The sequence below is a fragment of the Xyrauchen texanus genome, chromosome 4, assembly GCF_025860055.1.
Source record: "Xyrauchen texanus isolate HMW12.3.18 chromosome 4, RBS_HiC_50CHRs, whole genome shotgun sequence".
NCBI lineage: Eukaryota > Metazoa > Chordata > Actinopteri > Cypriniformes > Catostomidae > Xyrauchen > Xyrauchen texanus.
This window is the reverse complement of record NC_068279.1, coordinates 26,351,288-26,463,945: the sequence shown is the minus strand read 5'-3', so window position 1 is coordinate 26,463,945 and position 112,658 is coordinate 26,351,288. Positions and strand designations below refer to the sequence as shown.

The window sequence follows — 112,658 nt, the reverse complement described above, 5'->3', positions numbered from 1 at the left end:
TTTTTCGCCATTGCAAAGCCTTTCTATCAAACTAATCGGAGAAGTTAAGTTACACCCCGTTATCTCACATTTGCACTCGGTATAGACAAAAGTGTCCAGAGTGTTTAATTCAGACATTTATTTAAATGTTGCTTCGAGCATATGACTGAACCCAAAATGAAGTATTGTGAGGGAGATTAATACACTCTGTGACCAATATGAGAGTGGAGTGTTGAGATCCTTTGAAAATTTGAGATTCCCAGATCTCAGTTCTTTAGGTATTTACAGCTGTGCCACCTGCTCTGTACTATTTTTGGGAGTAGCATACACCCCACTAAAGTGGCAGATACTCTGGGAGTGGTGATTACTGCTTTTGGAAGAGGTCATGATGCATCAGTGTAATGTATTACTCACTGCTAATTCAGAATCGGGGGGACAGAGTTTCAACTTCTCTCAAGAGATTATGGGACAGAGATTTTAACTTTTCTAAAAAATGCCAAGTCTACATCTAGAGATGCAAGGGTTCGTCTGATGCAATTTAAGATTTTCCATTGATTCTATTGGACCCCCTCTAGATTGTATAGGCTTGGTCGTTTCAAACATTGCTAATGATGTAATCAAATAAAAAATAATGAAAAAATATAAAACTATTGATTTAAAGTATATAATTATAAAAATAACAAAAATATATATATTTTTTTATTGCAAAATATTCAGATATATACAAATATAGAAGTGTGTAGGAAGGCTGGCTCAATTGCATCTGTCATGTGAGTGGGAGATCCCTGAAGTGCTTGGGTGCAATTCTCTGATAGGAGAAGCATTTATTTTTCAGGATCATGGGTAGTTTAGTTCTTTATCAAGAATTTTACTACTAAAAATGATTTCCAAAAAGTTCAAATCTGGGGACTCGTGGCTTCAACAGGAGCTAACACCATCGATTAACTACTTCGGAACTCATGGTACGTCAGTAATCGTTAAAAATGTATGGGATTTTTTACTTCTAAAACCCGACTGTGGCACTATATTAGCTAAAGGTGGAATAGAATTTAAGGAGAAGGACTACTTATGTCAAAGTTAAAGTCTTAACCAGGGTTCATCCAGAAATTGCCTACATTTCTGGAATCACAGTCCTGGTCTATGTCATCATTGTAGGTTTAAGCAAGGCAATTAAAGGCGGCTCCCCACTAGTTGATTTTTTGTCATTATTCAGACATAAGCTCATTCAGACATGTCACTGAATAATTAGAGGAAGCCTAGGCATGTGGCCACATTTCTAAGAAAAGCAAAAATAGTCAGTAGGCATGACAACCCTGACCAAAATTCAGTCGTTTTGAGCTGACTAGTGGGACATAAGCAACTGCACTGTATTTAACATACAGTACGGAACATTGGAGATAAAGTTTCTATAAAATGACAGTTAACTAAATAAAGTTCCTCATACTAGAACCTGACTTTTATATGATTTTACAAGACAATTTCTCTTCACACAACTGTCTGGGACTCACCTATACTGAGGCATGTGGCAGACAACAACCCCAGGAGGAATTCCAGTGTCATATGGCAAAACCTCTGTACTAGAGTGCCAGCCGGAGAAATTACCTAAGATCAAGATCCAGGTTTTGGATTGTGTAATGGTTGAACATAAATAACAGAGTGTACTAAAAACTCTTAGGTCATCTTTTGATTCAGCATAATACATTGAGAATGGCAAATGATTTTGGGTGTACATTGAGTTAGTTCAATCTGTTAACAATCCATGTTTTAGTCAATAAGGTTATACATGGCATGACTTCACATTACAGTGGATGTACAATATATTAGTGGTGAGCTCACACCATGGATTTATAGACAGGAAACATATTGTTTAAGTTGATGACTCACCATCTGGTTCAAGCTTGGGTGGTTGATTTGCAGGGGGTCGTTCTCCCGTAACATGGAGTTCAGGTGGTGGGATGGTGTGGTTTACACCTGACCGTGGAGCAAGAAAAAACAGATGATTTCCACTAAATCATAATACAGCGAAGACATGGCATGCCTGTTTAATTTGAGATTGCCTTGCACAAGTAATGTTTAAGGGATAGTTTACCCAAAACTTACAATTCTGTCATTATTTACTCACCTACATGTAATTCCAATCCAAACAAATGTGACTTTATTTCTTCCATGAAACACCAAAGGAGATGGCAGAATGCTAGAGTCAAGTCACCAATATTTTCTTTATATGAAATCAAAGTAAATGGTGACTGAAGCTATCATTCGGTTAACATCTTTAAAGTTTCTCGGAAGAAGGAAAGTCACACAGGAACACAAGGGCGATAAAATGATGGCAGAATTTTCATTTTTGGGTGAACTGCACCTTTAAATCAGTGTTACAGAGGGACAATTCTTTTCATGTAGACTGTGGTATTATTGCTGGTTCTGTTTTAACAACCTCGTTGGGAAATAACATCTCAATTAAAATAGTCTAATATTTAGAGTTCAACAATAAAATGTGGCTGAACTTAAACACGTACTAAGAGCTCGTTTGCACACCACCAGGAATACGAAATAAGGTACACTCTAATCTCAACATGAGTTTTATGATTACTTCACCAACCCAGCTAAAATGCAAAGAATGTATCGAATCATATGTTGCCTTGCAGTGCGTGTATATGCGACAGTGTGACGTCATTACCATAAGGCGAAGGGTTCTGGAGCAGATTCCGTTCAAATGGCTTCTTCTCGTAAACCGATTTCCAGTCCACGCTGTCGGGCATGGGCACACCCTGTGCCCCCAAACTCCACTCTGAATCGCACTTCTGTCTCCATTCAGCCGCCATTTCAGACTGTTAGTTCTACGCGTTGCAGAAACTAGAGGAAGTGTTCATTGTCGTCTGCCCCACCCCAGAGGAGATTAACGCAATAAACTTCACTAAACGTTAAAATAAGTTTGAGTCACTGCAGTCTCATTATAACGGTTCAGCTGTTGAACCCCCCAAAAAAATTGGCCAATACGTAGCATGTGCGGAGAAATTGCCTTAATATTAGTTGACATCAAAATTAAAGTATTAATAATTTAATCAAATGATTAAACAAGAAAGCAATAATTGAGTATGTGAACCTAACCCAATATCGGGCAGTCATTGACCCATTTATACAAAACAACACAGAGAAGTCCTGAGGACGAACATAGATAACCCATGAATCACGACTCACTAACGACCCCTCCCATAAAGAGAACATCACCAGGTCAATGTAAAAGCAAATAGTCAAAGTTCATGCATGCATATGTTTTAACAGAGATTATTTAACAGAGATGGGCCACTTCTATTTAAATGAATGGGAGAAATTGGAACGCTCAACCAAGAAGATCTAGCACCCAACGTTTAACGTATGTAGAAAGGAAGTCCCGCCTTACAGTTGAACGAACCTATCACCTTTAGATACAGATATAGCCTGCCAAACAACTCGAGAACGCGCATGCGCATTAACTATACAAGCCGGCAAATCGCGTTTTATTCGCGTTATATGAGGGAAAGAATCACAATTATGATACCAGTATTGTCAGATTTTATTGTTGATTTGAAATATGTTCTTTTATCGAAATATTGACCAACCGTTGTTGAGATTTTGCTCTTTCTTCATTCCAGTAGATGGAAGCTGCACTGGCATGACTGGAAATAGCCCCCGAGAGCGATCCAAAGATGGCCGACAGTGGACTGACTTGTTAATAAGTCTATGGTCTTAGTCAGATGAGGAGCTTAAGATTTATGAGGGTTCGAAAAGTATGTTTGATATGAGAATTTGTTAACACTTTACAATTAGGTTCCATTTGTTAACAACATAAGTTAATATGAACTAACAATGAACAATATTTTAAAGGCATTTATTAATCTTAGTTAATGTTCATTTCAAGACATACTACATGTTTCAAATCAAAAGTAGTATTTGTTAACCTGAACCAACAATGAATAATTGTATTTTTATTAACTAACATTAACAAAAATTAATAAATGCTTTATGCTGCTGTAATATATATATATATATATATATATATATATATATATATATATATATATATATATATATATATATATAAGTTGTTTGTTCATGATCTTTCTAAAATAGTGCCGTGGATGGCCACCTTGCTATGGAGCTCTCCAGTTCCCTATCGATTCAGTTCACTCGACATTGCATTTGAACGCTATGGGTAAATCAAGTTGAAGCCCTTGTATCAATCTTGTGATTTGAAATTATGTTTGAGCTCTGCCCCTTTAGGTGCACATTTGCCCTATATAAGCGGGAATTATTTCTTCAGAATTCCTTCCTTCAAGACTGTCATTGTCTTGTCTTGACTATTAAGGATCATCTCATCTTGATCAGCCCACTCTTCACCGTTGACGGACACCCTTCAGAGGACAAGATTCCCTGCAGACGCATCAAGTTCTTTGCCACAGTCCAGCACCTGCAGTGAAGTTGAACCTGTCCCCTCCAGTGTTCTGGTGAAGAAGTCTCTCCGCCTTGCCACCAGATCGGGTTCTTCGGGTTCTACCCGCTTCACGCAGCATCCAAGAAGGAGTTGTGTCCGTTCAATATATATTATATAATTCCATCCAAGTGATGTGATCCAAACACACATAAAAGAGACACTATTGTGTATGCGTCTTTTTAAAGATGTCATATCGCAAGTGTTCATGTGAGTGACACATCGCTCCATCAGACCAAATTGAGAGCTGCCGCACCCACGCTGAAGCAGCTCTCATGGGGACAGACTGTACTCACTGTGAGGACATTAGTCTCAAGATGCTCCGCTCTAGGTTCGCCCTTGTTCTGAGGGACGATTCCACCTCCCGCACAAGATTGGCATTATGATACAAGGGCTTCAACTAGGTTGAGGAAAAGGGCATTCAAATGCAATGTCTCGTTCCCTTCATCTCAGGGATTTAAGGTTACGTGAGAAACTGGAAACGTTCTTTTGCTGTTTTTGTTTGTTTGTCCTGTGTTTAGTCATTTATTTCCAATCAGTTTTACTGAACCAGACAATCTTTTAACATTTTTTGATTATTCAGACATTCTGTTGAACAATTTAGTTGGATCAGCGGTGTTGTACAAGCGCATTAAAAGTCGCAAATGTGGAAAGCGAGTCAGCATCAAGCTCAGAGAGCATGGCTTTCAAACCGCACTGCCAAGCATCCATCTAGCGAATCTGCGCTCTCTTCCTAACAAAGCAGACAAATTAATTCTCCTCACCCGCAAAAATATGGACTTTGCAAATTCTGCTGCATTGTGCTTCACTGAAACCTGGTTGAGTGAAGCCATTCCGGACAGCACATTACATCTTCCAGCTTTTCAGAGCGGATCGCACCACAGAGTTAAAACGAGAGGTGGTGGAATGTGTTTTTTATGTCAAAGAATGTTGGTGTACAGATGTAACAATGCTGAAGAAGATGCGCAGTCCTAATTTAGAAGTATTCTTCATAAACTGTAAGCCTTTCTACTCGCCGCGGGAGCTTTCCTCGTGTATTCTTGTGAGTGTTTATATTCCTCCACACCCGTGTGTGAGTACAGTTTGCAACAGCTGGCTGATTTAACATAGAAAGTGGGGATAAATCTTGTATGATGATCAGGCCAAAAAAGACTGACAAAGGAGATTAGAATGGCTATAAAATGCTATTCTGAAAATCTGAAAAAACTGTTTTCAGCTAATGACCCTGCCTGCATCAGTGTGGAGAGGCCTGAAAGACTTTACCAACTACAAGACACCACCCCCCAAAAATAACTGCAACTGAGGAAATATCAACACCCAAAATTCAAAATCACTAAAAAACTAAAAACCTTCTGTTGTAACCCTCTCAACCACAACCCTGCAGTGTCACAACCACTGACCACATTTGCTCTGGTAAGTTTCAGACTGATTGCGCAACAACTGACAAATTAAGCTCCAACTTCCTGTCAGCTAAAAACATTTCTTCAACTATTTGAGGAAGAACACCAATCAGGCTGCTCCCACAGATATCAGACCAGCTCCTCCTACTCCTAACTCAAACAGGGAGTGGACAATGCTCTCAGCCAGGGTGTGCAGATATGAGTGTTGACGCAGTTAACATGAAGCAGAATACTGAAATCCTGGGTCCCCACCCAGCTGAACTTGAGACTGGAACTAAGACATATGTCAGACCACATTGAACAGCTACCACACCACAACAATGGTATGATTTTTGTGTGCGCACAAAAGACTCATATGAGACATTAGCGAAGTTGGGGTTTAGAGCAACTAGGAAACAAATATGCACAAAATCCACCACTGTTACAAGATAATTGACAGTCCCAATAACACTAGATTAGTTTTACGAACATGCTGCATCATGTCAACTGTGTTCTTGCCTTTCTCTTTCAGAGCTAAAGAGACAGAAAATACATGAGACATGACACAGACATGGTCTGGTCAGAAACCCAATAACTCTGAACAGAACATCACCTCCTGTGGAAACCAGCTAAAAATATTTTGCGATCAGTTTAATAGAGTAATTATTGACAGAAACGGCAAATTGCATTGTATTATTGTTGATTAATTCTTTATTGATTTACACTCTGGTCACATTGGTAACATTTATATAGAGTTTCTTGCTTTCAGATTGCAATTTCGGCAGGTGGCCACTGGGGAGATTTGTTGGTTGTTCTGTCTCTGGTGAACAGTTCTGGAATTTTGTATCTTAGACTCAAACAATAACAACACTATACAGCATTTTACACTGTGTATTCTACACCCATCACTCTAAACAAATTTGTTTCCTTGTGTAAAGTTTAACTCATATCATCACATTGAATATTCACAGAATTCTACACATAACTGGAGGGGCACAATCTTCAATTTAATGAGATGGGAGGTCCACTGATGTTGTAAAGAAGAAAGCCTCCACATGTGCCATGTCTCCATGGTAACGCGCTCAACAAGCCATGTGGTAAGATGTGCGGACTGACGGTCTCAGACTCGGAGGCAACTGAGGTTCGTCCTCCATTGAGGCAAGACACTATGCCACCACGAGGAATTGGGCATGCCAAATTGGGGAGAAAAGGGAGAGAAAAAAAGACAGCAATATAAACATTAATTAATTTATTGATATTGCTGATTATGTCGTGGAATATCGCGATGAATCTCTCTAAGTTGTAAGAAAACTCTCGGAGTCTTGAGTTCCAGATGCCAAAGTTGTAGTTTATTGAACACCAACAAACATGAGACCGGCCAGCTGTCCGTTCTGACTCATTATCCTAAGTTCTCAGTTTATATACCTTTTTGTTAGCTTGTCACCCACTATCTCTGACTAACAAGGTCACTGCCTTGTTTCTTTCCCTCGCCACCAATATGTTTTATCTCCTTCATTAATTAAATATTGGTGGAAAATCCCCCGCCTATCTATTCAAAAAAACATACATCAGCTGGTAACTTCACATATCTTGGACATATGTCATAGTTCATGGAAACCCTTACAATGAGGCGGCCTTGTTTGTTTCGCGGCTTTGTTTGTTCCTTCACATTATCATGAAAGAAAATGCAAGCTCCACAGATATTTAGCTCATCAAGACAAAACATCATGGCAGCAAAACACCAGCTGCAAAGATATCATACATTCAGCTTACAAGACACCATTCATATAATAACTGTTTAAAAGTATAAGAGATAAGAGATATCGTCAAGGGTACATGCCAGAACACTGCCGACCAACAGAATTTTGTCTTTGAAGAAATACATATTTTGTTTTTGTTAGCTCATACGCCTGTTTTTCAAGGTTATATACCATTCTTTGTGTTCTCTGCAGCATCAACACTTTTATTGTCCTCACATGCTCTCTCCTGGGTCACACAAAGGCCTGGAAACTCATATATGTATTTTGATATATAAAAACATACTAGAATATTGAAAATATACTATATATATTACCATTAAAAAAAGCAAAATGGCCAATGACAATGTTCTATTGTATTGCTGGAAATTAAGAAATTCTTCCTGGTTTGTTTGTAAGAAGTTTCTCTCTGTAAAAGGTAAAGTAATCTTTAAAAGTTTTCAAATTGATTTATACGCATAAAAAAAGATAAATATGTAAAAAATAAAATAAGGCAATATGTAAAATTTCATATTCTCAACTTGAAAATATATATTATTTTATACATTTTATAATAATATTTTTATTTGAATTAATATTTATTTGAATTAATTATACACAATATAATTATCTTCTAGACAGACAAATCTCTCAAAACGATATGATTAGAATGCATAACTCTAGCAGGCACACTGAGTACTGGCGGGCTTACGAATCGTAGATTAATATAGTGAATCATGTCATATTTCATAAAGCACATGCCAACTGCACACATGACACACTTACACAAATCAGCCACAACATTAGGATCACCTGGCTAATATTGTGTAGGTCCCCCTCGTGCCGCCAAAACACCGCCAACCCGCATCTCAAAATAGCATTCTAAACTATGCATGCCATGTATTAGGATCTTGCTGCTTGGCATATCATTGGGTTGTTGCGTATGGCGTTATATATGTGCCTCATTCCTGAGCGAGTAATTGTAAGTTTTGAGCACAGAGAACTATATTTTGCAAGCACATTGCATTATATTTTGAACAGAAATTAACAATCGCAAATAAAAAAATCATTTGAGCAAAGAAAAAACGATTCCGTGCTCAATAAATGTATTTGCTATTATCCATATTAACGTGCAATAATAATCCTCTCACGCAGTTTACTCAGGTGCTCTCACAAATTTATTCTCTGCGCTCTGTCAAGTCCTCTCTCTCTCTCTCGCTCAACCTCTTAATTCTGTGTGCGCTCAACTCTTCAAACACACGCGCGCTCAAGTCTCGATACACACACGCGCTCAACTCTTGACACACGCGCGCTCAACTCTTCAAACACGCGCGCTCAAGTCTTCAAACACGCGCGCTCAACTCTTCAAACACACGCGCGCTCAAGTCTTCAAACACACGCGCGCTCAACTCTTCAAACACACGCGCGCTCAAGTCTTGACACACACGCGCTCAACTCTTGACACACACGCGCGCTCAACTCTTGACACACACGCGCGCTCAACTCTTCAAACACACGCACGCTCAACTCTTCAAACACACGCACGCTCAACTCTTGACACACATGCGCGCTCAACTCTTGACACACGCGCGCTCAACTCTTCAAACACACGCGCGCTCAACTCTTGACACACACGCTCGCTCAACTTGCAACAGCGTTACAAGTGTGCCACAAAATCAACCAATCGGAAAAGTAAAGGTCAATTGTGATTGGCTGTTGGTCTCCAATCACCACGCAGCACAAAGATGACGAAAAATTTATTTTATGGATAGATGTCTTCTCTAGCCACCATCAAACATGACAGAGTCAAATGGTGAAAACTGCAACAATATGCCACAACGTCAGGTGAGTTAGTAATTTCTAGTTTTATGATGTTATGGTTTTCTATGCCTTTGATGAAACCCTGCTATTATCTCACGAGGCGTATTGCATTCACTTGAGAAAAGAAAATGTACTCTGTTTTTCTGAATTAACGACTTAATTATCTCAGAATTACGAGATCATTTTTCATGGAAAAAAAAACGTTTTTGCTCTGTTTTTCTGAATTAATGAGATCCCTCAAAATCCTGCCAGGAGCTCTATTTTAGCTGGATGCGCATGAATTTATAGAGATATATTTTAAACTTGGCCTTCAATACCAACACATTACTGTCTATGACATTTGTAATACTGTCATGGCTGAGACACGCTTTGATCTTCCAAAGGACACTAATTACACTAGAACTACCGGAATTCTAGAACTACTAGAATGGCCATAGTGGTCATTCTGACCGTTCATACTAGACTGTACCAAATGTCATGTCATATTTACATTCGAAACATTCTTTAGAATGAAGCTTCTAATGTCTGTCGTCATATTTTATATCGTCATCACCCTAAAAATTTATTGAATAAAATAGAATAATATGGATCAAATGGAGCGCCAAGCGAACGCAGATAGTCCTACATTATACGATCTTTTTTTGTAATATATAATAGTGCTAGACTATATAAATACATAGGCCTATATATTATATATTAGCTGCTAGACTGCCCGGAAGGTGCGTGCCTCAGCTTGCGTACAGCAAGTTTTTCACCACAGTGAAAATGTTTTCGAAAGATCTAAGCGCAACAAACATGGATTGAGGTAGAATATTTAGTTAGATAAAAACATGTTGTGAATTTTGGAAATTATTACATCTATCCTTTTTCAAAACATGTTGACTTTTGGACTTTACAACGCTCTGGAGTTATTGGAAATTGGAAACAATCCTATGCAGCCACCACTGGAATCAAAATCCATGAATAAATGAATCTGTTATATTAATAATAAACACCAGGACACGAAATTTTAATTCTAATGAATGTGAAAATGTATTAGTTCATCGACAACCACAGAACTTGCTATTGTAGCTAATTACAGATACAAATTTGATTTGAGCGCTCGTGTGTTTGAAGAGTTGAGCGCGCGTGTGTCAAGAATTGAGCGCGCGTGTGTTTGAAGAGTTGAGCGCGCGTGTCAAGAGTTGAGCGCGTGTGTGTGTCAAGAGTTGAGCGCGCACAGAATTAAGAGGTTGAGCGAGAGAGAGAGAGAGGGACTTGACAGAGCGCAGAGAATAAATTTGTGAGAGCACCTGAGTAAACTGCGTGAGAGGGTTATTATTGCACGTTAATATGGATAATAGCAAATACATTTATTGAGCACGGAATCGTTTTTTCTTTGCTCAAACGATTTTTTTATTTGCGATTGTTAATTTCTGTTCAAAATATAATGCAATGTGCTTGCAAAATATAGTTCTCTGTCCTCAAAACTTACAATTACTCGCTCAGGAATGAGGCACATATATAACGCCATAGTTGCGAGGTGATGGACGACGCGTGAGAAATCGCAAGCCACATTACTTGGACATATGCTCACTGGGAGTTGGCCTATTATATATTATTTTTATTTTTAATAACATTGTATGATTTTGTAGTGACTGTAGTGCCGTGTGAGGTGTCCCACTGATAAATGTAATTAAAAAAAAAGCTGCAACAGTTTGTAATAAAGCCCCACGAGTTAATAGGCCTGTAAGTTAATGCAAGTTAATTTATTTTTGACATTTAATAATATATTTACTAAATTGTCATCCAGGCTGAGGCAATTACATCCTGAAAATGTAAATGTTGCAAATGTTGGATCACCATAATTAGGAACCACATTTTCCACATATCTCTTCTTGGGATGTTCTCAGCTATTCTGGACGGCAAGGGTAGTGACTGTAACATTGAGCATATTTTGTAGTATTAAACACGTATTTAATTTCATAATTTGATTTCATCAGGATCCGAAAAAAACGCAAAGAATGGCCTTCTCAGCTGCCATAGTTCCAACGCTTGCGTAAAACAACAGGGTGTTCAATGCACCCCCATTTCAATTTAAATAAACCATACGTTTTGTCAGGGCTGAACATGCCTCTGAATTTACACGCTGTATCCGTTGGGACGCCTTGTGTCCGAATCTTAACTATTCGAATTTTATGTTCACTCCAATCCATGTTCATGATGCCTAAACATTCATTTAGCATTCGCTTTTAGCCTAACATAGCCTAACATAGCCTAACTAAACACGAAAACACAGGTACTACCAAATCATACAATGTTATTACAAATAAAAATTATATATAATAGACCAACTCAGCATATGTTCAATTTATGTGGCTTGCAATTTCTCAGATGTCGTCCATTAGCAGCACCTCACGACAACACCATGATGTGCTAAGCAGCAAGGTTCAATTGCATGGCATGTATAGTTTACAGTTCGGGACAATATTTAATGAAAATTGAGACAAATTTGCAGAGAAAACCCAACTCTAATTCTGGCTGATTAAGTACAGAAGACAGGCGGGTTGACCAATCACATAAAAGTGTCATTTCAGTGCTGCTTACATGTGCATATCAAATTTTCAAGGTGTACATTAATTTTTTAAACAATGAAAGAAAACAAATATGAATCCATTTTCCCCTTTCGCTTTATACATTTTTAAACAGAAAATGAGTTTTTATCTGCTAATTCTGTTAACATCTGTGTTAAAACCAATAGGCCTATAAGACCAATAAAAACCAATATCGTTTTTCATTTTTGGGTTTAAAAAGTAAAAAGAATGGACGCAGTGTCCATCAAAATTACGAAAAACAAGTAATTCTTTGTTTTTTAAAGATTGGTTTTGTAAACGAATGATGAAATAACAAGTCGGTTTTTGTTTTTCCGATTTTTAATTCCTAATTGAATATGAAATGAACGAATGATACATGGATTATGCATATGCAGGGATGTGCGCAGGCATTTTGTGGGGCAGGGGCTCAAGTGAAAAAAAAAAAAACATTAAATATATTAACACAACTCTGACTTCCTTACCAATTTATTTTAATTCCCTCACACTGACGCAATTGTTTCATACTCAACAGATTTCTACAAAATATTGAGTTCCGCTTCCGTCACTCACTCGACGTTGTGTCGATGAAGTGACACTAGGGGTCGCTCTTTTAGCCCGATTCACATTCAGATCTTTGAGAAAAGGCCAATGAGAATTGGCGAGTTGAATTTGCATACCACTCCCCCTGACATACGGGTTAAAGGGAGGCCAGCAGGCAAGTTCATTCAGACTTTTTCCTCGGAGCCGAGCGGTTGTATTAACAGCAAGCTGAACACTACTGCTGTCCATTCACCTCTCTGCGAAGCATTGCTGTTGGATATACGGCGCATTCCAGGGGTTCTATCTCCACTCTGCACTCCGCTGCAGACTACACCCCTGGGCACTTCGACAGTGCTTTAAAGAGCTTTTCCTCTTTAAAAAGTGTGTGTTTCCTCTAGGCTATTAGAGCAGGCACAGTGACGTTGAACATCTTTTTAAAGATGCCTTTAATCTCTGTGCCGTTCCTGTATGCGGTCATTACCTTTCCGCCTCTGATGGTCACGATCACTCCCTCACGTGCCTGGGCTGGGTTATAAGCGCATTGAGGAAGTGTTGGTGGATGGTTTATGTTCTCACTGCGGGAGTGAAACCATGGCAATGTTGCGGTCGTGGCTTTCCTTCTTTCGAGGGAAAAACACTTTAGCTGTCCCCCTTGCGGCTCCTCTTACCTATGGGTACGAAACCGCTTTGTTTGGTGCTTGAGGTGATTCAGGGGCTTCAATGGATTCCGCCAGGAATTCCCCACGGAACGTCCACTCCCCGGTATGCTTGTTTGCTTCTGTCCAGCACTAGGATGAGACAGGCTTGCCTCACCACCAGCCTTATGTCTCTTCCGGAGCTCGTGAGCCAGATGAGATGTCGATCGCTGCATCGAAGAGCACCTTGGTGATGTCAGACACCAAGGACTCGACCGGGCTGCTGCTTTCGGGTGTGGCAGCCCAGTCTGAGGCCGACATGGAGCTGACCGCCATGCTTGCCCGGGCTACTGACAACTGGGTTTGGTCCACGCCCCCCTCCAGTCTCGTTCTTCCCGGAAGTGCTTGGCGAGCTGAGGTCCATCAGGCCAAAGCTCTGAAAGAGTTACACGAGGGTAGTTCTGATCCGTGTGTTACAAGAACTGGGCTCGACAACCAATCTCATCCTCCGAGCGACGAAGCTCACAGCGCGAGTCATTGGGCAGACGATGTCCACACTCGTGGCCCAGGAGTGCCACCTATGTCTGAACCTGGTCGAGATGAGGGAGGCAGAGGAGGCATGGTTCCTCAATGCCCCCATCTCCCAGGCCGGCCTCTTCGGCGACACCATCAAGGACTTCACCCAGCACTTCTTGCCGGTGAAGCAACAGACAGAGGCCATACAGCACATCTTGCCCCAGCATGGCTCAAGAGTGCGCACCTCGTCTGTTCGCCGAGGGTGTTCCCCTGCGGCAACTCAAGCGAAATCAGCTCCGCCCCAGCTCGAGCCTACTACTAGCCCACGGTGCAGAGCCCCCTGCAGGAGAGCGAAGCCCCCCGCTTCTCGGCTGGCAGCCAAGACCCCTAAAAGGACTCCCAAGCGGCCCTGAGACGGGCCACCTGAGGAAGAAGCTGACTGCAGGAACCCAGGAGCTGGTGTAAAGACCACTCCCTCCCCCTGTGGAGGGCCTGGAGGTAAATCTTTTGTTCCATTCTTTTCTGTTCACCCACATTGTCAAGAAAAGAGCAGTTTCCTCTCTCCTCAGGTTAGATCGCTGGCGTTCTCGGTCGCCGCCCCCACGAGAGGTGGAGCATCCTCGTGGGCACTGGCCAACGGCACTTCTCTAGCAGATATACTGTATGTAGGGCATGCCTCATGAATTCTGTGGAGGAATTTGCGGTCAGACCCAGTACTTGTGCCACATGCCCTGTACTGGGTAAGTGCCCCACAGGTTTTCGGTTTCCTTGTTAACCTTGCGATGTATCTTCCACGGCACGGTCTTCCCCTTCCTTGTGGCAGACCCTCTGTGCCCCGGTCGCTGTGTTTGTAGAATCTCCCCACTACGAAGGGCAGGACTTACCACCGTGCCTCTCCCATGTCCGGCCATCCGGCCCATATGGTGTATTTGCAACATTTTACCCTCCCCTTCCCTCCAGGGCAGGGTGTGGCCTCTGCGGGCCTTTACCCCCTGAAAGAATAGGAATGGAAAAGGATGCCTTCGCTGGCACATTTTATGAGCATTTTTAGGCCCCAGCTGGATCATTTTTCTATGGAGAGAAAAACACTAGCTAATGTAATAAGTTAGCTAAAGTTTAGCTAAGGCAATATTTCATGGCCATAAATGGCCGTACTGCACTTAATGGAGACACTACAGGTGAATACAGTAAAATTTGTGTCTAATAACGTCATCACAATCGCCACATTGATATGCAAATTAGCTTTTAACTAATTAAAATGCACTCATTTGTGTACATTTGACAAGGCACTGCAGGTGAATATGATAAACAAAATAACTGAAGCACATCACCACAGAACTTCCCCTGTTAATGACTTACACCAAGGTCTTTTCCCCTGATTCTAAATCATCAGTAGTCTACAAATCTACATATGAGGTTAAACTATCCAGAATTTTTATAAAAATATTAAAAAGCGAGATGGCATGCTAACTCAAGCAATCCAGACTGATGTGTACAATTAGGAACAGAATGTGTGTTGTACACTCAAAGTTCACTACATTTTCATCCAGCACTAATACAAATGTGCTAGAGAAAGTGAAATATAATAGTTCTTGTGACATAAAAATGACACCATACTTACCGTCTATCCGAGACCCACTCACCATTCCATTGAATTTATTAAATAAAATTAAACCAAATGCACCCTATTTCTGATTTACATTGGCTGACATGCAGTTGCATTTTGTATGGCTAATTTAAAAAAATAAATACGATTTTAACCTGAAAATGGCCCCTCTCACTCAAAGCACGAATCCCTGTAATTAACTTATTGATCATATGAGTAATTGTTCATCTGTTTTAAACTTTTTTTGGAACAAAAAGGTAAATGTAGTACACCAAAATTGTATTAAAAGTGTAGCCTAGTCCATCCAAACTGAATCACATTGCTGGTACATCAAGGCACTCACATGGGGTATGGGCCTTAATAAGACAATAATAATACAAAAAATAATCAAATTGTGGCTAGAAGAGCCTTACTTATGTACAACAATTATTTTATCCCATTAAGTTTTATACACATTTGCTGTCCATAAAATATAGCCTAATATTTTACTGTGTAATGTTTGAACGCATATAGTGAAGGAAAAATCTTGTCTTCATACAGATTGTGTAGTCCAGCTGTTAAAGAGATACATACAACTAAATAATATATAAGGGTGCCATTTTATTCAATCAGTTCATGGTTAGTTGTTGTATTCTAAAAAGAAATTCAACTCAATGTAGGCTAAGGGATGAACTTGCGGTTTTTTCAACTTGGTATGAAAAGGCTTTTATTCTGAAGAAAAGGAATGAGGAAGAGCAGATGATATTGCAGATTGACCAATCAGTAGAAATGGGCATGTCACGTCGATCCACTTGTGCAAATCAATTAATCTTAAGTCTTACATTTATTTTATACACTTGAATGAAAAAAGAATAAATCAAGCTGAATTATTTTTGTACATGATTATGTTAAGTGTTTTCTAACTTTCTTTCCCCTTCTGTCGCTCTCTTTTTTATGAAAAAAGGCCAATGAGAAGTTGGCAGACGGTATTTGCATATCCTGCCCCCGGACATACAGGTTTTTAAGCGGGGCGAATATGGGAGTTCATTCAGAAAATTTCTTCGGAGCCGATGGTCGTGTCTGCAATTGCTGCGAGTTACACACCAGTTCCTGTATTCCTCTGCTGCATGCTGTTGGATCTTACGGCGCATAACAGCGGCTTTCTCCATTCCTGCCCCTGGGCGCTTCGACAGCGCAGATAAAAAAGAACTCTCACAAGTCCTATTCATAAAAGAGTGATTTTATTAAAAGAGTAATTTCCTCTAAAAGAGCAAAACACAGTGGCGTTGAACGTCCTTTTAAGGACGCGTCTTTATAAAAATGCCTTTCCGCCCCTGTGTTGTTCCTGGATGCGGTAGAGTGCTCTCTGCTTCAGACGGCCACAACCGTAAGCAAGCCACTCCAGCCGCCCCCCGCGTTGCTCCTTCTTCCCACGGGATTGAGGACGATACGGTTGGTGATGGCAGCGGGTGCAGCTCCGCCGTGTACGCCCCCTCGGACCTCCCGCACCCTGGGACGCTCGTTGACTCCCGTCCGTGCTCGAGGCAACGGCGACTCGCCTTACAGCCAGTCAGCCTATCCTCTAGAGACAGAAGCAGATGAGCTCGCCGCGACATCGGAGTGTGCGGTGTCTGACGCTGAGGACTCCCCTGGGCTGCCGCTTTCGGGCCTGCACGCCCAGGCTGAGGCCGACGCACAGATGACCGACATGCTTTCCCGGGAAGCCAACAGCGTGGGCTTGGATTGGAACCCTCCATCCTCCCCACAGCCATCACGGCTGGACGATTGGTTCCTGGGGTCTGGGCGCCGCTCACAGCCTCGCCCCCCGGTCCCGTTTTTCCTGGAGGTGCATGATGAGCTGACGTCTTCGTGGAGAGCACCCCTCTCCACTTGTCACACCGCCACCTGCTCATCCGCCATCGCCACCCTCGACGGCTGAGCGCGCCATGGGTACACGGCGATTCCCTAGGTGGATAGGGCAGTTGCGCTCCACTTATGCCCCGTAAACCCTACCACCTGGCCTGATGCTTTGGCAGATGCATGACAGATGCTTCGGCACACAGCTGGCCCGCGGGGCTGCACAAGTATGCATTTCCCCCAGTGAGCCTACTTGCACAGGTGCTGTGCAAGGTCAGGGAGGACGAAGAGCAAGTCATTCTGGTGGCCCCCTACTGGCCCACCCGGACTTGGCTCTCGGACCTCACACTCCTCATGACAGCCCCTCCCTGGCGAATTCCCCCGAGGAAGGACCTCCTTTCTCAGGGACGGGACACGCTCTGGCATCCGCACCCAGACCTCTGGAACCTCCACGTCTAGCCCCTGGACGGGATGCGGAAGATCTAGCCGGCCTACCACCGACCGTCATAGATACTATCAACCAAGCCAGAGCCCCTCTACCAGGCATCTTTACGCCCTAAAGTGGTGTCTGTTCGCAAACTGGTGTTCTTCCCGGGCTGAAGACCAACAGAAGTGCGCGGTTAGGTCAGTGCTCGTGTTTCTACTGGAGAGGCTGGAGAGGAGGCTGTCCCCCTCCACCCTCAAGGTGTATGTCGCCGCCATCGCAGCTCACCACGACACGATAGATGACAAGTCTCTTGGTAAGCAAGACTTAATTATCAGGTTCCTAAAAGGTGCCTGGAGGCTAACTCCCTCCCAGCCTAACCTGTTTCCCTCCTGGGATCTCTCGATCATCCTCACAGGCCTCCAGACGAGCCGCTAGATTCAGATGGACTCAGGGCCCTCTCTCTCAAGACTGCCCTGCTGATCGCGCTCACCTCCATCAAGAGGGTCGTGGAACTGCAAGCGTTCTCTGTTAGCGACACTTGCCTGGAGTTCAGTACGGCAGACACATACATGATCCTAAGACTGCGACCGGGCTATGTGCCCAAGGTTCCTACCACGCCCTTCAGAGTTCAGGTAGTATACCTGCAAGTGCTGCCCCGGGAGGAGGCAGACCCAGCCCTTTCGTTGCTGTTTCCGGTACGTGCTTTGCGTATCTATCTGGACTGCACGCAGAACTCTAGACGCTCTGAGCAGCTCTTTGTTTGCTTCGGGGGACAGCAGAAAGGGAACGCTGTCTCCAAACAGAGGCTTGCCCACTGGGTTGTTGACGCCATTTCATTGGCTTATCACACCCAGGCCGTGCCCCCCCCCCTTGTGGGTCTGAGCTCACTCCACCAGGAGTGTTGCGTCCTCATGGGCACTGGCCAGGGGCACCTCCCTAGCAGACATCTGCAGAGCAGCAGGGTGGGCAACACCTAACACTTTTTCGAGATTTTACAATCTCCGAGTTGAGTCAGTATCGTCCCGTGTTCTCTCAGGTCCGAGCCTGTAGAACTCGGTAACACGCTGACGATCTGGCCACGTGAATTGCTTGCGCCTGGCGCCCTTACCCTCAGCCGAGGTAAAATAGTGCGCCTTTGTTCCCAGGAGATCCCATCTTCGGGTCCCTGGTTGACTCCTCCCTAGCCCTTTTGGGTCCGCAGTTCAGCGGAGGAACTCGCCGACCCAAGCCACTACGGGTACCCAATCTACCCTGTACTGGAATAGGTGCTCCACAGGTAAGGCCTCCTGTTCGGACTCCCCCTGTGTGTAATTCCGTGGTACTGTCCCCTCACGAGCGGACCCCGTGTTTCCCTTAGGCAGTTACAGCTGCCACCGCACCAACTTTCCCACATAGGTCCTAAGCAGGCCATGTGATGTATTCGCCACTCTTTGCCTCCCCTGCAGGGTAGGTGTGGCCTCCGCAGAGTCTTCTCCCCCTGAAAGAAGGGGTAAGACCCCCTTCCCTTAATGCATGTAAGGGCCCCAGCCGTAGTTGCTCTATGCGAGAAACATAGAGAGAAAAGAGGCCCAGCCAGGCTTGGCGGCCATCACCTTGTTCCCCCCTCCAGAGTAACCAGAAAGATTCTGATGGCTTTAATGAGGCATTGGGGAAGGGTACGTGCAGCTGATACAGCTGGTCGCCTTTGCACGTAAGAATACCTGCCTTTTTTCATAGATCAGAGGTGTATATCGGCGCTCAAGAGAGACCCCTAGTGTCGCTTCTCTGAAACAACGTCACGTTCCCTCCATCGGGGAACAGCGGTTACATACGTAACCTAGACGTTTCATTTCTTTCTAGATGAAAAACAAGTAAACTTTTGGTTTATTGGTTATTTCACTTCGAAGATAAAAAAAATAAAATAAAAAATAATTTTCCAAAGGTACATGTCAGACCAAATTAGTTTTGATTAGCAAGGACTGTGTTCATAGAAACAGTAAGCCATATACTATCTACTGAAAATGTTAACATTTATGCAGGGTTATAACAACATAAGCAAGCAGAACACACCAAGTGAATAATTCTAATATATATGAGGGGGTGCTGGAATGTCCACTGCAGGATTTCTATTAGTGCCTGTGCCCGTGTAGAGAGTTGTAGATGTATAAATGAATGTTCACGAGGAATAAGAACATAATTCTAGGTGTAATTTAGATTAAGATCATGTTTCTATGAGAACATTATGGCAAGATTTTTCATTAATCAAAAGCATTAATTGCTGATTTGGATTAACTGATTCCCTGAGTCATTTGCTGATTCATTGCAATACAACCCCAATACACAGAGAGGCTGTGGTGGAGGGAGGTCAGTATAGAGACATGGGGCTAGAAATACTATAAGAGAGAGAAAGAGCAGGAAGATATGGAATCAATCAATCAATCAATCAATCCGTCTGTCCGTCCACTGAAAATTGTTGTTGCAATAAAATTCATGAAAAAAAGGCATCAAACGATTTTACACTATTGGTTCAGTGCGGTACTTACAAACTGTTCCTGGCCCAGAATTCGAATGACTGTAAACTAAATACAATGAGCTGTGCTAGTGGAATGCCAATAGTGATGTTGCAAATCATCATTTGTCACTTGCCCAGTCAGTCTACTCTAATCCTGATTTTGCAGCACCACAGTTAAAAAAAAAGAAACCATTGAGCCTGGATCATTAAGGAACAGCATGTTTCCGCAAAGAGAATGTTTCTTGTGGCAGGGCGGAGGGCGGGGCCGGGTCGTGATCATACACACCCGGTCCCGGGTTTCGGCACCAGTGTAAAGGGATCAATGGAAAGGAAGAGGCGAGAACCGGCTTGATAATATAAATAATGGTTTAATGATAAACTTAAAAGAAGACACAAACACACACGACGGACATTTCCGCTAACGATCTCTCTCTCTCCCGCACGATCCCCTGCAGTCGACCTTTAAACCTCAGAGGCTTGATTAGCCTAATACGGGACCGGGTGTGTATGATCACGACCCGGCCCCGCCCTCCGCCCTGCCACAAGAAACATTCAGCCTGATGTTGGAAATGCCGCCATTGTATGCGGTACCATGTATATTACATTTAGGAATTTGAGTCTTAGACTTTGATCTGTCTTGTTTCGGATGGGTTTGGCTCAACTATGCTTTGATTCAGAAACAGTCACAGATTTCATAATACACATTTGGCAGGACAATACAATTCTCAGTTTCACAGTTGGTGTTGTTCCTGCGTTTTTGCTCTGTAGGACACTTTAGCACTTTTATACTCAAATTCAGAGAAAACAGTGAGAGCAAATTGCAGTAACTACAAAATCCACATTACGTAAAGTCAACTTTGAAGGCATTTCTTTTTCTTAGTTTCAGGCACATTTACTGCATTTTGCCTTTGTAGGGCAGTATTATATTACAATTATTGAAAATGAAATTCCACAGGGATTTATTTATGCAGGAAAAGGCTCCATCACATGCATCCAAGTACTCCAATGCTTGGCTAGCCAGCAAGGGCCTCAAAGATGCCCAAATAATGACTTGACCCCCTTCCTCACCTGACTTCGTCTCATACGTGAGATTTACAGTGAGAGAAGACAATACACCTCTTTGAACAGCATTTGGGAGGCTGTGGTTGCTGCTTCAGCAAAAGTTGAACGTGAACAGATCAAGAAACTGACAGACTCCATGGATGAAGGCTCATGGCAGTTATTGAAAAGAAGGGTGGCTATATTAGTCACTGAATATTTTTTATGTTATTTAATTTTCATTTTGTGTTATGTATTTGTTGCACCTTCTCTAAAAATTTAGAAAAAGCAATTGAGTTGGGAGAAATTATTTTTGTAATTTAGTTGCTGTAAAGGGGTTCAATGGAAAGGAGGAGGCGAGAACCGGCTTGGAAATGTAAATAATAGTTTAATTGGTAAACTTAAAACAGAAGACACAAACACACACATGACGGACATCTCTCTCTCGTCGCACCACCGTCTGCCATCGGCCTTTATCCCTCTCGGAGGCTTAATTAGCCTGATAAGGGACCGGGGTGTATAATCATGACCCTGCCTCACCCTCCGCCTTGCCACAGTTGCCTAATAATGTTTCACAGTAACAGTTGCCTAATAATGTTTCACAGTAACAGTTGCCTAATAATTGTGCACACTTATATATTCCCCTGTGAAAGACAAAAATCACCTTTTCTTTGTAAAACATTCAGGTTTGAGGTTCAATAACATTTTGGATTGACTGAGAGCTTTGTGTTTGTTCAACAATAAAAATGAATCCTGAGGAATACAATTTGCCTAATAATTGGGCACACAGTGTACATGCATCACACACATTAACATTTACACTTGTTCATTTAGCAGACTTATGCAAGATTTATGACTTACAAATGAGGAATGTCACAACATTAGAGATTAAGGATACTTTCACATTAGAAGTGCTGCAATACAAAGTTACAAAATTGCACAGGGGGAAACAAAAACATGCTAGAACAGACATGCACACACACACTCTTTTTTTTAAGGAGTATCCCTTAAAACCAGGCATGGCTGAAGGTCATGTGAAGTGTTTAGACTCTGTTTACCTGCTGCTCTTTCAAAGGCCAATATTATTAGCTGCTGCTGCTTAACTTGCTACGTTCATCAAGACTACAGAGCATGATGACATGGCTTCCCCTGTACACACACACACACACACACACTAATTCTCCATGGAGACTACATGCAAGAGATTCTCAAGTCCACGCCTCACTTCCACTTATGTGTACAATATGTATGTGTGTCTTACAGTAAACAGCTCCAGCTAGTTTTCATTTTAGTTAGTTACTAGCAGGCCCAGATGGAATTTTGAGAATTCCCAGGGCTTTTCTCTCATTTTCTGTGCTGATTTTGAGGGAAAATCTGTGTAATTCTGCAGAAGGTATTTGTACAGTGTTAAATGTAGCTTTGTAATATTGCTGAATGAAGAGACGATAACGTGAAGAACCCAAGTGCAATTTTATTTACAGACGTGATATCTAAACACCCTGACTACAAATATGAACAAAAGATTGACTAGACACAAAACATGAACTTGACAAAACCTCACTGGAACAAAAAATAAACATGAACTTGACTTGCTTAAACATAACTCGACTATGAACTCGACACAACGCTACACCAACAATACTCAACAAAGGACAATGGCAAACATGAGGGCTTAAATACATGGACATGGGGAAACATAAGCCAATGAACAAACAGAACTCTAAACAAGATAACAAGACAATAAGCATAAACCAATTACATGAAAGAACCAATAACAAGACTAAGAACCAATGAAAACAAGACACATAAACATGGAGAGAAAACAGGGCATCACATGACTAGGAAACGGGAACAAAACTTTTCATAATAAAAAACAGGAACCAACAGAATAAACACAACAAGCTTACAGTACTGTATTCTTATTGGTAGCTGAGAAGCAAACCCAAATTAACCAAAAAGATTTGATAAACAAACATTTCAACATGATCCCGATCCTCTTGGGAATTATCTTGATATCTGTTACTTGTACTGTTACATGTAGTTATCACACAGCTCAACAACTACATTCCTTAAAGGTGCACTCAGAATTTTTTGTATTTGTTGTGCTGGCTGATATGGAAATTAACTTAGACTTATACTGACACCTAGTGGTGTGAATGCAGCACCATTATACAAAAGTCATGATTCATTTATTCAGAAGTGTCCAATTACAGGGTTCTGTAATAATCTGTGTAGTATTCATCTGGTGATCTGAACATGTCAGCCCCAATTAGGCGACATTTTAAACATATTTTTCAAAAGTACTATTAATTAAATTTTCAATTTCATTACATTTTCAATTCAATTTCTTAGATTTGACAGTGTTGAACAACATTAGTCCCCTCAAGTTTTGTGTACGCAAGAAGATATGCAGTAAATTTCTGTCTCTCTTTACTTTCTTTGTGTTGTAACTGTCTTGTGCAGTAGCTGGAGCTGTAAGGAAATTCTGTTCTTTCGTTATATATGCAAACCGATGTTACACAACCTCTTCCCCATTAGTGGACCATTCTGACAGTTAAGTCAACTCTTACACACCTAACTGAAAGAACTAATATTGCACGATTGCAAGGCAACATCCCTTTATTTCTATATAGAAAAGGTAGGTCAATTCTTCCAGATGACACCTTAATCAAGACATTTGCTATATAGCTGAATGATTACCATGAAATTGTTCGAAATTGCCTTTGGTTTAGATAATTTGGAAAGATGTTGCTGTATATTATTGTATACCATACCACATGCATAACCAGAAGAGAAACAAAATTAATCACCATATGTGTGCAGGACAAATAGAAGGCAGCTGTACGAGTGTGATCTATGTGAGGGGACATGGGGTGTCACCACAGGGCAAGGACCTCCCTCTGTATCTAGTCCTGTAGTCAATGATACTAGCCTCCCCCAAGCAACCAAATCTTCAAATATTACACCCCGTGAATCTGTATGTTTGAACCATTAGTCTGGAGTCACACAAAATGTTAGAGTTGGAGTAATGAATTGAGCAATGAATTGACACAATGAGCAAAAGAAAGACAAAACCTTTGTCTACAGTATACACACATATACAGTCAGGTCCATAAATATTGGGACATCGACACAATTGTAATCTTTTTGGCTCTATACACCACCACAATGGATTTGAAATGAAACGAACAAGATGTGCTTTAACTGCAGACTTTCAGCTTTAATTTGAGGGTATTTACATCCAAATCAGGTGAACAGTGTAGGAATTACAGCAGTTTGTATATGTGCCTCCCACTTTTTAAGGGACCAAAAGTAATGGGACAATTGGCTGCTCAGCTGTTCCATGGCCAGGTGTGTGTTATTCCCTCATTATCCCATTTACAAGGAGCAGATAAAAGGTCCAGAGTTCATTTCAAGTGTGCTATTTGCATTTGGAATCTGTTGCTGTCAACTCTCAATATGAGATCCAAAGAGCTGTCACTATCAGTGAAGCAAGCCATCATTAGGCTGAAAAATCAAAACAAACCCATCAGAGAGATAGCAAAAACATTAGGTGTGGCCAAATCAACTGTTTGGAACATTCTTAAAAAGAATGAACGCACCGGTGAGCTCAGCAACACCAAAAGACCCGGAAGACCACGGAAAACAACTGTGGTGGATGACCTAAGAATTATTTCCCTGGTGAAGAAAACACCCTTCACAACAGTTGGCCAGATCAAGAACACAGGTAGGTGTATGTGTGTCAAAGTCAACAATCAAGAGAAGACTTCACCAGAGTGAATACAGAGGGTTCACCACAAGATGTAAACCATTGGTGAGCCTCAAAAACAGGAAGGCCAGATTAGAGTTTGCCAAACAACATCTAAAAAAGCTTTCACAGTTCTGGAGCAACATCCTATGGACAGATGAGACAAAGATCAACTTGCACCAGAGTGATGGGAAGAGAGGTGTATGGAGAAGGAAAGGAACTGCTCATGATCCAAAGCATACCACCTCATCAGTGAAGCATGGTGGTGGTAGTGTCATGGCGTGGGCATGTATGGCTGCCAATGGAACTGGTTCTCTTGTATTTATTGATGATGTGACTGCTGAAAAAAGCAGCAGGATGAATTCTGAAGTGTTTCGGGCAATATTATCTGCTCATATTCAGCCAAATGCTTCAGAACTCATTGGACGGCGCTTCACAGTACAGATGGACAATGACCCGAAGCATACTGCGAAAGCAACCAAAGAGTTTTTTAAGGGAAAGAAGTGGAATGTCAATCAATCACCTGACCTGAATCCGATTGAGCATGCATTTCACTTGCTGAAGACAAAACTGAAGGGAAAATGCCCCAAGAACAAGCAGGAACTGAAGACAGTTGCAGTAGAGGCCTGGCAGAGCATCACCAGGGATGAAACCCAGCGTCTGGTGATGTCTATGCGTTCCAGACTTCAGGCTGTAATTGAGCTGTAATTTTTAAGTATTAAAAAGTGAAAGTTTGATTTATGATTGTTAATCTGTCCCATTACTTTTGGTCCCTTAAAAAGTGGGAGGTACATATACAAACTGTTGTAATTCCTACACCGTTCACCTGATTTGGATGTAAATACCCTCAAATTAAAGCTGAAAGTCTGCAGTTAAAGAACATCTTGTTCGTTTCATTTCAAATCCATTGTGGTGGTGTATAGAGCCAAAAAGATTAGAATTGTGTCGATGTCCCAATATTTATGGACCTGACTGTATATATGTATGTGTGTGTGTGTAAGCGCATGTGAGACTGGCATGTTATTCACACTCGGTGGAATGTTGGAGAGTGTAAGACTAATGTCCTTCATTGATTCTTCCTGTGAAACCTGATGCCATAATGGAGAAAGGGAAAAAATAAACAATGCTGTTAAATTTTGAGGAATAGATAACCTAAAATTAAAATTCGGTCATCATTTACTCACAAAATGTTGTTACAAACCCTAATGATAGTCTTTCTTCCATGAAACACAAAACGAGATGTTTGGCAGAATGACAGCCTCTGTCATTGCTCATCTTTTTTTCCATTCAATGACAGTGAAAAGTGACTGAGGCCATGTCCACAGTATTTTTTGTATTTGTGATGATGGAATTTTCATTAGCTATATAAATATTGCAACACTTTAAGAAATAATTCAAAATGAAATGTTAGATCAAATTATTTTTTTCATAAAGTGGACATTTTTGCAGGTTTTGCCCTCATTTTGTATTTAAGGTTGAAATACTTCATTCTGGTGATTTTTATGCACTAATTTGTGCTGGTATCTTAACGAGAACACTTTTTGATGCACTGAAAATATTTACTACAATGTTGTCAAATTGCTTACCAAGTATAACAACCGTACCCTGTTTGGAAGTCTTTTTGAACATGTTGAATATGCGACAGTGACGCTGCTGCCTGCTTTCTCTTCTGTCTCTCCTGCAATTTTCGCCCCATACTCACCAATCCAGCTTTAGCGCGGTAAAGTTTGACGTTCGACATTCGGTTTCGCAGATGTAAGGGACCGTCTGAAAACACCACTCACTACGCTAAAACAAATGATCACTCATTCATTCAGTTCACGTGCATGTTATACATAAAAAAAATAAATAAAAAAAATACAAATATATATATCGCCTCGTTAATGAAGCCCATTGCTTGAAATTGAAATTACATTTTGTTAATTCACTTTATATGACCTATATTTTATAAATAGGATGTGATGGATTCCTTTGTGAGGGAAACACTTCAGAAGTGGAACCTTGAAACATTAATAATAATAAAAAAAAGCTCCAGGCCATGCCTCAGCCAGCTCCATGCCATGTCACAGCCACACCTCAGCCTGCTCCATGCCATGTCACAGCCGAAACTCAGTCTACTCCATGCATGTCTCTGTCAAGCTCCAGACTGCACCATGTCACAGCCAAACCGCAGTCTGCTCCATGCCATGCAGTGGCGCCCCCAGAAAATCTTAATGGGGTGGCCAGTGGAGGCCACAGCAAAATCTTGGGGTGGCACCAAAAACAAACAAAAAATTCAGTGTAATGTGTGTTATACTTGTTTACATTTGTTTCTGGTTAATGTAACAATATGACTTTTAAGCCGCAGTCCGTAACTTTTTTTGGTAAAAATTTTTCCAAAATCAATTTGTTGCGTGTGAAAATGCAGCCGGTGTCGAATCGTTTGTAGCCTCTTCTTACAGCAGCTGGAATGTAATCCAGCAAGTTCAAAACAACTGTCTATGAAATAGCTTTTTTAAAACATTAATGATAGACATTCAACATGACAGTATAATTGAAAGCTATATCAATTTCAACATTTATTAGGCTATGGAAAATAACAACTTTTAAGTGAACTGAAAACAATCTTCACATAACCCATTAGAATAAATGTTGTATTTACCTGTGGCCTTCCTACCTGTCTAACAGATAGGAAAAATATATAAATTGAATAATGTTATCAAACATTCTGCCCTGCATAAATAGATTATATATAGCTTAATTCTTATTAAAGCTACAATTTTCTGATACCTTTGTTCTTTTATTAGTGTTTAACAATAGTGTAATAAATAATAATTTATTAGTGTTTAACAATAGTTTTGAGAAAAAAAAACTGATTTTAAGATTTCTGAATTTTAAAGTGAAAATTTCCATTTTTAGGGTGGTGATGACCAGCCAACAGCCGCAGAGAGCCGCAGAGAGCACAGATCTGTGGAGAAGATATCTGTTGAAGGTGTGTATAGTAATTAAACATACATGTGTGCACAATATACAAACCTGTCACGCATTGTACACCTAGTAGTACTAGACTGATATCCAATCAGTTGTATTTGCCCAATTGAAATTACCCTAGGGATTATAACATGTAAGGGTGGAAAATCACATAAAACATTAAGCGACGTGAATCCAAGAATAACAATGAAATCTGTATAACCTTCTCAGAATAAGAACATGATCTCTGCACTGAGCAATGTTGGCTTCTTTCTCCAGCTCTGAACAGCTTAGACGGAGAGTTCAAGGGTAAGTATTACCCCTTGAAGTCCATAACTGATGCTGAGCAGGAGCAGCTGATTGCTGACCACTTCCTCTTTGACAAACCCATCTCCCCCCTGCTGCTGGCTGCTGGTATGGCCCGTGACTGGCCTAATGCCAGAGGCATTTGGTGAGTGAAAGGATTGTGCATATACATAATATATTAGTTTCAGAGGACTCATATACAACCTATATTACAGGCAATAATTGGTAGAGGATCGTTGATATATGTTGGGTGATTAGGATAGGAGCCATAGGGCAAAAGTTAGTAACCTCATTATTTGAATGGTGGTCTAATTTGGGCCTGTTCAAGTAATAACCTCACACAGGCACAATGAGAAAAAGACCTTCTTGGTGTGGGTGAACGAGGAGGATCACCTGCGTGTCATTTCCATGCAGAAGAGTGGCAACATGAAGGAGGTGTTCAGAGGGTATGGAGAACACACATGTACGCACACATACAAGCACATTGGTATTCCTATCATTAATTGGATTTCTATTGTTTTCAGATTGACCTAAAAATATTTTCTATACTCTAACTTTGCTTTTGTCATCTTTAGATTTTAAATCAGTTATTATTTAGTATATTTATTAAGCCATTTAAATTGTGGGGACAGATAGATGAAACATAAACATGCACATGTAAACCTCTATGCTCCACCACTGAATGTGTATTTACTGTATATGTTCTGAATTAACAGATTGAGGAAATATTTAAAAAGCACAATCATGGATTCGAGCATCTTGGTTTCATTCTGACCTGCCCCTCTAACCTGGGCACAGGTCTGCGTGGTGGAGTCCACTTCAAGCTGCCTAAGCTGAGCACATACCCGAAGTTTGAGGAGATCCTGAACAGACTGCGCCTGCAAAAGCGTGGCACAGGTATCTAAACATGTAACATACACATATGCACACTTATGTCATGTGGGATCAAACATAAATCACATAAATATTTGACGGTATGATTACAAAGCCGGAGACATGCAGCACTGTTATGTACTGTAGCTAAAGCATGACTTGAAGGGATAGTAACCAAAAAAGCAATTTACTCATCTCCATGTTGTTTCTTCCGAACACAAAATATGTTAAGTAGACTTCACTTTCATTAGATATTTTTTTATATACACAAAAACAGTGCATGGTGACCAAGGCTATCATTCTGCCTATTTCCTGGAAGATAGACAGACACTTCAACATTCCCAGTCTACAGAGCCGGCCCTAGGGTTTTGGGGGCCCTAAACAAAAATAGTGTATGGGGCCTTACAGATTTTTGAACCAGCCAAAAAGAAGAGAAATTAGATATTTTTTAAATAAAAAAGCTCTCATTTCAGATAGAGAATTTTACCAATAAGTTACCAAAACAGTTAGTAAGGGCCATTCACTAGCAGTGTCATCGGTGGAGGTGGTTTGTGGTCCTGTCCCGGAATACTTTAATAATGCTCCTGAGGAGAAGAAGGAAATTATACATACAAATAATGCATGGAATGAGCATTAAAATTAACCCTCTGGGGTCTGAGGGTGTTTTGGGCCCTGGAGAATTTTGAGATGCCTTGACATTTGTGCTTTTTTCAGTTGCTTAAAAACACATTAATGGCTAAAGTCTGATAACACTGTATTCAGCACAAACTGGGCTACAATAATATGTGAGCAACATACATGTTTGTATTTTTGAGAAAATAAAGTTTATACTTGGTTTTTGAAAAAACAAAAAATGTAAGTCATTGAAATAAGGCCATATAACACATACTAAGCCTTTTGAGAACTGCATCTTGTAGCCTAGAGTTTTTGCTACAAAATTATGTGAAAACCATCCTGATCACTCATTCATACAAAACAATATAGTCCTTTCACTTTTATAAGACACATAGTGTTAGAAAGGCCATATGCGAGGAGGCGTGGATAATCATGAATATTAATATGATTCACACCTGAGGAGACAAAGACCCTCCCCTGGGCCTATCAATGAGGAATGTGACTGTGAGAGAATGAATGTGAGGAGACTAAATGATCACAATAAAGTTTAAGTTAAAACAAGTAATCTGACTATACATTTTCTTTACATAAAACTTTACTTAAAAACTTTAGACCTACACTACTGTTTAAAATGTTTAGATTAGTAAGATTTTTTTATGTTTTTAAAAGAAGTCTCTTCTGCTCACCAAGGCTGTTATTTGATCCAAAATACAGCAAAAACATTGATATTGTGAAATATTTTTTTGAATTTAAAACAACTGTTTTCTATTTGAATATTGTAAAATGCAATTTGTGATCAAAGCTGAATTTTCAGCATAATTACTGCAGTTTTTAGTGTCAAATGATCCTTCAGAATTCATTATAATATGCTGATTTTCTAATATGGTCATATTTAAAGTGCATTTCACTCATTTAACCTGAACACATATTTGCAAGCTTTGTTGATGATAATGAAGCAGCATAAAAGCTAGTTAAAATATAATCTAAAAATTCATATTATTTTTATATCATATTACATATTATATTTATATCACACAGCATACAATATAAATACCTGCTTTAGTCAAAACAAAATTTTAAATGTAACTAAAACTTGCTTATTAGGACATATTTCAAATTTCAATACTCTGAATCTTGGCTGGCAATTCTGGAAACAGTCCCACTAGCAAAATATGTACATGTTTATATAAAATAGCATGTCAACTAATATAGCTTTGTTTCATACAGATTACATTGCAGGATAATATTTTAAATTTACATATTTTAAATTGTTTTAAATTTGAATTGTTTTATTTAAAAGTAGACATATGTTTCATGTTTGTGTGATAAGTATTTGAGTTTCAGTTCATTTTTGTGGCGTGTTTCAGAAATATGCTTGCGGAGACAGAGATGGATGTATTTTCTTTATTTTACAAAAGCACAAGGTTTTGTTGTTATTGTGAGTTTACACAAATAAAGGTAGACCCTTTATAGTCTATAATGATGTCTTACAGTTCTGTATGCCCAAAAATGTAGTATTTTAATGTGTTTCCACTGTAATGACGATAAAATCCAGCACACAAAAAGTAGCAAACAATATTAAAAGAGGCCATGCTTCTGGCATGCACTATCGTCTGATTCTGGAAAACAGCATTTCTCTGATCCAGGTGGGAACGTTTACTTCATGATGGCTGGATGTCTGTTACCTAGCTACTGCTCCTGGCAGTTGACAAACGGAAACAGCAGAGTGCTGCGCGCATCATCCTCTCGGCTCCCACACATTTTAAAATCCTCCATCCTAGTTCCAAAATTAGGTTTAAGAAATTTAGAAAACTATACAAAACGAAACATACTACGTTTCATTGAAACGGTTGTGTGTTTTGTTGATTAGAGTAATTGATGGGCAGAAAATAAATTAATTGGGGGTGTTGGGGGGGCCCTAAACAAATGTTTAGTTTGGCTGGCCCTGCCAGTCTCACCAGCTTATTCTGTTTCTGTCAGATGGTGTGGAGACCGCTTCCGTTGGTGGCATGTTTGACATTTCCAATGCTGACCATATTGGCTCATCTGAGGTTGAACAGGTGCAGTGCGTAGTTGATGGCGTCAAACGGATGGTTGAGCTGCAGAAGTAGCTGGAGAAGGGCGAGGCCATCTACAGCATGATCCCAGCTCATAATTAAAGTGGGAGCCTTTATTTATTTTTTTTATCTTTTTTTGTTTATTTTTTTTCAGTCCATCGTGCAATCTGACAGCAATGCGGAGTACCTGTCGTCGAGGCTTTACCTCAATTTTAACCTTGGTTGTAAAACGTGAATCAAGTCAATCAAGTTGTATTTAAATAAAGATACCCCATAAAAACATACAACTTCTAATATTTCATCACTTTTGTGTGAGCACAGTCCATTATTATTTATTTCTTTAGTTATTTCTTTATAACAATTTAAAAATGTTAATGTAAAAGATGCCTTATTTAAAAGTGAAGTGTGTCATTTCTGCACCATTAGTGAATTTACAAAATTCACACAATTTAAAAAAGTCTGTTTTTAATCATCTTTCCAGGACACTCGCCTGTCTTCTTGGGGCAGATAAAAAGATAGTCCCAACCTAAACTCACACCAATAATTGAGTCAGTGTTGTTGTGTCAGGCTGGATGGGCCACTCAAACAAACAGAAGTGTTTTTATAACACAGAACATGGATACAGGTCATCTTATCAGAGCGAATGAACAGAAAGGAAAATACGGATATTTGAAAACGTGTAATCTGAGCAGGTAAGTGCCATATCTTATGCTGTTGTTTTGAATTATTGGAAACATTTGTGTTTAGAAAGAAATTACGTTACAAAAGTTAGGCAATGTTTGTTAACATTAGACAAAACAATTGCTAGTCTGATAAGTTCAAACGTTGTAAAATGTTGATAACTGCAGGATATTCTGGCCAAATAGATCACGGAAGTAACTAATTTATAGATTGTCATTGTTACAACCAGTGGTCAATATCAATCTGCTAAATAAACCATTTAATCAGCATACAAATAAATTAAATAACTGAACACAAGCAAAGATGCCAACATCAGTGAAGTTTATTTCTCGCAAGATCTTTTGTTTCCAATTTAATATTTGGCCAGAGATGCAAAGACATCTGGAAGAAAAAAAATCTTTCTACAAACAGCATTGAAATGGAATCTCTCAGTCTCTCTCTTGCTCTCTCTCTCGTATACATATTGCATATTAGCTAAATGCATCATGAGAAATCCAATGTCATAGACAGACAGTTTACATCACAGACAGCACAACACTGAACTGGAGGGAGTTTACCATTCAGACAGAACACACTCAGCAGCACACTAATGCCTTGGACATTAATAAGCTCATTCATACCAACACATTTTCTCTCCAGGTCAAGTATGGCTGCCACAGCAAAGATCTGCCCTAGTCATCTCAAACAAACATTTCTTACATATATATATATATATATATATAGAGAGAGAGAGAGAGAGAGAGAGAGAGAGAGAGAGAGAGAGAGAGAGAGAGCGAGAGATAGAGAGAGAGAGAGAGAGAGAGAGAGAGAGAGAGAGAGAGAGAGAGAGAGAGAGAGAGCGAGATAACGGAATTAGTAGAGTAGGGCTATAATACTCACACATTCATGCACACTCATACACATATCAGCAAACAAACACTCTCTCTCCCTCTTATTCTTTCAAGCTTTCTGTTATTCCATTTATCCTCTCTCTCTCTCTCTCTCTCTCTCTCTTTCACCATATCATGCAGGATTGCAGGTTGGTGTTTCAGTTCAGCACACATAGAAACATCTGGAAAGCTAGCAGAGGGTTTCTGCTCTAGCTATGTGTTAACCTGTTCTAAGATACTGCAAATACTATACTCACAATATTATCCTCAGTATCATAATCTTTATATAAAGCCAATGTCTGACTGAAATAAACCATGTATTTTTTTCTCCCAAGATAATTATTCTAGAAAATAAATTAAGTACCTGTGCAAATATACACAAATAGATGTGTTCACATTTAAGACATTGTCGCCTACCGGTGGCCAAAAATGGGCACTACCCACAGAGCAGAAGTATGCAGCTGATTCAAGTCAACATGAGTGCACATATGTGGTAATGGACATCAAACAGATCCAGATCTCAGCAGTCCAAACCAGACAGAGCCAGACTGGTCCAGGACCTGCACTCTGTTCAGTTTGAAACAGGAAATGTCTCCACAACAGGAGTCCAGTCACAGAGTGGACAGAACAATGACACAAGGATTTCTAGTTATTCGCAATTGGACGAGAAGGAACAGGGTGTCTTTCTGAATGTGCAGCATAAAGAAAAAGAATAAAGTGAGCAAGGCAAAAAAAAAAAAAAAAAAGTGGATTAGTAAGAGGATGGATGAGGCAAAGGTGCTGGGTGGGAGGGCTCATTGTGTGGCTGAGGTCAAAGGTTAAAGGCGAAGCACCACAGTGAAACCTGTGGAGTCACTCAACTCTGAAACTAAAAAGAATAATCTAAGTGTGACTCTTGGTCAGCCTTTGACATACTTACTGTCGATGAAACAATACAAATTAAGAACCAACCTTATTGTCCGCACTGTAAACTAGAATCTCGAGCCAAATCAAAACCCTCTCGTGAACAAAGAGAGAGATGCCATTATGAGCATGAAGAAAGTCAACAAGTAATCCTTCAGTATCTATGAAATGCTTCAAACATGACAGCATAATGGCTACCTCAGCCAATCAAAGGGTATCACACACCAACATAGTAAATCATGGAACTAGCAAGAACTATCCTGTACACCTTAATGCATTGCTGTACTCTTCATGTTCTTCCACGTTAGCTTTCTGGACATGGGCTGGCAGCACCAACAGGGCGTAAGCATGGCTTAAAACTATGATAGAAAACAACTTGTAGACATAACAGTAACATCTATTGCTATTGCACCATCACCAGCACTAATAATTACATTTTCACTAAATTGAGAATTTTATTGTTAGTTTTATGCTTTGCTAATTGACATCTAATGCATTTTGGGTCTTGTTATACAACAATTGACCAGAACTAGTTTCAAAAAGCAAGCAAAAGGCATTATTTAAAATGACAAAAGAATTTAAACTCCTAAAAAAAATAAAAATTCTGAGCTTAATTTTTTTTTCTGCAGCAGCATATACCTTCTATTCAAGTGCCAGACCTGCACATAATATTATATATATATATATATATATATATATATATATATATATATATATATATATATATATATATATATATATAAAATAATAACATGCTTGTAGCAGACAGCTACGAAAGCAATAATTAGCCACAGAGAACACATAATTTTCAGGTCAGACAGAATGCCATACAGATCATCCACTGTCCATTTTTAAATTGCAACTCTGTTTATGTGACATAGAGTTATAAGGAATATTAGCCAAATTATTCAATGTAAGATTGCAAACCTGCCACACACACAACACATACATTCTTTTCTAAACCCAATTGGTGCACTTGCCTCTAAAAATCTATTCTGCAGTAAGAGCACTAAACCTTTTCCTGCAGTCCTGCATGAAAACATCCTGCATTTTAGATACAGTAAATGGTGCATTGAGGTAATATCTCATTGTTGGTTAAGCGATCAAAATTATTATTTTTTTTTTTATATAAATAATTTAAATCCCTGGAACACTGAATTGTATGACTTTGAATTTATAATTGCTGACATAAAGTTGGCAATTACTAAGATGCAATAGTTAGCTTAATATTTATCTTTCTACTCTGGAGGTGCATAGAAAATTTAGTTATCCAGACCATGATGATTCTCTATTTAAGTGGTGCAATTAAAATATAGAAATGTACATTACGATAGGTTTGACAATAGAATTAAATCCAATAGAAAACGTGTGAAACGGTCCAATAGAAGACGTGAACATTTTTCACATATCTACAATGCAGGAAGTGTGCTTTTAACACTGATCACTTAGATCCAAATCTGAATCACATGCTCTATAACCTCAACCCCACTCTGATTGGATAAAGGGATAGGTAACTCCAACTGCAAAGAATCACGGAAGAGCAGTCATACAAAAAGGGATATCAGCCAATCACAGAGCCAGCTTGAGAAGGGGCAAGAAAAGTCATTTGGCATTAAATGTTTTTCTATATCTGGACAATAAAGTAATCAGTAGGTAATACGTAAACTGCCATTATACATAAGAAAAACACATTTTTTAAGGAAATAGTTTCTGCTTGGACAATCTCAAGAACAAAGTGTAGAGTATTCCGTGATGAGTCTGTGATTGATTGGCTGACAGCCTCATCAAATTTGTGTTCACCAGCAAGTCTGATTTAGATTTGTGTGGGCACTGTGAGCTATGATGATGTTAGGATACGTTCGCCAACTACATGTTTGTGCATATAGTTAATTGGCAGCTACAGTTCTACAGTTTATGACTACGGAATAACAAATGTAAGACACATTAATCACAAAAACATAAAAAATGTATGACCCGTTTAAAATGTCAAAAATTGAAAACATACAAAAGTGTTAAAAAAAAAGAATGACATCAATTATTGAAGATTTTCATGACTTGAATGAGAATAAAAATACTAAACTGGATTCAATCCAGATCCAGTGAATGAAGATGCTCAGAGAGTGTGTGTGTGTGTGTACATTTGTGGGTGTGAGTATCCATGTTAAGAAGCACTCTTGTTTATTTTGTGCATGAAGGGATGTGCTTGTTTTTGTAGATTTCCCCATGTCAGGGAGATTAGTGTTCCATGCCTTTAATGTGACTGTGTTTGTGTATATGTGTGTTTAAAGTTTTGGTTTTTGTTGAGTGGTGACTGGAGGAGGGAGCAGATGTTGCTTTAGGTCTATTACACATTGGTGGGTGGGTCAAAGTCAGTTCGCTATTATAACAGATATAGTGAGGGGGCATATTCAAGTCAAGTCTCCACCCCGTCCCCTCAGAGCTCCACCTCTTTAGAGATCTGCGATGCGATGTGCCTGAAGGCGAGTGGAGCCCCCCACAGGCGTGTGTAGCGTACTCCATTTGCCTCTGCAGGACCCACACTCAGTTGGCACACCTCAGCTTGGAATCCAACCTTTGACCCAGCCGCCCCATGACTGCAACACAGCAGAAATGGGCCAGCGTGCTGGACCTGGCAGCCACACCCCCTTGCTGCCTCATGCAAGGCCAGTACCACTTCTGCAGGGACCCGTTGGGGACGGGAGAGATGACCCCTTACATACCACCCCCCTCCCCCGCCCCAGGGCTCGGACGCTTTCTGATCCCCAGATACATAGCCACTGGTGAAGAGAGAGAAAGAGTATGACAGAAATAATGACAGATGATTTTCAGAAAAAGATCAAATGCTAGAGTTACCGGGGAAGGACATTCTTTCATCATAGCAACTGTCAACAAAGTCCACTCATAAAGCGTTAGCTCACCAAAAACATTTTTGTAATTTACTCATATCATATAGTTTCAGAGGAGTAGGACTTTCTTTCTTCTGTGGAAAACAATTTTGAAGATGTTGCTCTTTTTTTCATACACTGAAAATGAATGGTGGCTGAGGCTGTAAGTCCCTAAAAGTCTGCATTCTCGTTTTGAGATCCACAGAAGAAAGAAATGTATACCGGTTCAGACAGCATGATTTTAATTTTTAGGGAAATTATCCCTGATCATAACATTCAGTATGATATGAGGACTCACCCTGTGACCGAAGATCTGCTGACTCCCTCAGATTCATTTGTGACCCTGCAAAGAAACACTCTTTTTGAGATTTCTGTTTTACTCCAACAGAGGCAGCTCCATGCAACAAAAACTAACTTCACCATAACAAACAAAACAGACGTACAAACACATCTGGATCTCTCAGTCCTGTCTGAAGATGACCCAACATATCTAATCTGCTAGCAGGTCACTAGCTGGCCTGATGTTGTCTTGAGCTTTGTGTAATGAACTATACCGTATAGTACTATAAGTAAATACATTTAGTCTGCGTATATGTTCTTGGATGCAGTGAAGAATCCATGCAAACCAACAAGAGACTCCATGCACCATCATCAAGACGTTCCTCACCATTACATCTTGCTTACCAGTAGCTCAAAGTCTCACACAGTTCTGCAAAAGAGAGTGCATGCAAATGGGCATGCCATGTGCAGAGACAGACAAGCATGCAGCAAGACAGGGCAACAGACAGGCAAACAGAGTCAGATAAGGTAACTTACTAACTGTTTTGGATCCCTGTGGAAGAGTACAACCCGACACTGATTTATTAGAGCCTTGGCGTTTAGAGGGGTCAAGATTGACCCTAGGAGAGTGAAACACACAATGAAGAGAGAGAGAGAGAGAGAGAGAGAGAGAGAGAGAAGCGATGAAGTAAGTCAAAGACAGAAGGAGAGTGGATTGAGTGACAGTGAGAGCAAATGCAAGAGCAAATGGCAGAAAGAAGAGAAACACAAAAATAAGAACAAAAAGGGAAAGATTAGGAACGAGAGGAAGCGTGGACCAGTTTTGAAGCAGTGATGGGTGTAAAATAAACTTTTATGCTGAAAGATTTTCTCTGGTGGTTCATTGTATTTTTGGACAGACAGCACTCCAACAGTAAAAGGAAGCTCTGTCAGATTAAAAAAAAAATGTCTAAAGACATCCAATCTGGATGTATTCCAGAAAAGATTCAGACCTTTTGATGCAGTGATGTCTGACATCGTAGATACAAACTCAAATCTTCAGGTCAGTGGTTTCCAAAGGGTGGCACAAGTCTTATGAGGTTTTTACATATTTATTTTTCTGTAATAATTTGAACTTGTGATGCAGTATAAATTATATTATTCAGTGTTTTTTGCCATCACAAGCAAATCAAACAGTCAGAAGTTATTTAGTTTAAAATGAAATCAATTCTTAGTAATCAATTCACATAGATGATATTTGTAAATAAACATTTTTATTTTAAATGGACAGTAAAAATAAAGTGACAACGCAACGTACATGGAAATGTGATGTCCACTGACTGAACGCATGACGCATCGCTTCTTCAGGTGTTTCCAGTTGACAGTTTCATTTATTACGATGTGAGCAAAATGTCTAAAAGTGCATGTCTAAAAAAGAGAGCATGAATCCCATTTTTTGAGAGAGAGGTTGGAAATATGATGTGAGATAGCATTTGATATGCAGTATTAGTTGAATTGTTGTCACATTTCTGATAAAGAAGTTGGAGATAATTTCTAGTTGGATCAGAGACAGCTTTCCCATTTAAAGGATGCTTAACAAAGTTTTCTGTGATATGGCATGTGTGTACAGTGATTTGATGATGAGTGTGTGTTTTTGTTTCCTCTTACCTGCGTGTGAGTTTGGAGGTGAGTTTGCTGAACAGGTTAGAGGTGGCCCGGCTGCGGGTGTTGGGTGGCAGGGCTCCAGCGTCATGGCTGAGGGTGGGCGATGTGGGTGGAGGTCCATAGGTGGGCGGTACACGGTCACGGAGTTGACCCCCATGGAAGGTGCTCCGGATGGTGGAACCACGTGTCAGCCGACAGCGCTCACCTGAGGAAGAGGAGGAGGAGGCTCCTGCTCCCACAATACTGAGAGTGGACGGAGAGGTGGGGGGGAGACGGTGAGACAGAGAGCTGGGGAGAGTCAGAAACACAAAGTAAATGAGAGGTAGACAGCGACCTGGGATATATAACACAGTTTGCGTCTGTGTTTGTGTGTGTAAATGCGTGTCACCTGTTGTCTTTGCCATTCTGCAGCAGCAAGTGTCGGTCAGTGCTAGAACGATCTGTACATACGTACGTGTTCCTGCGGGTCATAGTACTTCCTGGGATATTATTCTGCAACAAACATGGTACATGATATTTCATTACCCCCACAAAATATCTAATTAACATACATACAGTATGGACACAAAACACACACATGCACATAAAAGGGTTCTCTCTCTTGTTGACCAAGTCTTTTCCTTTGCTTTTACATGACCTATTCTGTCATTTGTGGTTACAGGATAACTGTTTTTAAAAATCATTTTAATTTTAGACCGATTTGATTTATTCAGACCGATTTGTGAAGTGGTCCAATCTATTAATTAAAAAAGATATAACTCAAAAGTAATCACTGTGCCTTGAAAGCATGTTTTACACCACACATGAGTAAAATCTAGTCGATTAAATATTTTACAGTAGAGCGTAACTAGAAAAATTAATATTCACTTTATAGAAATGTTATTGACTAATTCAGGCATGGAAAACTTTAGAATTCCCTGATGTTTCTGAAAAAGGCAAGTGCCTCTTTGGTCTTGATTTATTCTTGTTTTGGCAGGATTGTCTCTCAGGCTGTCCTATGTGCTGTTGTTTCCCTCTCGCACGGCTTGTGATTATTGACAGCACCTTTATCCTATCTACCTTTCCTCTATATATATATTCTCTCCTTTGTCTCATCTTTTTTTGCCATATCATTGTGTTTTGTTTCTTTTCCAGTAAAGTTGTTCCTGTCATTTCCAGTTATCCCCAGTTGGTTTGTTTTCAGTTTTATTGTTGTCTTATAATACTTGTTTTCTCCCTTGTGAGAGTTTTGGTTTGTATTGTGTTTTGTTTGATTTTTTTAATAAAACTCCTTTCATTGCCATCCTGCATATTGCGATCTTCCTCAAAATATGTAACATTTTTTCCCTTATCTAAATCATCCATCAGTAAAAAACTTTTACAGAAATCATATGATTTTACATTTTCCCTTTCTGAAACTCTTCACCCTCTGTAACCCCACCCTCCTTTCTCTCTCTCACAGTGGTGGCGGTCATCTCCTTGCGTCGGTCAGGTATCTCCGCCTTGTTGGGGTTGTTGGCGGTGCTGACCATTGGACTAGATGGGGGGAGGGTCCGGCTACCCATTACACTGCAGCTGGCCTTCCTAGGCGGCATACGGCTCTCACGCAGCTCACGATCTCCGCCACTGGTCGGGCTACGCTTAGGGTGCATCACAGGCATGCTGGGACCACCTGCACAACATACATGCATACCTTTTATAATTAACATCTTTATCTATTAAGTTTTTTGTTTGGAATTCATGCCTAATGAGGTTTTTCATACAGAAGTCACTGTGCCGTCGCTGGCGATGGTAGGTAGAGGTGCTGCGTTGAGTCTTGCTGTGTGATGATGAGGAAGAAGATGAAGAGGTGGATTGTTTGTTGGTTCCGTTGGTAATTGGGCTTGGACGCACTCGTGGCAACGTCATACTGCCACTAACTCGAGACTCAGCACCATCCTATAACGATAATGTCACATGGCCACTGCATTTAAATCATGTTTAATTGCTGATTTCCCAGTGAGAAATACACTACCAGCCAATGGAGAAAATCAATGAAAAATACACTAACCTCAGTCTTCAGGCCCAACAGTAGATATGTAGCTGTGACTTCATTATATTTCTGATTTAGTAAAGAGTCTTTAATCTCTTCTGTGGTAAAACCCATCCCGACCATAATCTCTGTAGAAATATAGAATTAAATTTGTCTCCTTTTTCTAAGGAGAAACGTAACCGAACAGTGAAATGTAACAGTAGTAAAATGCATAACAGATGCATGAATGTTCAGACTTTAGCTTGTTTCCTGCTGGTTTACATCCTCACCAATGCGTTTGGGGTCACTGTAGTCCTCCGTTGGCTCAATGTGAGGCTTTAGCTCATCACCCTCAAACCCTGCATTCATCCACTTGTCCTTCATCACTTGCTGTGGAGGGAATACAGCATACTGATTACACAGAAACATCACATGGCTCAGTCATAACTGCACAGATTGTATAGCTCAAATTGTACATCAATAACAGTTTGCAGCAACTTCTAAGCTAAGGCTATTCAATGCATACATTTTTAAGCCCCTTGGTTTGCAGGTCTGTTCTGATAGGATCAGTTACTGACAGGATCTGTAAAAGTCTGGAGTCTTTTCAAGACAACTTTCCATAAACATTGGGCAGTATTTTAGATGATATAAAATTCCTGACTTCACTTCGAAAATAATGTTTTTTTTACATAGTAAACTGAAAATAAAGTCCTTGTCATATGAATGTATCATGGCAAACATACTGAAAATTAGCAGTCTGTCATTTTATTACATGATGAAATGTTTCCACACAAAAGCAGTTTATGCAGCAGTCTGAGGCTTCTTCTCCATTCAATTGAATTTAAACAGCTTTCCTTGTTGACTGCTCCAAGATGGCACTGCAGTCAATGTATCCGAACCAGCCTAATGAGGCAATTATAGACCTTATTCAAGCTAGAACCATCTTTGATTTTTAATGGAAATTACAACGATCTTGTTTTAAGTAGGCTGTTTTTAGATATTTTAAAATATTAAAAGATTAAATATTGTATTCAACATTCTCCAATAACAATTTTTTCTTCTATAATATAGCTACTAATGTAAATATATGTTGTTTTAAAGGAGTTTTAGATATTATTTTTGGAAAACAAGTAAAAAAAGACTGATTGCAGTTTATAATGGGCTAAGACTATCTCACCTTTATTTTCACTTCGATCCATCTTTAACTTACAAAAACAAACTATCTTCTTAATAGAGCTGCTTATCGCTGATTTACTTCACAATAAGATACACACGTGACACATAGGCTAAAGTATATTATGATTCAATATGTCACAATCCACCACTTAATTAATCTAGTAACAGTAAACGTGCACAAGGGAGAAATGCAATTTTTTTAGTTTGTTTATGATGCACTTCCTTATTATTTGAACTTTAATAAAGAATGAATTAAAGATATAATGCCAGGTTGTTTGCTTTTTAGATGCTCTGACATGCATGTTGTGCTTAAGTGGAGTGGCTCTGCTTTATTTCATGATGACAGTGCTTCTGTGTTACATATTTTTTATTTTTGCATTATAATTCCCTCATACTTTGCGATCTATATCACCTAAATCTGTTTGGAAAGTTTAGAGTGCATCTGGACATGTGTTTTCTTCCTCTCCTCAGTCAGGCACATGCTGCTGTGCTCCTCTCTCTCATCATCATTAGAGTTTCATATGATCTAATGTTACGTTAAATGACATCAAACGACTATTCGACAACAAACATTTTTGTTGACAATTTTTTATTGTCGACATTGTTGATAACATCTACTAATCATTTCAGCCCTAATGTATGTCTATGCTCTACACTGCAAACATCAAAGAGAATATTCGAAATGATGTGCAGAAAGCGTGGACCAATTAGTTAATAACCTGTGTCCTACTTTATTTAACAGAAATCCACTGATATAAACATTTATCTATATACACATATTTTTGTAATGTTATTGTTGCTAAAACTGCATATACATCGAAACAAAAGAGTTTTTCATTTAGTAGACCAGAGACCAGAAACATCACAAGCTGGCTTAAATGCAACCATTGTTATTTTTTGTAATATGTAACAAATAAAATGCCTGGCAGAAAGATAGGAAACATAGGAAATCTGGTACATCAAATTATTTTATTTCAGACAGACAGGATGATAAAGAGTCTGGAGCAACTCAGCAATAACATGGGGCATTTGTTTACTGTCGGCACTACGCGATGCGAACGGACCAATAGTTACTCCAATAGTTACTCCGTTACTCCAGTAGTCATTGGCTATAATGGGAGTTATCTGCTTTAACGTGATGCGCCACTCACGTCTGGTGTAGACAGGGTGTTAGGTCACCACTCATTGCCAATATAAAATCTGAGTCCTGAAGCAAAACCAGTTGAGAACCACTGTTTTTAATCACAAACACTTTACAGAGATATAATATAAAACTGATGCTTCATATATTGTAATCTGCTTCCATGTCCAAGGTTTGGAAAGTGCAAGTGTTAAGAGTGTGTCTGTGTATGTGTAAGTGGGCACCTCTAGAGTGCAACGTTTGCTGGGATTGAGCACAAGGAACCTGCGCAGAATCCCCTCACAGTCTGTGGACATATAGAAGGGCACACGATACTTCCCCCTCAACACTCGCTCACGTAGCTCCTGAAAAAAACACGCACCATCAGTGTGACAAAATGTTAAATCATTAAGGCAGTAAGAATTTAGAAAGTATAATTTAGAAAAAGTATTAAAATTTAACACACATTATACTTTTTGTAAATGTAAATACAGCATCTTAAACTTATAGAGTCAAGTAACAGTATAATAGTATAAAGCAAATGTCAAGTAACAGCGGGTGTCTGCTTAGTCAGTCTTCATCTCTCTGTACACCACTATTGATTCCTGGGAGTAGGAAAGGGAGGTAGTGTCTCCTCAAAAATTTGGGTGTGAAAAATAAATGACTATATATAAATAAAACAAATAAAATATTGTGAAATGTGAGCTCAGACAACATGTGTAGCAGTCATATTTCTAAAGTCACTCTGTCAAACAGCGACACCCAGTGGATCAACTTTCTGTGGGAGACAGCGCTTCTCAAGCCTTCCTTAAGATCATTTCAATAACATTGAGCACCTAAGCATATCATGAATTTAAGGGAGGTAACCACCGAATATAGGAGACTGTCCTCACTGCGGATTGTAGTACAATGAAGTAGTGGATTAGTCGACTTCAATGACGTACTGGATGATTTTAATGTGCATGCGCACAGCTACATATTACATTAGATTCTCTTTACAATATTATATTATTTAGTGATTTCAGTGTGGCATATAGCCTATACACAATTTTGTTTGACAGGTGATATTAGCATAGTGGCTACTTAATTTAGTAGTTTAACTGCTGCAGGTAGACATCTGCATCTGTAAGTTTTAATGTGAAATTCATTCATATAACAAAGATTATTTTCTCTCTGGAATCTTCAAAGTTTGGTGTTTATTTGAAATACTGGACATATGCATTGTTTTGTATATTATCTCCACAAATATCTTTTGGAATTACCTTTTTGGAGAAATGTCCTCAGGTCTAATGAAAAAACAATTGAACTGTTTGGCCATAATGACAACCGTTATGTTTGGAGGAAAAAGGGTGAGGCTTGCAAGCCGAATAACACCATCCCAACCGTGAAGCATGGGGGTAGAAGCATCATGTTGTGGGGGTGCTTTGCAGCAGGAGGGACTGGTGCACTTCACAAAATTAATGGCATCATGAGGAAGGAAAATTATGTCGATATATTGAAGCAACATCTCAAGACATCAGCAAGGAAGTTAAAGCTCAGTTGCAAAAGACCTTCCAAATGGACAATGACCCCAAGCATACCTCCAAAGTTGTGGCAAAATGGCTTAAGGACAACAAAGTCAAGGTATTGGAGTGACCAACACAAAGTCCTGACCTCAATCTGACAGAAAATTTGTGGGAAGAACTGAAAAAGCATGTACGAGCAAGGAGGCCTACAAACCTGACTCAGTTACACCAGTTCTGTCTGGAGGAATGAGACAAAAGTCTAGCAACTTATCCAGGGTTAAGTTTGTGGAAGGCGACCCAAAATGTTTGACCCAAGTTAAACAATTTAAAGGCAATGCCACTAAATACTAACAAAGTGTATGTAAACTTCTGACCCACTGGAAATGTGATGAAATAATTCATTCTCTATTATTATTCTGACATTTCACATTATTATAATTGTGATCCTAACTGATCAAAGACAGGGAATGTTTTATATGATTAAATGTCAGGACTTGTGAAAAACTGAAATTTTTTTATGTATTTGGCTAAGGTGTATATAAACCATCTCAGTTACTGTCGTAACCTGTGTTCCCTGATGGAGGGATTGAGACATTGTGTCGCTGAAGTGACACTAGGGGTCGATCTTAAGAGCCTGAAACACCTACAGATCTTTGAGAACTGGTGAGTTTTATTTGCATGCTACTCCCCCCGACATATGGGTATAAAAGGAAGGCCAGCAGGCAAGTTCATTCAGGTTTTGCACTGAGGAGCCGAGACAAGGTCCCGGTTGTTACAACAGTCAAGTTCTGTCTGTGGCAATAGGGACAAAATGTCTCGTTCCCTGATGGGGTTACGACAGTAACCAAGTGTTACTCACTCAACATTGTGTTGATGAAGTGACAGTAGGGGTTCCATATCTCCACAGAATTTGTGAGTCAGAGGGCTAGGAGGAAGAACATCCAGGGTTAACAAGTCGTGAAAATGCATGGGAGAGAAGAGCGTGTGGCTTCACCTTCTTGGAGGGGAAAGGTGCTATGCACAAGCAGTACACCTGGCCAGCTGTCCGTATAATGAAACTTACTTACCTGATCGCACCTGAAAGAATACGAGACGAGACCGCCTCAACCTGAATATTGCAACACCTCGCAAAGGTATTGGGTGTTGCCCAGCCCACTGCTCTACATATGTCTGCTAGAGAGGTGCCATTGGCCAGTGCCTACAAGGATACCACATTCCTTGTGGAATGTGCTCGACACTGACTGGACCTTGTAGGCCAACGCTATGGCGTCCACGATCCAGTGTCTGTTTGGAGACAGCGTGCCCTTTCCGCTGTCCACCAAAGCAGACAAAGATCTGCTCAGAGCGTCTACAGCTCTGTGTGTGATCCAAATAGATGCGCAAAGCGTATAATGCGTGTTAACCACAGCAGGCGGTAGACCAGTTAGGTCTGCCGTATCCCATCCAGAGACCAGACATGGAGATTCCAGAGGTCTGGGCATGGGTACCAGAGGGTGCCCCGTCCCTGAGAAAGAAGGTTCTTCCTCAGGGGAATTCGCCAGTGAGGTCTGAGAACCAGGTCTGTGTGGGCCAGTATGGAGCCACGAGGGTGACCTGCTCCTCATCCTCCCTGACCTTGCACAGAACCTGCTGCAAGTAGGCTCACTGGAGGGAATGTGAGTGCGAGCGGTACGCTGACCCAAGTAACCAGTCATCCAGCCGCGAGTGATCAGGGGTGTGCGAAGGGTTCCACTGAAGCCCGACACTCGCAGTGGCCCGGGAAAGCATGGCAGTGAGTTCAGCACCTACCTCAGATCAGGCTGCCACACCCGAAGGTGGCAGTCCGGTCAAGTCTTCAGCATCCAACACCGCTATGATGCCCTCCGATGCAGTGATAAACATCTCATCCAGGTCTCGGGCTCCGGGAGAGACATTAGGCTGGCACTGAGGCACTGAGGCACAGATGCCTGTCTCGTCCCAGAGGTGGACGGAGGCCAGCGAGTGTGCTGTGGGGTGGGTGGCCCGCGGGGAATTACCCGGCAGGACCATACCCAGTGAAGCCCGCGAAACGCCTCCAGCGTCAGCCACATCAGCGCTGTACCTGTAGGTAGGAGGGCCGGGAAGAGGGACGGCTGAAGAGGCACTCCCTCAGAAGAAGGAGAGCCGTGCTCGTAGAGTGGCCATGGTCATGTTCTCGCTGTGAGAACATGAACCATCCATGAATGCTTCCTCAATGTGGCATTGGCCCAGTGTCCGTGACCGTCAGAGGCAACGACCACATCCAGGAACTGCACAGAGACGGAATGGCATCTTTAAAAAGACGCGTCTTTAAAAAGACATTCAACATCACTGTGCACATTCTTTTAGAGAAATATATACTCTTTCAAAGAGCTGTCGAATCGCCCAGGGGTGTAGTCTGCAGGAGTGTGCAGAAGGAGAGAGACATGCAGTAAATCCATCAGCAATCGCTCTGAGAGAGAGAAGGTGACGATGAGCAGACCACTTCAGCTAGCTGTAGTGCGACCGCTCGGCTCCGAAGAAAAAATCGGAATGAACTTGCCTGCTGGCCTCCCTTTTATACCCATATGTCGGGGGGAGAATCATGCAAATTCAACTCGCCAATTCTCATTGGCCTTTTCTCAAAGATCTGAAGGTGTTTTCGGGCTCTCAAGATCGACCCCTAGTGTCACTTCATTGACAATGTCGAGTGAGTGACAGAAGGGGAACTCTGGCTTCAACTATATGAATTAGCTACATCACTGTAGGATTATCTGTGAACAAAGCACATCAAATGAACAGAACACCACATTCCATAGATGAGAGAGATCCCCCACAGAGCCATTAGAGAGCCATAAAAATGAATCCATCACACCCAAATTGCTGAAGGAGACCGTCTCTACCATACCTGTTTAACTTCAGACCAGGGTATGTAATGACAGTGCTGACCAATAACGAAGACCCTTCTTTGTTCCACAAACTCAACACTCTGTAAGACCAAATGACCAGGTAACACCTCTTGACCTTAATGCATAAATACATGCTGGCATATCAGGAATGGAGATTGTGAAGACAGTCCCATGGCCCGAAATCACCATATACTGGAGACAGTGACATTCTCCTTGCTCCCCCGGGACACCTCCTCTCCCCAGGTGCACATTCCAGAGACATTCTCTCTTAGCTCTGCAGAGACCGCATGTATTCCCCTCTCATTGGTTTAATAGACAACGGTCTCAAAATTGCTACCAATAAGCTGTATTAATCACCAGTATTTGCCTTAGATATATTTTACGTATCATGTATGTTTTATTTATTAGGAGTTCTTAATGTGTGTTAAACCTTTATAGCAGCTTTATTCTTACTAACTTCTACCTCAATTATAGGAAATATATGTTATTTGGTATCTTTTTGATGGATGAATGATTTCTAGTAATTTGATGCAATGTAGACTTGTGCAGGATGCACCATAGGTACACTATGAATGTTGATTCTTAAAGCGTGTACTAAAACTCTTAAAAGTTTGGGTGCACCAGATCATGTGGATATTATGCAAATGACATGCAAGAACAGGAGAACGGTGCGTAGGACCCGCCCAAGCCCACATCTGAATGGGAGAAACACTTGTGGGGATGGACCAGATTGACATGGTTAAAACCCAATGACAATCATTCCAAGTTGGCTTTCACTTTTGCTCTTGTTTACTTTTGTCTGCTCATCCTGCTTGCATGCTCTTCGACCACCAAGAGCTCATTCCAAGATTCATCAACTCTTCCATCTGAGCCTTCGTTAAAACTCGCAGAAGAATAACTCATCAAAGTCCCTGCTTCCAGCAGTTCATCGAGACGCAGAGAAAACGTACTTACGCAGCAACGCGTAACCCGGCAACCAGCATACGAGGCTCCACCCTGCAAAGCCAACCATCCATTCACTGCATAGTGGTTTCCCTGAGAACTCAATATCGACTGACCGCCAGCCAATCAGTGCTGCCAAGATTCCCTCCAGCAAACTCACAGGAGCAACCAAATGGTCAACAGTCTCCTAAATCTTGCTGAACTGGTGCAAATCTTATTAAGCAAATGAACAAAGGTTGAATTGCTAGTGTGATGATTCTCTCAGGTTACGGTCTAAGAAACAATGTCTAATGCTAGACATTTGGGACTCCATTCACCCTCCATTAATATCAAAATTTTTCCTCCCACTGTATGAATGTATGTATGTGTGTGTGCTTTCTTGTTAGATTCTTTATGTGTATTAGAGTAGTTCAATAAAGTTTTGTTTAATTTTACATACAAGTGTCTTGTGCTGTGTGCATATAAGTTACTGCCTTAAACTGTCGATTTTGTTTCCTTGCTCATAATCAGTAATCATAACTTTATGATATTATTACCGTTGGCCATGGGATAATATTCTGTCCAGAATTGATAAAATACTCTAATTTCAACTTTATCGGTGGACGAATAGTTGATAAAAGTGTTAAATGTTAATTCTGAATAATTTACCTATTAATTCGGTTCTAATTAACTGGAAATCAATCACCTTTGAGTTATATTGATCCAAAATTCCCTTACATCACTGAATTCCCGTCTCCACCGATAATTGATGTGTGGAGGGCATTCTGGCACACTATGGATGCCATTGCAGTTATGATCATCCAGGTGAATGCTGCACACTGGTGGTGTTTGAGGAGAGTCCCACAATATTATGCAAAGCACTCTGAGTGTCTAGAAAAGTTCTATATAAATGTAAGGAATTGTAATTATTATAATTAACATGAATTATTAAGTACCAAACAATGTTAATGTCCATGAAAGGCATCAAATAATTGTTGATGTCATTTTATTCATTCAATATCACAACAAGAACTACAATATAATACTGTATCGATTCTTACCCCAACTCCAGGAGACAGGGTGTTAAAGCTAGGGTGTGCAATCTTTTCCAGAAACATTTTTTGTTATACTGGTTGAAAGTCTCTTCACACCCTGACAGCAATCAATAATTTAAGTAGGCTAAATGTAAAAAAAATTAAAAAATAAAAATATAGATATACGTATATCTTCTGTGGAAGGCACTGGAGAAAAATAATATATCGTCCAATCATTGCATTCAGTCCGAATGTAATGATAGGATGTCCTTCCTGTCTGTCAATCAATATTTGCATACCGCCGTGCAACTTGTTCGCGCAGACAATCACATGTGTCATCAGCGCGGGTTCCTTGATGCTGTGCAGAGCGAGCGTGAGAATTACATTCGTTGTTATTGTAAAGTCTAACCTGTGAATGAGACATGAGGTAGCCATTGTGATCGATTCCACCAACACGTCTCTCCTCCTGGCGCTTAGAATCTGCTCTGTCTGTGTGTGTGTGTGTGTGTGTGTGTGTGTGTGTGTGTGTGTGTGTGTGTGTGTGTGTGTGTGTGTGTGTGCATGTGTCATAGAGGAGGCACGGGCTTGGAGACACCTCTGAAGCAAGGGCGGGCTCTACGCTTTCAAAGCAAGTTTGCTTACTGCTAGCCTCTCTGGATTACACACACTAGCTTTAAATGGATAGTTCACCCAAAAATGAAATTTCCCTCATCATTTACTCACCCTCACGCAATCCCAGATGTGTATGACTTAATTTTTTCTGCCGAACATAAACAAAGATTCTTAGAAGAATATTTCAGCTCTGTAGGTCCTCACAACTAAAGTGAATGTGTACCAACATTTTGAAGCTCCAAAATGCACATAAAGACAGCAAAAAAGTATCCATACAACTCCAGTGATTAAATCCATGTTTTCAGAACCAAAATGATAGATGTGGGTGAGACACAGAGCAATATTTAAGTCCTTTTTACTATAAATTCTCCTCCCTGCCCAGTAGCTGGCAATACGCATGAGGAATTGCCAAAATAAAAGAAGAATGTCATATGGATTACATTTTCTTAAAAATGCTGGTACCCATTCATTTGCACTATATGGACCAACAGTGCTTAAATATTCTTCAAAAATCTTTGTTTGTGTTCAGCAGAAAAAAGAAAGTCATACACATCTGTATTGGCATGAGAGTGAGTAAATAATGAGAGAATTTTAATTTTTGGGTGAACTATTACTTTAATGTGTTTCGAAAAGATAGTGGTGGGTTTAAGAATGAAGTAACTGTACCTTGAGGTTCTGTCCGTCAAAAGGAAGAGACCCGCTGACCAGCGTGTAGAGGATGACCCCCAGACTCCAGATGTCCACCTCTGGCCCATCATACTTTTTGCCTTGAAAGAGCTCTGGGGCTGCATAAGGCGGGGAACCACAGAATGTGTCCAATTTATTCCCCAACGTAAACTCATTACTAAAGCCAAAGTCTGCTATCTTTATATTAGCATCTGCATCCAACAGCAAATTCTCTGCCTACAGAGGCAAAGAGTGAAGGAGAGAGACAGAGATTTAAGTTGTATAGATCTGAACTGTGTGAGAGGGGGAAAAAAAACAGGACAAAAAGTGATATAAAACATAAACAATTCTTAATACATAATACTTTACATATTACTACATATTTTCCTCAGTGTAAAGATTCCAGCTTGTACCTTCAGATCTCTGTGAACTATATTCTTCTGATGACAGTAATGAACAGCTGACACAATCTGAAACAAAATAAAAAATAATATAAACCAGAAAGTACACAAAAAACTGTCGAACAGGAGCTAAAACTGTAAACTGGAGGTTGAATGTGGTGTAACAGTGCAATATTCATATTATTCAGTCCTGCGCTGTATGCAGTATAGCGTTGAGGTAAACATCTCACCTGTCTGAATTTGGCTCTAGCCTCAATCTCTATCATTCTCCCATGAGACACCAGGTAGTCAAACACCTCACCTGGAAATCAGCAAATGAAAATATATCTTAAAGATCACAATATTATGTTAAGAATCATGCATTATGTTGCAGAAATTCTCAAAATATTGGTGTGGTTTCTACAGTTGAAGTTACATACACTGAGGTTAAAGTAATTAAAACACATTTTTTAACCACTCCACAGATTTAATATGAGCAAATTATAATTGTTTAAAATAAGTCGTTTAGGACATCTACTGTGTGCATGACATGAGTAATTTTCCAAAAATTGTTTACAGACAGATTGTTTCACTTTTAATTGACTATATCACAATTCCAGTGGGTTAGAAGTTTACATACACCAAGTTAACAGTGCCTTTGAGCAGTTTGGAAAATTCCAGATAATTATGTCAAGCCTTTAGACAATTAGCTTCTGATAGGAGTTGTACTGAATTGGTGTACCTGTGGATGTATTTTAAGGCCTATCTTCAAACTCAGTGTCTCTTTGCTTGACATCATGGGAAAATCAAAAGAAATCAGCCAAGAATTATTTTTTTGGACCTCCACAAGTCTGGTTCATCCTTGAGAGCAATTTCCATTAGCCTGAAGGTACCACTTTCATTTGTACAAATAATAGTATGCAAGTATAAACACCATGGGACCACGCAGCCATCATACTGCTCAGGAAGGAGACATATTCTGTCTCCTAGAGATGAGTGTAGTTTGGTGCGAAAAGTGCAAGTCAATCCCAGAACAACAGCAAAGGGCCTTGTGAAGATGCTGGAGGAAACCGGTAGACAAGTATCTTTTTCCACAGTAAAACGAGTCCTATATTGACATAACCTGAAACGCTGCTCAGGAAGGAAGAAGCCTCTGCTCAAAAACTGCCATAAAAAAGCCAGACTACAGTTTGCAAGTGCACATGGGGACAAAGATCTTATTTTTTGGAGAAATGTCCTCTGGTCTGATAAACAAAAATTAAACTGTTTGGCCATAATGACAATCGTTATGTTTGGAGGAAAAAGGGTGAGGCTTGGAAACTGAAGAATACCATCACAACCATGAAGCATGGGGGTGGCAGCATCATGTTGTGGGGGGTGCTTTGTTGCAGGAGGGACTGGTGCACTTCACAAAATAGATGGCATCAAGAGGAAGGAAAATTATATGGATATATTGAAGCAACATCTCAAGACATCAGCAAGGAAGTTAAAGCTCTGTCACAAATGGGCCTTCCAAATGGACAATGACCCCAAGCGTACCTCCAGATTTGTGGCAAAATGGCTTAAGGACAACAAATTCAAGGTATTGGAGTGACCATCACAAAGCCCTGACCTCAATCCGATAGAAAATTTGTGGGAAGAACTGAAAAAGCATGTTCGAGCAAGGAGGCCTACAAACCTGACTCAGTTACACCAGTTCTGTCTGGAGGAATGAGATAAAAATGCCAGCAACTTATTGTGATAAGTTTGTGGAAGGCTACCCAAATATTTGGCCCAAGTTAAACAATTTAAAGGCAATGCTACCAAATACTAACAAAGTGTATGTAAACTTCTGACCCTCTGGTAATGTGATGAAAGAAATAAAGCTATTATTCTGACATTTCATATTCTTAAAATAAAGTAGTGATCCTAACAGACCAATAACAGGGAATGTTTTCTAAGATTAAATGTCAGGAATTGTGAAAAACTGAGTTTAAATGTATTTGGCCTCTATAAACCTCTGATTTCAACTGTACATTATATACTGTATTCATCAAACATGGAGAGACACCACCATACACAAATTATGATGGACACTCAAGTTACTTTCATGGTCAGAATATATAGAGTTGACACAATATAGCAAAAGATCAAACTCCAGTATGGACATCACAGCTCACCTCCACTGGCATATTCCATCACAAGATAAAGCGTCTTCTCTGTTTCAATAACCTCGAAGAGTTTCACTGTAACATATAAACACATTAGTGTTTAAAATCATCTATCTATCTATCTATCTATCTATCTATCGATCGATCGATCGATCGATCTATCGATCGATCGGTCGATCGGTCGATCGGTCGGTCGGTCGGTCGGTCGGTCGGTCTGTCTGTCTGTCTGTCTGTCTGTCTGTCTGTCTGTCTATCTATCTATCTATCTATCTATCTATCTATCTAACTGTCTGTCTGTGTAACTGTCTGTCTGTCCGTCCGTCCATCCGTCCTTTGTTGCATTTCAGTGCATCTTACCAATGTTGGGGTGATGGAGGGTCTTCATGATCCTCACCTCTCTGAACAGCTTAAAGAGAAAACAGGAAGACAAAGAAAGAGAGAGAAACACACCTATGTGAGAAAAGACACACATGAAGAGGGACAAAATACAGTATATGAGATGAAAATATATGGATTGTGATATTCTTAACTGATCATCAACATGAAGCTTTCCTGTGGAACACTAATATCCAGATACAGAAACATTATACAGTATACTTCTGTATTTTGTTCTCTATCTCCATCCACAGGGAGTACCTAATATATCATTTGTGTTGCTGTGGAAACACCAGTATGGAGTCCTGCACCTGTTCCAGAAGGATAATCTGCATCTGTCTCATAATACATCGGACAGAAGTGTGTATAGGGGTAAATAGCTTTAAAAAGGTCACAACTTTACATGTCCCTGCTTCTAATTCTCAAATGATACATATAAAGGTACATGTAAACACACATTAATAAACACACATAGAGATATATATATTTAACAGAAAAAATCAACTCAGAGTTTTAATCTGAAATTCAGGAGGAGCTTGTACATCTAATCCTGTGAATTATATCATAAGAATATATAACAATTTCCCTGTATCCCTCCATCAACCCAACTCCACCTTTGTTTCTTATATATCTATAATTTCTTAACCACTAATTATTTATTCACTGTAATACATCAGTTAGTTCTGGTCCTCAAATCTAATTTGAAAAGAAACCTTCTAAGGCCATCTTTTGCAACTATATTTGTAATGGAGTAAACCTAGACCAAAAAAATCAATTGCCATATTGTGTCTAAAATGTCACAATTTTAGACACTATTCAGTTTTTTTTATATACAATTTATATATAAAGATTTTTCCCGTTTCAACCTGTATAAGGTTTCCTGTAGAAAGGAAAGCACTGAGCTGACTGTACAGCTCTGGGGGTATTCATGTCGGGAAGAACACCTCTTAGCGAACAGACGCCACTTCAAGGCATACAGGGGCCTCGAAGAGGGGGCCCTAGCCAGAGTGATGGTGTCTACCACGGCAGGTGGTAGAAAGAAGGTCCTTCCTCAGGGGAATTTTCCAGGGAGGGGCTGACGTGAGGAGTATGAAGTCCGAGAACCAAGTCTGGGTGGGCCAGAAGGGAGCCACTAGGGTGCCCTGCTCCTCATCCTCCCTGACCTCGCACAGGGTCTGTGCAAGTATGCTCACTGGGGGTAACGCATACTTGCATGGTCCAGGTGGCCACCTGTGTGCCAGCGCGTCTATACCGAGGGGGCCTTGGTCAGGGCGTACCAGCGTGGGAAATGGGAGGATTCCGGGGAGGCAAACAGGTTTTCCGGGTTTGTGCCTATCCGTATCGACTCCAAATTAGCTGAACCACCTGAGGGTGAAGTCTCCACTCTTCCTTGCGGGTGACCTGTCACGACAGCGCGTCCGCTGTGGTGTTGAGGTATCCCGGGTTGTAAGTGGCTCGCAGCGATTTGAGGTGCTGCTGACTCCAGAGGAGGAGACGGCGGGCGAGTTGTGACATGCGAGGGGAGCGTAACCTGCCTTGGCGGTTGATATATGCCACCGTTGCTGTTTTGTCTGTTCGAACCAACACGTGCTTGCCCTGGATCAATGGCCAGAACCTCAACAGGGTGAGCAGTATTGCCAGCAACTCGAGGCAGTTGATATGCCAAAGTAGCCGTGGGCCCGTCCAGGGGCTGGCGGCTGAGTGCCCGTTGCATGTAGTGCCCCAGCTTGTCTTGGTGGAGTCGGTTGTGACCACTATGCATCTGGAGACCTGTTCTAGGAGAACCCCTGCCCATAGAAATGTAAGGTCATTCCAAGGGCTGAAGAGGCAAAAAGATCAGTGTGATGGCCACGCAATGTGTGCCGTAACGCCATGCCCATCTCAGGACTCGAGTCTGGAGCCAGTGCTGAAGCAGTCTCATATGCATCAACCCGAGCGGTGTGCCCACCGCCGAGGATGCCATATGCCCCAGGAGCCTCTGAAATAGTTTCAGTGTCTTCAGACAGGTCAGCACCAATTGGATGCACTCGTTCATGAGGCGCACCATCATCGAGACTGAGTCCAACTCCAAACCGAGAAAAGAGAAAAAGTGTCCTTGGGCAAGAAACTGAACCCCAAATTGCTCCCAATGGCAGGCTAGCGCCTTAGGGTCTGTGTCGAGGTAGAATCAAGATGTGGAAGTACGCATCCTTCAGGTCTACTGCCATGAACCAATCTTGACACCGGACGCTTGCTTGAAAGCGCCTTAGCGTCAGCATCTTGAACAGGAGTCTGTGTAAGGCCCAGTTCAGAACAGATAGGGAACCAAACACAATCAGGATATTTGCATGTTTACAAGTTTAATGATGCTTCACATTATCACTTTTAACAAGAATGACTGACAACGAGTTCACACATCCTGTGTGAGCAGGGCATGGCACATTTTTGTTTTGGTGCCCATATTATCAGATCACACTGTTCACACTGCAAGCATGAGTTGTGAGGTGAAGCTTCCCAGAAGCATCCCAGATGTGGCAGTGAGTGGATGGTTTCACTGTTGAGCTTATTTTTGCCATGCACCTCCCACTGAGCTCAGCAACTCTGGGTGCAGTACAACACAAATATAATCAGGAAAGGTTCACAAAAACAAATTAGAATTATTCTAAACGAACCTATAGTACACTACAATTTACATGTCTACATGCAAGTAAAATAAAATAAATTAATAAAGGACAGAAATAATAAACTGCCGGACATTTTGCCATCCTGTGTATATAGATAGATCATTTATTGTCCTCAAAGAGGAATTTTGTTTCTACCATTGGTGAGTAGAAAAACATAAACACAACAACACCATACATATTAACCGTCAAAACAATCACAAACATAGTGTGAGAAAAAAAATACAAAACACAAGATCATAGGTGCACAGTATAGACACAACATTAACCAATCACAACCAAATGTGCTGATAAAAATGAAGTGCATGTGACTGCCCACTGTTGTCCTTGAAGCAGCAATAACCTCAGCTTATTATGACCTAATTAAAGAAAAAAATTGGCATAGGACCCCAGAGATACTGTCAAGTCAGGTCATTTTTATTTGTATAGTGCGTTTCACAACACACATAGTTTCAAATCAATCAAATCACTTAATTGTCACTCAATCATATACACAAGTACAACTGTGGGTAAAAATATTGGGTGCAGTTCCGAGCAACATAGCAGTCATGACAGTGATGAGACATATACCAATTTACAATAAACATCAGATTTACACAACACAGTTTACATATCTAATATACACATAATTACTCATAACACAATACACAAAGAATAATACAATGTACATTATACAATACACACAATATAGAATACACACACAATATAGAACACAGTATACAATAAAAATAGTATATACATAAAATATACAGAGGGTTGTATTGTGCTGTATTGACATTCTGGCTGTTGGTTGATAGCAGCTTTACAGAAAATGAAACTGTAATATCTATAATGTCTTAGAGTCCTTATTGTGTAGTTTGATAAAATACGATTGTGAATTTTGTTTAAAAAATAAGTAATTAAATAATAATTATATTTAGAAATCCAGTGAGCAAGCCAAATGCGACCGTGGCAAGGAACACAAAACTCCATAAGATGTTGGTTAATGGACTAACATAACCTTGGGAGAAACCAGACTCACTGTGGGGGCCAGTTCCCCTCTGGCTAACATCATGAATATACTGCCAATATTACTTAATGTTGTATAGTGCAAGTCATGGTTTTAAATCATTAAACTAAGTAAGTGTTAAGTGTCAGTGTTTAAACAAAGATTCTGTAAGAACTTTAAGATCAATTACTTAATTCATCCTGGATAAACTGCAGAAGTTCACATAGATGCATTGCCCTTTGTTAGTTGGCTGATGAAGGCTTTGTTGGCAATTAATTGACAGTCTATGTATTCCATTATAAAAGTGTAGTCCATCGTTAGACCAAGGTGATGCAGGCAGAGATCAGTGAGGTGCATCTGTAATTTCTGTGAGGTCTATCCTTAGTCCAAGGTTCAGGCAATGGCATATGATGTATCCTATGTCTTATGGTTGGAGTTGGCATCAGTTCATCCTCTGAAGTTCATCGTAATAGACTGAAGTGATGTTGGGCTGGCACCGGCTGCATATAGTTGTCATCACTCAGAGACACATAGCAGTGGAGTCCAACACGAAGCAGGAATGGTGCTGGATCCAGCTGGTTCTGGTGACCTCAGGATAGGAGTCCCGAGGTTGAGACAGGGATACAAATAGAATAATATTAGCATAGATGCCATACAAGTTATTGCAGTGTTATAGATCATGATCAGTGTGTCTGGTTTCTGGTTCCAGCAGTCCTAACTAAAGCAGCCCAATTGTGTGTTGAAGGATAAATTAGTTGTATGCCTTGCCAAATAGATGAGTCTTTATTCTATACTTAAACTCTGTCTATAATTAGCCAGTTCTCCTGGATAAAAAGATTTAAAGTTTCTTGGGACATGTCCTAAGGTTTGCGAGGTTCTGAGATTACAGGGAATACTTATTTTAAGAGCTTAGTTGTGATGTTGTGGCTTTTGATGTTTCAATAATTTTTTGTATGCTCTTCATGAACTATGACAGCGAAGGATTGAAGTTGCACGTGAGGAAAATTATGAGACACTGTTTTCTGAGGTGCTATTACAGATGATTGCATAATTTCATAATTCAGATTTTTTTCAATTTTATCAGTATAGAAATTCATGAAGTCATTATTATTGCGCTGCGACATAATTTCTGGTTCAGTTGAGGCTATATTCCTAACCAATTTTGCCACAGTACTGAATAAACACCTAGGATTGTTGTGGTTATTTTTTATAAATTTGCTAAAATATGCTGACCTGGCAGCTTTTAGTGCATGTCTGTAGCTACAGACACTATCCTTCCATGCACCGCGAAATACCTCTACTTTTGTATTCTTCCACTTGCGCTCAATGATCCAAGCTGCTCTCTTGAGAGCGTGATCATTGAACCATGGTGCAGGGCTTTTTTCTTTAATTTTCTTTAATCAAAGGAGGGCGACACTATCAGGAGTGCTAGAGAAGACTGTATTTATATTTTCTGTTAAGTCATCAAGTTCGTCTAGACTTATTGAGTGTATGAGATAGATCTGGAATATTATTAGTGAAGCTATCTTTTGTGGTCAAAAGAGTAGTTTTACCTGAACAATAGCATGGTGTAGATTGAGTAACATTAGCTGATTGCAGCATACAAGAGACAAGGTAACAATCTGAGATGTCATTGCATTTCTATAGTATCAACATCAACTGGGTCTGACTCCAAGAGAGTTGAGAATATGGATAAATGCTAATGTCATTTTAATTATCTATGTGAATATTGAAGTCACCAACAATTAAAGCTCTATCTACAGTAACTTCCAGATCTGATAAAAAATGAGCAAATTCACCAAGGAAATCAGAATAAGGCCCGGGTGATCTATATACTGTAGCAAGTGCAAAAGACAACAGATTTTTTTTATTTATATCTGATGGTGTTACATTAAGCATTATTAGTTCAAAAGACTTAAAATTATATCCTGTCCTCTGAGTAACACCAAAAACTTTATTGTAAATTGTAGCAACACCTCCTCCTTTGACCCTTCAGATGAGACTCATGATTATAACAATAACCTGGGGGAGTAAATTCATTAAAACTAATATTTTCATCTAGTTTAAACCAGGTTTTGGTCAAACAGAGTGCATCCAAACTATGATCTGTAATAATTAAATTTACAATTAGAGCTTTGGTAGAAAGATATCTAATGTTTAGTAGCCCTACCTTCATATGATGTTTGTCTTTATTTTATTTTATTTTTTTTTTTCACGTTTGACCGTAATATATTTTTTTCTAAATGATTTTGTGAGAGTTTTGTGTTTGGTAGTTCAGGGAACAGACACAGTCTCTATTCAGTATCTAGGTGATACTGTCTCTATGTATTTTTTATGTGACCTGTATGACGTCTCAAGGCAGCTAGCAGATGTTCAGATTAAACTGTTTTTTCTGCTTCTTGACCCGGGCCCCAGTTAGACAGATACCATCATTTTTAAGACTATGAGCCAAATTATTAGAGAGGAGAGCGGCACCTTCCCTGGAGGGATGAAATCTCTCTCTTTATCATGTCAGGTGTACCACAAAAACTCTTCCAATTGTCTATAAATCCTATGCTATTCTCCGGACAGCACTCAGACATCCAGCCATTCAGTGACACTAATCTACTATAAACATCATCATCACAACAAGCAGGGAGGAGGCCAGACCATATTACAGTGTCTGACATCGTTTTTGTAAGCTCATACAGCTCTTTAACATTATCTCTAGTGATCTCTGATTGGCGAAGCTGGACATCATTAGTGCCGACGTGAATAACCATTTTAGAAAATCAACATTTAGCATTTGCCAGCACATGTCAGACACTCGTTCCCCGAAATGCATTTATCAATTGTGGCTGAAGTATCTTTTCCAAGTTCCTTACAATAGAATCACCAATTATTAGGGCTCTTTCAACATGATTCTCAGTGGGTGCATCACTGAATGGGGAGAATTGATTGGAAACCCTAACAGGAATGGCAGAGTGGTGTTGCTTTGCTGAGCGAGTATCCTCATCCAAATGCCCTACATTGGGGGCTCTACAGCCAGAACCAAAGTGTGTGTGGTGCTCGCTGTACTACCTGCATCCGAAACAGTATCTACCAGCTTCTCTTTTCACTGACCTCCACTAGCTTTTGGATGCATGTCTCTAACTCATTAATCTTTTCCATCAGCCTTATTAATTCCTTACATTTATCACATGTGAATCCCTCACTGCTGACAGAAGAAGCTATCATAAACATGTGACATGCAAATTAAGAAGAAATAACATGAGTGGATGCCATGACTTACCATAATTGTTTGTTGTTGTTGTTTGTTGTTCCTGAGTGGTGAGGGTTTGAGATCGATGTGAATTCCTCACGCAATTGTTTGTTGTTATGGTTGTGCTTGATAAGCAGTGCTTTGAGATCGATGCAATAATCCGTGTAACACAATAATAATGGGAGCGCACTATAAAATGCACGCAAGAATGTACACAAATGCGTCAAACCACATGACACAGAACCAAATTCTAAGTCGTTCTCTATGTACAACACAAAGGGGTAGTATGATATGTACAGTCAAAAAAAATTTATTGCTATCTTAGCCAAACAATTAGACATCTATAAAGTCTAACCAAGAAAGAGGAAATGGGACAAACACTTGTTTAGTTAACAACTGGTCCACTGAACAATGATTCTAACATTAATATAGCAACAGAGTACCATATGACCGATCATAAAGCCAAACGTGACTAATGTTCAAGAAGGGTGGTTTATGGTTTGTGTAAAGTTAACTGCATGTTTGTGTGTTACAAGGGGACATTCTGAGCCTGTGGAGAACAGCAGATGTCAATCTCTCCTCTCCAACACACACACTAGCCACACAAATAAATGAGGCATTTTGAAAACAGGCTTGCCTACGACCAGAGAAAGAGATAATTTTATAAGTAAAAAGACTATGGAATACAATTAACATAAATAGCTAAATTCATGTAAATGCTCAACAGTAGATTATATTTGGGGAAAAATACACAAAAGATTAATGATTAGTAAAGCAAACTGTCTCTCTTTTCTCTTAAGACAAATTTACTATAGCCTAAATTATGTTGTTTATTTAATCATTCCAACATTTTTATTATTATATATTCATGTATTGTACTTTCAGTCAGAGCATTACAAAATAATACAGTAAAGAAGATGATAAAATGACAAGGATCATCTGGAACAGGATTAACTTTGAAGATCCTATTATACTGTATGTATTATCTACAATTCATTTATCAAAATAAAAAAGCAGGAGACAAGAAATTAGAAAGCAAACAGATCTGGGTGCAGGGTCAAAACCAACAAATCAATGGTTAAAAAAAAAAAAAAGAAGAAAAAGATCCACATAAAAAGCTCCCATGAGCAGGACTATTTTGAGTGACATTTCAAGCAAGTAGCTCTTTCTCAGCCATATTGTTTTCATGCTTTTATTACATTAACCACTCTATATTTAAGACTCTACAGAGAACCACCAATGCTTCACAATAAAAGAGAAATAGCATCTGAATATCCTCACCTAACTGACATTTGACATTTTCTACATGTTTTAGACCTGTCTCTCTCTCAAGCCTTTATTTGGTTAAAATCTAGATTTGACTGTCTCTCTAGCCTTTATTTAGTTAAAATCCATTTCTGTTCAGTATCTCTGATGTCTGCTACTAAATGAGTAAGTTAATTTAATTCAGCACACAAAGGGAGCTGTTTTTAGGCCCGAGCTCTTGAATTTTAAGCACTGAATACTGCAGTGAGAGCTGGGATTTAATTTAACATCCATTTAGATGATTGAAAATCTCTGATTTCAAAACAATTGTTCAAAGCCAGAAGCATGAACGTTATCAATAATAATAACTTGATGTACTGTATGTTCGAACTCAGTGGAAGGTACAGGAAAAGAATCATATAGTGGCATTGGAGAGGTGGGCTTCAGTGGAAGGATTGAAGGCTGGAGATTATCTATTGCGAAACAGATGAGTCACTGGAGCACAGCCTAGAGCGCAGACTCAACAGTAACTCTAAACACTAACACAGCACAGACATTACTGCATTGCTTTTATTCTAGTATTATTATAAGGTCCCCTAGTACTGAGGAACCCACACACTCTCTTTGATCAATAAAATATATTGTTTATGAGGTGCTCAATATGCTTTTTATGGAATTTAATTTCTCGGCAGATATTTATGTAGAATCTGGTTATTTTCCCCCCTTTTTGTACTAGATCTTAAAGTGGCATTATTGTATAATATTACAAGACCTGGGAAAAATTTGGATTAATGGGTTGATAATGTTTATTTGTGCAGGGGCAATTCAATATATATATATAATAAAATATATAAAAAATGAATAGACCACTGCAAAGTTATCAGTTTCTCTGGGTTTACTATTTATAGGTATGTGTTTGAGTAAAATTTACATTTTTGTTTTATTCTATAAAGTACTGACAACATTTCTCCAAATTCCAAAAAATAATCTTGCCATTTAAAGTTTTTATTTGCAGAAAATGACAAATGGTCAAAATAACAGAAAAGATGCTATGTTTTCAGACCTCAAATAATACAAAGAAAACAAGTTCATAGTCATTTTAAACAACACAATCCAATGTTTTAACTTAAGAAGAGTTCAGAAATCAATATTTGGTGGAATAACCCTGATTTTCAATCACAGCTTTCATGCATCTTGGCATGCACTCTACCAGACTTACACATTGCTTTTTGGTGACTTTATGCCACTCCTGGCATAAACATTCAAGCAGCTCGGCATTGTTTGATGGCTTGTGGCCATCCATCTTCCTCTTGATCACATTCCACTGAGCCTTGACTATCTTCTGAGATAGTCAATCTGCGCATTTTACCACGTGGCCTGTTGTGCAAGGCACCGCGGTGACTCCCAGCATGTGGAGGCTCATGCTACTCTCCGTGATCCAGACACAACTTTTTTCCACCACGTGCCCTATTAAGGGCACTAACCACTAATCATGACCTTGTGGTGTTTATCCCACGTGACTACCCTCCCTAGCAGGAGACCTGGTTGGAGTCACTCAGCATACCCTGGATTCAAACTCGCAACTCCAGGTGGTAGTCAGCGTCAATATTCGCTGAGCTACCCAGGCCTCTTATTATATCATTACATTAACACACTTAAAAAAGACCAATGTAAAAATACCACAAATACATTATATGCACACAGCATCTACAACATAATTTAATCCCCCCCATAAAAAAAACTCTTTAACAAAACTAATTTAAACAACTAAAAGTACTACACTCTAACATTTTTCTCAGCAGGGAATTCTAAAATTTACATATCATGATCTTACCTTTTGTAGGCTGGTTGGGTTCAACTGAGTTTTGTCGATAATCTTTATTGCAACCTAAATATACAATACACAATTAGAGATTTGATACAGTCTGGGCTCCACAACAAATTACATTTTTCTACTCCAGGTAAACAGGAAAATTCCAGATTGTTTGTAATCAAAGCTGAAATAGGGTCATTTTTTTATTTATTCATTAGCAGATGCATTTATCCAAAGTGCCTAATGCCACATTTCAACTAATGAGAATATGTCTGTTTTTCACTTCCAACATTAGAATACTAAATATTAAAGAAGTTTATCCATCTGATTTCACCAATCATTCATTAATCAGCACCAAACCTTTACATAGTATTATTCAAGTAAGTTTTGCAACTATAATGCAACTAATGTCTATGAAAACCTCTATTCAGGAAAAGGACTAATCTGTTAAATGACAAATAAGTTTGTCTGAGGTAAGAAATAAGAAATATTTTTAAAAACTATTTTGAAACACTTGTGTTCAAAGATTGTGTAATCTTTGTTTCAAATTGGGTTTCATACAATTTTGAAAACCTTTATAGCATTTCCTAAAAAAATAAATAAAAACAAAGGTTTTAAAAAATGCCATGAGGTGTAACCATAATATAAAGAAGTTGTCTCAGGTTACACCACATCAGCTGAACAAAATATGCCTTACATAAAAAAAGTCAAAATAATAGTTTTTTTAAATCTTCACACACAGTATTGAGGGTCCAATGGGGTCATCTCTGTTTTAAGGTTGTTGTCAACATAAACAACAAAATGGCTACCTACATGTTGGTTATACCACATGACTTGGATTAGGTGGACAAACATGTTTTTAAATATTAATAATATTTTAAAACATAGTTGTTTCACTGCTTATTTTTTATTAATTTTTTCTCCCCTTTTCTCCCCAATTTGGAAAGCCCAATTCCCAATGCACTCTAGGTCCTCGTGGTGGCGTAGTGAATCGCATCAATCCGGGTGGCGGAGGACGAATCTCAGTTGCCTCTGCGTCTGAGACAATCAATCCGCACATCTTATCACGTGGCTTGTTGACCGAGTTACCGCGGAGATGTAGCACACGTGGAGGCTCACACTATTCTCTGTGGCACCCACGCACAACTCACCACGTGCCCCACCGTGAGCGAGAACCACATTATATCGACCACAAGGAGGTTAACCCAACCTGACTCTACCCACCCTAGCAACCGGGCCAATTGTTTGCTTAGGAAGCCTGATTGGAACTGTTTAATTTTTTAAAGAATAACTAAAAAAAGATTAATCTGCACTACTCATGCCAACATTTCATTTTTGTGACTTTAAACTCAGAAATCGAAAATATTCTTTGAGATTGAATTTGGTTGTCAATTCTATAGATAACCAAACACAGAGAAACAAAGCACTCGGAAGAGAAGGTGTATGCAAGTAATAGTTTTATGAGAATTGTATTTTTTTTATGTATTTTTGAACAATTTATTACATCTGGACAAAAACAATTGTGTCACGTTATTGACCCAACTACAGTCATAGACAAATTTTGCACTAAGTCATACCTATATTATATACAAAATAATATAATATATGAATAGATATGACCATGGCCATGAACACACTGCAGCTAAATGTGGTTGTGAATTCTCTTCCGAGTGCTTTGTTTCTCTGTGTTTGGTTATCTATAGAATTGACAACCAAATTCAATCTCAAAGAATTTTTTTTTTTAAATTAGGTAGTGACTGAATTTTTAAAAATCCACAAAGTGTATTCTGAATAAAGGGGGTCGAACACCGGACACATCTTTTGGATGACATGGCGCATTCTAAATGTCGGCATTACCCAGCTATGATTCTGAAGGCTGCTCAAATTTCTGCCATGCCACAGAGCACAAACTGGCATCGATTTATATTAAATTAGATCAACATTTTTATCAAAGGACATTTTAAAATTATTTATCATCACTGGATTACATAGTATATTGTGTAAATGTATACCTGCCAACACTGAATTGTGAAAAATAGGGAGATTGTATGATTGTAGTGTTGGGTTCAAGTCCACCTTAGTCGAGTCCAAGTCAAGTCCGAGTCTTTAAACAATCAAGTTCGAGTCAAGTCCGAGTCCAAAAGGGGCCGAGTCTGACTCAGGACTGAGTCCATAACAAGCCGAGTCCGAGTTGAGTCGAGTCCGAGTTCGAATGAATCTGTTCATGAATCTGAATTCAAATTATAACTGTAAACTCAACATCAATATTTTAAGCTTATTTTAAATTTCACAACTAAGAAAACACAACTGTCAATATAAATGTAACAAAAACACCTTTATATTTTATGATTCGTATCCTGCTGAACAAACTTCAAAGTGGTTTCAGAATGAAAGCATATGCTTTAGGTATTTGAAGACAAAACGTCTTGGTTACTGTTGTAACCTCCATTCCCTGATGGAGGGAATGAGACATTGTGTCGATGTAGTGACACTTGGGGTCACTCTTGGGAGCCCTAAACACCTCTGATCTTTGAGAAAAGGCCAATGGAAAATGGCGAATGGAATTTGCATGCCACTCCCCCAGGCTCATTCAGGGTCCCCGCTATTTCTGCGGGTAGCTCAGCGTTGTGGCAAAAGGGATACAACATTTCGTTCCCTCCATCGGGGAACGGAGGTTACAACTGTAACCAAGACATTCCCTATCTGTATTTGAGTTATTAATAAGTGTACACATTTTCTTATATGCTGAAAACTTTCCAGACCCCTGGCTTTTAAAAATACATTTATTTTCATTCCTTCGCTTATTTATCTTCTTTATACATCTGTATTTGATAAAATTAATTAAAATATTTTTTTTTTGTTTACTTTATTTTAATCATTTATTTTTTTTCACATATACCTCTTGATTTTATGACACAGTTATATTGTATTCCAACATTGTTGGATCTGTGTAATTTTGTACATCTTATTGAAAAGTTATATTAAACCTGTTATAAAAAAAAAAATAGATCCACATTTTTAGCACAATGTGTGGACTTTTCAGATGGTTCCTTATCACACCCTCCACATTAGCACGTTTCAGCACAATGTGTGGACTTTTCAGACGACCTCTTACCACCCATATGAAAAAATGTCCAACTTGTATCAATGTTAAATTAACGATCTGGAATGATTTCACCATGACCCAATATGACCAGCTTGCGGGACAAATCACGTCATGTATTGATTCGATATAGGACGCATCATTTCACATTTTACAGGATGGGTGGCAACCCTACCTGGAGGTCTTATACTGTACATTCTCATGAGCAAAAATTGTAAATTGGGAGTACAGCAAACAAAATTGGGAGTGTTGGCAGGTATGGTATATGTATCTTTCATACAGCCTCCACAATGTATTTTCAATTACAAGTATGTCTTTTTGTGGGAAACCTATTCATACAAACTGCATAATAAATGTCACCATTTCTAATCATGCAGTTGCACAAGTTTCATTTACTAACCTGCAAACTCATCAACATAAATTTGTTCTTTCCTAGAGAAGTACAAAAACCTTCTGAACTATTGTGTGAATGCACAGCATTGACGCATGCTGTCCTAGCTGCACTTCTCATTCGGTGTGTGACTGCCTTGAGCAGTTATTAGCAAGTCCAAGATGGATGAATGTGTCTATTATGGCATTACAATTCTAGAATTGATATTTCAACATTCTAACACTGTATGCACACCTGATTCTTTAAACATCTCCACATTCTATTATTGTCCAAGATTATAAAAGCTTTCTTCTGCCCACTAAAATCACACTATATCAGGTTTGATTTATAAAAAGTAAACGTGGGTGTGGAAAATTTCACACTCGAGTTGGACCAGTTTCAAAATATACCCAAAGAATAACAGCACACAACTCAGGTTTGACTATCAGCAATAATTGTCCAACATCTTATCACAAAAGTTGTGGTTATTCCTAATTGAACTCTCTCTCTCTCTCACTCTCTCTCTCTCTCTCAGTCTTTCTCTCTTACCTCTTTGCCTGTGAGGATGTGGCGGGCAAGTTTGACTTTAGCAAAGTTGCCCTTGCCAATGGTTTTAAGGAGCCTGTAGTTTCCAATGTGTGGCAGATCATCTGAGCAAGATGCCATGGAGTTATGACATCTTGCACCCAGTGAACGACTCGACACATTTGTCCCCTTCTCTGAACGACTCGCCACCAGAGACGCATGCTGGACAAAGAGACAGACAGAGATCAAAATGTATTCAAATTAACAGAGTTCTACTGATAACAAATGGATTGCATTAAACAAGGGAACACATTTTGGTAGTGAAGCAAAGAGAACTGGCATCAAAGAAATACATCTCATTCAGAGCCAGACTCAAAAAGGCAGGCCATTTGCCTGTGCCTCTATTTTATACAGACAAGTAATTAGCTCAGATCTTAGTTATCAAAATCATAAATTACGTATATGTCTATATATGTACAAAATAAAAGTAGATTTTAGTTTTAAAATAATTTTTTTTTTCTTACAAAGGGAGATTATGGTGAAACAGAAATCGGTCTAATGCTGCAGCACTGACTGACTGCACCAGATTTCTGAATTAATGGGATAGTTCACCCAAAAATAAATATAATATTCATATTCATATATTAATCAAATTCTCTCATTATTTATTCACACTCATGATATCCCAGGTGTGCATGACTTCCTTTCTTCACCAGAACCCATTTGAAGAAAAATATCTTAGCTCAGTAGGTCCTTAAAATGCAAGTAGATGTGATCGATTTTTGAAGCTCCTAAAATCACAGACAGTCAGCATAAACATCACCGATATGACCCCAGTAGTTAAATTAATGTCTTCTAAAGTGATATGATCACTTTTGGTGCAAAAATATCAAATATTTATGTACTTTTTATCTCTAAATCATCGCTTCCAGTAAGCTTCACGAGAGGGTGGAGTTCAAGTGGTCTCTCATGAGACATATTTGCGTTGCCATGAAACAAGTTCCCTTTCAAGTTGGTCTCTTCTTCGACTTTATGTCAAAAGCTGATGTTAGCGGTCACCCCTGAGAGCCCGATCTCACTCTGAACTAAATACCATCATGCCAATTCCATTGGCAGAAGAAGTTCGGAGCTCCACCCAACTTCATCTTAACATCAGAACTTCTTCAGTGTTGAGACGCTTTTCACCTGATGGACACGCCTTCGACTTCTATCGCTGTGAGAGAAAAGCACCTTTCAGCGTACCTACACCTTCCTGTCTACCTAAAGTACATATGAGTGGCTTTCACCTGCACAGTTCTGCTGCAGTGTACATGGTGCACTGGCGAAATCCCTGTATCCTTACCTGCTCTTAGCGCATTTAGCAAATAATTAATAAAGATTTAATTATTTTGTGCGCTTGCTGTCTCATAAAGAGCACATTTGCAAATTTGTCTTTTTCAAGATGGAATTCCGCAAATGTTTTCCTCACTGTGGGAGATACATCCCGCCATCCGACGGTTCTCTCTGCAGTGTTCAGCAAAGCTCTTTGTGGTCACTGCGCTCCCAGTTGGTGTTAAGATTTTCATAGTCGACTGGTAGTCGTTAGTTTAAGCCATTAGTCGACTAGTTTATGATACATATTTTTATAGGGGGCATCAGAAAATGGTTTGAGTTCCAGGGCTGAGAAAGAATGTTATAGGTAACATTGTTAACACTGTTCTGCGTTACAGAGAAATACTTAATTATAAAAATATTGCCTTTAAAAGCTATTTTATATAGCCTTTAAAATATACATTTAACAAGTGCATGCACAAAGCAAGCTGCAGCGACATTGCCCAAAGTGGTGATGATTCTGAATGTGTCGGAAAAACCAGCAAGGAGACTGTCTGAACATTTTGGAATTCATAGAGAGAAATGCATATTAAGTTAAACATGCAGTAAGCAAGGAACTCATTTAGCTTCCCCACTCCAAACAAGCACCTGGATAAGCCTAATAGCACATAATTATCAAGGTTATCGAACGTTAGAGCAAGTTGCCATGCGAAGTGTTAAATGTTAGACTAATAACATGTTTTAAATGATAAGCCATGTTTGAGGGTGATGAAGGATAGTTTGCTTCCAAATTTTGCATGTCACCTTCTTGGGGTCATTCTTTACCCTCTCGAAATGATCCCACACTTTGGATTTCCTGCCCGACATAATTAATTACAAAATGGACTAGCCATGTAAACGATCATGTCTGTCCATCACTGACTGCGTGACTTTGCCGACTTCCTGTGGAGTTTTTTTCTCTGTGACAAACCGACCAATCAAAACTTGGTCAACAAAGACTCTTCTCATTGACTAACATTTGGTCAACTATTAGGAGCAGCCCTAGTTGGCCCTTTGATAAGAGCCCAAACACGTGTGTGGCCCACTGCAATGCCCCCTGAGGAAGGCATGCATGACTCAGATATGGAGCATGGGGATTTTTAGGAGTATCTCCCCACCTGTAATGCCTCCGCCTGTGGTTTATGTCAAAAGAAATCTCCGTACCTCCCCGGAGGAGCACGGCACAATTTCCTTGTTGCATATGAAAGCAAGGACTGGTCAAACACAGTTGACGTTTCGCCCTGCTGCTTTGTGAGTGGGGCAGCCATGAGAGTTAACGAATCCGATGCCAAGCTGAGCTGCGTGCTTTCTCGGGTAGTCGAAAAGCTTGGACTCGAGTGGTCCCCTCCACCCTAGACCGAACTCTCTTGGCTCGATCAATGGTTTCTGGATGCGAGCCGGTGCAAAACACTTCCCTGCCACCCATTTCCATTTTTTACTGAGGTGCTCTTGACAAGCTCTCCAAAACGTGGCAAGGGCCGTTCTCCACGCACTCTCACGTTTCGGGTGCTGCCGCTTTTACAAAGCTTGACCATGCTGAGCAAAAGGGCTATTAAAAATTGCCACAGGTAGAGGAAGCTATCACCACGCATCTTTGACCCAGGTATGCTCCTACCTGAAAATCTCACCCTACGCTCCTATTCAAGCTGTGTAGGCTTACGTCCTATATGGCTTCAGGTCAGGCTGGTGCTGCATGCACACAATCCAGTGTTGCAGGTATACCAATCCAAGATCTTGAAAGACACAAGCATGGCCCTCTCACTCTTTAAGGAACTGCATAGCATGATGGATCAAGCACTGCATGCCATGAAAGCCACGAACCAAGCCATCGGCAGATCAATGGGCTTGTTGGTGGCATTAGAGCACCATCTTTGGCTTAACCTGTCAGAGATATGAGAGGCAGAACAGATAAAACTGCTTGACACCACTGTATCATGCAGGGGCCTGTTCGGTGATACGTTTGATGATTTCTCTGAGATATTCCTTGCTGTCAGAAAGTAATCCCAGGCAATCAAACACTTGGCAGCAGCAGCAGCTGGGAAGCCGCCACGCTCACACTCATCATCCGGACAGCGCCCTGCTTAGTCTGGCAACACTGCAGTCCAGGCTACGCCCACCCCCGCCGAGCCAGCAGTGAAACCTTAGAGCCTGTGGCCCTGCAACAGAGGGTCATTACCTGGTCCATGTTCCAGTGGGAATAACCCTCAGGGATGCCAGAAGCATTCCTGACTGTTAAGGATCAGTCAAGAGAAAGTTGGAGCTTTTCTTTGTAAGTCCGGCCCAGAAGTTGGCTCGGATTTCACCTGCTCTCTCCGTCCCTGGTTCTAATGTTAAGAAATTGTACCTTGATGCCAAGTCGGCACGAGACAAACATACTATCTCGAAATAGACCACTGTATAACTGTCTAAATCTTAACCCACAGCCCACTGTAAATCACTCCCATATTATAAACGGCAGCTACCTGCATCTCTTGCTGTAGCACCTGCGCCCTCTCGTGCATAATGCGACCAAGTGGCGCATGCTACCGAATGTTTCTCTGTGGTTTCTGTATAAATCATGGTTACACGCTACAGTTCGTGATGCATCCACTTCACTTCAACGGCATTCTGTCCTCCACGGTATCAGTGCGGGACGTGCCCATTTTGCGCTCCAAGGTAAAAAATGAAGTGAATGAAACAAGGAAGTGATAGCGATCGTTCCCCCGTGCGATACTCACAGAGAATTTTACAGCCGTTATTTTCTCGTTCAGAGAAAATCCCACGTCACAGGCCATTCTTCAGATTTGCCTTCAAGGGGATTCATTATCAGTACAAGGTCCTCCCCTTTGGATTGTCCCTGGCACCTCGCACATTCATGAAATGTGTCGATGCGGCGCTCACACCTCTCAAAGCGAGGGGCGTTTGCATCTTTGCGCCAGTGCAGAACATCTCATTCTTGGGATTGCAGATCGATTCAGTGCCATTACAAAGCCTCTCTGTTGCATCCTGTCTAATCTCTGCTACTTGAAAATGTTGAAGCTAGGGAGTCTGGTCCCTTTTTTTTCTTTTTCAAAGGGCTTCATGGCCACTTTGGCCGTGGTTATGCCGCTGGGCCTCCTTCATATGAGACTAATCCAGCAGTGACTCAGAGCGCGAGATCCGTGCCATGCATTGCGTCACGGACCTCTGCGCATTCTGGTGATGCAACGTTGCATTTCAACGTTGAGCCCATGGAAGAAGGTGTCATTTCTCCCAACGGCCGTCCCGCTGTGACAGATGACCAGGTGCAAAGTCGTCACCATGGAGGTGTCCAAGACAGGCTGGGAAGCCCTGTGCGACGGGCACTAAAAACATTTCATCCAGAACTCCAGAACAAACATGTGCTAATCCGGATGAACAACACATCGGTAATGGTATATATCAATTGCCAAGGAGGTGCTCGGTTGCGTCCGATGATGATTTTGATTTCTTGTGGTGTCAAACTCACCACAAGTCTATTCATGTAGTGCACGTCCCAGGTTGCCTAAACTGTGGAGCGGATGTGCTCCCACATCTAGTAATTCTCTAGGGCAAGTGGAGACTTCATTCCCACTCTGTTTGCAAGATATGGGAGATTTTTGGGGAAGAAGTGGATCGTTTTGCCTCCCAGAAGACTGTCGGTTATGGTACTTTCTGATGCAGGCTCTGTTGGGGATGGATGCTCTGGCTCACAAATGATGGAAACGGAAGCATGTCTTTCCCCGATCTGCCTACAGCACTAAGTATTGTGCAAAATCAGGGAGGATCAGGAAACAGTGCTTTTGGTCATGCTGTATTGGCCCAATCAAGCTTGGTTTCCAGAGCTGTTACAGCTGTTGCTTGCTCCTCCTTGGAAAATCCTACTGAGGATTTTGAGGATGCACGATCTGGCATCCATGGGCAGATCTGTGGAATCTGCATGTTTGGCAGCTGAACTTCTTAGATGGGCTGTCACACACAATGATTGACATTTCTCAAGCCCCTCTATGAGGTGCCGTTTTGCCCTTAAGTGGAGAGTTGTTAATGACAGGTGTTCTTTTTGTAATGAGGATATAGTATTCTACACTGTAGGAACAGTGCTTAATTTCCTTCAAGAGCGCTTGGATGTGGGTTTCACCCCCTCCATGCTTAAAGTGTATGTTTCTGCCATTACTGCACACCATGTTGTGGGGAAGCACAACCTTGTCATCAAGCTTTTGCGTGGTGCAAGATGGCTAAAGCACTTTAGACCACAGTCAGTGCATTTAAGGGACTCTCTGTGATCCTGAAATCGCTCTCAGGCTCTCCCTTCGAGCCTTTGGAGTATGGGCTTGCACATGCTCTCGTTGAAGACCGCATTGCTCATTACTCTTGCTTATGTAAAGTGTTTAGGGGATTTACAGGCTCTTTCTGTTGACAGTTTTTGTTTGGAGATAGGCCCAGGCATTTCCAAAGCTGTCCTCCGGACGAAGGCGAGCTACGTGCAAAAAGTTTTGTCTACTCCTTTCATGGCGCAAGTCATTATCTCGCAAGCGTTTTTTCTCCCTTTCAGTCTGAGGGGGAACGTTTGCCTCACATGCTGTGCCCAGTGCGAGAGTTGCGAGTGTACGTTGAGCATACTATTCCATTCAGATTAACTGACCAGTTGTTTGATTCAGGGGCCAATCCAAGTGTTTGGCGGTCTCCAAACAGAGGCTCTCTCATTGGCCGTTGATGCTGTTGCTTTAGCTTACAACTCGCTAGCCTTGTGCTGCACAATTGGAGTTCAAGTGCACTCCACTAGAGGAATGGCTTCCTCTTGGGTGTTGGCAAATAGTGTGTCCTTTTATTAATATAATTTACAATTTTCCTATTATGTCCAAAAAGTGTCCTATTATTTATTAATTTACAAGTACTGTCTCTCTGTATCATCCCAGGTGCTTTCTACGAAGTGGGACTAAGCTTAATTAAAATAAATGGGACTTTGCCATTTTTAATCTTTGCAACTATCTCCCTTTCCTGAGTGAGTACAGGTAGAATTATTGTGTGCAAACATCTGCTTATGCTTATAGGCTTTAGACCTACCTGTTGGTTTGGTCCCTGTTCTTGTTTGAGCGTGTTCCTCCTTGCGGGACAGCTCTTATACATTCTAAGCAGTTTTCTAATACCCTTTCTGAATATGTGCCTCTTGTGTCTATGTGAACTGGCTAGGTGAGGAGCTATTCAGCTATTCATGCGATATCTGTGGTTGTTAGACAGCAGCTGGAGTCTTATGGATGATGTTTACGCTGACTGCCTGTGATTTTTGGAGCTTAAAAAATGGATCACCATCCACTTAGGGCTAGGCAATAGGACGATGTAATCAGATATCGACAATATCTTACAAAGGTCCTGATGCCAATTGCGACACTCAGTTGTCAGACGATGATCGACAATATCGATCAAATGGCAAAACCATGGATCTGGGAAGTCAGCAAATATATTAAACAGTAGCCCAGGGTGTGAAACTACCACCTGCCACCCGCCAAATGCGACGAGGCTGAATCCAGTTCGCAAGCTCCTCGTCCAAATGTATTTCATTCACGGGTAATTTTGCTCATCTAGCCGAGACAGGCAGGTGATTTGTAAGATGTCTCGGAGTGGCACATGACAAGAAATGCTGTTAGTAACAAAGAGACTTGCTTGAAGAAACACAATTTATTATATTTTTAAGAATAGACAAAAGAAAAGTTGTCAATGCACGTGTCTGATTTGCTGTTTGTTCAGAGTCAAGTCAAGTCAAGTGGTTTTTATTGTCGTTCAACCATATACAGTTAGTACAGTACACAGCGAAATGAGACAACGTTCCTCCAGGACCATGGTGCTACATAAAACAACATAGGACAAACACAGAACCACGTGAGACTACACAGCCTAAATAACATTTCTACATAAAGTGCACATGCAAACGTGTGCAAAAAGTACGAGACAGTACAATAAATTACTAAAAGGAACAGGACAATAGGCACAGTGAGAGACAGTGCAGCGCCGACCAGTACACATTTGTAATGCTAAATGTAAACATAACATACTATGAAATAGTGTTCTGTGGACATAGCAGTTATTGAGGTAGCAGCCAGTGCAACTCTGGACATGTGCAGAAGTTGGATGGTGTACAGGTGTATGTGTGTGTGTGTGTCAGTCCAGTCCCTGAGTATTGAGGAGTCTGATGGCTTGGGGGAAGAAGCTGTTACACAGTCTGGCCATGCTTCGGTACCTCGTGCCAGACGTCAGGAGGGTGAAGAGTTTGTGTGAGGGGTGTGTGGGGTCATCCACAATGCTGGTTGCTTTGCGGATGCAGCGGTTTAATGTCTTTGATGGAGGGAAGAGAGACCCCTATGATCTTCTCAGCTGTTCTCACTATCCTCTGCAGGGCTTTGCCAGGCAGTGATGCAGCTGCTCGGGATGCTCTCAATAGTCCCTCTATAGAATGTAGTGAGGATGAACACCAAGGAATTTGGTGCTCTTGACGATCTCCACAGAGGAGCCGTCTATGTTCAGTGGACCAGTGCTCAGTGTGTTGGTGGAGATGCTGTTACCGATCTGGACTGACTGAGGTCTCCCATTCAGGAAGTCCAGGATCCAGTTGTAGAGGGAGGTGTCCAGGCCCAGCAGGTTCAGCTTTCCAATCAGGTGCTGAGGAATGATTGTTATGATAGTTGAATGCTGAGCTGAAGTCTATGAACAGCATTCGAATGTATGAGTCCTTTTTATCTAGGTGGGTGAGGGCCAGATAGAGGGTGATGGTGATGGCATCATCTGTTGAACGGTTGTGATAATACGCAAACTACCGTGGGTCTAGTGAGGGGGCAGCTGGGTGTTAATGTGCCTCATGACAAGCCTCTCGAAGCACTTCATGATGATGGGTGTGAGTGCGACGGGACGGTAGTTGTTGAGGCAGGACACCGAAGACTTCTTTGGCATGGGGACGATGGTGGTGGCCTTGAAGCACGTTGGAACGACGGCGCTGCTCAAAGAGATGTTGAAGATGTCGGTAAAAAAATCTGCCAGCTGGTCTGCACATCCTCTGAGCACTCTGCCAGGAATGTTGTCTGGTCCAGCAGCCTTCCGTGGGTTGACACTGCCTAGAGTTTTTCAAGTAAGACAGAGCACATGGGAGGAGTGGTGGTCTTCCTCACCACCACATTGTTCTGCGCCTCAAACCGAGCATAGAAATCGTTCAACGCATCTGGAAGGGAGGCATCTTTGTCACAGGCAACTGATGTTGTCCTGTAGTTGGTGATGGCATGGATGCCCTGCCACATGCGCTGCGTGTTGCCGCTGTCCTGGAAGTGACTATGGATTCTCTGTGCGTTTGCGCACTGCCTCCCTGATGGCCCGGGACAGTTTGGCCCTCAATGTTCTTAGGGCTGCCTTTTCACCTGCTCTGAAAGCAGAGTCTCAGGTCCTTAGCAGCGCACGCACCTCTGCAGTCATCCACGGCTTCTGGTTGGAGCATGTGGTGATGGTCTTGGATAAAGTGACATCATCAATGCACTTTCTGATGTAGCTGATCACTGATGCTGTATATTCCTTCTGCCTGAAGTTGGTAGAGTCGCCATATGTTGCAGCCTCCCTGAACATTTGCCAGTCAGTACACTCAAAACAGTCCTGAAGAGCAGAGATGGATCCTGCTGGCCAGGTTTTCACCTGTATCTGGAGCGGTTTTGTGCATCTGATGAGCGGTCTGTATGCTGGAATTAGCATAACAGAGATGTGGTCTGAGTAGCCGAGGTGGGGGTGGGGCTCAGCCCGGTACGCGCCTGGGATGTTTGTGTAAACAAGATTGTGGAGCGGAGGGGGCGGGGCGGTCGGAATATCGCGCCAATCGTCCGGCTAATCGAGACCTGATGATTGACGCGATGAGGGATAAAGACGGCCGGTGACGATGGTTTGGAGAGAGAGAATAACGGGCATGTCCGTCATGTGTGTTTATGTTTGTGCTTTGAGTTTTGAGTTTAATTAAATATGATTTATGTTGACAAGCCGGTTCTCGCCTCCTCCTTGCCCATCCTTTAACTGTTTTACAAAGATCAAGCATGTTCGTGTTGGAATTTAGGGAGTACTGTCTTGAGATTCGCATGGTTGAAATCTCCGGCGACAATAAACAGTCCGTCAGGGTGAGCGTTTTGCAGTTCGCTAATATCCCCATACAGTTCACAGAGCGCTTCCTTAACATTAGCACTGGGGGGATGTAAACTCTGGTTATTATGACTGTGGTGAATTCCTGTGGTAAATAAAAAGGTCTGCATCTAACAGTCACAAGCTCCAACACCGATGAACAGTAGCTAGATACTAGCATAGAGTTCTTTTTGATGTAAACACACAAGCCACCACCGTGAGTCTTACCGCACATTGGAGGCCTTTCTTGTGGAACTGAGCTAAGATATTATTCTTATTTTCTTCAGTGGGTTCTGGTGAAGAAAGTCATACACATCTGGGATAACATGAGGATGAATAAATAATGAGAGAATGCAAATTTTTCGGTGTCTCTTTAAATAATCACTCACTGATTAAGGCTCCTATTACACACAAAAATCAGTCAGTCTAATCTAATTAATATAAATAAGCCATCTTCAAAACAAAGAACCAAGTAATTAGTATTTTATTTTTTTATCTATTACATATCTATTAACTTTATTTTATTACCTCAAAGGCCTTAGGCCACTGTAACACTTTTACTGTATTTTCTGATTGATTAAATGATGGCATGGACATTTCCAAAAATAACAATTAACAACTTGAGAATTGTATGAGAATATGTTGAGACTGTTATGGAGTGAGTATTGAAGAAGTAAAATCATAATACACCATCACAGAGGACCACATAATATTAATAGACAAATACACAACCAATCATCATCTGCATAATCATATGGATCGCTGGTGTGATTATGGCATATGTGCAGAAGTGTTTGCAGGCAAACTGAGGTCAGTGTTGGTGTGTGCGAGTAATTCTACCCTATAATACAGGATTAACTTACTTTGCCATGGAGGGTTTACTCTGACTGACTATGTAATTGCTGAAACTAAACTTTTCATTTACATCAGCACATTTAAAGTTGTCCTGAGCCCAGAACACTCAGACGAACATCTGATAAAGTTTACTGAACAGATCCAACTTCCCTATTTATATGCAAGAGGAAAGAGCTTAAATCAAAACATGCCCAGAACCCCATTAGAACTGTTGACCAAAGGATTACAGCTCAGGGATGGATTGAAATAAACAATTAACTCACACACACTGTGCCCCACACCACTGTGCACTAATACCTCATATTATGTATATAGATATATATATTATGTATATGGATGTCTCGATATAATTTTTTTGAGAACAAGTACTAATACTTCATTTTTGGTACTCTGATACCGATACTCCGATACTGAGACCGATACCTGTTTTTTTTTTTTATTATCCTAAACTCCATATCAACAGTTTGATTAAATTTTATCATTAAATCCATGCTTTCAGAAACGATATGATATGTGTGGGTGAGAAACAGAAAAATATTTAGTCCTTTTTGACAACAAATGTCCATTTTCAAATTTTTCTTTTGTTTTTTGGCTATTCACATTCCTCGTGCATATCGACAAATACTAATCAGGGCTGGTCAAATGTGGAGATTTATATTATAAAGGATAAACTTAAATATTGATGTTTCTCAACTACACTTATCATATAATTTCTGAAGATATGGATTTAATCACTGGAGTCTTATGGATTATGTTTATTTGGCCTTTATGTGATTTTTTTGGAGATTCAAAATTCTGGCACCCATTCACGTGGCACACCAACAAAGCTCAAATATTCTTAAAAAAATCTTTGAAAGAAAGACATCCACATCTGGGATTTCATGAGGGTGATTAAATAATACGTTTTTTTTTTTTGTGAACTATCCCTTTAACTGCAAGTGAGTTACCAGTAATAATCATTAGATTATTTTTCTCCAAAAGAACAGTGTTCTCAGATCCTCACATAAAATGTCAGTAATTTTCATTTTACAAAATCTGGTTACATATATTCGTTGCATGCAGTTCATTAATTTACATGTGTGCTTGCAACTCTGCATATAATTTACAGTAATACATCGAGTGACCATACATAAACATAAACGCTCTAATGTATAAACTATTTGAGTGCTTTATCATCAGCTGGGTTTGTTACAGTTTTACTTTAAGAATTATTCTATTATTATTGATCAAGTTGCAATAAGGAGTTTGCATGTTCTCCCCGTGTCTGCGTGGGTTCTCTCCGGGTACTTTTGGATGGTGGGCTTCCTCCCACCATCCAAAAGACATGCAGGCTAGGTTAATTGGTGTCTCCAAAAAAATTGCCCTAGGTGTGGATGTGGATGTGGATGTGGATGTTGAGGTGAGTGTGAGTGTATGTCTGTCTATGTGTGGCCCTGCGATGGACTGGCGACCTGTCCAGGGTGTCCCCCGCCTTTCGCCCAATGTTAGCTGGGATAGGCTACAGCCCCCCGCGACCCTGTACACAGGATAAGCGGTTGACGATGGATGGATGGATGGAAGTTTCAATAATCACTCTTTTTGACTCTGTGTGTAGAATTAAGCTGTCAAATAGCAGAGAAATTGAAGCTGCACTGATATGCATGTTTACATTAACAGGGCACTTACAGATGGCAGATCATAGCAAACGCTAAAGCCCCATTCCCCTGGACACACAGGCCAGACTCTGTGCCGGGTTGTAATATTAATTTCCCACACTATAGTGATGTTCCGTTACCTTGACTTTCTACCGCAAATGTTGCCAATAAAGCAAAACAGTTTTCTGTGAGGGGAGTGCGCTATCATTCCCTGCACGGAGCTGCGTTGAGCGCGCTCGTGTGCAGATGATGCACTGATGTCTACACTATGCGGATGGCCTGCGCTCTGCTGTGCTGCATGCGCGTTTCGCAACGGCGCTTTTGCACATTCAAAGATGCGGCCCATTTCCCCAAAGAACCTGCTACGCTTACTTGGGCCACTGTATCCTGCCTCTCCATCCTCCCATGAACAATATCGGGCAACGAAGAGCATGAAATCACGGCTGCAATATTCAAGATTTATATGCATTGGTGGAAACGAAGCGATGATCTACTGAAAATAATTTATTGAAACCGATGACACTTACATGATCTGTGCTCCGGTCGTTCGCAGTCGGTAAAGCAGACCGAGAGGACATTTTCCCTGAGATCGCAAACGATTAGAGATGAATAAACCGAACAGTATTTACAGATTTAATCTCCCCCGGTAAAGGCAGCCCACATCGGCCGAGATGCTGCAGCTGGGGCCGTGCTTCTCTCACACCGACTGCTCGGTGACCGGTAGAGATGGAAAGCCTGCGTCTGTCATGGCAGCGGCAACAGCAGTCCGCAAATCTCACAGATGTCCTCGAGACAGGTGCATTATTTTCTGTGATGCACACCGTACGATCAAAAGCGTCTTTTTGTCGATGAAAACGCACGCGCGCCGGTATAAATGTGCTAAAACCGAACAGTGCTTGGCCGGAGCCCAACAATTTTGTAGCGACTCGCTACCCCCCGCCTCATCTCCGCGAGCAAAACAAATAGGGCTCCGAAAACTCCGTCCTCTTTTCTCATAATAATACTGCTTATCTTTCCTCTCTCTGTACCGTTAACTGTCTCGCGCTCTCCCTCTCTTCGCATCAGCTTGTCATGGGAAAAACAGAAGCTTTGGCCGGTGACGGGGCCGAAGATCTTTCACATTCCGTTTTATTCCAGCGGCGGATATTTGAGATGCGCCACTGCTGCCTCCGCTAGCGCGCACTGACTGACTGACTGACTGACTGACAAACGCGTGAACGCACGCGCGCACTGCTACAACTGATGGTGTATTGAAAGATCTCCACACGAGAGGACGCAGACTGACAGGTAACTTAGTATGTAAAAATGCTCCGTCTTTACATTGTCAATCAGTCGTCCTTTTCTGGACAAAGGTTTTACCAACTAAAAGCTGTTCTTGGAGAAAGGCACAGATTCTCACGTACAATTAAGAAAAAATACTATAAGAACTACAGAATGTGCGCCTTTTCTCTTATAATGTCTATCGATTCCAGACTTGCAGATTTATTTTTTAACAATAAACCATTTAATCCTTACTTCTATAATAAAATCCATAAAATCAAATAAAGGTTTAATTTTAAAGTATTGTTTGGGATGATAGCGAGAGACTGACGTAACTCAAAACAGCCTTGTTGAAGTGCAAATTACCAAATGTATTACCAAATACCTATACCAAATTTACCTGGGTAACAATGTTTTCTGCCAAAGTATCATTCTCCATTTGTTTTTGTTTTGTTTTGTTTTGTTTTGTTTTCTTTCCTTTTCTTTTCTTTTCTTTTCTTTTCTTTTCTTTTCTTTTCTTTTCTTTTCTTTTCTTCTGAAAGATTCGGATGGGATCATAAATTGTTAGAAGCAATGACTAAAACGAAGAAAAACTGATTTTTTTTGTTCCACTTCAGAAGTTCTCCAGCCTCCTTTCCAAAAGGTTACTGGTTAGAACAAAATAAAAGAACGGTTAATAACGTTCTTTAAAAAATGGCAACGCTCCTCTCTAAGGGGTGGGTGAAATAAAATTAAAAAAAAATCAACTGCATTGTTGCCAGATCTTGCAAGAGAAACAAGCAACATGGTCTGGAAAAACAAGCCCAAAATAAGCCACTTGCCTCACCAAAATATGTGAAAATTAGCAATTAGTTTTTTCCTGTGTGGAGGATGTATTGGCATCTAAATAAAAACAAGCAGTTAAGTAAAGTAATTAACAGTAAAGTATCATTTTAATTACAGATCTACTTCTGAGTCAAAACCCAGCAGCATTAAATCTGTATTAATGCAACATATCTAATAATTCAGTGATGACTTGGAAACAACTGAGAAAAGTAGCCTACTTTTTACCTCTAGTAATATTTTCCTTGTACATGGATTAGCTGTGCATGTATGAAGTAATTATGCATACTGTAGTGTTAAAAAGGTTTTCATTCAGAGAATGCTTCATCCACAATGGGCATTTAGGCAAAAAAATGTGTGATTCAGCAGTTTCCTTCAGGATCAAAGAACGTTTAATTTTTTTGGGCAATATGAAGTGTAGTTCCAAATGTTTTGGAACTACAATGTTTTGACCACAATTTATAATATGGATATGTTGTATGTTTTCAGAAAATGAAAGAGAATGAGGTGTAAGTCCTGTCTATCATTGAGTGCCCTGACTGTGGATCACAACCCTTTTCCAAATAGCTATTTGAGTGAAAAGTAATTTTTAGGGACTTTATTATATTCTGTGAGAATTATATTATATTTGGACACAAATTTACCAAAGAAAATTTGCCAGCTGATTAAAGCAATTTTTCTGCTTAAATCAAGACCATTCCAGGGTGGCTTCCATAAGAGAGGAAGCACAGATATCTAATGTACTCTAATGTATTATAATGGTGTCTGCAATGCTGTGGCAAAAGACAAGCTAAGTTTTAAACACAAAACTAAATGTACTACAACTGTCTGTACCAGGGTCTGTACTGCCAAGCACACTCCATTTGACTAAATGACAGCAATGCAATGTTTAAGTTCCAAACACTGTCAATCATGTACATCACCAATTCAATGACTGGATGTTTGCACCTTATTTAGGCCTAGAACTGCCCTCTTAGTTAGATGAGAGCCATCTAACCTATAAGTAAACTAACTAAACACAGTTTGCTTTCTCTGTCTTGACTTCTAAAATTGATGCAAATCTGAATTTGAAGATACCACAGTAATACTATAGATCAACATGCAACTATAAGTGATAACTCAAATTAAAATAATGGTGCAACAGCCTCAGCAGAGGTTGCACAAACAACCCAAACGTATGTAGGTAAACTCAAACAGTTTACAGCAAACAATGAGTCTCCTTAGAAAGAACAGCATTTTGTTTTTAATCTGTAGCCAAGATGTATAAATTCTAGTTTGTATTAATTCTACATTATTACTCAATTCTCTTCACTTGCCATTTCCTGCCAGAATTACACTCAAGACACTGTTTACACAGCTGCCAAAAGCCTTGTCTTGTGGGGCATTCAATCAATCATCAAACCATACACCCCAGCCAGACCACAATGATCAGTCGAACTGATTGACAAGTGCCTTCACAACCTCAGACTCCTGAGGAAGTTGAGGATGACCTGAGATACTAAGGTCATTTTACAGCATAATTCCAGCACCAAAGAATTCACTGCACATCACAATGCAAAGTTCTGCAGAGAGTGATACAATCATCAGAAATGCTCTTCTCACCTTACAGGTCATTTGCTCCAAGACAAACAGGACATGAACATCCAAACAGTGGTCTCTGTTCCCTACTGCAGTCAGGAAAACACTTCCACAGCTCTACAGAGGAAATTTCTTTAAACCATTAGGATGCTTACTGAGTGCAGTGCCCAAGCACTGGCCATTACCTGCATTCCAACTGTGGCAACAATTTGACATGTATGCAAATTCAAGAAGATGTGTGTTTGATAATTCAATTGTGTCTTGGACATTCAAAGCTAGTCTGTGCAACTGATTTTTAACAATATGTAAACCTACACAAATGCGTTTGTCAGTACTACTCTTGCCTTTATACAAATACTGAGAATTTATTCCGTTTTTCAAAATGGAACATTTGGTGGCCACCATGAAGGGATGCCTTGTATAGAACAAAATATCCTTTTTGGGGCCACTGATGTGACTGGACCCTTCATCTCATGTGAATATACATCACTTTATTGTCAAAAAAGGGAACAATTTCTTGGTACATTTTGTTCCATTTGTTTGAATGTTTTTGATCATCAAAACGCCACTAGATGGCGTTCTAACATAATTTGGGGATCTGACGTCAGATTAATTTTGGATAGCGCCTCAAGTCGTCTGTTCAAAGATAAAGACTGCCACTTTCTGTTTGTAGGACCAGCAGTGCTCATTGTGCTAATCTCATTTGACAAATTCCTGTAACAAGTACAGCGAATGCTTGGCACATGCGGCACATGGACTGATTAAGTAGCCTATGTCTGAAAAAAGACAAGAATATGTCAATTATTTTCAATAAAATTTTAGTCAAAGTCATGCCTGTGTAGTCTTTAAGAAACAGTTCACCGAAAAATGTAAATTCTCTCATCATTTACTCACCCTCATACCATCCCAGATGATCTGATATAAGAGTCTTTTTCCCTTGAATTGCAAATTAGGTTGTTTTGGTTAATTTAGAAGAAATCTACAAATTCAAACAGACGGAGAGTAGTAGGCTTAAAACAATTACCATCTAAATGTGTATTTTGGAAGTTTTCTTTCCATTAGAGTAAAAGAAGACATGGAAGCAAAATATATCAAAATCTAAATATTTTTTTAGAAGTCTTTTGAGAATTAAACAATTGCATAAAGTGAGATGGAATTAAAATAAATGGGTAAGGAAGTCAGAGTTGTGTTAATATATTTAACGTTTTGTTTTAAAAAAAAGTATTATGAGAAGTGCCCTTTTTTTCCACTTGAGCCCCTGCCCCACAAAATGTCTGTGCACGTCCCTGTCCGAGACAGTACAAATATGTTCTCATAGAAGTGGTTTAATATCAAGATAACTTCACGATGAATTGGAAGAGAGAAAAGGAATGGAAATGTAAAAAAATATCTTAAAATTGCAGAAATACCATATTTTAATCCACTTCGCTTGTTGGGTAACTAGCATGAGCCATTCCGCAGGAAGGCCTCTTAAACATATAAAGGTTAAGTGCCCTGCTCTAAAGCACATTGATAAGTGAACAGAGGAAGGGCAGTGACATTAGAACCGACTGTTCTCGCCTGCAAATCCAACATCTTTATGGACACACAATGTCAACATCCTCAGAGGCCCCATTTGGGACTCAAACCAGCATCATCAACCCTTTGATTATTGGTGATGAGCCCTGCAGTTAGCTGTATGTTTTTATAGACAGTGTGTTGGATTAGATAATGAAGAGTGAGAGAATGACTAGTGTAACAGTGTCCTCTTTTCATTCATGTAATCGATCTTCTTTACACATGTTATGAAAGGCATGCCATGCTGCTTGAATAGACCAACACAGCTTATGTTGGTTTTGGATGCTGGTGTGCATCTTAGTAGTAGTTTAACCAGTAACCTTCCCTTGGTCAATCAACTTCATCAGAAAGATGAAACATTTTTTGCTGATGAACATCATGACTGTGCTGCTCCATCAGCTAGACCAGCATAAACCATGTTGGATTATCATGTAAATTCATTTTTTTTTTTTCAACAGAAATGTCTTGTTTGTTTTAATGATTTGATGTGTGTATTAGCAGTTTACATTTTGTTTGTGATAAGTGTGTTGACGTTGTGTGTGTGATGTCTTGAGTTTTTGTCCTGTTTCAGACCCACGCTGCTGTTTCCTGCGGGACGTCCTCCAGACTGGTTGGCTGATGAAGCACGGCCCTATTTGCGTAAAGTCCTGTGTGAAGGGGGCAAAGGTCAACCGCCCAATGTAATATTTCAACATGCATGCTATTGTTTCTTTTTCTCGTTTACTCTCTGTCCTTCTCCCCTGTCCTCCCTGTTCCTCTCTCTTTCCTTCTCCTTCTGCCCTGGAGACACTATAAATTAGTGTATGACTCTGAATCACAGACATGTTTTTGGCTGTGCTCAGCTCTCAGGTGGGCTGTCAGAGGTCATGAAAATTATGTGTTTGATATTGTGGGTGTTTACGTACACTAAACAAAAGGATTCTGTTAGGATAAGAGCTAGTCCAAGTTTATTCAAATTTATTTACATTAATGGGCCCCAGAATGTTCTAAGAACGGCACAAAAGACCCACCCAAAAAACAATCCTCCCGGTGACCTCACTCTTCTTTTTGACCATTCACTTCAAATCACTTCAAAATGAACTTGAAAATCAGTCTGCTTCATTAACCAATGAGACACCTAACAAGCTTATTGTCTTCAGTGTCTTCAAAGCATTTTCTGTCACTGTTAACATTAATGGTTGGTCGATTCCTAAAAACTATAAACAAACTCAGTCAGCATTTCCCACCTCATATCTAATCCTAACTTGGGCATGTTGATTTAACGAGTTAATTTGGTGAGATTAATTTTATATATAAAATAACGTGTTAAACGCTAATGCAATTAATCGTGTCCCGGACAATAAGGAATATTCCTACCATCAGAGCAATTCAAGCTTGAAATACCACCTGTTTTCAGCTGGTGGAAGTAAGCGAAACTCCAACTGTAAAGACAACATTCAGCTGTACAGCAAACCACAGTCAGGCTTGTTTGACACCTGCAACAGCACAAGATGTGTACAGAAAGTGTAGCACTAAAAAACAGCTGGGTGGAGCGCAATTCTAAATGAATGGATCAGTAGTGGTTTTCTAAATTTCAAACTGTTAAACTTGACACAGCGTCCCAAAGATGCTGTTTTTGACGCAATATAACCAAAGTGAGATGCTCTAAAAGTGTCCGTCTGACGCATATGTCCATGAATGTGTCTTTAGAAAAGCCCTTATAATAAATATACCTCGGACCGTTTGACAAATTCAGTTGCATAATGGAATGCTTTAAGCAAATAATAGGCTTATGTTCAATATGAAAATAAATGTATTGCCTTCTAAAGCCATTTTTTTGTCTTATCAATGCTTTAATGATCTACCACAATAATGTAATGCATTTAAATTATCTGAATTATTATTTTTACAATATATATTATGTTTATAATGATTAAAATATAGCTATTTATAACCATTAAACCATTATATATTGCATTATTGTTATTTGTTGAGTTTTCTCAGCAAATGTTTATATATGAGATTAATTGCAATGTAATTCTATTAATTAATCAGCATATCATGTAATTAATTCTATTAAAACATTATAATTGATTGACAGCCCTAATCCTAACCTCTACACAGTATGTACATCCAGTGGGCAATTTGTAAAGATTCTATGCTTCAATTTAAAAAAAATTCTGAATTAATACTTGAATAACAAAACATTTAATCATTATAACAATTTCTGTGAAATTTGAATTGACTATTCAATCAGTTAAATTTGAAAGCATTTTAGAATATTTTCTTGGTATTTGGAAAGTATCCCATTTTCTTAAATAACAGCTTACAAACGATTCAACAGGTTAACATGGATCGTCAGATTTAAAAACATATTTCTTCTTAATTTTACATTATAGCATTTCTTTGTTTTAAATATCTCAAAATACTAAAACTTACTGTTTATTTATAGATAAAAATGAAATAATAATAATACATTACAGAGATTAGAGTCCTTTGAACCCCACTGTATATAACAACAAATGTGTTGTTTAATGATGCATTATGGTGTGCATTTTTATTATTTAATATAGAGTGAGATGACTGTAGGTCACTTCTACTTCTTGTAAGAGTTCGGCATGGGTATGTCAGAGATGTGCTGATTATGCTCTATGTCGTCTTCCTGTAGATTGATTGCCCAGTACAAACACAACCCAAGTTCAACTCTATGATTGCCTACAGGTATATAAGGGCGAAGGTCAAGGCACAGAAAGGAAAAAGGTTTTAAGTGAGCACAGTACTGTACTCGCAGAATAGTCCTCTATAGTTTCCTGTTGACTAATGTGAAAGTGACTTAGGGCAACAAATTTAAGATGATTTATCACTCTGTTATATAATAGTAAGAGCATTCACAGCAAGAAAAGAGAGTGAAATTATGCCAGATGTCCCCACTTTCGCCTATTCTAAGAAAGCTCTTCAGTTAGAATTTCTGTCCACACTTAAACCCACCAAACAAACACGCCCTCACTTTTCCTAGTCAACTACACTTTACCTATTTATAAAGTCCTCAAGTCTTTTTTCCTAGAGTTCTTCAGTTGTTTTGTAATAGGTCCTATGATTTGACATCCTATACCAGGGTTCATACCCTGTTGTACAATTGGTGTGTGTATTAAAATAGAATGTTGCATTTTTCAGAAGAGTGTGTTTTCTGACCTGTGCATGTATAAGGTTGTTGCCCACTAGGTTGACTTAAGGAGGAGGGGATGTGTTGTGGTAAATTAAGCACTTGTACACACACAGAGACATAAACAATCTGTGTGCTGTAATCCCATGGTTATTCAAATGTCACAAATGTTTAATAAAAGGAAAAGACACATCAGCCACATTGTCATTTGTTTATGGTGTCTTTGACATCACCGTCAGTATTTATGGAGTTCTTATCTGTTTTACGCCTATGCAAGATGTGATGATGTTAATCACTGATATTCCTGCCATTCAAAAATACATTAGAATGTGAAGGGATGTGGATTACTCAAGAGCATTACATGATAAGGAGCAGAGGAAGCACTGAATAATAGTTCATATTCAAATGGTTTTCACATTAGAAAACAAAATAATGCAAATGTTTTTGTTTCATTCAAAAAAAGAAACACTTTGTTTGTGATATTTACCTATTTCTTAATAAATCTAATGAAAAGATGTAACATGGAATTTTTACATTAAAGATGTATTACTACTTGATCTAACCCAAAAATGACTATAGTTGGTGTAAGAATATTGAGGTACGAGTACATTATTTACACATTTACTAAGTTAAATAATCCAAAAATGTGGAAATATGTCAAATGTGGAAATGGCTAACATTAAAAAGTTCAACAAATATATGACTAGGACTTTATTGCATCTGAGACTTGTAGTCTGATGTACAGTATGTGTGCAAATGTCAAAAGCATAAAGTCTCAAAAGACTTTGTACAGCAGCAACACAGTACATAATACACAACAACGTCTGTGCGCATGTGTGTTTGTGTGTGTGTGTGTGTGTGTGTGTATGCAAGTTAATTTTTTGCGATAAATAAGGATGTCCTGTTTGCTTGAATACACACCTCCATTGTTCAACATTAGAGGTGCAACAGAGGTGAATGACTGACTGACTTTTTACAGTGTTAGGGTAGATAGGGACCCCTCCTGGGAAGGAGAGTTCATGACCATGCTTGCAGGTGAGCAACACTCCCAAAACAAACACATGAAAGGTACTGATGGTTTCCAAAGCTCTCCATAATGAAAGGAAAGCAGTAAGACATTTTCTGGGAAATCCAATGTAACATTCCTATATTCAGTAGCACTTCATGCATCCACTGATTGGAACGTCTGATGAAGTAATCAACTTGTTGTCAGTAGAGGCCAATGGCAGGGGTAAACTTGAGAGGGCTGGTATTAAAGGGATAGTTCACCCAAAAATGAAAATTCTCTCATGATTTACTCACCCCACTGGAATACCAGATTTGTATGACTTTCTTCCTTCTGCAGAACACAAATTGTGATTTTTAGAAGAATATTTCAGCTCTGTAGGTCCTCACAATGCAAGTGAATGATGGCTAGAACTCCAAATTCCACATAAAGAGGGCATAAAAGTAATCCCAGTTAATCAATGACTTAACAGGCAGTATCTATTGTATGATGATACCTCTTAAGGAAACTGTTTTCAAACTGGCTACAAAGGCACTATAATGTCACAAATAGTTTCGCAATACTGTTCCTGGAGGTCTCCCAACAGTACACATTTTGGATGTCTCCCTAATCAAATACAACTTGATTAAACTCGTCAGCCCATTAGTACTCCAAGACCTGAAATGGGTGTGTTAAGTATGCGTAACATCCAAATTGTGTACTGTTGGGGGACTACTAGGAACAGGGTTGGGAAACTGACCTGAAAAAGTTCTAAAGCGCTTTTGACATAACCAAGCAAATATTTAATGACTACAATAGTTAGTAACCTTTATATGACCAGGACAAAAAATAAATTTGATAAAATCTCTTTTACAAGAGTGACCTGGCCAAGAAAGCTGCAAAAACACAATAAAGAACATGTAACAAAGAAAACTGACAAAATAAAAAAGAAAACTACATCAATAAAACAGGCAAAAGATAAAACAAAATATATAGGCATGCTTATTTTATATACTGTATATTTATGAACAATGCTTATTTCTCAGTAGAAACTGATGGTAAATTGAATGGTAAGTTGAAATAAAACCCCCTGGCATTTATGAATTAATAAGCTTTCTTTGAAGTGCTCTCTTACTGATGTCAATTCCATTCTTTCTGCCAACTGCCAAACCAAATATAGGTGGCCAAAAATAGGAGAATTCAAACTTGCTTGATGCCTTCCATAAGGTTTCAGACAGAGCCACAGTTTTTGACTTAAATCAGTGCATTTTATTAATAACCATTGTTGAAAATGTCCGAACTTGACTCAAGTGTGATCATCAGCCTGAAAACAACAGGTGTCAGCTGCTAAATTACAAGTTTATACTGTAAATGTAATGTTTCAGGACATTGGCTTCAGTTTAGAAATGTGTCTATAAATGTGTCCTAAAGCCTCACACAGTCAGGACGTTAAGAAAATTGTAAATAAACAGAGTGCTTTAAACAGTTTGCTTCTCCAAGTTATTGTAAAATCTTTTCTGTCTCTTGATTTCATCAGGCCACTTCAAAGCTGAGAAAATAATTTAACTTTGTACCTAAAAAAACATTTCAACTATAATTTCTCAGCTTTTACTTCTGGCCGTGATCTTAGATTATCTAGACGCACCACTGTAATGGTCAATTTACTTTTAACAAGGGTTTAAAGGTAAGAAGTGATCTCATAATTGACCTATACTTACAATAGGACTAAACACATTGTATCATCTCAAATTATTTTGGTCACTCTGATCACCATGCACGTTTGTAAAAAGCCCAGATAAACCTTTTGATTTTTATAGGATAACAGCCCCACAAAACTATATACCTGGTGTTGTGTTTTACCCAATTCTTCAATTCATACGAGCAATTTAATAATAATAAAAAAAGTATAACACACTAAACATGCTCAGAAAATTGTGTATTTCTATATTGCTAGTCTTTTTTATTCAAGTCCTAGTTTCTTTTCAATATATTCCTTAGATGAACTTCCATATATTATGATGATTTAATCAGCAGGACAATAGCACATTTTAATGTGGGAGCTCCTGTAATCTCAAATGACATTGTGCAGTAATTGAGCTATTTCGGAATTTTCTTTAAAAATAAAACTTAAAATCTTGGTTTAAAAAGGTCAGATCTGTTTGCATGAGCATGTATGTGTGTTTCTCTGAGAGTTTGTTTGGGAGAAAAAACAGGGTTGTTGTGTTGAAAAGGAAGTGGCTGCCTGTGGCGGTGTGTATTGGCTCTGATAAGAGGATTCGTTTGGCACCTCTCAGAACAGCAGGAATAGACCAGTTACCAAAACATCCCTCAGTTTACAGGGGGCAGAGCTCAACCTTAATTCAACCCGAACCCACCGAAATCCACAGAACTTAAAGAAAGCTTTAAGGAGCAGGTGATTGTGCTGCATCTGTCTGGGACTACAGTTCAAGTCTTCAATTGATTTATGGTTGAAAGAAAAGCATATTCATAGAATATTTAAACAGTAAAGTATATGGAATAGTGTTAGGGTTTGTTAGAAAAATAAGAAAAAGCAACTTTTCTTTTCAAGTTTTACTTCAATTCCCAATCAATGGGTCTTTATTTCTTTATCTGATACTGAAACAATATTACAAATATTCATTTTCAGACACATACGATTTTTTCAGGAATCTCAGTAGCTCATATTTGTATAGAGGTTAGAAATTACATTTACAGAATCCTAAACATTAGTACAAAAAAAGAAGAAGCATGTTCTTTAAATGTCACAGACCAACCATGTATAAACCATTTAAATGTTTGCTCTTCTCTAAATAACATGTCATTTCAAACTTACAAGTTGTATATTAATTGTAGAACTGTACCTGGTGTTTTGATAACATCCTATACAGTACACGCTCTGTCGTGTGATTTAGAGTCAATCTTGAACAAGCCTGTACAAGTATAAACTGACATTCTCAAATTCTTCTTGTCCCAACTCTCCAGAGGTGAGGTTCCTGCTGTTCCTCTCAAACCTTCTGCCTGTTCACATGACAGAGATCCAGCTGGTCAAAACACAGCAGCCACTAACAGCCTGTTTAAAGAATTATAGTTGTTTCCTGTCTTTTGAAGTGTAAACTGACTTGTTCAGCTGCAGCTGTGTTCTGAAGGACAAGCATTGTTGTGATTTTACTCATCTTATACTCCCTTTTGGCGATATTCTGTCCACATTTACCTAGTTTGAGACAAATATCTGTGTGAGAACAGACTGAGCATTGGATTTGCGCTCTGCTCCAACTACGTTTATGTTGTATCCACAAACCTGCAGTCTTTTGGTGTTGTGTGTTAATTTATACATTGATCTGTTTCTGTTGTATTTGTTGTGATGTTTTTTAATAATGTTGTTTAAGATGCTCTGCATTACAGTCACTGTATGTTAGATGTTATTAAGTTTAAGGCTCTGTAAAATGCTTTGTTCGGTTTGACTGCAGTCTGCTGTCTGCATGCTTCTTCTCATTCTGGTTTCTTGTTCTGTGTTTATGGTGCGGTCGGGCACTGGTGACCCATGATGTCACAGTCCAAGCGCAACGGATCAGAACCAGCCCCAGACAGGGCATGTCTTTGGCCACTGCAATTTCAGAGAAAAAGGCGTGATCTCTGGGCAGATTAAAGGCGCTGTCGCTAGTCTCTAAGTCCCGGACAATGGCTAGAATCTCCTGACGATCTGTCTGATGCACCATCCCACGGACATTCAACACAGAAGAGATATGTCTCCTTCTGTGAGCAGAGAGAGAGAGAGAGAGAGAATAATGGTATGTTACATACTTACAATACACAAAGATTTAACAGTATGGCTCCTGCATATTAATATTGAGCTTCCTCTCTCAAGTTAACCAGCCTCTCTGAAAAGCATTACATAAAATAACCAGATTTATTATTTCTTTCTAGAACCAATGTTAACCTTTATAAGAAATTAATTCTGGGTGCAAACAGTTTTTTGTTTTTTGTTTGTTTTTTTTAATACCATGCAAGCTTCTTTGGCTATTTTCACAGCAATGTTCTAATTGTGTGTGTGTGTGTGTGTGTGTGTGTGTGTTATAACTAATGTTAATAAATACAATATATATATATATATATATATATATGAATGAATGAACGATACATTTATATAGTGCTTTTCTTACACTACACTCAAAGCATTTTACATTGAGTACAGGGGACACTCCTCAACCACCACAACCATGATGTGACGGCAGCTATAGTGCTCTAGTAGGCTACACTCACTACACACCAGCTTTTGGTGGAGAGAGTAGAGTTATATATAGGGTGGCCAGACATCCCGTTTTTCCTGGTGTCCCGACTTAATCTGAAAAAAATCATGTTTTATCCCATATTTCCCCTCTCCAAAAAAATACTCTATCACCTGTGTGGCTTTCTCAGTCACATGAGTATTCAAATCAAAGCCAAGGATACAGCTTGTAAAACCAATAAAATAGCATGTGTTATTTGAAGTACATGATTGGATTAAACTATCCCATCACAATCGTCTATCAATGGACATCCAGTTAGTGAACTGATTGAATTTGAGTCAATTTGAAGAGCACACAGATGAAATTGCGGCTGTAAAAATGTCAAGGAAGCATGCATGTTCGTTTAATGAGAATCTTTAAAAAGAGTTTAATTTTCTAAAAAAAGGAGTCAAAGAAATTGTCTAGTAAAGTGAGGTGTGAGATTTGTGGAGCCTGCTTTTCCATTGCCCACGGAGGACACACCGACAACGCGCAGCATGTTCAAAAATATGTGGATGCTGCTAAAAAAAAAGAAACGTCCCCTTTTCTGGACACTGTATTTTAAAGGTAATTTTGGAAAAATATAAATAACTTTACAGATCTTTATTGTAAAGGGTTTATACAATGTTTTCCATGCTTGTTCAATAAACCATAAACCATTAATGAACATGCACCTGTGAAACGGTCATTAAGACACTGACAGATTACAGATGGTAGGAAATTAAGGTCACAGTTATAAAAACTTAGGACACATTTCTACTAACTCTGAAAAACATGAAAAGAAAGATGCCCAGGGTCCCTGCTCAACCACGCGAACATGCCTTATGCATGCTGCATGGAGGCATGAGGATTGCAGATGTGGCAAGGGCAATAAATCGCAATGTCCATACTGTGAGATGCCTAAGACAGCACTACCGGGAAATAGGAAGGACAGCTGATCCTCCTCGCAGTGGCAGACCATGTGTAACAACACCTGTACAGGATTGGTACATCCGAAAATCACACCTGCAGGACAGGTACAGGAGAGCAACAACAACTAACTGAGTTACACCAGGAACGCACAATCCCTCCATCAGTGCTCAGACTGTCCACAATACCCTCCTCAGTAGGCTGAGAGAGGCCAGACTGAGGGCTTCTAGGCCTGTTGTAAGGCAGGTCCTAACCAGACATCACCGGCAACAAAGTCGCCTATGGGCACAAACCCACCTTCACTGAACCAGACAGGACTGGCAAAAAGTGCTCTTCACTGACGAGTCACAGTTTTGTCTCACGAGGGGTGATGGTCGGACTCGTTTATAGTCAAAGGAATGAGTGTTGCACCGACGCCTGTACTCTGGAGTGGGATTGATTTGGAGGTGGAGGGTCGATCATGGTCTGGGGTGGTGTATCACAGCATTATTGGACTGAGCTTTTTGTCATTACAGGCAGTCTCCACGCTGTGTGTTACAGGGAAGACATCCTCCTCTCTCATGTGGTACCATACTGCTCGCTCTGTGCGTGATTTCCTGCAAGACAAGAATTTCAGTGTTCTGCCATGGCCAGCAAAGAGCCCGGCTCTCAAACCCATTGAGCATGTTTGGGACCTGTTGTATCGGAGGGTGAGGGCTACAGCCATTCCCCCAAAAATGTCCGGGAACTTGCATGTGCCTTGGTGGAAGAGAGGGGCAACATCTCACAGCAAAAACTGGCAAATCTGGTGCAGTCCATGAGGAGGAGATGCACTACAATACTTAATGCAGCTGGTGGCCACACGAGATACTGACTGTTACTTTTGATTTTGACCCCCACTTTGTTCAGGGACACATACTTAAATTTCTGTTAGTCACATGTCTGTGAAACTTGTTCAGTTTATGTCTTTTTGTGTTCATACAAATAGTTGAAAATAAAAGCAATTGAAAGTTTGCTGAGTTTATAACAATAAACAAACTTATACTGCATTGATCTTGTACATATATATATATATATATATATATATATATATATATATATATATATATATATATATATATATATGTTAACATTAGTTAACTAAAAAACTAAATACCCAAAAAAAAAAAAATATTTCATAACACAACAAAAGTCACTGTCCCCGCCAAAAGATGAAAAACACTGGCCCACTCAGAATTAAGGGAGTTTTGTCAGTTGCTTGATCGATTGTGATGAAGTTTTGTGAGCGAATCATTCTGTTGATTTAGTTGTTTTTAATCAATTAGTTCTAATGAGTTAAATCACATTCCATGGAAACTATAATCCAAAGAAAGGGAGTAGGCGTAATCTTTATGATCAAAACAATATTCAAAAACAATGTTACATAAAATAGAAGTGCCTAAATTAATTCAGGGAAAACTGAGTACTGTTGGCCAAATGTGTTTCTCTGTAATGCGTCTCCCTTGACACTGGTCATGCCTCATAAAATAAACCCCAAGTCAGCGCTGCTCTAAACTCTGTGAAGATGACATGTCCTGCTTATATATAACAATGTGACAGTGTGTGTCTGTGACAGACTTTAACATAAGACAGACAGTCAAAAACAGGTTAACTAGCCTCCACTTTCTTGCTGTTGATCTTATTTGGTGCATATATGTGTGTTTAAAAGGATTGTGGCACCAGTTCGTCTCCTATGACCTGGCAGGAACAGAAAGAACTCCACAGCCACTTCCTGTCTACTGAAGAGGGCTGTGCGTCAACAAGCAGGAGGGCTGCCAGCCAGTGACTGAGCAAACACACACACACACACACACACACACACACACACACACACACACACACACACACACACACACACACACACACACACACACACACACACTTTGCTTCTTTAAACAAAAACACTGTAGGCTAAAGTGGGGTCACATCTCACCCATTCTCTTGTTTATTGTCAGCTCTTCCCTCTCATGCACTGGGTGCTTTCCACATAAAGGAAAGCTGGCATGGAGATGGAGCACCACAGTAACTATTTTCAGTTAGACATTTTTAGAATGACCTCAGGAAACAGATGAGATGATGTAAAAAATAGTCCTCAACTGGACAAGGATGTGAGAGGGGAACATGTCAGATTTTTCATGAATGAAAGCACTTTAAGACAGAGTTCAGGTTCTAACCTTCCACAGGTCTAAAAGTGTTCAGCAAATTTTATAAATGAAGCAGATACATAAACGGAAAAAGTGCTAAAAATTTGAGTGCTGAGTGCCTGTTAACCTAAGAGCTTATAATACACTTTCTTTCCTTCTTCAGTAACATTCTGCTTTTAAATAAAATTGTATAGTATGTGATTGTAAACCATACAGGGAGGGGCCTATATGTCAATAAAAATATAAAGGAAAAAAATGTGTGTTTAATGTTATCATTTACTTTTTATTAATTATATTCTAATGATGTTTGATGAACATCTTCCATGGAGATCATTATTCAATCAGGAACAATCTTTCTCTATTTTTTTAATCATTTTCTTACTTATTACTGAAAATCATTCCTCTCCATGCCAGTTTTCAGAATTCATGAAGGGCCAACTGTCCTGGTGGTCTTACCGTATATCTGGAAACTCCTTCACCAAAACCCCAACTTCCATCTGAATCGAGGGAGTGTCCTCCAAAACTATAATGTCAGCCAGGTGAATAATCACACTCTCCAACCAGGAGGCAGTTGACTCCTGAGAAGAAGAGAAAGAGAGAGAACTTACTTCACTTTCATGTAACTGTGGTGTGGATTTCTTGTTTTTTGGTTACCTTACTTTCTCTTGTTTTCTGTCTCTGTCGAACACTGTATGTATTATAATTTTACATTTCCTGGTGAGTAAATTACCAGCAAATGTTCATTTTTGGGTGAACTACTCCTGAACACAGTATTTATGTTTTCTTCATCTGTTTATTTTATTTACTTATTCATTGGACTAATCTACACTGAGATCATCCAATGAATTCTGCAGATGGTTTCTAAATCACCTCGTCAGATTTGTTAAATTAGAAAAAAATTAATGTTAGAAAAAAATTAGGACTTAAATTTCGGTCTGTTCCCAACACAAAGGGAGAGCATTTTAGTGCATTTAGAGAAATATAGTGACTTCTTTTTTTTTTTTTAACAGCTGTGGTTACTATTGACTGTCATAATATGAAGTCCTGCATGAAAGTTCTTCAAAATATCAAATTTTTGTTCCACAGAAGACTTGGTTTGGAGCACATGAGGTTGAGTAAATAAGTGATTCTACTAGTCCAGTGATTACATGAAATAATATGAGGTATAATCTGATTGGAATAATTAGAACCTCACCAGATCCTTAAAAAGAGCCTTCAGCTGTTTGGCTTCATCTTGCAGACGGAATGCCACTCTCTTCCTCATTTTGAGTGATGTGCAGATGACCCGCCCCCTCATGATGGCACGAACATATTCAACAAGGACCAGCCTATGCACCTCATTTACCAATGTCTGTCAATGAATGATACAAGCAATCAATCAACTAGTCATTGTGTTTGAGTAGTGTATGTGTGCTTGCATATGTTCAGGTTGTACCTGATATGGAGAACAGTCCATTCTGCGGAATTTTTTAAAGATCTGTTTTATGGTTGCCTCAATGCTCTCATAGGCCTCAGTGTTATCCAGCCACTTCCTCTTCACCAGCTTATCAAAGAATGGCTGGAATCATGACAGAAAACTTATTAATGAAAGTATTAAAAAAAATGTCAGTGTGAGTGGTCAGAATGTGAGTGTGTGCATGTGTCTCACCCTAATGTGTTCAAACAGTATGTCAGTGAGAACTTGCACTGATTGGTTGACAATTCTCTCCAGAGAGGAATGAGCTCGTTTGGAGACGTCCTCAGTGCCAAGAGTGTCACACAGACGACAGCGCTCCACAAAACTCCTACACATAATATAACATTTAAATCTACGCAATTAAGTCATCAAATTGGTCATTAAATACACATACTTATAAAATGAGTGAGCATAACTTTTTCTATAAACTTTTAAACTGAACAACTAGAACATTTTACAATTATCATGTGTGTGAACTGAATGTTCCCTTTCGATTACGGTTCACTCCACATTGTGTCAGAAGCTGATGCTTATGGGATTGACGCTTAGTGTTTGAGCCCGCCCCTTTAGGCACGCAGTTGGCCTCTGTAAGCGGGAGCGAAATCACCATTTCTTAAGAATTTTCTTACCTCAAGACAGCGACATCACCTCTCCTCTTGACAAGCCCTCTCATCTCAGTTGAGAGACATTCCACCAGCAGACAGGTTCTTCACCTACAGACATGAGCAAGACGACTCAGCGCCTTGACAATGCAGAGCTTGCAGTGAGCCGACTGACCAGCTCCCCTGTAGTGTTCCAGAGGAGGCATTTGTATCCTTTTATTACTATATACAGTATATATCTAAAAGAGTATATATAAAAAAAAAGCATACGGCCTTATCGCATTCGGTGGATCTGACGATGGGGATGATGCCGTGTCCCTCGCAGCATCGGTAGGTGAGTGATCAGGCCTGGTGGAGTATGTTGCCACCCCTCCCCTGGCGAGGGTGAAGAGCGTGCACACGCCACTGTTGCTGAGCTGCTTCGTGTGCTCTCACGGGCAGTTGAGGAGCTTGGTTTACAGTGGCCCCCTCCAGTCGAGCTGGAAAGATCTTGCCTGGATAAATGGTTCATATAGTCCAGCCACCATCAAAAGACTGTGTCCCAAAGAGCAGTCCCATTCTTCCCGGAAGTCCACGCGGAGCACATGAGGAAACGTTATCCCTACTCATCCCAGACTGACCCTTTTGCCAGGGCAGAATCCGATCACTGCCAATGATGAGACTGACACGGTGCCTCCTACTTTGGAGCGAGCACCACCTCCTCTCCGATCCAACTGTGGTGAGGATCTGCAGTCATGCAACGAGGAATAGAGGCTTCTGCTTTGCAGAAAATGCCAGGGGATTTGTGGAATATTCTACAAAGTGGAAGTGGACCTGTTCGCCTCTGCGGAGACAACCCACTGTCTCCTCTGTTACTCCATGTCCCGAGCCCCATTAGGTGATGATGCCATGGCTTACAAATGCAAAAAGAGGATAGGGAAGCAGTTCTACTGGTTGCACAGAAATGGCCCAATCAGTCCCCCTTGGGAAATACCACTGAAGAGGAACCTCCCCTCTCAAGCACAGTGTGCGATCTGGCATTCCCAGCCAGAGCTCTAGAACCTGCACAGGTTTGTCCCCTGAACGGACCCCGCCAAACATGCCCATCAGTTATGAACACCATCTTGCAGGATGATGAACCGGTGAGAACCGGCTTGTCAATATAAATAATGTTTAATTAAACTCAAAACAAAAAGCACAAACATAAACACACACGATGGGCATGCCCGTAATTGTCTCTCTCTCGAACCGTCGTCACCGGCCGCCTTTATCCCTCGCGCGCCCCATCAGGCCGATTGGGGACCGGGTGTGGGACATTCCAGCCCAGCCCCACCCCCCTCCGCTCCACATGCACCATCCATGAGACACCTCTAGGTGCTAAAATGGAGTGTGTTTGGAAATTGCTGCTCCTCCTTATGTGACGTAGGCCCTGTGAATTGCTCCATAGCTGAGATGCTTACAGTCCTCCAAGAGTGGCTGGACACAGGTCTCACCTCGTAGATGCTTACTGTCTATGTAGCGAATATGTCGGCATACCACGACCCGGAGGCTGGCTTCTCTATAGGGAGACATGATCTCATTTTAAAGTTCCTCAAGGGATTGAGGTGCTTAAACCCCCTTGCGCTGCTGCAGTCCCAACCTGGGACCTAAATTTGGTGCTGATGGTGCTCACAAGCCCCTCATTCGAGCATTTGGAAACTATTTTAGTACGTGTACTCTCTCTAAAGGCACTCCTGCTGGCTCTAGCCTCAGTTAAAGGGTGGGTGATATGCAAGCGCTGTCGGTCGACAGCTCATGTCTGGAATTCAGGCCAGATCTCTCAAAGGCCACCCTCAACCCCAGAAAAGGCTGCTTTCCTAAAGTTTAATCCATGCCCTTTAGGGCTCAAGTCATCCACATTCAAGCTCTTTGTTTGATTTGCTGGATGCACTAAAGGTATTTCCATCTACAAACGAAGGCTTTCTCATTGGATCTTTGATGCAATTGCCTTCACCTATGAATCGCATGGTGCATGATGCCCCATCGGTGTGAAAGCGCATTCAACCAGAGGTATGGTCTCTTCATGGGCAAGGGTAAACGGTGTGTCTTTGCATGACGTTATTCTTAGCCAAGCACGTTCGCCAGGTTTTATAACCTTGATGTGGCCTCTTTCTCTTCATAGGTCCTCACTGTCTTAGAGAGATAATTGTTCCTACACTCAGCAGGCAAGCCCAGGGTCCTTTATTAGGAGTGGGCTATCTACTATAATTTTTATACAGCTGCCGGTGTACAGGCCATTGTCAAAAATACCCATTAAAGTCACAATGACTTCTTATTAAACTATGTCTTCCCAAACCTGGCTGTGAAGTGGTTAAACTTATACTGTGTTTATTTATAAGGCTCATATAAATTCCCAGTCTGAGATAAATTTTTAAATCCTGGATTTTCACTATGAAGGGAGATTAATCATTACTCTACACACCATGAAAGACAGTCCTGTGTGGCCTGTGACATCCTATACATAGCAAGGCCCGTCTTTGGGGTGTGACATCAAGTCAGTAGACAGCAGCTTCTGACGCAATGTTGAGTGAACCTTAATCAAAAGGGAACGTCTTTGGTTATACATGTAACATCGGTTCCCTGAGATGAATGGAATGAGACATTGCATAAGCTGGCCGCACTACTGACCCAGAGCTTCAAGGTGTGAGCTATGCACTCCTTGTCCCTCAGTCAAAAATATCTGAAGAAATGGTCATTCAAGCACCTGCTTATATGGGTCAACTGCATGCCTAAAGTGGAGGGGCTCAAACAATTATAGAATTGCCGTCATTGTACAAGGGCTTCAACGATGTTGTAGAGAAGGAATTCCCATAATGTGTCAATGTCTCGTTGCCTTCATCTCAGGAAACCGAGGTTACATGTGTAACCAAAGATGTTTTCTTTATGGTTAACTCCCAAAAATGTTATAATTTCTTCAAAGACTATGTGCATGTAAAATAAATAGAATATTACACTCATGTTTTGGGTAAAATTGTACTGATTTTTTAAATGTAGAAAATATTTCAAAACACTTTTACATAATTATTTCTTATACTCCTAAAATTAACCTGACCCCCTGCAAACTCAACCAAATTGTTTGCATTAAACGAATAAGTTGAAGTTAATATGTTGAATAAGATGAAAAACCTGAATGGTGGAACACAGTTGACAAGAGCAATCGTCCTGGAGACATATCCATCCCCACGATCTCCAAACTCTGACTGTGTGTCATGGAACATCTCAACCTTTCTCTGGAAACTAAAAACCATACACAAGCACATACATTTCATTAGTTTAGATTTATCCTATTTAAAAAGGATGTGAAAAATACACTTAAGGCAACATTTTCTAAACTACTGTATAAGGCAGATGCAGTATAAACCTGATTGTTTTACTCATAAAAGCAGTTGACTGGCTCTGAGCATCTTCTGAGATATTCAATTAACAGTTTGGGGAGTCTGTTTTGCATGACTTTAACTGTTGTGGCAAATGACAGATCTTCGTTTGACTTTAGTGTATACTAAAATGGATCATATTATCACTGACAAATAGAGTTTTTAAAAATCGTAATCTTTGATCATTACTGTTGCTGTGGCATTCTTCATCTTCCGAATCTCACCTGTACAAGAAATCTGCAAGTCCATTCAATGTGCATCGAGCAATACGAGCCCCAAGTGGCTGACTGACAGCTGTTGATCTGTCCAAATCTACCTTCACCCTCTGGGACAAATTCAGACAGATGGAGAAAAAGACACTTTTCACAAAGAACTTATAAACACACTCACACACACGGCATGCATACAGAGCACAAAAATAAAATACCTGCCTCATGTGAAGGAGACATTTACAATTATGTTACATTTATAAGTGTGTGGTGTATTACCTGTATAATAGAACAAGCGAGACCAGACTGATACTCTTCAATGTGCAGTGTCTGAGCCCATCTCTTCTCTTCATCATCCAAAACCTGAGAGAGCTCTGTAGTCACCTTCTCCTACACACACAGTACATATTAGTTGAACTGTGGTTTCCTAGAGATTGATTTATACTTTGATTTAGAAGGTGTGGTGTGTTCAGAGTTTTACCCAAACAGTGTCAACACAGCCCTCTTCCAGCCGGTCTATGACATCTTCAGGCAGGAGTGGATCTAGAGCTTCACACACTATGGTGCCCATTGCTCCAACTGTAGCCAAGACATCCCTGCGACACACACAGTGTCAATCTATGTGTAATGGTGTGTATTCAAATGTGTCAAGTGTCCACATTTACTTGTGTATCAGTGTTGTGTATATGTACAGTCACTCCCCAGGTATTCAGTATCCTTGTACTGATAAACAATGAATCTTCAAGGCAATTCTTACACTGGGTAATACAAATAACACAGATTGTGCTGTTGTGCAAAGGCAAAATACAGTAGATGTCAGAACACATTTTGTCAAAACTGAGTGATGACCGAAATCGTGTCCCTTAAGGCCAAAGAATACAGGTACAGGACGCTTGGCAAAATTTTGGTCATCACCAAAGTGCTCGAGCACTGTATGCGTTCGGCCAATTTTGTTTAACCGTGCATACTCTGAACATACAGTATTCACATACACCTGCATTATGTGCACTTAGTGGGTTCAAAAGGTGGCAACACTTTATGCAATGTGCATAAAGAAGATACAATCACCAGTAAACAACAGGAGACGAAGGTAAAAACAACAACAGTGGATGTGCACTTCAAGGGCACATGTTGAGGTGGTCAGGATATACCTGCATTTGTATAACTTAATCCGAAGGAATATAAAGACATCTTTATAGGTCTAAACTCCTGAAGAAAAATAGTCTAGTATCTCATATCAGTCGTAGTGTGCATGCACCAACTACCTGTGTATATGTGCACAGTCAGTGGAGTATACTTTGAAAGGCTGAGTGTTGGATTGTGTGCATACGCAAAGCGTATGCATCAAAACCGAAGTATACTTTGGGCTTTAGACTGATCTGTATTGTGACAGATGGGTTTGAGTCAACTATGCTCTGAGTGTGAAAACTGCAGTAACTACAAAAATAATGCTTAAACCAAGTAACTTTGGAGCTATTTTTTTGTGTTGGCTTTGTAACTGCATTTCGGCTTTGCAGAGCATAGTAAATACACATCACATTCACCTCAGTGTCACAGTTATGCATGTACCTGTTGTAAATGTTGTAGATCCAGTCCAGCAGTGAGTAAGTGTCAGTGATCTGAATGGGCCCACAAGTGATGGTCTTCAGTCTTTTTGCTACAGCCCTGTGATAACTCTGCAGGTAGACCTGAAACACACTGAACTCCTCAGGATAAACCGCCACCACATTCCGACGTGCTGCATCCATATCCTCCACCACCCTGCCCTGCAAACGCTCCAAATACTTGCCCATCTGCCCTGCAGCAATGCCACCTGGCTGAGGAAGACACCAGTCAGCTGCCTGCCTGACAGCCTCCACCCACCTTTGATGCAGCTTCCTGGGTCTCTTTGCGGGTCGGGCACCCTCATACAAGACAGAATGATCTTCGGAATGGACACCAGCTTGGAGGTTGGACTGGGCCTCTTGGCGAAAGGCCCAAACCTTGTCAGCCTGCTCCTCCTGTTGTATGACCAGCACCACAAGGCCAAGCTGCGGCCCGGTGCAGGGCTGACGTAGTGACTCCCTCACCACATCCCACATCTCTCTCTGAAGGGCCTCGTAAAGCAGCTCTACGTCTTTCACTTTACGCAGACCAGCATCCCACATGCTTGGACCAGAATCCTCATTGCCTGAACCAGACCAAAGAGGGAACCAGGGAGGCAAGGTCAGTGTGGGAGGATTGCTGGGTGTGGTTGAGGTGGGTGTGGTTTGTGTCCAAAATGAGGGATCAAGTTCACACTCCCGCTCAAGCTCTTGCATATGGGTGTCTGCAAGCAGCAGGTCTCTCTGATTGACTAACTGCAGGATCTCTAACACTGAGAGAGAAAAAGATAAATAAAAGTTGTTCTAAGAGATTGTTTAAAGGAATGACACAAAGAATATGCAGTATATTTGTGCCATATATGGGAAGCAGGAAGCTAAGAGCATGGTAATTGTAGCAAATCATTCAAGTTTTAAACACCATATTGTGTTTCATATGTAGTTTTTTAGTTGTTAGTTTTTCGTGCCAAAAGCTATTTTGCTACCATTGCTTTTGACAACTTTGACAGCAACTTTGAGGAGGCGTGCTGATGCACTTCTTCTCCATCTCTGATTACAATGGTCATAAAGGGAGATAGTTCACCCCAAAATGAAAATCATCTCATAATTTACTCACCCTCATGCTATCCCAGATGTGTGTCTTTCTTTCTTTTGTAGAGCAAAAATAAAGATTTTTAGAAGAATATCTCAGGTCTGTTGGGCCTCACAAGGCAGGTGATTGATTTCCAGAAATCAGAAGGTCCAAAAAGGATATAAAGGCAGCATAAAAGTAATCCATATGACTCCAATGGTCTTCTGAAGTGATATGAGAAACAGATCAATCTCCACCTTCAACCAGAAGGTGGCTGAATGTGAAAGATACTTTCACACAAGAATGTGGAAGTGAAAATGAAAGTGTAGATTTTCAGTAAAAGGGACTTAAATATTAATATGTTTCTCACCCACACCTATCATATCTCTTCAGAAGTTATGGAATTAACCACTGGAGTATTATGTATAACTTGTTGCTGCTATTATATCCCTTTTGGACCTAAAATTCTGGCCACCATTCACTTGCATTGTAAGGAACTACCAAGCTTAAATATTCTTTTAAAATCTTTGTTTGTGTTTTGCAGATGAAAGAAAGTCATACACATCTAGGATGGCATGAGGTTGAGTAAATGATGAGATAATTTTCATTTTGGGGTGAACTATCCCTTTAATGATACAATGTAATTTTGTATGGCGTGGTTCAGAAAGAAGGTGTGTGACTAATTCAGTGTCTAGTGGAAGCTCCAGAACGGCTGTTAACACTTACAGCACCTTTAAGTAGTGTTCATTTTTTATGCTGCCATGTGTTAATTCACTTGAGGTTTTCACTTGTGCGTTGTTGTCTTTGGAATGTACTGTATATTGACAAAGTTCCGATTTTCTATCCTTGCACTGAGCTTATCAGGTAGGATCTGCAGCACAAAGAAGGTATAATTTCCTGTCTCTGTGTTTGTTGATTGGTCAATGACTCACGGGGATTTTTGGAACTTGTTAACACTTATTGAGAGCAAGGTAGTATGGGTCAAACATGGAGACCTCTAACAATGAGCATAATAAAGTTTCGCTTTGTACGTGCTTGCAAAAGATACAAACAAGGACAAACATAACCCCCCCCCACACACACACACACACATAAAATTTTACCTGACAGTGGCTCTCTTCGTTTGACTGGCTGATCTTCCTCTACGATCTCTTGCTCGTCCTCCTGGGAGCTGCAGTTTGTTAGTGAGTCTCCTCTAAGCTTACTCAAACTGACCATTTGTAAGAATGAGGGCCGTCTACGAGTATCTTCTTCATTTTCTTTGGTCAGATCTCCTGCAGGTAGACTCTCTCTGCGTTCACTCTCCTTTCGACGACTTGCCAGCCTGAGTAGAGAAGATCCACTAAGAATGGAACAACTGTTCCTTCTCACAACTACCGCAGAAGTTACTTTGTCACAAAAATAATGTTCTATATCAGTGGTTTTGAATCCTGTTCCTGGACTGCCACACCACTGCACATTTTGGAAGCCTCCCTTATTTAACACACCTCATTTCAACTCAACACCTCATTAGTAGTGTTGGGTGTAATCCGATTACAGCGTAATCAGTTACTGAAATCTAATTACTTTAGTCAAAAAGTAGTGTAATACATTACATTTTTAACTTGTAATTAGATTATACAGATTTTTAATTAATTGAATTACTTTTAAGGGCATTACTTGGGTTACATATATTTCTAAAATAATGTTATTTATTTAAAATAGATTTAGAAACATGAATTATGTTCATACGTATGTCTATTGCATTTATGTGACAGCTTAAGAATGTGAGGTGATAAGTGTATGACTGGTGCAATAATGAAAAAGGAGGAAATATACACTTTATTTTTAATTTGTTGAGTGGAAAAGTGTTTTAGAAAATATGTATGAATGTAAAGTAATTAGTAATGTAATTTATTTCCAATGAAGTAATTAGTAAAGTAATTGGATTACAATTTAAGAGATTTAATTTGTAATTTGTACACCTAAAATAGGTATGTTAGTAAAAAGAAACCAAGGAATATCCAGTGCTGGGATATTCCAGGAGCAGATTGGAGAATCAGGCATGTTGAATAAATGAAATAATGTGACTTTGCTAAATAACATAAATGATGCCTGATACCATGGTTGAACTTCAATGGGTACCATTGGAATATAGAGTATAATCATATTTTTAAGTTATATTTTGGGGTAAAAAATCTAAATCTATCTGCTACCACCTACTTATCTAAATACATTTTTCATGAGCAATGTCAAACTATTTTCCATTTTCAACCCATTGCAGCTATTTGATAAAGGCTTTATACATTATCTGGAGCTTGAAACATAAACAGACATTCTCACAAGCACCTACATACCAAAAAAGCTAGCTACAGCCCTGGCCTAAATGTGTGTTTGTGTGAACGTTCTCTTATGTATTCCTGTTGTGTATTTGTACAGTAATTCTCACAAGTATTCAGTACCAGACATTAGCAGATTCTTCCACACACAGTGTGAAGGGGGTTACAGAGAAAACATCCTCAAAAAAAGGAAATTGACATCCAGTTATATTCATACTCTCACCTAAGTAAGGTCAATATCTCCTCTGAGGCTCGTCGATAATTCCTCTTCTTTCCTGAGGAGGGTGTTGCTGGGAGGGTGGCACTCCGGAGAGAAGGCGTAGCGCCCCACACATTTCTTCCTGTTATACGAAGCCCTTTGCCTAACTTCCCAAGTGTCTTCAATGGTGATGAGCCACAGATTCGTTCCAGAGTTCCTCTCTTTTCTTTTGATCCCTCAGTAACCTTTGACCCTCCATGCTGCTCTGTGTTTGCCTCATTCTCCTGTGCCTCACTCACCTGAGATGATGTTTGGTGGCCCTGCTCGTTCTCCCAATCCCCACCATCTTCATTACTCCATCCCATACCTGCCCATGCCCCCTCAAACGTATTCAGATCAGATGGTGGCAAGATGAGATCCCCATTGCTACAGTTACTTTTTAGGATTAGTTCACCGTTTGTAAGGTTGCTCTTTTGGATGAGATCTCCGTTGTTGTGGTTACTTAGGAACCTCCTGGGCAGTTTCTTGAAGATGGGCATTCTGGTGCTGGTTAACTACAAAACAAAATGGCCATTGTTACATTGGTCAGAATCATCTATCAGTTTGCCATTTCCAATTTCAAGTACATGAGCTATACGTGAATTTTGCATTTGGGGTTGCTTGATAACTGCACAACCCTCCCATCCTGAGTGAACACTGCTCAACAGTACAAGTTTATATTTGAGTTTTGATACATTTGAAATATATTCTGGGAAGAAAGATTAATGGTAGATTTTTTGCCGAACAGTTTAGTTTAGTTATCAGTTGTGCCATAGATTGGCTAAATTCTTCTCCAGTGAGGTCAGCACTTATGAAAGTTCAAAGAAATGTAATTTAATTAGATTTAAATAATCAGAATTTCTTTTGTCAAATGCATTTTTGACATGTTTAATTTAAATTTGAAAGATTTTCATCCGTCACATTGTATTATGTCAAAAGCATGTCTATAATGTGCTGCTTAAAGGTAACAACGGTTTAAACCTGTTCAAACCATGTTTATCAGGCTTTTCTTAAATGACTTTGCCTTGTTGCATGCTCATTGTTCAGTAATCCGGTGAGCTGAGTGCATTAACAGCATATGTGTGTGCATGTGTCTGTACTTCGAAGACGTTAGCAGTTTTAAGCTCCTTCAATGGAATCTGACTTCCAGATGTGTCAGAATAGTTTCCTGTTTCTCAGAACATACACACTATTTAATCATGCACAAACAACACACAAACACTTTCTGGAGTGTCTCATGGGATTAATAAAGTATCAATCTAAAATATAAATGTCACAATCTACAGGTTAAAAGTTGACGATAATGTAGTACTCCATCTCAATAGGTTAGCATTGAATTTTAAAGGGGTCATGACATGGGTTTTTTTATTGTATTATTATGTTCCCTTAGGTGCAATTATAGTATTAATATATTTTTTTTTAAGAAAAACTTTTAAAATCTAGTGATTTATGACCTTTTCCCACCCTGTTTCTCATCCTCTGATTCAAACAGTCTGTTTTGGGGGCGTTTTCCATTTAAGACTTCAGTGTTAACGCCCACTGTTATGATTGGCTAACGTCAGTGCCTATGTATCAATTATTGACGCCCCCAGCCAGAACAATATGCAAGTAAACTAAGTAAAAACACTGTGATTATTCATAATGAATGAAATTGCGCTTTAAAAAGTAGTTTAAAGTTTAAAATAGATTACTTACAGTTTGCATCGTCGTTGTTCCCAGAATAGTCGGCACAGACTTATCTTTGAGCAACAGTTTTCTGGCAAAGCCAGCATCATATTGAGATTTGTTCTCAAAACAGTCATCCTTAAAATGTACAGAACAAACGCTTAAGTTAACACTGCCGTGACTGGGACGTCCGCAAAAAATAAACTGCATCCATTTTTCCCTGACGTCTGGATCTTTCGGCAGCTTATTCAGAGGTTTTGTTTGACCGCAGCCAGGAACAGCACATCTGTGTGGCATCGTAATTTTCCTGTGCACAAGTAGTCTCTGTCAGAGCTCGCTGTCCATCGACTGAACACTTGTGAGGCGCACGGCGATACGAAATGAGCGTAATTGTCTTGCGCTTAAAGCGTAGTTATCTTGTGCTGGAGGCGGTCATATGCAAACGCTGGTACGTCACTTCTAACCGTCACGTCACTTCTAACCATGAATCCAGAACGAGCTGTATTTTGAGCTTGATTAAATAAATGATTCGTTTAGAATGGGGAGGACGTCTTAAAATATTAAACTTGCAGGACGTTTTAATGATACAAAGACCTCTTATATACCAAAAGATCAAGGCAAATTTGGTTTCTCATGTCATGACCCCTTTAAATATTTCTCCTGCAATTTGATAATTATGAGGTTTTATCAGCCTCATATAGGATATAGGATAGATATAGGAGGAGAGAGAAGCCAAGAGAGAGACAGAAAAAGGAAGGGAGAGGGATGTGCCATTGTATAGTATGCAGAGGTGGAGATGTCCCTATTGTACTGTGTTTTAGCCTCCCTGCTTTGCATTATTCCTGTGCAGTGTTTCTCTGGTGTGGTGGTTAAACTCAACTCCAAAAGATTTTAGGCTCAAACCCTGCAATCATCAGCTAACTCCATTGTAGCCTTTAGCAAGGCATTTCTGCATCCGTTAACTGACTACTTACATCTCTCCTAAATTAAACCGGCAAAAAAAAATTCTGTCTGGATTCCAGGTGAACCTTCTGCCAGTTTTTCTTACATAATTCCTGGTAGCAGCAGGGAAACCATCACTTGTAAACCTTGTTGTTTTGAGAGGAAAGAGATGTGTATTTCTACATCATAATAATATGTACTGTATCATTTTAGAGACAAAAACATTAAACAAACATTCATGGACTAAACAATCCATCAGTTGTCTCTATCATCACTGCACTGTAGAAGCAGCCCTGCCACAAAATGTAATAGTCAGATTTAGATTTCACATACATCCATAAAGGAAATGAAAACATGATAAATTGTTGAGCTTTATAGAGGCATACAAGTGCTTGAAATGTACTCTATAAAGCTCAGATAAATATCTGTACTGTGAAAATAATTAACAAGTAATTAGAAAAGAAGTTAAAAACAAGCAAGCACACAACAAGGAAAGTATAACAACTTAATTTAAAAATATTGTAAATCAAAAAAGTCTGATCATCAGTTTTAGTTTCTGAGTTATATTCCATAGCATTACTTTCTTGGCTTCTTAAGACGCTGCAGACTCTCTGTGGGCTGTGTTCATAGGTATGTGGCATACAGAGCACTGTGCAGGGCTCTGAGTGCATCTAGTCTGCAGTTGGATTCTTTTTTTTTTTTTTTTTTTTTAAAAAAAAGCTTTATACTTTACCAAGCACCTAGATTGCAATATATGCACATACTGTATATTTCTTAGTAAAGTATATTAATATATTTTAAATTATATCTGTATGAGGATATATACACCTCTTATTTAATAGCCATTGATTGTTAATTAACTTTTAATTGATTAATTATTTTAAAATAATTTATTTTTTATTAAATATAAGTTAAATAATATTTTAAAAATTGTTAATTTTCTTTTCTTTGTTTCATAAGTGTTTTAGTTCAAGGAACAACTGTAAAGTGCAGATGAATTCATTAAATCTGAAAAAACTATTAATAATAATATTAAAAATCTATAAATGTCAACAAGGGGAGTTACTAAATTCAGATTTCTTATTGATTTATTTGTTTGTTTATTTATTTATTGTGAGGTGGCCTCTACATAATTTTGTAAAAAGTTTTATGCTTTAATTCTGGTAAATAATGATATGTTACTGCAGTACATGTACTAATCTTACAATTTAAATGGTCACCTGACTAATACACCAGCTGGATTAAGAAAACTGTAAAATTGAATTTATTGTGTTTATTTCATTGACTGGTATGAAAACGACAAAACACAAAAACAAAAATCAATACCCTAATTTTATCCTGAAACAATCAGACATGTCTTACCTTACACTGCAGTGTGCAGTCAGCTCAGGGCAAATCCATTCCAGAGTCTCTGTGTTAGAAAGCCAGTAGAGTCAGTAAGAGTATGTGTGTGTGTTCCTCTCTCCAAGATTTTGGGGCCTTCTGTTGGAATGTCGGAGGCAGCCGTTTAGTTTGCAACCAGATGATGATGATCTTTCCTGAGGAAAAAGAGTCACCCTCCCTAAACAAACACACACACACACACACACACACACACACACACACATACAAACTGCCCTACACATGTAAAACTTTACACTCACACTCAAACAATATATATACTTAAAAACACATGTAAACCTGCACACAGGGACAGGTACACATGTGCCCACAAACATTCATAAGCAAACACAAACTACATACACTGTAAAAATAATTCTGTAAAAATGCTACAGAAACAAAACGTTAATTGATTAATGAATATTAAATGTAAAGTAAATAGTTGTATAAATATTTTAGTTACTATTTAAGACAATACACTAGTTTTTACAACAATTTTTAGATGAAAAAGTATAATTTTCCTGTATAATTAATGGTATAAATGTACATTTTGTTTAACAAGAGAGTGCATGTACTTTTTACAGTAAATTATTTAAAAAATTACAGTAAAAAGAACAATCGGGCATTCTCAGAATTCCCTATGTGACCCATTGCATTTCATTAAATTTTATGGGAATAGCTATGTATCTTCTTATTTTTAATCTCAGTTATGTACTTTGGGGTGTTCTGTGTTATATTTGACATAGTTTAGTTCATGTTTATTGCATTATTTAAATCTCACATATGTTACCCTGATGGTCTTTAGAATTGGTTTGCTGTTTCAGTATTTCAGCAGAGCTCTTCTAGTTAAGAGCACAGAAGCAAATATAATAGAAAATCTGTGTGCAATTGTTAGGCATACCTCGTCTTGTTTCACTGTTCCCTCTTGTTTGCCATTTTTGTCACTTTTTGCATTCCATAGTTTTCACTTTTGTCCCGTATGTAACTCCATAGTCTCTTTGTTATCGTTCGTGTTTTCCGTCATTGCTTTCACCTGTCCCTCGTTAACTTGCCACTTGCCTCTGTTTCTTCCCTCGTTATCTTGTTTGGTGTTCTGTTTGTTCATTGGCCCCTTAGTTCTATGTTCATGTATATATACCCTGGTTTTTGGTTCAGTCCTTGTCTATCGTTGAATGTTGTTAGCCTGGTATGTGTTCCCTGTCCGGTTTCTCAGTTTTGTTTTCATCGTGTGTTCAGTGTTATGTTCATTTCCCCACTGAGGGTTTTCCTTTGTATTTCTTGATTGTCTCAGTTAATAAAAGTAAGTTTGCATTTAGATCCGCTCTCCTCGTCTGCCTCCATTCGTAACAGAACGATAGACCGCCAAATATGGATCTAGCAGCTTTCTTTATGGAACTGGCCCAGGCGGATCTGACCTACCGCGAGTACTCCCACTTTATCCACACCGGCTTTGACGACACATCCCTGAGGACCATCTACCGGCTCGGGCTACCAAGACACCGGCAGAGGGAATTGCCGGACCCCGGAGACCTCACGTGGATTGAGTATGTGAGTCTG

The 112,658-nt window shown here is 39.9% G+C and overlaps 3 protein-coding genes and 1 pseudogene across 5 annotated transcripts in view; 1 reads left to right on the top strand and 3 right to left on the bottom strand.

Moving 5' to 3' along the window:
* Positions 1 to 2,944, bottom strand: part of LOC127640758 (F-box only protein 50-like) — a 5,497-nt gene extending 2,553 nt beyond the window's left edge. Inside the window, exons 1-3 of the mRNA XM_052123490.1 lie at positions 2,657 to 2,944; positions 1,864 to 1,950; positions 1,488 to 1,581 (exon numbers count right to left, since the gene is read on the bottom strand). Coding sequence (XP_051979450.1) covers positions 1,488 to 1,581; positions 1,864 to 1,950; positions 2,657 to 2,801 — 326 coding nt within the window. The 5' untranslated portion in view covers positions 2,802 to 2,944. The remainder of the gene's footprint in view (positions 1 to 1,487; positions 1,582 to 1,863; positions 1,951 to 2,656) is intronic.
* A 10,928-nt stretch (positions 2,945 to 13,872) lies between these two features.
* On the top strand, positions 13,873 to 31,793 carry LOC127641106 (creatine kinase M-type-like; annotated as a pseudogene).
* Positions 31,794 to 34,841: 3,048 nt separating this feature from the next.
* On the bottom strand, positions 34,842 to 80,839 carry LOC127640528 (MAP/microtubule affinity-regulating kinase 4-like). 3 transcript variants are annotated; one of them, XM_052123154.1, is made up of 18 exons: positions 80,095 to 80,839; positions 67,638 to 67,835; positions 63,637 to 63,690; positions 53,651 to 53,699; positions 53,303 to 53,368; positions 51,395 to 51,465; positions 51,177 to 51,233; positions 50,764 to 51,000; positions 43,386 to 43,505; positions 41,135 to 41,234; positions 40,884 to 40,993; positions 40,597 to 40,771; positions 40,294 to 40,505; positions 39,243 to 39,346; positions 38,858 to 39,142; positions 37,748 to 37,830; positions 37,230 to 37,274; positions 36,626 to 36,823 (listed from the first exon to the last, which is right to left on the bottom strand). In XM_052123154.1, exons 1-18 carry the CDS (start codon positions 80,143 to 80,145, stop codon positions 36,759 to 36,761), a joined length of 2,082 nt encoding a protein of 693 aa, XP_051979114.1. In that variant the 5' UTR covers positions 80,146 to 80,839; the 3' UTR covers positions 36,626 to 36,758. The 3 variants fall into 3 exon arrangements, with proteins under 3 accessions (XP_051979107.1, XP_051979114.1, XP_051979121.1); XM_052123161.1 differs by having other exon boundaries at positions 36,676 to 36,823; positions 37,748 to 37,763; XM_052123147.1 differs by lacking the exon at positions 37,748 to 37,830 and having other exon boundaries at positions 34,842 to 36,823; positions 80,095 to 80,837.
* A 10,438-nt stretch (positions 80,840 to 91,277) lies between these two features.
* LOC127640460 (tumor necrosis factor alpha-induced protein 2-like) lies at positions 91,278 to 111,203 on the bottom strand. Its single transcript, XM_052123048.1, has 13 exons — positions 111,084 to 111,203; positions 107,100 to 107,629; positions 105,662 to 105,882; positions 103,476 to 104,262; positions 102,388 to 102,502; positions 102,186 to 102,296; positions 101,922 to 102,022; positions 101,450 to 101,560; positions 97,896 to 98,031; positions 97,683 to 97,805; positions 97,443 to 97,598; positions 96,704 to 96,825; positions 91,278 to 92,664 (listed from the first exon to the last, which is right to left on the bottom strand). Exons 2-13 carry the CDS (start codon positions 107,612 to 107,614, stop codon positions 92,340 to 92,342), a joined length of 2,823 nt encoding a protein of 940 aa, XP_051979008.1. The 5' UTR covers positions 107,615 to 107,629; positions 111,084 to 111,203; the 3' UTR covers positions 91,278 to 92,339.
* Between the last annotated feature and the right edge of the window lie 1,455 nt (positions 111,204 to 112,658).

What these genes read in the sequence shown, in the direction of transcription:
- LOC127640528 (XM_052123147.1), bottom strand. Translation starts at nt 80,145, where the DNA reads ATGTCCTCTCGGTCTGCTTTACCGACTGCGAACGACCGGAGCACAGAT. An exon ending in TTGACGGACAGAACCTCAAG is followed by an intron (nt 43,506 to 50,763) that starts GTACAGTTACTT and finishes TGTTTTTTTCAG; the next exon opens with GAGCTACGTGAGCGAGTGTT. An exon ending in CAGAATGGCAAAGACAACAG is followed by an intron (nt 39,143 to 39,242) that starts GTGACACGCATT and finishes GACTCTCCCCAG; the next exon opens with CTCTCTGTCTCACCGTCTCC.
- LOC127640460 (XM_052123048.1), bottom strand. Translation starts at nt 107,614, where the DNA reads ATGCCCATCTTCAAGAAACTGCCCAGGAGGTTCCTAAGTAACCACAAC. An exon ending in ATCTACAACATTTACAACAG is followed by an intron (nt 102,503 to 103,475) that starts GTACATGCATAA and finishes TGTGTGTCGCAG; the next exon opens with GGATGTCTTGGCTACAGTTG. An exon ending in AACTGTGTTCCACCATTCAG is followed by an intron (nt 98,032 to 101,449) that starts GTTTTTCATCTT and finishes TATTATGTGTAG; the next exon opens with GAGTTTTGTGGAGCGCTGTC.